The sequence below is a fragment of the Meles meles genome, chromosome 6, assembly GCF_922984935.1.
Source record: "Meles meles chromosome 6, mMelMel3.1 paternal haplotype, whole genome shotgun sequence".
Lineage (NCBI taxonomy): Eukaryota > Metazoa > Chordata > Mammalia > Carnivora > Mustelidae > Meles > Meles meles.
The window spans coordinates 18,912,885-19,057,063 of NC_060071.1; the positions used below are offsets into that span (position 1 = coordinate 18,912,885).

A 144,179-nucleotide genomic window follows, 5' to 3' on the forward strand; every position below is an offset into this window, starting at 1 on the left:
AACTTGCCCATTTGATGAACTTGACTATAGGCCTTTGGCCAGTAAATAAGCCAATTGCTCTTCTCCAAATCCATTTTTATAAAGGTGTATTATCTCCAGTTCAATCTTTGGACTATATCCCTAAATTCACATTGGGGAGGCCTTGGAAAGCCCAAGGCTGTTGTACAGATGGCCTGGAGCCCAGGGTAAATGAATGGTTGCCACACTACACTCTGTGTTTTATGAGATCTTGGAGCCAGACCCTCCCCCCATGCACAGCCTGCTGGTAGGGCCTTGGGGGCCTAAGAAAACTCCAGTGAACTGTGTGTGTGTGTGTGTGTGAAAGAACGCATAAAAACTTCTCTTTCCTATAACTGTGCAATGATTCGCACAACAAACGGACCCTTGCAAAAGAGGTATCTGTCGTCCTTGCCCTTTGCCTGATTTTACTATGCTCTGGGGGACTCCTAACAGGACGCACACTACGCTGCTTCAGGGGGTGTGTCAAAGCCAGATCGGCTCCGCCGCAGAGGACCTAAATAATCACAACCTGATTCCCAAAGGAAGTCAGTGACACTATGCGAGACTAAACCAGCCCCCGTGAGCCTCCGTAAGGGCAGAGTCTTGTCTCCCTTGACCACTGCTGTTACCCCCCGAGTCCAGAAGAGGATCTAGTTCACGGGAGGCATCAGCAAATAACTGGAGAAACGAACACTATATGTATCGAAAGCCTACCACTTGTCAATCATGCAAAAGTCTCTTTCTGTTGCTTCTAACAAATGGCCCTGTGGGATGGGTATTTGAGTAATTAGCTTATAAATAAGGAAACGGAGATTTGAAGAATTTCACTGACTCGTTGAGGTCACACAAGCAGTAAGCAGAAAGCAGGGATTCAAATTTAAATCAGTCTGCCTTTCTAGCCCACGTTCTGTCCACCACACCATGCCTTCACCCCAGGAGAAGCAAACTATAAACTGACCCTCAGTGTTTTGCTATAAGATACTGAGTTAGCGTATTTACATATTATGGGTTCAGGAACTCCTCCGCATGACAAGGACTCTGAAGGGCTGAGAGAACGGGATAGGAATAGGGAGGGCTCCAATCATGTATTTCTGTGTGTGAAAGGCCACAGAATTTGGGTTTCCTCACTTCCCTGCTCTGCCACTATACCTCTCACCAAACCCAAATGTCCTCATCCAAGAACTGCATAACATGAGTTCTCTCTCACTGAATTAACCGGGAAATGCGTTTACGCACAGCAAGGACTCCATAAATGGAGATTATTACTAACCCAGAATTATGTAGATTATTACCAACCCAGAATTATCTTCAAACTCATGCCAATTAATTTGATTGTTTTTAGAAACGGCAGAAATATTTTTAGAGGGATGACTATACAAGTGTTACCTATTTTCCCCTTAAAGAATTTACCCCTTTGTCCAGCAAATTCTACGGATGAAATTTGAAGGGGCAACCCCTTAAAAAAAAAAAAAAAAGGCTTGTGGGGCAAGAGATATGAAGGTGCAGTTTAAAGTCAGAACCCTCACTCGTGGTACAGAAGGCACTGGAATAGTACGGATTAAAGGATCAATGAATATGCATCCTCTGGTGAGTCCTCCAAGTTTCTTTCCCTCGCCCCATGTGTAAGGCTTTCCAGCAAATAAAGTTGCCTGAAAGAACATCCTGGCTAAACATGTACGCTGGTTAGAAAAAAAGAAAGACTATTATGTTTCTCTCCCTGAGGCCTCAGTTGTAGAACTAATCAGCTAATGTCTTCTGGACACAGCATGGAGACTGTCTCGCTCAAGATCGAGCCCGTTTAGGAGAGTCTGCCGCTGTGAGGTGAGCAAGTCCTGCCTTGTTCCCCATTTAAGACATTCTGACGTGGTCTGAAATGGCCTTGGCCATGCCACCCGGAGATCTGCGATCACTCTCTTCATTTCTCCTTCCTCATAAACCGGGCTGTGCCGACGGAGGGCTCAGCCTCCTGTGATTCCACAGGCTGAACAATCCTGCCTAGTCCTACATTGAAGCTATTTCAACTCGCCACAGAGCAAGTGCTACAGGTCAGAGGAGAAGTTTGGCCCCAGCATTTGCTCCACAACTGAACGTTTCTGAAGTATAACTCATCAGGCGATGGGCTTCAAATCTCTCTTTCGTGTATCTCTCCCTGAAGAGCAGACCAAAAATGAGCATTTTGAACCTCTCTCTTTCTCCCCCCCCCCCCACACACAGTCAAGGCCAGCATGGTCTAAGCATTCTCAAATGGTAACAACATCAGTGAAATGGTGCCTACCTTCCAGAAACTTCAGTCCACAAATGATGCCCCTTGCCTGTGAAGAGCAGTCAGAGCCAGATTTCCAGCGTTCCAGTCAGCCTCGTTCTCGTCAGAGAGCAACACACCTCATCTCTGCGTAAGCTCTGAAATTCTTTCAGAGAGACCCACCCTCTAAAGTTGCACGTCTAGATTTCTGACTGAGGGCGATGGGTGACGTGAGGCAAAGCTACTGGATGGCACCTTCTAGTTCTTCCTGACGGGATGTTGCTTCCTGTTTCACCACTTGGGAGAGGAGAAAACTGGAGTTCAGTCAGACGCGGGATTACAAATGCCTGAGTTGCCTCACCTTGTTGGTTCTGGTGCACGGCCATTAGCCAACTACCGAACAAGATGGTCTCTGCTCTTTGTCCTCCAAGGAAGGGGTTTAGGTGGCAAAGAGAAGCCTGAAACACTGTTGACAAGCCCACACTATCACCCGGGCGGGTCTGACAGCCATGGCACTCTCTAGAAGCCTGTGAGTACTGGCGGGGCTCTGTGCTAACGAAATCACCACCACAAGCACCACCAGCACGCCCTGAAAATGTATCGTCTGAGGAGCATCAGTCCCTGGAAAGGCGAACTCTCTGCCTGGCTCCTGGCAACTCAGGGAATAAATTCCCTTCTTTTGAACCACACCATGCCCCCAAACTGAAAGTCTGTGTCCCTTTTCCTTTCAGAACAGTCAGAGGTAATTCTCTTTGTTTTTGCTTCTGTCAGCCTCTGAGAACAGTCGTCACAGACAATGAAAGACAAACCTGTTAGTAGCAGGATACCAACAGTTGTCCGCCTCTCTGCCTCAAGCACTTCAGTTTCAAAGGCAAGGTTGCCTACAGTGTTTATTTGAGACGGGAGACCTTTGGGGGCCGTTTCCACTTTCTCTTGCTTGCAGATGAAACCACTCCGGGTGTGGATTATTTAAAGGTGCCTTGACGAGCAAGGAAGCTTCGGCAAGTTGGTTCTTGTACCCCTGGGAGCCAAAGCTCACCTCCCAGGTGGTTCCGCAGCACCGCCCACTCTGAAGGCCCTGATTCAAGGCCCTTCCCATCAGCTGACCTCAGCTGCTGAGAGACATCTCCCTTCTCCTGTCAGCTAATCGATGACAGCAAATTAAAAATTGACTAGAGGCAGAGAGGGGGAAAGGCCAGTGTCAGACTCCACAGGTTCTCAAGTTTCACTAAGTGAATTCAGTTCGAAGAAGGAGGATTGGTCAAGGCCCATTCGCTGGATGCTTGGGTACTTTCCTCCTGGCCTGTTTTTCTCTTCCCAGACTTTCTTTTCTCCGTGAAGGGGTTCTGAAATTTTAAAGCCCATCTGGCAGGAGGGCTGAACTCCCAGCAGAGTGGTCCCTAAGTGGGGCAGGCTGTGGTTCGGATTCTCTTGCCAGGCGACTATGTACAGTTTCCTGGTCTTCCTGACCCCACGCTGTGCCTCTCTTGGTCCATCCGCCCTCAGCTGCTGCCCGACTTACCTTCCTAATTAAAACTGTTTTTCTTTATCTTGTCTGTCTTCCCTGCTGATGAAGCTCTACCAGTCACCTTTTCCTTATAAGACTCCTTAGCGAGGGAGACTGGTTCCTGGTTACAATCTACCTACCTCAACACTTCCTCCATGATCAAAAGAATCCCATTATCATCGGCCGCACTGAGTCACTGTCAAGGTGTAGTCCCTTCTCCCATCAGGGACAGAGGCAAAGATCAACCTGTTACCCAATCTATGCAACTGAGTGCAGTAGCCGGAGAGACTGAAGTAAGGAATTCTGACACTTTGTGAGTTGTGACCTGGGGAAGCTGTCTTGCTTACACATCAGTCCAGGGTATCTGCCCGTGACCCTTTTATGGAGGACAAATAAATACAAGTATGGTTCTTTCAAAGACTCCTATGGTCATGCCTTTTCCCTTTTCTCTCTCTCACTTGTGCCTCATGATAAACTGATCAGGTCACTGCTAACAGAGGGGAGAGCACCCTGGGAAGCATGACAGAACAAGAGGCCTGTGTGGGCGTCACTTCTTCTAGGTAATACTTAACTGTCTCATTTTATGAGAAAGGTTTAGAAGCGAGTTAAGGTATTAAATCTGTTGTATGTTTTGGATCCTCATTAATAGAGGTTAAGTTGTTTATTAAATATTAATGGTTCAATGCGGCTTTAAAAGTGAACACCACACCTCTGACAATTGAAAGTAGGCAGTTAAGCCTGATATTAGGGGACAAGTTTTGTGGGGAGCAGAAGTGGCGGCATGACAAAACCCATGGGATTTTATACACAAGGGCAAGCTTGTTACTAAATGTTACTTAAGTGGGTAAGCTTGGGAAACACCTACTGAGTCTTTTTCCAAGAGTAAAACGGGAGACGGGGAGAAGAGCAGCGAGGACACTTGCAAACGCAGTCGAGATTCTGGAGGACCACTTAAGAACTTACAAGAGAAAAACAGGGTAAACAGGACACGGCGAAATGGCCCTGGGCCCGCAGCAGGAAGCTCAGAACTAGAAACTATGTCCAGAGCTCTGTTAGCCAGGAACAGAGGGTAGCCGGGGTGTAGACACAGAGGAAAGGGAAGTGGGACAATTTGTGATCTTCTAAATGGCATGTTATGTTGCAAACCTCAGGCTAATAGTCTAGAGAAGCAAATGTTAAGTTTGATGGAACTGAACTGCTTTTATCTCCAAGGAGAGAATCCCTTCCGAGAAACTTAGTGAATACACTTTGGGCCATATTGATCGTAACCTAATGAGTCCTATCTGGGAGGCGTTTATGAACAAAAGCTCTGTTTTCTGATAGTGCTTGATCTTATCATTTTCACAGACTTTTCCAATAGACAGAAATGTTAAGTCAAAATGCTACCAAACTGCGTATTCCTTAAACAGGTGTGTGGAGAAACTCCTATGGGATCTAACGAAACAAGCCAATGACTTCACACATGCCAGGAATCTGAAGACTACATCTTCTTGACATAAAAATCTCCCCTGATGATTTGCCTGAATGCCCACAATGGATGACATAGCTCAGAAATACTGCGGGCTTGGTTCCGGACTACTGCAATGAAATGAACATCTCAATCAAGCTAGGCAAGGAATCTTTTGGCTTCCCAGTGCATATACAAGTTATCTTTACACTATACTGCAGTACATTAAAGGCACAATTGTGCTATATCTAATAAAATGTGTACTTTAATTTAAAAATACCTTATTGCAAACAACAGGTTAACCATCATTGGAGCTTTCAGCGAGTCCTAATCCTTTTGCTGGTGGAGGGTCTTGCCTCCATGTTGATGGCTGCCCACTTAGGAGGGTGTTGATTTCCGAAAATAAGACAGCTGTGAAGTCTGCCGCATCGATTGCCTCTTCCTTACACAAACCATTTCTCTGTAGCATGTGATGCTGTTCGGTAGCGGTAGAACTTCTTTCGAAATTGGAGTCAATCCTTTCTCACCCTGCGGCTGCCTTATCAACGAAGTTTATGTCACATTCTAAATCCCTCGTTGTCATCTCAGCAATCTTCACACCCAGGAGTAGATCCCATCTCCAGAAACCACTTTCTTTGCTCTTCCTTAAAAAGCAACTCTTCATTCATGTTTGGTCAGGAGATGGCAGCCGCTCCGTCCCATCTCCAGGCTCCACTTCTAATTCTCGTTCTCTTGCTGTTTCCACATCTGTCGTTACTGACTCTGCTGAGGTCTCGAACTCCTGGCAGTCATCCATGAGGGTGGGAATCAACTTGTTCTAAACTCCTGTTCACGTTGATACTTGGACCTCTTCCTGTGAGTCACAGATGTTCTTCGTGCCCTGTAGAACCATGAATCCTTTCTGCAAGGTTTTCAGTTTACTTTGCCTAGATCCAGCAGAGGGATCCCTACCTGGGGCAGCGAGAGCCTTATGAAACATGTTTCTTTTTTTTTTTTTTTTAAGATTATTTATTTGACAGAGAGAGATCACAAATAGACAGAGAGGCAGGCAGAGAGAGAGAGAGGGAAGCAGGCTCACCGCTGAGCGGAGAGCCCGATGCGGGACTCGATCCCAGGACCTGGAGATCATGACCTGAGCCGAAGGCAGCGGCTTAATCCACTGAGCCACCCAGGCGCCCCCATGAAACATGTTTCTTAAGTAATAAGACTTGAAAGTTGAAATCACTCCTTGATCCAAGGACATTGTGACCACAGGCATGAAAACAGTGTTAACCTCACTGTCCACCTCCATCAGAGCTCTTGGGTGACCGGTTACATTGTCAACAAGCAGTAACATTTTGGAAGGAATCTCTCTTCCTGAGCAGTCAGTGTCAACAGCAGGCTTAAAATAGTCCGTAAACCCTGGGTAAACAGCTGTGCTGTCATCCGGGCTTTGTTGTTCTCTGTACTGAGCACAGGCAGACTGGATTTAGCATGATTCTTAAGGGCCCTAGGATTTTAGAAATAGTAAGTGCTCTCCCCCATTCGCCTCAAGTTAAAGTCACCAGCTGCATTAGCCCCTACCCAGAGTTGGCCTGTCTTTTTCAAGCTTTGAAGCCAGGCATTGAGTTCTCCTCTCTAGCTATGATAAGTCCTAGATGGCACCTTCTTTCAATAGAAGGCAGTTTTGTTTACGTTGACAATCAGTTGTTTAGTGTGTTCCCCTTCATGAATTCTCAGGGCTGGGTCTTCCGGATGACTGGCCACAGCTTCTCCATCAGCACCTGCTACTTGACCTTGTACTTGGATGTTAGGAGATGGCCTGTTTCCTTAAACCTCACGAACCCACCTCTGCTAGCTTCCGACTTTCCTTCTGCAGCTTCCCCACATCCCTCAGCCTTCACAGAGCTGAAGAGAGTAAGTTAGGGCGGCTCTGGACTGGGTGTTGGCTTAAGGGAATGCTGTGGCTTCTGTGGTCTTCTTTCCAGACCTCTGAAACGCTCTCCATATCCGCAGTAAGGCTGTTTTGCCTTCTTATCATTCGTGGGTTCACTGGAGTGGCACTTTACATTTCCTTCGAGAACTTTTCCTTTGCATTCACAGCTTGGCTAACTGTTTGGCATCAGAGGCCTAGTTTTTAGCCCATCTTGGCTTTTGACTCACCTTCCTCACTAAGCTTAATCATTTCTAGCTTTTGATTTAAAGTCAGAGACACATGACCCTTCCTTTAACTTGAACACTTAGGGGCCATTGTAAGTTATCGATTGGCCTAATTTCAATATAGTTGTGTCCCAGGGAACAGGAAGACCCAGGGAGAAGGAGAGAGATGGGGGAGGAGCCCGTGCAGGGAGCACTCAGAACACGCACATTTAGTGGTCAAGTTCACGGTCTTGCGATTACAATAGTAACATCAAAGATCAGGGATCACAGGTTACCATAACAGATATAATTAGAATGAAAAAGTCTGAGTGTGACATCTGGGTGGTTCAGTCAGTTAAGGATCTGCCTTCGATTCAGGTCATGAACCACGGGTCCTGGGATCCAGTCCCGCATGGTTCTCCCCGCTCAGTGGGGAGTCTGCTTCTCCCTCTGTCTGTTGCTTCCCTGCTTCTACTCTCTCTCTTTCTCTGTCTGACAAATAAGTAAAATCTTAAAAAAAAAAAAAAAGGTCAGAAATATTTTGAGAATTACTAAAATGTGACAGAGACACAAAGTGAGCAAATGCTGTTAGGAAAATGGCACCCATAGACTTGCTAGACGGCCCAACGCAAGGTTGCCACAAATTTTCAATTTGTAAAAAAAAAGGCATTGTCTGTGAAACACAGTAAAGTCAAGAGTAAAATACAGGTATGCCCACATGGGACCTGAATGGAGTCTCCCTTACCCCCACCCACCAGGTTCCACACTCTCCCTGGCCCCGTGTTACAATTTCCTGGCAGATAATTTGAAAGAAAGCAGGAAAAGGGAAGAGGTCATCAGAACGAATGGTTCTCGTACATTGGTACTTGAGATCCACTCACCACCGCCTGACACATGTGACCTCTTACTTATTGACTTGTTTATGACCTATCTCCCCAGGTAGAATGCTAGCACCATGAGGGCAGGGATTTTTGTCTGCCTTGTTCACTGCTGAATCCTCAGGCGTCAGCAGTTCTTGGCACAGAGTCCATGTTCAGGGCTGAGAGGGTTCATTTAGTTACTTTTTCAAAGGTAATTCGTTGGGCTTTCTCAAAACTTCCAAAGGGGGGCACCTGGGTGGCTCAGTGGGTTAAAGCCTCTGCCTTCAGCTCAGGTCATAATCCCGGGGTCCTGGGATGGAGCCCTGCATTGGGCTCTCTGCTTGGTGGGGAGCCTGCTTCCTCTTCTCTCTCTGCCTGCCTCTCTGCCTACTTGTGATCTCTCTCTGTCAAATAAGTAAATAAATAAATAATCTTTTAAAAAAATTAAAAAAAAACCCAAAACAAAATAAAACTTCTAAGTGGGTACTGGGTGTCATGAAGATGGCCGGTTCTACTCTGAGTTTGTTGGGAGAGGGGAACAATTTTCCCTCTAAGACTTGGGCCTTTCACATACCGAGTACTTGAAGCAAAGCATTTTTAGAATCCATTTGGCACATTCTCTGGGAAGGCCATGGAGCTGTATGCCATCCAGATCACACATTGTCCTGTGAGTTGACTCTCAACACCCTCTTGGTCCGCCCTCACAGAGGGAGGGCCAGAAGGTCTGTGAGCTGGCTTCTGGCCATGTGTGTGGCTGAGGGTGTGATGGGACAGGCCACATCTCAACTCACCCTTCTAGAAAGTTTTTGTTGCAAAAGCATGCTCCACACGCTCACTGGCTGTGTGACTCCAGGCAAGTCACCTAACCTCTCGGTCCTTCAGGCTTCTCACATGCAAAATGAGGAAAATAACAGCAGTAACTCAGGGTGGTAGAAATGTTAAATGAGTTAATATACATAAAAGCACTTAGGAGAGTACCTGGCATAGAGGAAGCCCTCTGTGAACACTAGCTATGATGATAATTACGATTACTATTACTAATTCACTCCATCTATGAGTTTTACTCCTGTGTTGCTTTGTAAAAGACCTTATTCAGTGCATATAGACTTAGTTTCTCCAATCAAATCTTGAGGAAAAGTCTCTAAGTAGCACCCATTACCACTCTCTGAACATATTATTCATTTATTCATCCATCAAGAATTTATGGGGTTCATGCTATGTATCTTTTCATGCTATGCATCATATCTTTCGAAGGAGTCAAGGATCTCCAGAGTAAAAATATAGCATGATTGCCCAAACCGATACAGACACACGCTCATTCACAACTACTGTACAGGGGACAGAGGGAAATCTACGTGTGTGTGTGGTGTGAGCATATTGATATGATCTGCATAGGTACAAACTGGGACCAAGAGGAGACGGACTCTCAGACATTTGCTATTTCACATCCTACACGCGTGCAAGCAATAGCCGTGGATTTTAAAAGAGGAGCTAAGCCTGCACAATATGGTACCAGGAAGGGGATAGAAGTGGACGGGTAAAGTTTTAATCCCCAGGACAACTCATCCTGTGAGTGTCCTCAGTCAGTCAGTGAAGGTAGAACATGGTAGCTTGGACATGTAGGCTCCCTTTATCTGGCATTGTGTTGGGCATCAGAATAAAATATCCCGTGTGCTTTGAAGAGACTTGAATGAGCTGCATCAGCACTTAACCAGGTAGGAAGCAGTGGGAGTTAAGAGGGAGATGAATGTCTCGGGAAATGCCCAAGCTGTCAGTCCCATGTTATGTGGATGAGATGATGGGAAACAAAATGCCCCGGACCCATCAGGCCATCATTCATTCAATACATGTACTATTCAAGATGCCTGACATACAAAGTTGGAGACAATGGGTTGACCTCAAGGAGATTGTCATTTATCTCTGCCCTCTTACTCTGTTCTCCCTCCTATCCCATACCCTACCTGCCACCTGCCAACAAGGAATCGGGAGAAGATCTGCTTGGCTAATCTGAGACACCCAAGATTGCACACCTCTCTTCAGCTTGTGAATTCTTGAGTATGATTTTTTTGAAAAACCAAACTAAGTTTCATGAAGTCGGCCAGCTAAGACTCCTTCCCAAGAACAAGGCACTTTCCCATCTGCCTTCTTCAGAAAAGACTGGTTATTACATGGGGCACTAGAAATACAGCCCAGGCTTGAGGGTAAGAGGGTCGAGTGCCTGCAGGATCATGCCTACTAGAGTGGCTCTGTCCCTCTCTGGTCACTTCCAGACTCCCTCTGATGGAGTTCGAAACCAAATACATTTCCCCTCATCAGTTGTTTTTGTGCCGCTGAAGCACGTACAGAGAACATCCCAGGATAACTAGGGATGGTATTGAGATCCCAATCCTGGGGGGCTGTTTCCCTCTGCCTTTCTGGTCCCTGAGGCAGATCTGTCCTGCATGTTGCTTCCAAGTAATCTTAAAACACAGCCTTTGTCAAATTACATCCTTGCTCCAGAATTTATGGCTTCTTTATGCTAACCTAACCTTCTAGGATGGCCTTTTTCCTAAACTCCCCTCCAAAATGTACTGTATTGGAGTACTCCTCACCATACTCCAATACAGTGAGCCCCTGGGCTGAGCCCCCCACTATGTTCACTCTGACCTTTGCTCATGCCTCACCCATGATCCCTCCTCACCCAAGACCCAACCGTTTCCTCTGGGAAATTGTGCCTCTCAAATCAATTTGAATTAACCTTTCTCTTCCTCAAGCCTTTACACTTATCCAAAACACACCATTAGCCCCAGTTTACAGGCAGCCCCAATCTTTACCCATAGAGCACAAAATACTTCCGTAAGACAACTCGATCAGTGTGTGTACGTGTTTACACAAGGCAGGTATGTGCCTTGTCTCCACCAGGCTGTAAACACCCTATGAGCCCAGAGAGGCCAGAAACACTACCAGGTTCCAAGGAGACCCTCAAGAAGTCTTAGTTAAGGCTCTGATAACACTCCTTCCCCCTGTGTTTTAAGCTATATGTACCTTCTGCTGCTGCTCTTCCTCCTTCCATGGTATTTTCATTCCTTCAACAATTACTTATTGAGCACCTCCTATGTGCCTGAAAATAGGGAAATCACAGTGAACAAGGCAGTGATGGTCCCTGCTTTCTAGCTACTTAGAGTCTCAAGCCTTGGCTAAGGCTGGAAAGGCAAGCGTCTTCCCTGAATGTCAACAGCCTCTTGTCCTCCCTCTGTGGGAGACTGTCCACAGGTCCCCTGGGCTACACAGCACTTCTGGGGTCTAACACTTCGGAAGACACCAGAGGGAGTATGAGCAAAGTACCATGCACCACGCTGATTATAAAGGGTCCTTCGTGCCTTCTCCTGAGACCTTGCATCAAGAAAAATCACCCCCCCCCCACCTTAACCTCTTTTACATTGGGCTGGTTTATGAATTCAAAACTCAGATGTCCCATAAGTTGTTTCACTATTGGGTGCTGTCTGAAAGGGTTCAATAAGATAGGATGATTTCCGTTCCTTTACACAACAGATGTCTCATAGTGAGCTACACCTGCCAAATGTTAGTTTTTCTTTAAAGAAGCCAGGTACGAAAGTCAAGTTTCACTAAAAATGAATGATACATGTCACTGAATGCTTACATGAATAATGGATAATTTTCCTTCATTCACACATTTATGGAGCTCCTATCATAGCGGTTTGACACCAGTAAGTATGGTTACAATAAAAATAGTTTGCTTGATCATATTAAACTGTCTGCAAGGCCCATTTGCAAAATAGAATACCAGCCATTTATAATTGAGTTTCTGGGCTAAACTTTAAAGGATATTATTGTATGCAGGGAAATTAGTCGCAACAACTCTGGTCCAAACTTTTTGTTATTTACACTCTTAAAAATCAAAACAACCAGCCACCCAGTCAACAAACAAATGTAAGTACAAAATATGAAAATAATTATTCTACTAAGCACTAAGGGCTTCAGGTATTAGCTAAATTAAAAAAATAATATTTTTTCAAAGCTGAAAAGAAGACTGTCTGATTATCAGTAATAATCAATACCACTTTGGCCTCAGATATGCTCTGTATCAAGGTCCTAAGTTTTCGGAGACAGTAACATAGCAACTAGAACCAAACAGAAAACTCTTGGGCAATGAAACTTCATTCTTGGGTTTCAGCAGGAACAACGTAAAGCAAAGATCCTCATATGTGTAACGGAAGTACATATAAATCATCATAATTTCATAGTAACAGTGATGGCTTGTGGCTCCCATAATTGGTGAGCCCCAGAGGGACTGATCCCATATATTGAAGCAATTCTGCCCTTCCATTCCTTACATATCCGCAATGATGTATACTGATGATCAAATACCCGGATACATGTCATGCTAATATCATGTAAATATAAAACACAGACCCCATTAGGACAGAAATACCATTTGACTCTTGTAGAGTTCCAACCACTGTTAATAAGATGGGTTTTTACTCTTGTAAGGGTATTTTCTGTATCCGTAACATATGTATCCTCATATAAACCAGTAGCTCAATTTTTAAAATGTAATCCACAATACATACTTTTTATAACATGACCTAATACAAATATACCTACAAATATATATGACTGAAACCGAAGTTTCACAAAACAATACTCATCCATATTACTTGTATACATACATACATACAAATGTATTCTATTGTCTACTCTGGTCTAATCTTGACTCTTTTAAAAATGCTGGTCTGGGGGCACCTGGGTGGCTCAGTGGGTTAAAGCCTCTGCCTTCAGCTCGTGTCAAGATCCCAAGGTCCTGGGATTGAGCCCCACATAAGGCTCTCTGATCAGCAGGGATCCTGCTTCCTCCTCTCTCTCTGCCTGCTGCTCTGCCTACTTGTGATCTCTCTCTGTCAAATAAATAAATAAAGTCTTAAAAATAAAAATAAAAAATGCCCATCTGGACCTACTAAATTGGCTTACTGTCCATTAAAGGATGTTGGAGCATAATTTATAGGGCTCAAAACTACCTCATTGGATTGCTTTACCCCTTCTATAATTCAACATACTACTTAGACTTTTTTTCTTTCTAATTCCAGTTAATTCAAAGACATTTTCTGATGAAATAAAAGAAAAATTGGGGAGAGCATCAAATTTCAGAGGGTGATTTCAGACTCCAAACTATGACTACGTAGATGGGGGTCCAACTAATTACTGAATCTAAGCATATGCTGGGGGCTTTGATAAATTTTCTTGAATTTTAGAGTAAGTAAAGGCATATTTTCAGTATTTTTTTTTTTTTGAAGTAGGGATAATAACTTTTACCTGACAAAAAGCCCATTCAAAAGTCATCCTGGCCAGAGGTACAAAGGCCATATCTGCTTGTGGGATCAAGTCTAGGCCCTCAAGTCCATTTCTGGTCAGTCTCTAGGGCTCCCTCCTGGGCGCCCTCCCCCAGAGGACAGCAGTAATCTGGGTTAGATCTCTGTTCATCTGGGTGGGATTGATATCCAGGTAAGATGAAGCTAACAGCAACTCACAAAACCCCACAAAGGCAGAGGCAAAGATGGGAAACAGCTTGGTACTCCACCCCTGGGATACGCCTGACTTGGCAAGGCCCAGTACCTGTGCGTTGCAGCAAAGGGGAGGCAGCCCAGCCCAGGACACGGCCTCGGCCTGCGTGGGGACAGGGACACAGCTTCAGTCTGGCTGGGGATATGGACCTGGGACAAGGCGTGGGGGGAGACAGGGACTGAGGAAACGGCCTCGGCTTTTGTGGGGACAGGGTCAGGGCCTCGGCCTACGCGGGGACAAGGACACGGAACACGACCTCGGCCTGCATGGGGACACGGCCTTGGCCTGTGCAGGGACAGGACACGGGCTCAGTCTGTGTAGGGACATGGACTTGGGACAAGGCCTAGGCGGAGCCAGGGAGCCAGGACCCGGCCTCCGCCTGAGTGGGGACAGGCGCCCGGCTCAGCCTGTGCAGCCCCGGATCGCGCACCCGCGAAGTCCGCCCGACCCGCATACACCCGGACCAGTAGGCCCTGGGAGCCTCATCCTTCCCCCGCACCTTTCTCCTCTGTTCAGAGGCCGAGACTCCCGGTGCGCCCAGCCTGGGCCAGGGGTCAGCACAGCGGTGCATCCTGGGAGGAGGACTCCTCCAGGCCTGGGGGCGCGGTGGGGTGGGGTGGGGGCAGGAGCGGGAGCGGGGGTGCGGGAGGGGAGCCCCAGCAGGCAACCAGAATACTGCCGGGGAATGACAGCAGCATCGGGTGTGGGTGCCCGTTCATGGCAGGGACTGTACCTGGGCTGCACTTCTCTTAATGGGCACCTGACCTTGTAACACCGACCTGTAACACGGGCAGGGTAACTTGCTGGAGCTGCCCAGCTAGTACATAGCGCTGCTCGGATTCCAACCTGGGTTTTTGGTTAATTCCAAATATGCTGCCCTTGTTACTGCCCTACACAACCTCTCCAGAGGGTAAATAACATTGTAACTGGTCTGTAGACTGTTCACAACTTCCGGGTGCTGGGAGAGGCAGCTGGAAGCAGTTCTAGAATAATTCCCTAAGCCCAGGTTGACAGTGATCTCCTGTTACAAGGTTGAATGAACAGCGGTAGATCAATAAATAGAATACAGGTAAAAAGGAGCCATGAAAAATCTCCAGGAAAAGAGGAAGAGCATTATTTCTTTGAATATTTGATTAAAATATAAATCTATGAAAGTCATTTATAGAGGAGATAGTGTAGTGTAAGGAAAACAGGCTTTGAACCCAGACAGCCCTAGGTTCAAATTCTAACTTTGGGATATGTGACCTTGGGCTTTATAATGTGATTTATAGCCTTTTAAAATGCTAATTTCCTCATGAGTAAAATGAGGATAATAATTCCTCCTTGCAGGGTGTCCTAAGGATTATATGATATAAAGTCTACAAAATGTTTGGTATAACATTTGGCAAAAATAGGTACTGAGAAAATGACAGTTATTCTTGCTACTTAAGTGCACAAATGTTTTAGATGATGTATTTTCTTAATAATGAGCAACTTTAATTATTTAGCTTTATCAAGTCTTAAGTCTCAGTACATTTTCCATGAAACAAACACAAAAAGGCATCAGGGGGAGCTCAGGATGAGATAAAATGGCAATTTGAGACACGGGCAGAGATGGATGAAAGAGTTCAAGGAAGTGGAAAAATTATCACAGATTTAATATATGATTTGGACGTGATGAGGAGCTGAACTGACACCGGAGAAAATCAGATCAGGTCTAAAGTAGCAAGGAGTTCAGACATTCTCCCAGAATACACAGAAGAACGAAGATCAAGCTGCTAAGAGAAGAAGATAAGCATGGGGATAAAAGCAGAAACTCCATCTACAAGTGATGAGTTAAAGAACATCTGGGATGGTATGTACGACGCGTGTTCTAGGTAAGAGTACTCAAAAGAGAACAAGATCTAGATAGACTCTCAGGACATATTTGCCTTTCAAGGACAAGAAATTATTTGGGATGCACCATTTGAAAAATCAGTTAACCTAAAAATAATCAATTGAGGAGGGTCTCACCTTTCTCCTCCAGAACAACCAAGAATAGAAAACAACGGATCACTAATTTCTACCCCAACACTAAGAATATAATAAATGTTAAGTAAATTGAATTGAAATAAAAAATTGAAAAAATAAATTCATTGAAACTAAAAAAATTTTTTAAAAATAAAAACAGCAACACAAAAAGAACAAAACAGCAACAGTTTAAGAAAAGTTGCAACACAAAAACTGTTCCCAGACAAGTTGTCATTTAGATCAACAAAAGGAATGGCAACCAAAAGATACATTCTGATATATAAGGTCTCAGAAGATACACATTTCTTCCTAGGAAGATTGCTGAGAGGTATACCCAAATCATTCTTCCTGGAAACTTTACTGGAGAGGAATCAAAATCAAGATTAGCTCATTGGACACACCGTGAATCAAGAGGAAAGAAGAGTTAAGACTAAGTGAGCAATATAATGATAGTGATGAATATAATAATGACAATAAAATGGAATGGTAAAAGCAAAGGTAAAATTCGGAGAAGATACATAATATTAATTTATTGGGAATAGCGATGTGGGTTATGGATTCAGATGACATTAGCAATGACCAGAGAGCCAGAGGGGGTGGGAAGATAAAAGTGAATGAAATGTTGCAAAGAATGGAGTCTATACTTATGGTCTTGGCTTTGATGAATAGAAAAAGGAATTTGCTAGAAAGATATGGAAAGAACAGGAATTATCTAGAAAGATAATGATTTGCATACTCTTAAAAGTAGGTGTGTTTTCCAAATAACTACAAGATGTAAATACAAATTACTAACAACCCATATGCAACACAAGAGAAAACAAAGGAAACGTCAAGAAAGCATAAACTAAAATGGCAAATATATAATTTATGACAAGAAAAATCATCGGAAAGGTTTAAGCTATGTGTGTTACACTTCCACAAAAGGGACTAATTTTGATTATTAAAAAGGAAAAACTTGTCAATTACATTTATATTATAAAATCTATTTATTTATTATCTGGTGCTTATATACTTGACTCTTGAAAAATGTGGGTGTTAGTGGCGCTGACGTCTGTGCCATAGGAAAATCCATGTATAACTTTTAGCTACCCCCAAAACTTAACTACTAGTAGCCTACTGTTGGCCAGAAGCCTTACTGATACAATAAACAGCCAACACATATTTTATATGTTCTATGTATTCTCTGTATTCTTATAATAAAGTAGGGTAGAGAAAGGAAAAGGTTATTAAGAAAATTGTACAGCTGAGAAAATACAGTCACAGTACTATATTGTATTTATAAAAAAAAAAATCCAAATATAAGTAGACTTGACCTGTGCAGTTGAAAATCTGTATTGTTCAAGGGTCAACTGTACATAATCAGACCAAAGAAATCATTCCAAAAGGTTTACTTTAGAAGTCACATAAGAGAGGTGGGAACCTCAGACCCTGGTCTTGAATGGTCCCAACGCACTTTTCTTTAGACACTACAGGAATTTTTCTCACTGGCTTGGTTCGCGGCTCAAGTAGCAGGATAGACTGCCCACGAGTTCGAGCATCATCTGTCCCACATACCACTATTCCATATGGCATGCCACTGTGTTTGTGAGTCTGGCCTCCCACAGTGGATTTGTCACCACTGACCTATAACAATTGCAATGACACGTCTTCCCTGGAGATGGGCCTTTGCCATCTCTCCCCCCCAGACTATTCAAGAACAAAATAAACAGTGCTATAACTTACTTTTTGCAAAGCTATTAAAAGAAATGCTGTTGATGGAATCACAACGGCTTCTTCTTTCTCCGTGGCAATCTAGGAAGCGCAGAGTACTGTTCAAGATCCATTTCCACATCTCCATCTGAAGGTGTGCTGACTTTCCTTTTTTGCCCGTACGGACCTTTGAGAGAGTTGGGCTATTCGTGATGACTCTCAAATCTGACTTTGATTCTGCTATTATTTGATAATAAAACTTGCGCATATGGTAGAAAAGCTGTTGCCAATTAATTTTATTTTTCAGTTACCACTTCCCTTCCCTTCCATGTAATCATCAGATCATTTCCTTATTCATATCAAAAGTGACACACAATTAAAAACGCAAATGCCATATTCAAGCAGAAGATTCCACATGACGTTAAAAATTATTTACTTGCCAACCATCTAGTGAGTAAGGGAAATATCTTTATTGTACAAAAAAAGAGCAAAATCAGAAGGAATTCTGGAAGACAATTTACAAGAAAACCAACAGTCAAAATTCCAATTCTATTTTACATGAGAAAGCTGTAATACTCTTTTGTTTCATGTGCAGAAAGAAGCAAACAAAAACACCCAGCAATTTAGCGATAGAAAATATAGTTTTCTCTTCGTCGCAAATAAAAATAGTTTAGCTTCCGGGAAACCTGCCATTCCTTATTACAACTTATTGAAGACCTGAAAAAAAAACAAAGGCATAGGCAATCTTAAATGTGCTGCCGGTGTGTTCATTTTGTGGGACTCAAGGGAGAAATGTGCCCGACAGAAGACCGGAAGCACTTAAAAAACCCAGTGTTGTCAGGATGCCACAGACAACCCCAAGCATCAATCCTAGAAGCTATCTTATTTGTAAACTTGTGTTTGAACCTCTGTGGCTTTCAGTGATTAGGTAGACTCTTGTCTTAAACCAGACTAAAAATACCTGAACCTTTCTCCCTGGGAAGGGAATCGTACCCTGCTCACATGCCACTTCTCAGCTCTTCTTAATAGCAAAGAAAACAAAGCACAAGTTCACAAAAGGAAATGTGCAAGCAATAACTGTCCATACACGAATATGTATTTTACTCAGTGCAAAATAACTGTGCTAGAGTTGGGTCTAATCACTTGGTATATAGCTCAAGGTCAACAGGAAATTTCGAAAGGGATCGCTGTTTTCCCCAGAGCTTAAAAAAATAACCTGGTGTTGTCATTAGGAACAGATCCATGTCTAAAGGCTTTGATTGGCATTTTTCAGCTCCATCATCCTTAGGATAATCAGACCGACTTAGAATTGGCTTGCTGGTCTGGGCTATGATAATAGAGTCAGGAAAGGCATTTTATCAACCACCGTTTTCAAACTGGCATTTTAATAGAGCAAGACAACTTTATACACTGTCCTAAATGATAAGACCAATTTAAGTTCAGTATTTAGGTCAAGTTTCTCAATATCTGGGCCGTCCAAGTCTGCCGAATACAGCCCGAGAAGAGGTAGTAGGAGTAGCAGCAGGTCAGACCGGAGGCTGAGGAGGTGCGTGGTGACTAGAAGAATAGTACCTTTGGGGATGGTGTTCACATTGTTGTTGACTTGGGATGGTGTGCTTTCCAGCCTTTCTAGACTTCAAAGATGCCACCCCAAAATCCCACTATTCGGATGGTATAGGGAACACAAAGGTGTTGACAACCACTGTCCTTGTGGTTTCCCCTCTCTCCTCTCCCGTGCGGAACTGGTCTCTCAGACTGCACCAGCAACTAGCTACCTAGTGGTCAGAGCACCCGGTGGCTTCTTCTCAGACCTACTCAATGCCATATGAATTTTCTTTCTCAAAGCCCTACCTAATCCCTCAGTCTCCTCAGAATATTTCTTGCTCTTCTGTCCTTGTCCTTTCACTTTCCTCCTTCTTCTATCAGGTCTTTTCTCCCTCCTCTGTCTAGTCTCAGGGTGATCATGCCTTGCCCGTAATTCTCTTCAGACCTCTCTGCAACTGCCTCCTGGGTTTGCTCGGGGACTGTCCTTCTTTCAACACAGGACTTCTGTCTGCTGGACATCAGCAATGTGCTGATGACGGAGCATGAAATGACTCAGGAGAAGGCTGAATTCATGTCCTTCCTCACAAGGTTCTCTACTTCCTTATTTCCGTGAACAGCAGCAGCTTCAGGCACGAGTGAAAAAATGGCGCCTATCTCATTAGGGTTGATCCTCTCTACCCTTTTGAAAATTTAGATTTTTTTTTCTTTTCAGTTATGCATGCATACCTTGTTTCAAGATGCAAAGTCTTTTAGTTCTGGGAAATTTTCTTGAATTTCTTTAGTACTGTTTCCTTTCCATGTCCTTTTTTTTTTTTTTTTTTTTTTTTTTTGCTCTTTCCGGAACTTCCATTGTTCAGTTACTGAAACTCGTGGACCGGTCCTCAAATTTTCTTATAATTTCACTCTCCTGTTTGCCAGTTTCTTTGTTGTGTTGTTGTACTTTCTAGATTTCCTCAACTTATATTACATTTCTGTTATTTTTCACTTCTGCTATATTATTTATTTATACAAGTTTATTTTTATTATATTGTCTTTTACAATCACGTATCTCTGAGGATATTTGTAGATTAACTTCCTCCCCACTTAATCTGTCTAGTTTGTTTTGGCTTTTCTTCCATGTTTAGAGACTTTCCCCAAATGCTTGATGATCCTTGGCTGTTCACTCATACTTTAAAGAGCTGGGTGTTTAAATGCCCATCAGAAGGTCTATGCACATAGGTGTGGTTTGTAACTGCGGGCTTCAGAGTAGGGTGACTTGGTGGAGAAATTTCTTTGAGGAACCCTCCAATGTATCTTTAGATTTTTTCTTTGGGTTTGTCAGATTCCTCCAAAAAGTGACATGTAGTCACTTGGGGAAGAAGGCTGGGAACACCAGTGTTTCTCAACATTATCTAAAAATTAATTCCATTTTCAGTGTGATAGGCCTGTCCTCAGATGTGCCTGGTGTTCCCCATTCCCGAGACCCTGTTTTACGTTCTTTGGGAAATAAGCATCTCATGTACCCGAGTCAGACAGTGCACAATGGTTTAACTACATGGAAATAAGGTAGGGGATCTGGAAGTAATTCTCAAACAGGCTTTCAATCCACCATTCCTTGGTTCACAGTGTAGTACTCGATACTCCTAAGTCTTCAGGGGGATTCACCTGGTAAGCAGGACGCCTCTCAGCTTTCTTCATTGCAGCTAATGATTTGATTTTCTTAGGTTTGCTGCATCACTCCTTGTGTCTCATCGATCCTGATTTTTTTCTCCTTTACTCTTGTCCTAGTGTGTCTCTGCAGGGAGAGAGGGGGATGCAGGTACTCAGCCAGGACTTGCTTCCCCTGTTCCATTTCCACTGCCCTTGACTCCAGTGGGGCTTCTGCAGGATTTTTTTTTTTTTTTCCAATCTTGCTACTTGTCCATCTAACCACTATATTGCTACCAGTCACTTTTTTCCAAACAGTAAACCCGTCATTTACTCAAAACCTCACTGGCTCTCCATTACCTAGAAAATAGTCCAAACTCCTTATCAAAGCCCCAAAGGTCCTGGATGAGCTGACTTCATTATCCCTTTCTGGCATGACTTACATGGAGAAGAGGATGAGAGGACGTTGGAACCAGACTGCCTGGATCCATTCTCTGGGCTCTGCCATTTTATCAGCTGGGTGATCTTGGCCTCATTACTTAATCTCTTCTGCAAAACAAGGATTATAATACCCTCCTTCCAACATTATGCTGAGGATTATTAGAGCATTAACCATAGCAGCTGGCACACAGGAAGTACCATGGGAGCCTTAAAGGTAAGCCTCTGCACACCTGTCTCCTCCAGGAGATTATCAAGTCCTCAGAGAGGGCTCTATCCCATTGAGTCAGTATCTGTGGGATGCTTATAATGGAACAGACATGATGCTATCCACTAGGGACTATGTAAAAAGAGCTTGGCCCAGGAAGACTGACTAATGATTAGAAGGTGACAAATGCTACAATACAGAACGAGCAACAGTCAAGAGAACAGAAAGCAGGTAAGATCCTGCTTTGGATTCAAAAGCAGTGGAGGAAGGCTTCACAGAGCCAACATTTAAGATGGTGCTTGAGGAACAAATCTGTAAGACAAAAGGTTGTGCTGCTAAGACAGTGGGTGGCAGGAGAATGACAGGCAAGACTGGAGAAGCAGGTTGGGGCCAGTTGCACAAGACCCTGCATAACCTGTTTGAGTCTGTATTTTGTTTCAACCCGTTTGTCAATTTCACCATCCTCACAGGCTGGGAGTCCCAAAGACAGTTTGGGGCTGGTACATGTATTTTGTCACTAACAATAGCTACAAAGCAGCTATCTAGCAATTATTTTAAAAAAATAAATTCAAACCCATTCCTCCAAAATGTTCAAGAAGTCAGATGTAAAAGAACACATACCCTATGATTCCATTTATATGAAGACAAAACTGGGCAAAATTAGTCTATCATTGTCCCAATTCGGGATAGTTGCTTTTCCAAGCAGATAGTGACCAGAAGTGGATCCAGGAAGGACCCAGGCAGGGGTGCCAGTATTTTCTTGGTGTACATGCTGGTTCCACGGGTATGTTGTTGATGAAAATCCTTCAAGTCGTATACTTACATGTATTCTTTGCTATATCGATTTTTAGTTAAAACGAAAAATTAGGGGGCACCTGGGTGGCTCAGTGGGTTAAGCCTCTGCCTTCAGCGCAGGTCATGATCTCAGGGTTCTGGGATCGAGCCCCACATCGGGCTCTCTGCTCGGCGGGGAGCCTGCTTCCTCCGCTCTCTCTGCCTGCCTCTCTGCTTACTCGTGATCTCTGTCAAATAAATAAATCTTTAAAAAAAAAAAAAGAAAAATTAGATTCATGATCCTTTGCGCTCACTTGGATACACAGGTGTGTTCACCCGAAGAAGAGGTGGAGCTACAGGCTGGGCAAGTATCATTGGTTTGGTGCTCTTTCACGGACTCAGAAGACCTCTTGGATATTCTGAACGGCCAAGGATAGCCAACGTCAGTCACCTTCACCACTCCTGGGGCTTCCTGAGTGTGTGGCAAATTGACTCATATGCGAGGGTCAGAGACTGAAATACCGGCCCTCAGCGTTGTAGAAGATGGCCCCTCCCCTCGTTTTAGGTACAACCAGAGGCTGATGGTTTCTTATTAACTTTCTAGAGAAACACAGCTCAAAACCACATCCATACAAGCATAACTTTTAAGGCAATCCCTTTTTTTAAGGTATATTATATTTTAAGGTGTATTCCCTTAGGAGCAAAAAGAATCATGTTTGTTTTTTGTTTTGTTTTTGTTTTGTTTTACATTTCTTAAAAGAACTTTTCACTTGAAAGAAAAATTTTTTTGAAAAAAAAAATCTATGTACCCAGTTAAAAACAAATAAATAAAAAAGTAAAAGAAGGTATGTAATGAAAATTCAAATCTTCTACTTCAGATCTGTTTCCCACGGTAAACACTGTTAGGACTCTCATATATTCTTACATAAATATTTAACAAATACAGGAAAGCATATATAAATGTATAAGTGTATTACACCTGCCCCTTCTTTTCTTAAACAAATGGGAGCCCCGTATATTCACTTTTGTTCATGACTCCAGATGTAAACATGGATACAGCGCATTCTTTCCACTAGTATATAGTATTCTATTAAATATATATATAGTATCTCATTTAACCAGGTATTTGTCTTTTGCTTTTACAGTGTACATCAAATACCCTTGAATGTATATACCCTCTTTAATGTGTTTCTTTTTTTTTTTTAAGATTTTATTTATTTGTCAGAGAAAGAGAGAGAGAGCACAGGCAGACAGAGTGGCAGAGGGAGAAGCAGGCTCCCTGCAGAGCAAGGAGCCCGATGTGGGACTCGATCTCAGGACGCTGGGATCATGACCTGAGCCGAAGGCAGCCACTTAACCAACTGAACCACCCAGGTGTCCCTAATGTGTTTCTTAAATTATGTAGAAACACCAGTGTATACCAACTCTTGTTACCAGACTTTTTGACCTCTGCATTTCTATTCAGTTAACGTTAGCATCTCATCGCTATCTTAATTAGGAATTCTCTATTTAGCTCCACTGATCTTTCCATTTCTACTTGAATGAGTACTGACCTGTTTTGATTACCACAGCCTTACTGCTTCCCCTCAAAAACACAGAATACAATTATCCGTATCAAAATGATTTATTTTCACTATTTTTTTTTAAGTAGGCTCCACTGTGGAGCCCAATGTGAGGCTTGAACTCATGACTCTGAGCTCAAGACCTGCACTGAGATCAGGAGTCGGACGCTTGACTGACTGAGGCACCCAGGTGCCCCCACAACAGTTTTAAGTAGAAAAACTATCTAGTGATTAAAAATTTGCTTTAAAGAATAGACTCATGTTCACAGAATGGATCATCCATCCACATAAACAGTGAGCTGATCTCTCTTAAAAACAACAACAACAACAACAACAACAACAAAACCTGCTAAGATTTTAGTTTTTTTAGCTATCGCATTAAAAGTAAACACCTCCGAGGGAAATAATAAGTATACTGGATTAAAGAGTATCCCTCCCAAAATTCACATCTACCCAAAATCCGTGAATGTGACTTTATTTGGAGGTAGGGTCTCTGCTGATGTAATCAAGTTAGGATAAGGTTACACTGGATGAGAGTGGCTGTTAATCTAATGACTGGTGTCTACAGGGGGAGATTGGACATATATAGGGAAACACACCTATATAGGGAAAACCTCACGTGCCAACAGAGGAAGAGGCTGGCCTAACACAGCTCCAACCTATAGAACACCAAAGATTGCCAGCAGTCGCCAGAAGATATGAAGAGGCGGAGAAGGATTCTTCTCTGGCACCTTGAGAGAGAGCGTGGCCTGGCTGACACCTTGATTACGGACTTCTAGTCTCCAGAACTATGAGAGAATAAATTTCTGTTGCTTTTAAGTTGCCGGGTTTGTGGCAAATTTGTTAACAGCAGCCCTAGCAAACTAATACAATATCCATCCCAAGTTTTGTGTTAAGTTTGAACCAGTGTAAATTTCAAGTGACATAAAACCGTAGCAGGTGACTTGTCATTTGAGGTATCTTTGTCAGTCATGAGGCTACTCTGAAAGGGCAAAAGGACAGACTTGATTTAGAAAATGCTTCTGAGGGTACTTATTTATTTATTTTTACGATGATATTACAGCACAATTTATAGCAGGGAAAAACAGTTCCTGGAAATAAAATGCTGCTGTTTCACAAAGTGTTCATGCTCTCGTTATATATTGCCTCAATATGTTTCAACAACTTCAAAAGTGGTATGGCATTATATGGGAAAAGATTTTTCTTTTGCAAACGGTAAATGGCACTTTGTAGCTCTTCAAAGCACTTCAGCGTCCTGTAGGATACTCCCAGTTCAGAGACATTCTTTGGGACATTATCACAATTGACAGAGAAGGGAATATTAGACTGTTTTGGAACCAGAGGCCTTGACTGATGCTCCAGGCTGAGCTGTTTTTCACCCGTACCTGTTCCCACTGTGTCCTCAGATTTCTTCATTGCTTCTTGGTGTAAAGATGTTTGTTTACTGTTTGCTGAGTGCTGGTCTGTGCCTTCTGCTTCAGAATCATCAGAGCTATCATAATCCACGAGACTGTGGGAGGCTCGTTGGGGAGACAGACTATTAGCCTGGAGTGTGGCGTGGGTCTCCTTGGACATCACAAGCTGGCTCAGAGATCCAGAAGAAAAATCAGAAGCCCAGGACACTGAAGCATGAACACTTCCGGGACGACCAAAAGCAGCCGAAGGGCTAAGTTCTATTTGGTTGCTGCTTCCGTCCTGAACAAGTGAGGAGCTACAACCGCAAATATTTATGCTATCTTTAGATGCCGTTAGGTCAAAATCCTTGCAAATTGTGAAAAAAACAGCCCAGTCTTTTTGCAGTAATTTTAAGTATCTAACAAAATATTCAAGGAAACAGGTTTCCGATGAAATCAAAAAGTCAAGAAGAACTGAAGAATCAAATCCTATATTTTTCAGTAAGAATAAGAAAATACAGTGTGGATTATAGCCATATTCATGTGTGTGATGATTCCACATTTCTTTTTCTTGGGTCGAGCTTTCAGTAGCTCTACGTTGTCTGAAAATCAAAGTAATGGAGACCCCAGATTAACGACTTTTTACAAAAACAACAGTTTTAACAGACATAATTCACATACCACAAATTCACCTATTAGATTACTTTTTAATCTATGCATTATTTTAAGAGAAAAAATTTCAAAACAATCTCTTCCTCTACAAACTCCATAAATAAAATTCATGGACTTTGGTAGTTCTAATTATTGTCTGTTGAACAGAAGTCCTCTGTTTTCCTGTCTCTTGATATCAGAGTTCCTCATTCCTACCGGTAACTAATTACAGAGGGTAAGATGTGGCTGGAGACTGAGCTCCTTCCTTTCCTTCCACCCTCTTCTCGATAGGGGTGGGCACGGGACCTAGACTGACCACTCAAAGCGCCTCATGCTCCTGGCTACAATGACTGCACCCAGCATGAATCTGTGACCCCGGAGGGCTAATCAGATCCCCACCCCTGGGACTCTTGCTGGAGCTATTCAAGATGGTAACCGAAAGGCTGCTGTTAGCCAGGCACTGCTGGTAGCCCGCCTGAGAATGAATTCAGGGTTGCGAGACACAGACAAAGAGCTATGACCCACGACATGATTGAATCCCTATTACATACAGTGCTATCTGCTGCCAAAATGCCCCTTGGAATGAATTTCTAAAAGTAAGTTAATAAATCCCTCCCCTCCTTTTTTTTTGCTTAGATTAGTTGAGCAAAAATCTCAACTAATAACCAAACGATCTTAACTAAAAAAATTACATTAAAAAAAAATACAACGGCATGAGCACATGCTTCTCTGGACATAGTGAGGTGAAGAAAGTTAGAGATTTAACACAGAGGCTTCCTCTTCCCTGAGCAGTAAGGAGTCAGCTGTGAATACAACTCAGATCTATTCTAAGGGGCTCATCGGCATGTGCATTTTCAGCACCGTTTGGGAGCCTAATTCAAATCACATGCCGGCATTTTGTGTTCTTGATTAGAACCTTTTGAAAATTGGCCCCGAATGCTCAGAGTCTGAAAGCAGTCACTGCCAGCACAGCCATAACGCAAGTACAAACTGGCAGGACAGCACTGCGCCGTCAGGCAGTAGTAAGAAAGCCCTTTCTCTGAAGCCAAGAAAGAAATGGAAATCAAGCAAATACTTTAGGGTTTTAATAAAGCCGAGCAGCAACAGTGTAGAAGGTCATCGGTTACGAGCTTCATAGCCAGTTGCAGATATCTGCCACAGGATGATAGGAGCCCACATACAGCCGCTTTAATAAAGCACGAACAGGCTCAGCACGCCGTGTCATCAGTAACAGCTTCACGACAACCTCGGGGACCCGCCTCAAGTTGCTACCAGCCCCCATTCAAGTGTATGATAAAATGAAAACTTTGAGCTGCTACTTCGGTTACTTCCAAGGCAAAGGTTACCTTTAAAAAGGCCAAAATCACCACACTGAGGCTCATGATGGAAAAGTTAGCGTTGGGGGCGAACAGCATTTTTAAACATCGATTAAATGAAAGTTCGGACAATGGTACGAGCTTACTCCTGACCGCACAGGTAAAACAGATGAAGCGAAACCAGAACCCGTGCTTTGTAGCCCCCCGGTCTAGTTCCACTCCCCCAGATCTGCCGACCCAGCCAAGTTTTCATAATGAGAACTCAGATGTAATCTCATTTTCATGTAGGGCAGGGTTAAAGCAAGGAATTGGAACTTACAAGGAAACCACAAGATTGTTAGGGATTTTTCTTTTCCCCTTAATGATGGAAACTAAATAGTATGTCCAGCACATTATTAAAAATGTTTTCTGCTTTTCTGGCACACAGTTAGTAAAATTACTTCAAAATATACTGGCCTGGTCAACTTTAGGTAGATGCCCAATGATGCCTTGGCAGCCTCCAACATGTCATCGTCCTGTTCTATGAAGACCCTGGAGATCCACTCACACGGATTGTGGGACTGAAGGGAGGGCTGAAGGTGAGGCTTTAAGAAGGTCAGTAACTCAGACATGAAACTCTGTAAATCAACTTCAACAGATGCACATTTCAAAGAGCAGCCGACTGCTTCTGGATGCATTAATATCCTACGATAATTTTATATATAGGCATCTCAAGCACTCCAACGTGGATTGTCGTGATTCACACTTTCAGAAAGCCTGCGAGTTAGGGATTATCTCCACTTTGCAAATTAGGAAACTGAATGTCAGAGGAAAAAAAGTGACTCACTCAACAGGCTACAACTAAAATGTACAACCAGATCATCCACTCACCGCAAGGACCAGATAACTAATTATTTCAGAGAAACTAGAGTTACATGAATTCTTGCTAAAAGCATATAAATAAATGAATAGTAGACAAAAGATATCACTTCACGGGATGCCGCAGCTGTCTGTTACTAGAGGCAACAGAGCAACCCAGCAAAAATCATTTTGCTTTAAAATAACAGGAAATTTTTTTTGTTTGTTTGAAGTATTAAAAGAAAGTACTAGTATTAAGCACAAAAACCAAAAAAGGTTTTGGGGAGTTTTAGCTGTAATTTAAAACTCTGAATCATAGAACATATGCCACCTAGTGTTGTAAATTATAACCACACAGAATGATACCTAGTATGCAGTACCTTGTAGTTAGGACATCCAAAGCAATTCAGGGAAGTCACTGCTTACAATTCAAACCTTTCACTAAAACTATATGCTGTTTGTTTAGAGACATCAACTATTCTTTTTTAGCAGATGAAATGGAAGACATGTCTTCCCCCCACACCTAAATTGAATACCCTACTTTAAACAGTTGTCTTTGGACTGAGTTAACATCCTGGACATTATGTGCAATGATTTCTTAATCAATGTAACTTCTCACATGTTAGTTTTAATTCACTTTCTAGTTATTGATAATCTACATTAGTAGTTACTCAATTTTATGAAGGAAAATAGGAATGAGATACTATAAATATCTGAACTGACTTCTATCATGTGCTTTGAGGTGATTCAATAGCATCTCTGTTTTTAAACTTAGATTATGCTGTACAGTGTAGCCCACAAAATGTTGACATGTTCTTAGTGTAATTCTGATTTTTTAAAGAAAATTTAATTATAATTATGATAACATGTACATTTAATCAGTGGAGTTACAGTCCTGAGATTTGAAAATTATGAATTACTTTGTATCAGTAAACAACTGCTCATTACTTTGCACACAAAAGGAGTTCAGAGAATTACCTTTCATTTCGTTTGCTGAAGTAAGACTTTGAAACTTGATTTCTAAGGATTTAATGATAAGCAGGCTTGCTGCTCTGAGAATAACATGATCTGGACCAGGGATAAGCTCACATGTAGGCTGAACTTCCACTCCACCAAAGCAGGGAGGCTTTCCATGGACAGACAACGTCCTCAATAAGCCCAAATCCATAGCTCGCAAGACAGCATCAGCTAAAGCCAACATGTCTACATCTAAATGCTGATCTGGCGGCATTAGGACAGGGCTAGCTCCCCGACAAAGGTCTTCACCAACTTTCCAGAGAAGGCACTTTTTGATGAAAATGATAAATTTCCTTTTGACAAAAGCCTGAACAGGCCAGGTAATAACGTCTAGCACACAAGAAGGTTTCAAAAATAAAATCCTCTGGCAAGTGAAATGTAGTTTCAGGTGGATTCTGGAAGCTATAAGAAGTTCAAGTAATTCCAGGGAACATATCAAGCTGTTTATTATTTTAGAGGTATCTTGGCAGCGTTCAAAATGATGAGAAAATAACGAACTGTAAAAAACTTCGAAAATAGTGTCAAAAGAAGTCAGGAACTGCTTTAAAATTTCTGCAATGAGAAAAACAGTAGTTATAAACAAGAGGAAAAGTGAAGGCTTCATAAAACAATTTACAATTCAATTTTTATAAATATCACTTTACAAGATGAAAAAATGGATTTGGATGGTTTAATGTGAACAAACGAAGGCACAGAATAACAGGTAATAAGATGTGGTATATATTCTACAATAGAGTATTACTCAGCCATGAAAAAGAATGAAATCTTGCCATTTGCAATGACGTGGATGGAGCTTGAGTATGCTATGCTAAGTGACATGAGTCAGTCAGAGAAAGACAAATGCCATATGATTTCACTCATATGTGGAATTTAAGACACAGAACAGATGAACATGGAGAAAGGCAGGCCCCTGCTGAGCAGAGAGCCAGATGTGTGGCCTGATCCCAGGATCCTGGGATCATGACCTGAGCCGAAGGCAGACACTAAACTGACTGAGCCACCCAGATGCCCCCAGAAAACAGACTTTTAACTACAGAGAACAAAGTGAGGTGTACTGGAGGGGAGGTGGTTGGGGGAGGATGGGTTAAATGGGTGATGGGGATTAAGGAGGACACTTGTCATGAGGACTGGGTGTTGTATGTAAGTGATGAATCACTAACTTCTACTCCTGAAATCACTATTACACTATATGTTACCTAGAATTTAAATAAAAACTTGAAACAAACAAAAGAACAAAGCTAATAACTACAGTTAATTATCCATTTTACAAATATCAAAAGGGACACATAATAATAGCATTAATTTTTTCCTTATAATGTTTCATTTTAAAAAGGTATCTTCAGTCAAAAAATTTGGAGTGAGATTCTTTAGTTTTTCATACTTCAGGACAGATCAATGCTATAAAGTAAGTTTTAATCTTCATTATAAAATATAATCGTCCTTGGGAGCAAAAGAATGACATTTATGGGGAACCGTAATTTGTACCTGTTTTCTGGGAACATGTATCTTTAAAGACTTCTTTTATTATAAAAGTCAGGGTCCAGAGGCAGTATACTGCCTTCTCATTTTCAGGGTATTCAGAAAGATTTTTTTGGCAAAAAGCAATCCAGGAATTGCTAAATGTTATCTATAAGAAAACAAAAATAGCAAGTTATATTAGAAAATTTTCTTTACAATTGCAAATTACCTATTATATACAACTCTGTAAAATACTGTTTACTCCCTTGCCCCCAACCCCCCCAAAAAGAGTCTAGTATTTGGTAAAACAAGAAAGACACAAATATCCTAATACTCTCTAAGTAAAAAAATTCACTGTGCTATAGAAATAAAGGCTCAGCATGAAACATGAAAATATTAGCAATGATTATTTCTAGGTGGTAGAATGATGTGTGATTTTTATTTTGTTCTTTATATTTCTCTCATTTCCCAAATTTTCTACTAGTAAAATGCCACCTTTTGTATATAGAAAAAAAATGTTACTTTGAAAAAGGAACAAGTACTTATAGCTTAAATAAATCGGGAGATGCTTACATTTATTAACTAATTTAGAGACAGAAAAATCTGATGTTCAATTTGTTTGTGTTTTTTTTTCATCATGCTGAGGGCCATTCTTAGCATTTCTTTATACTGAACCTGTAAAAACGGTTCCTAAATCTTTTTTTGGAGGAAAGGAAGCAGGCCTACTTGCTCCTTTGAGAAACTGAAGAACTTATAGACTGACTTGAAACCCACCCTTCAAGTGAAGAAACTGATTTATCATGACTTATGACATATTTAAGCCTCTAATCTTTGATACAAGTCACTATTATATTACTATATTCTTATACTTTTATGGATTTCTGTTATTGAAAGAGCAAACATTTTACTGATACAAACATCTGAAGGGTAAAATCGAATGTCAAAGAACAATTTTAAAGAAACCATGAAAGAAAAGAGCATAATTTGATTACTTATCTTACCTTTTCTCTCAACTGGAAATACAGAAGTAATGCAAGGCACTTTGCAGCCATGTGAGATAACAATTTATCTGAGTCTTGGAACATACAGGTCTACGGGAAAACAAATAAACTTACCCACTATTACTGAATGTTTTTAAAACTTCTGTTTTAAACATCTAGATCTAAAGAAAAACCCCCAAAACAAAACAAAACAAAAACCCACAGAAAAAAAATGGCTTACTAATTTAGAATCGATATCAGACGATTTCAAAAGAATTTTAATTATATCTCTGTATTTCTCCTTTGCACGGAAGTCAGTTTCAACAGACAATATTCTGGTTATCATCACTTTGATTACTGTTAACTGAAGGAGCGCTATTTCTCGGGCACTGCCTATCGGCGAGTGGTTCTTCAAACACACAGGCACAACAGAAATGGTAGCCAAATTGGCAGAGGATGGCTGATGCTTGTCCTGGACATCATGGGGGTTTGGGGATTCCGAAGAGGTGGTTGTGGAGCAGTCTTGATCCAAAGATGCTGGGTTGAGATAAAAGATGTAATCATGGTCCTCATTTTCAAGTGTGGCTCCCAGAAGGACCTTCTTGTATAATTGTTCTAAAACGTCAAGGAAAGCTTTCATTGGGACTGCCAAAATGCATCTCATGAGAAAGCTGACAATTCCAAACCGTAAATATTAGTCTCAGAAATGTGACAAATCTGTAAGATGTTTCTTCAGTAAAACCTAAAATAGGAAAAATAATTGTAAAATTATAAGCATCAGGGGCGCCTGGGTGGCTCAGTGGTTTAAGCTGCTGCCTTCAGCTCAGGTCATGATTTCAGGGTCCTGGGATCGAGTCCCACATCGGGGGCTCTGCTCAGCAGGGAGCCTGCTTCCCTCTCACTCTCTCTGCCTACTTGTGATCTCTCTCTGTCAAATAAATAAATAAAATCTTAAAAAAATATATATATATCATATTACAGGGGAAAGGCATCTGTCCCCACTTAATCATTTAGCCTCTCAAGGAAAAGGTAATACTGACTGCTTAATTTCTAAAATGGAAGACTGGTAATAAGAACATTATTTTAAGACTGTAAAAATGAAGTGTATGCTTTCCAGACAGATTTAAGACCATAAAATTATTTTTAATTTTATCAGAGTAGAAACTTCATTTCTCTAACAGTTTTCAATGGGCCATGAGGGCCTCTTAATCTTGGCACTACTGACATTAGGGGCTGGATAATTTTGTTGTGGGGGAGCTGGCCTGTGCATTGTAGGAAGTTTAGCAGCATTCCTGGCCTCTACCCACTGGATGCCAGTAGTACCTCCCTTGGGGGCTGGGGGCATAACCATGCAGGCTGACACCCCCGGGGCCACCTCCAATTAATTAACTTTCACCTTCAACTAACTGATGAAAAACCTAGTTAGATTGCTGTGTGGCCAAATGCGGTGTGGTCAAATGCGGTGACTGATGATTAATTCACAACTTAAAATTAAATAAGAGGAAGATCCTTGGCCAGCACTTTCAACCTTAAATAAAAAAATGAAAAACGCCATGCCAAGAAAAAGACAAGATGTTATGCAAAAGTAGTCCAAACGTGAGCACACTGTACTTGTAGCTGGATACAACTTGAGACCCTCCCGCTGTCCTGGACTCTGACATGATAGACACCAGCAAGAGTGAGGAGAAGGGAAAGGGCATTTAGGGTCAGGAATGGCTTATAAAGCAAGGATCATGGACGATCACTGATAGATGAGTATTAGAGGATATTTTACGGGTAATACGATTATTAATGTAGTTGCTACAGAGCAAGCATAGCTGGGAAAACTTAAGACTTTGGCAGAAGTTAGAAATCACAGAATATCCTTCCAATGGAAGGCTAAGCCTCTGGGAATACGATCCTTTGGGGCTTAGTCCTTTCATTGCCTTTGAGCTATTTCATACCTTTGTAAATTTGTTGATTGCTGATGGCAATGCAAATAATTCCTGCCTATAGACATGCACATAACTGTCCAGTGGAGGGGCAACCCTCCTCTCAGCAGGGGAAAGCCAGTTTTGCTTCTATTTGTAAACTCAGCTCTACATTCCTTTACTCCATATAAATTCATGGTTCTTTAATTTTTCCTTTAAAACGGTTGTGACATCTGCCTAGTTCTTTCATTAGCTAATGAGTTAAATAAAATCACTGATACAGTAAGTTCATTTTGTATGAGTCATGACTTTGTCCTCTTCCAATTTATCCTTTAATAAAGTCCAAGGATTGCCTCCATCTACTCCGGCCCACTTATAAATGCCCAGTCCATAGTCCATCTTTATCTTTGGTCCTCGCTGGAGGAGTCCTAGAAGGGCTGTCACTGACAGTGGGTCTCACTTCTCCAGTACGGCCACTGGCCTGCCCCTGGTCTTTACACCTCCCTCTCCACTGGTTTCTTCCCCCTTGCTTGGCTTCTAAGGAATTTCAATTCCAGATCACCCTGACAGGACAAAACTGCCTTGTTTTTGTCCTATAGTGTAAAAATGGGTATGAAGAGCCCTATAGATGGTAACTTAAAGTTATGAATGAAATTCTCCCTGGTAAAGTTTCTCTGAATCCTCTTTTGAAACTGTGGTGAACATCCCACACGATTTGGAAACATAACTAATAATCAGGAACCTTGTTCCATCTGATAGCGTTCAATGTTATCTGTTACCTGAACACGGTGCTCCTGGAAAGCAAGAATGATTAATGTTCCAGGAAAGGGCTCACCATATTCCCAGACTGACCTCACCTTTACGCTTTCACACTGACTGCCCTTGTTTCCTAAACCCCCACATTTCCTCCTTCTTCTTTGCGAGGTGTCCCATTAATGAACATTCTCCCTGTTGTAAAAGCCTGAATAAAATTATCTTCTTAATTGTCTGATGAGTTTTATCTGCGACAAACAGAAACTAGCTTTCACATTCTACTTCAGGGTCCATTTCCATTGTACTTATTTCACTTTATATTTTAGTTATGACAATAACATTTCTTCCCAACAAGACTACTGACATCTTTTATTGAAGTTGACATAAACTATTACATTTTTATATGTCAAATATTCTGTGACAATAGACTATTTTAGGTTGTAACTAATATCATATGTGTAAACCTATTGTAATTTTTTTTAAAGATTTTATTATTTGACAGAGATCACAAGTAGGCAGAGAGGTAGGCAAAGAGAGAGGAGGAAGCAGGCTCCCTGCTGAGCAGAGAGCCCCATGTGGGACTTGATCCCAGGACCCTGGGATCATGACCTGAGCTGAAGGCAGAGGCTTTAACCCACGGAGCTACCCAGGTGCCCCAAACCTATTGTAATTTTTAGCCACAAATGAAATTATTTTTATTTCAATGCTATAGAAGTAACAATACTTCCATTAAGAGGCACCTGGTTGGCTCAGACGGTTAGGCATTAGACTCTTGGTATTTGCTCAGGTCATGACCTCAAGGCTGTGGGATCGAGTCCCCACTGGGCTCCAAGCTTTACATGGAGTTTGCTTGGGATTCTCTCCTCTGTCCCTCCCCCTGTGCTCTCTTTGTCAAATAAATAAATAAATAAATAAATAAATAAATATTTTTAAAAAACCTTTCAATAGTACTTCTATAAATCTTTTTTTTTTTTTTTTAGAGATTTTTATTTATTTGACAGACAGAGATGACAAGCAGGCAGAGAGGCAGGCAGAGAGAGAGGGGGAAGCTCCCCGCCGAGCAGAGAGCCCGATGCGGGGCTCGATCCCAGGACCCTGGGACCACAACCCAAGCCGAAGGCAGAGGCTCTAACCCACTCAGCCACCCAGGTGCCCCGCTTCTATAAATCTTAAGTCCTTAAATTTTACAACTAATGTAAATAAAATTGTGGGTATTCAACCATTTTTGACCTAAAAAAGGGTCATTTCAAATGGTTCAAACATTTCAGCATGCAAAACTAAAGTGAATACCAGTAAATAAATAGATACATAGATAAGCAAGCAAGCAAGCATTTCAGGGGGGGAATGGGCCATTTTCTATCATCGTGGGATCTAGGTTCTTTGCTAAGAGTAGTTATGAGTAATCAGATTGAAAAGCATTAGCTGGGGCCCACAAATGCCAGGCAGGTGTAGGGGTGCTAAAGACAGGCTGCCCCAAAACGTGCCACTCTGGCACATTGATTATTTTAGGTAAAAGTTACTTCAGAGACAGCCTGTGCAGGAAGGACACTCAGACCCTCCCCTGCCCCCTGAAAACAGGAAATAAATCTTCCATGCTAGAGGGAACCTCCCAGAATCAGAAGGTAGAGACATCCTGATCTCCACTGATAAGAAATTGAGAGCCAGGAAGTCTGTATAAATAATCCTTTTACGAATTTACTAGCACAACCCAAATTCTCTTAAGAATTCCTTACTAATTAAAGTGTCCAAAGTTAGGTTTTCTGTCCCGTCAATTTGTCACAGATTATTGTCTCTCTGTCTAAAAATGTATAAAAACTGCCTGTCTTGATCATTTCTTTAGGTGTCAATGTCATTCCCGGGCCTCTGTGCACATGTAATAAAACTGTTTTTCTTTTTCCTGTTAACCTGTCTCATCTAAATTTGAGTCTTCATTCAGCTGGAAGACCGTGAAGGACAGAGAAAGAATTTTCCCTCCCTTCACAGGTACCAAATAAATGAAGAGGACAGATGCTAGGCTGGTTCAACTATGACTAAGCATCACTCTTTCCTCATTACAATGTCTTTGATGCTGGCCAAAGAAATCTGCACTGAAACAAATGTCTGTGGGTAGCCTATTGAGAATTATAGCCTTTTTTTTTTTTTAAAAGGATTTATGGTATTAAATGAAAAGACAAATCCTGAAAAAATGAACTAGGGTATTTGACCAACCACACCTTTTTCCTGAAGTGTCTGTTACAGGGGTAGTATATCTCAAGCTCCTTTCCATGCTGGTCTGGAGGAAGGTACACCTCTCAGACAAGTTTTTAAACCAGCTGTACTGGATATAGGAAAGGTCTAATTAAGACAAGAAATGGGTAGTGTTTTTAAAGAGGTCTGTTTTGTTGTTGTTGCTTGTTTTTTGGTTTTTTTTTTTTTTGGAAAATACCTCTTGGCAGAGAATGACTACCAGGTGGCCACAGGGGGTACCCAGTACAAGCATAAAATTTGCCTCAGGTCTCTCTTTTACTGCTTAAGTACTGTAAATGATTTGAATTGTGTATTCTATTCCTAACAGAAGCATACATGTCTTAATACAAAAGTACTGTATTCCCACTCATCTTCACACAAAATTGATGCTTCAGGAATAAGAATTGCTAAAGTTTAGGGGCACCTGGGTGGCTCAGTTGCATAAGTGTCTGCCTTCAGCTCAGGTCACAATTTTGGGGTCCTGGGATGAGCCCCTCATCAGGCTCCCTGCTCATCAAGGAGGCTGGTTCTCCCTCTGCCCCTCCCCCAACTTGTGTGTGCATGGCACACACACTCTCTCTCAAATACATAAAATCTTAAAAAAAAAGAAAAAGAAAACGAATTGCTAAAATTTATTGTATGCCTATTATGTTCCAAACATGGTTTTAAGTGAGTATTAAGTTCACAACAGCTTTATGAGGTGGATAATTATCATACCTATTTTACAAATAAGGTAATTAAGGCAAGGAGAGATTCAGTTATAGAGCTAGTTAAGTGGCAGAGCCAGGATTTGAACCTACACAGTCTAATATCAAAGCCTCTGGTCCTCCCCAAATTTGCTCTGATGCTCCAAGTCTCAAGAATATGGAGGAATAGAGGACTTCTAATAACCTTCCCAAGTGAAAACTGTAACTCACACAGTCTAATTTTTAACACTTTCTAGATTTTCTCCTACAGTACTGTAAATCAGAATACCTATCCTTAGAATTATTTTCATATGCTGCACAATATCTAAACTCAAGGTCAATTACTATACAACTTTCTAATGCAAACCAAGTTCAATTTTTTCAAAAGATACTCAGCAACCAAAGGTTAAAACATTAATCAGGCCATCCATTTGATTGAATTTTTATATTAAATTACTTTCAGAAGCTACATCAAACCCAGGATGAAAAGCCAAACTATCCACAGATTATACTTTGATTATCAGCCACCAATAGTTTAAAGGCAATTTAATATGAGTGACTAAGACCTTGACTTGACTTCACTTAAAATGATTTCAACTTTTTACAAAAATTAACTCAAAGTGCATCATGGGCTTAAAACTTAAGATTTTTAGGAAAAAAGAAAAAAGCAGGAGAAAAATCTTTAGGATTCAAGGCTAGGCAAAAAGTTCTTAAACTTGGCTGTCAAAGCAGTCTCTAAAGTAAAAACTAATAAACTAGATCTCAACAAGATTAAAAACTTTTGCTCTGCAAAGGACCCTTTCAAGAGTAGAAAAGATAAGTTATAGACTGAAAGAAGATATTCGCTACTCACATAATCAAAAGGCTAGTATCTACAATATATAAAGGATTCTCAAAACTCAGTATTTCAAAAGATAGTAATAATCAGAAAATGGGCAAGAGACATAAACAGACCCTCCTCTGAAGAGGATATACAAATGGCAAAAAAGTGCACAAAAAGATGTTCACCACATTAGCCACTGGTAAACATATAAAATCACAGGAAATACCACTTTCAGTACAGATGAAATAAAAATTTGTGATGCCAACTTCTGAAGAGGATATGGAGAACCAAACTAGTTTTACATTGCTGGTGAGATTATAAAATGGTACAGTGGGGCGCCTGGGTGGCTCAGTGGATTAAGCCGCTGCCTTTGGCTCGGGTCATGATCTCAGGGTCCTGGGATCGAGCCCCGCATCGGGCTCTCTGCTCCGCGGGGAGCCTGCTTCCTCCTCTCTCTCTGCCTGCCTCTCTGCCTACTTGTGATCTCTCTCTCTGTCAAATAAATAAATAAAATCTTTAAAAAAAAAAAAAAAAAAAATGGTACAGTCACTCTGGAAAACAGTCTGGTAGTTTCTTTAAAAAACTAAACATACTCTTAACCATATGTTCCAGCAATCGCACTCCTTGGTATTTACTTGAAGGAGCTGAAAACTTATTTCAACACAAAAACCTGAACACAGATACACAGAGCAACTTTATTCATAGTTTCCAAAATTCGGAAGCAGTGACGACGTCCTTACGTGGGTAATAAACTGTGGTATATTCAGACAATGGAATATTATTCAGTGCTAAAAAGGAAGAGCTATTGAGCCATGAAAAGACATGAACGAACCTTAAATGCATAGTACAAGTTAAAAAAAGCCCACCTGAAAAGGCTATATACTGTGTGATTCCACCTACATGGCATTCTGGAAAAGGTAAAACTACAGAGACAGTAAAAAGATCAGTGGCTGCCAGGGATTGGGGTGCAGGAAAGGAGTGAATAGGTGAAGCACAGATTTTTAGGGCAGTGAAAGGATTCTGTATGACCCTATAAAAGTGGATATGTGTCATTGTATGTTTGTCCAAATTCAGAGAATGTGTACAGCCAAGAGTGAACCCTAGCATGAACTATGGACTTTGGGTGATAATGATGTGTCAACTTAGGTTCTTCAATTGTAACAAATGTTAGCACTCAGGGGGGAGGGTGGGCGTGTTGATAACGCAGGGGAAGGGTATGCAAGGGGCAGGAGGAATATATACAGAAAGTTTCTGTATTTTCTGATCAATTTTGCGGTGACCTAAAACTGCTCTAAAAAAATAAAATCTTTAAAGCAAAATAAGAAACTAAATATGCAACTACTGTATGACCTAAATATTACAAACCTGGGCAGTTACTCCAGTAAAATGAAGACTTAGATTCACATAAAAAGCTGTACATTAGAGTTCAAAGCAGGTTCATTTATAATATCAAGAAACTGAAGATAATCCAGATGTCCTTCAGTGTATGAATGGTTATACTGTGGTACATTCACACCATACAGGAATACTACACAGCAATAAGAAAAGAACTATTGATACATGTAATGATTTGGATAGTTCTTAGGGAATTTTGCCAAGAGAAAAAAGCCAGTCTCAGAAGGTTGCATACTGAGTGGTTCCATCCTTGAAATGACAAAGTTAGAGAGATGGAGAAGAGATTCGTGGTTGCTAGAAGTTAGGGAGGTCTCCTCCCACTTGGTGGGTAGAGTTATAAAGGCCAACACAAGGGATCCTTGTGATCATGGAACTGGTGAAGGCAACACTAACCTACAGATGTGATAAAAATTTCACAGAATTAAATATACACACAGATAAACAGAGGTAAGACAGGAAATCTGAACAAGATCAGTGGATTATACTAATGCTAATATCCTGGTTGTGATAGTGTGTGACAGTTGTAAAAGACAGTACCATTGGAGGAAACTAGTCAAAGGGCGCACAAGATCTCTCTGTATTATTTCTTACAACTGCATGTGAATCTACAATTTCTCAAAATTAACAATTCAATTAAAAATATAATAGTTTCAGGGGTGCCTGAGTGGCTCAGTCAATTAAGCATCTGACTTTTGATTTCGGCTGAGGTCATGATCTCAGAGTTGTGGGACTGAGCCCAGCAGTGGGCTCCACGTTCAGCAGGGAGTCTTTTTGTCCCTCTCCCTCTGTTCCTCTCCCTGCCTGCACTCTATCTCTAAAATTAAAAAAAAAAATCTTTAAAAAAAAATCTTTTTAAAAATATACAATAATTGCAGCTATCGACATCAGTCTTCTGATCCCAAGCGTTAATATGCATAGGATTTCACGAATATCAACTAAATATATATGTAAATGTATCAGAACTTTGATTTTAAAAATTCATAGATAGAAAACTGAGCAGTATCATGTTTTAAAATGTTAAGCTATTTTCCTAAAAAATATTTCTAAGTAAAAACTAGGTGGAAATTTTAAGTGCATAGTCTACTCATTAGAAAACATTCTGTCATCATCGAATTTCAAAATTATTTAAAAACCAAGTTGCTAGTAATTTAATCCTTCTTTGTATACAGAAAACAACAACAATAAAAAAAATGCTACTATCTTCTTTAGGAGATTTTCTTTAAACAACCCATATAGTTAAATTCAGAAAAATAATTACTTTCATGGCCAATGTTACAATGAAAAAATGCTTCTTTTTATATGAAAAGTTACTACAGTTTACCAATCAACTGGGAAACTCAGAATTTGGGCTTTGGCTTAATGCAACAATAGGTTCAAATCTGATCACAGCCCAACTGGACACTTATTGTATATTGCCCTATTAATGAAAATGCTGTGATTGTAGAGGGAGAAACTGAGGCACTCTAAACAAAGGTTATCTTTTAGGATTCTGGTTCCTGTCCCAACTAAGACAGCAATCATTTTGTCCAAACAAATAAATGAGTGTTTAGAGTCTACAGAAAGTTCGAGAGTGGCGCCAAAGTTAGAGAGGCTAATGAGGGTGGCTAAGGCACTGAGAAGGTCTGGAAGACAAGAGGACAGAGGCTCCCATCATCTCTGTCTAGCACCAGAGTCATTAAAGCTGGTCCACTATGACTGCAAGCGGACCTCTCCCTCCTACAAAAGATGGAGGGGGAAAGGATATCTTCCAAGAGCATGTCACATGCTGGGCATTTTCCCTTTGACCTCCTAGTCCCACTCTATCTTTCTCCATGCCTCAGCATGCTCCAGTATTGGAAGTCCCAGGTACAGCAATCAGGCAAGAAAAAGAAATAAAGGGTATCAGAATCGGAAAGGAAGAAATAAAACTATCTCTGTTTGTGGATGATATGATTTTATATAAAGAAAATCCTAAAGACTCAACTAAAAAATGTTAGATCTAATCAATAAATTCAGTTGAAGTTTCAGGATACAAAATTAAATATGAAAATCAGTAGCATTTCTATAACTAACAACAAATTTTCTGAAAAAGAAATAAAGAAATTGATTCCATTTATAATAGCATCAAAAATAATAAAACACTTCGGAATAAGTGAAACTAAGGAAGTGAAAGATTTGTGAAAATCACAAAACACTGAGGAAAGAATTCTAAGACACAAATAAATGGAAGGTAACCTGTGTTCTTGGGCTGGAATAATTAATATTGTTAAAATGTCAATACTACCAAAAGCCATCTATTGATTCAATGTCATCCCTATTTACATTCCAATGATACTTTGACAGAAATAGAAAAAACACTCCAAATATTTATATGGAACACAAAAGACCCCAAATAACCACACAGACACACACACACAAAATTGTGAGAAAGAGCAAAGCAGAAGGCCTCCCAGTTCCTGATTTCACGCTATACTATAAAGCTAGTCACCAAAACAGTATGGTACTGGCATAAAAACAAACAGACCAATGGAAGAGAACTGAGAGCCCAGAAGTCAAGCCCCATATATATAGCCAACTAATATCTGACATGGGAGTCAGGAATATTCAATGGAGAAAGCCAGTCTTTTCAATAAATGGTGCTGAGATAATCTGATATTCACATGTATAAGAATGAAATTGAACCCATATCTTAGACTCACAAAAATTAACTCAAAATGGATCAAAGTCTTAGATGTAAGACCTAAAGCTCCAGGAAGAAAACAGGAATAAAGACCCTTGACATGGGTGTTGGTAATGGTTTTTTGATGACACCTAAAGCACAAGCAACAAAATAAATAAGCAAGTAGAACTATACCCAACTAAAAAGCTTCCGCATAGTTGAATAAGTCATCAACAAGATAAAGAAAACCTACAGAATAGAAAAAAAATGTTCGCAAACCACACATCTGATAAGGAATTAATTAATACCCAAAATATATAAAGAACTCATAAAACTCAGTAAAAAAAATCACAAATAATCCGATTTAAAAAAATGGGCAAAGGGGCTAAATAGACCTTTTTCCAAAGAAGATCTGTAAAAGGCCAACAAGGTACCTGAAAAGATGTTCAGCATCACCACTCACTAGGGAAATGTAAATTAAAACTACAATGAGATATCACCTCACATCTGTTAAGTTACCATCATCAAAAAGAGATAACAAATGCTAGTAAGATGTGGAGAAAAGGGAACCCTTGTGCACCGCTTCTGGCAATGTAAATTCGTGCAACCACTATGGAAGGCAGTATAGAGGACCCTTAAAAAATTAATAATAGAACTACCTTATGATATGACAATTCCACTTCTGAGGATATACCCCAAAGAATCAAAAACACTAACTTGAAAACACATCTGTACCCCTGTGTTCCTAACAGCATTATTTATGATGGAAGTGGAAGTGCCCTAGTGGATGAAAGGCTGTGGTATGTATCTACGATGGAATATTATTCAGCCATAAAAAAAAAAAAACGAGGAACTCATTCCATTTGTAACAACATGGATGGACCTTAAAGGCATTGTGCTAAGTTAAATTAGTCAGAAAAAGACAAATACTGTATGATCTCACTTATATGTGGAATGTAAACAAATAAAAAACAAAACCCAAACTCACAGCAAAAGAGATCAAACTTGTGGTTATCAAAGGCAGAGGGTGGGTGGAGGGGGAATTGGAGGAAGGTGGCCAAGAGGTACGAACTTCCAACTACAAGTTAGAGAAATACTAGGGATATAAGGTGACTATTGCTGACACAGCTGTAGAATACATGGGAAGGCTGCTAAGACAGTAAATCCTAAGAGTTTTCACCACAAGAAAAAAAAATCCCCTTTTTTCTTTCATTTCTTTTTATTGTATCTATAGGAGAAGACAGATATTAGCGGAACCTACTATGGCAATCATTTCGCAATATACGTAAATCAAACTACCGTGCTGTTTGCCTTAAACTGATATAGTAATGTATATCAATTATTTCACAATAAAATGGGGGGGGGAATGTTGGGATCTTTAAGTGTTCAGTCCTCCATGTCCTTTCCCTTCTTAAAGCAATTTCATGGACTCTCTCAATGTCTTCGATCACTACCTCCATGCTGACAACTTCAGAATCCAGTTAGGGTCTAGCTGTCTTCTGGGTTCTGCACTCAAGTAGCTAAATGCCATCAGAGAGTTCTACTTGGAGGGCCCGCAGGCACTTTCAGCACAAATTGAACTCAGCTTCTATGGTCCCTCAGACTTGTTTTCCTCAGCCTCTAAGTTTATGGTGACCATATCTCTTAGGTATACCAGCTAAAAATATGACATTTTTCTGAACCCTTCCTCAGCCCACTTCTCTCCACCCTCCCTGGCATTACTGTAGTACACCACTTCCACCCAGACAACGAACAGATTTCTTGCTAAATCGTTGTTTCTTAGCCTACCCTACACCCACTTTCTTCTGAAAAACTTCTCCATTCTCCTTAGGATAAAATCCAACCCTGGACATAGCTTAGCAAGTCCTTCAAGATCTGCCTTTTGGAGTCCTCTCACCAATCTGCCACACACACTAAGCCACAGGCTTTCTCTAAAGTTCTCGGAAACCGTGAACTTTAAGGGTTCCCAAGCTTTGCTTGGCACATTCTTTCTGACTAAGCCACATTCAACCTTCTCCCACCCGCTCTCAACCTTTAATTTGAAAATCTGCAGTCCCGGGGAAGCCTTTTACATATCCAACTCAGGATTAGGGGGCCCTGCCAAGAACTCCTTCAGCCTATACTGAAGTGTTTATATCACTGCATTGTCTATAATTATTTTCTGGTTTGGTTTCCCCACACTTTGACTATGAGCTTCCCTGGGCAAGACTGAGCTCCTTGCTTATATAGGCCAACAGGTAGCTCATGAGGAAAGCACCAAAACATGTATTCTTGAAGGAATGATAGTGTAAAAGAAGACAATCGAAAGGGTCTGCAGTGACCACTGTCTATCACACAACATCTTACTATATCTCATTCCATAAAAGCAACTGATACATTAAATTACTTCCTTTGTATAAATAAGGAGGCCATTCTGTCTGGACATTGGTGGTAGCCAAATGTCTGGTGTACTGGATGACTTAATTTAAAATAATATTAGCGCTTGTCTGGATTACTATAATAGTCTTCCGCATTTGCAGCAACCCTGCTCCCGCTAGTCTTTTCCACAGAGCAGCCAGCCAGCGATCTTTTCAAAACATAAATACGATATTGTAACTTCTCTACCATGGCTTACACGGTCCCGCAAAGGTTTGCCATCCGCCCACATCCCCCATCTTATTACCATTCTCCCTCTTACCCACTCTGCTTGACTACGCACGCGGGTCTTCTTTCTTGCCGTTTCTGTTAAACATCAAAGGTTATTCCAGGATCAGAGGCTTTGCACTGTTGATTCTACCTGCCTGCAAAATTCTTCCCTCCGCCCCGCTCCATACCCCCGATCTTGCCATGGTTGTTCCTCCCCATTCAGATCGCCGCTCAAATGTCACTTTTTCAGAGACCTTTCCTGATCACCTATCTAAAATAGTCGACATGTCCTAGGCAAACTCGATCCTCTTATTCTCCTTGACTTTATTTAACCTAACCCTATGTAATTATTTTGTTTATCTATCTCCCCTGTCAAAGCGTAAGTTCCACGAGGACCATTGATTGTATATACCTCGTTCACTGTCGTCTCCCTAACGGCTAGAAGAGTGCCCGGCCAATAAACACTTGCTAAATGAATACAGGCACTCAATAAACATGTCCATCTCGCGTATTTTCCATTCTCCTCTCCCCTTCATTGTCAGAAATCCGTGAGGGTCGCTGTCCCTGCAGAAAAGCTCTTGAAGCGTCACCGCCATTCCGAAAAAGAGTCCTCTTTTCCTCTCCAGGCGAGGCAAGTCCAGCCTGGTAGTAGCTAATGGGGCCTCAGGGACGGAAAAATGAGCCACGGACCCGGCACTCTCCTCTGAAGAGCACTGAGAGGGGGCTGCGGCACCAAGCGTCCCTCTCCTCGCTTCCTGGGGACTGCCGCCTCCCCAGCCTTAGCCCCCTGGACCAGCCTCTGAGTCAGCCGTACACACGCCTTCCCCTCCGCGGAGCTCCGCTGCCGCTCCCAGTTACCTGTCGGAGATCTGGGTTGGGAGACCCAGCCTTTACACCGCCATTCGAACGAACAGCACCACCCTCCAGGCCACCGTAATTCGGGGAACGCACAAGCCGATCTCTTCCTCCGCATGCGCAGAGATCCAGCTCGGCGTGCAGTGTCTCTTAGCAACCGCATGGAGTCCCTCCGCCAGGGGCGGAGCATCGGAAGCCACCGGGGGGAAGCCGAGGGGGAAGTGAGTGAAACCAATCGGAGACGAGTCCCAACCTCGAGCTGCACGCCTCCTCTAACTGTCGCGAATGCGCAGACGGCTTTACGGCAGGCAAGGGGTGGGGGCTGCCCGGGGTAAGGAGGAGAGAAGGAAGCAACCAACCAACCAAGTCGCCCCCACCCCCCCCACCCCCACCCACCCCGGACCTGGTTTACGGCTCCGGGCTCAGGCTCCGATGCGGCCGCTGATTGGCTGCTGAAGGCTTGGTCCCATCCCAGTGACCCCAAAGTGCTGGAGGGAGGGGGCGGGGGTGGCCCAGTGCAAAGTGCATCCCGAAAGCCCCCTGCCTGGAGCCCCCGCGGCTGGCACTTAGGACCCTGTATGACCCGGGACCTCGCTGCTCCGAGACCTCCTGTGTGCCTCCGTAGCTGGGAGCCTTCGGCCCCGAGCGCGGCAGCCCCTGCTCCGAGCTCTCAGACCCGGGCTGCCCCCCCACTCCAGCCGGGACTTCCTCCCTGCACCCCTGCCCCGAGGCTGCCTGGCGGTCAGGACCGTCGCCCCAGTTCTGCTCGACCGTCCGGATGCTCGCCGGGTTGGGGCCGTGAGGCACTGAGAAGGATCAGGATCACCCGTGTCCGGCCCTGCCTGGAGTGTTTGTTCAATGGAGAAGTTGGTGAGTGTGGAGAAGGCTGAAAGGAGGAAGAGAAGCGGCTGCTGAAGAGACAGGTAAAGTCAGTTACCTCCCCCGAGGGGAAGGGGGCTGGCTGAGAGTGAGAATCACTGCTTCTTCCTGTCTGCCCTTACCACTCTTCTCTGCTACCCCTTCTTCAGAAGCCCCCTCCTCCTCGCCCCTGGGTCACTGCACCACTCACTGGTTTTTGCTTTCTAGGTCTGAGCCGGCTAGAAGAGACGAGAGAGCTGGAAGGGGTCAAGCCACCCACCAGAGAAGCAGCAGAGAGCTTCTGACCAGCATCCTCTTTAAAGGTAATGAGCCAGACCTCCCCTCCCCCATTGTTTATTCCTGGCCCCTACCTCATTAAGCATTGCTTTATTTTCAGCGTAGTTACCTGGAAATGTAACTCTTTCCTGGCATCCAGTTTCCCAACAAAAACATAACACTGCCCGTGCCTGATCCTTAAGATTTTAATTAATAACTTCTTTATCTCAGAAATCTATTTTCCCCTTTCTCTCTGTACGTTGTGTTTCCGTTTTCTGCATTATCTTTTGGTGCACTATACCATTTACTCTGCTCTGAGACTTTGAGACCTTTTTGTAGCCCCTCCACATCTTACTCTCATAGGAATTCTCAGTTCCTTGTTAATTGCTTGTTAATTCTGAATGACTCTGCTTTTTAATTAAACCACAATTTTCCGTTTTCCCCTTATGTCTTCCTATCACCTTTCCTCTACCTCTGTCAAAAAATCATTTGAGTTAACTAACTGACAGGGGTTCGGTAGAAGAAGTACAGTAGTGGCTTGAAATTTATGAGTTTCGGAAAATGTGACTTTTCTAGTGAAAAGTGAATCTGTGTTCTTGGATAGTGTGGATAGTTTGAAAGCAGTATTTGCTTCTGAAGCATTTGAATGTAATTAACTCTTGTGGCTTTTCCTGTTTCTGTGTGACAGATATGGATGGATTTTGAAACTTTTAAATATAATATTTGTTACACCTTTGATTTTCTAGAACTTACAAAACTTTATACGCTATTAGGTTAATCATTTGGCACTCAAGAGTTTGCAAACAGGAATGTTTTGGTGTGTTTAGAATCTAGGGCTTTATTTTTGCACTCTTAATAGATAAGATTTTTCATTTCAAAAACCCTTACAGATAATTTGTTAGACTGAAACTTAATCATCTCATTCATGTGATCCCATTTCTGCCGCTGTATTTTGTTGCTGCCTCTGAAAATGTACTAAAGGTAAGTTTAGGACATTCATGTAATTCCTAAAGAGGGAATAAGGTCAGGGAAATTATCTAGGAGTTAATTCAGAAATTAGTGGAGTGAATGACTTCTCTGCCATCCAATAACAGGGGTATAAAGTGACTGGTTAATCTCAGAGTTACTTTAATATCTCAGATTGTTTAGGGAATTTCAGGTGCAAAGAAGTACTTAAAATAGTAGACGTTAGGAAATTTTTGATTTACTCTGTTCCACTGGACTTTCTGCCTTCTACAAGGATAAATTAATGCCTTTCCTGATTCTTTTACTTGCGAAGACATTGCTGAAGATACTTTTAAGTGCTTTGAGGGTTTGTGTTTTCTTGAGAGCTGGAACTGGACACCAAAGGGAGAGTGTTTGCTACTGAATGAGACTGAAAATCACTATCTGGCAGTGACTTCCATGGTGAACATTTAGGGCAGCCTGAAATAGGGTCCACTTCATTTCAGTAGAAACTAGCCAGGAGTCTATAAAGTTAAAGGCAATTTTCTTTATTTAAATATGCAAATCGCCAGAGAGATGCTTAATGATGACTAGGATTTTTTTTTTTTAATGTTAACAGATATGAAGTATGTTTTTAAGGGAAAAGTGAATTATGTATTTTCTATTCAGGCCTTCTCACTTAAACATTTTTTCTACTTTAGATATAACTCTAGTGTGTTTTCATTTGCAAGGGATGTTATCACCCGAGATGGTAAGAGAGCAGGTCTGTGGCAAGTCAAGCATGGAAGGTACAGAAAGGACACTGATTTCTCCTGGTTGCCAGCCAGATCATTCTCATTGCTTAAATAATATTTCATTGATCCTGCCTCAGCTTTTAACAGTTTTTCTAGGATTAGGGAATAAATAGATAGATAATAGATAAATTGTTGGCATTAGTTCCAGATACCAGCATGACTGAAAGTGTTTGGTCTAGGTTATGCTGAACATTTAAAATGTTTTATTTGGGTAATTATTTGCCAACATGGACAGTTAAGACAGTTTATATTTTTCAGCCCACTAGTTAACTTTCTGTTAATTCTCTTGCCAGGTACATGGGTATTTACAGGAAAAAAGAAAGGTGAAGATTCTGTTTTATTTGATAACCAAAATAGATTTATAGTCACATAGGGAGAATAACTGATTTTAACTAAAGATCTTCAGTGATGCCCTTTGAGGTTGCTATGGCGCCATAGTTTTGTCTTTATACCTGAAGTGATACCATTCAGTTGCTTAATGTTATGCTACATATATGGGGCTCCTGGGTGGCTCACTGGGTTAAGGCCTCTCTGCCTTTGGCTCAGGTCATGATCCCAGGGTCCTGGGATTGAGCCCCACATCGATCAGGCCCTCTGCTTGGTGGGGAGCCTGCTTCCCCCCAATCCCTCTCTGCCTGCCTCTCTGCTTACTTGTGATCTCTGTCCATCAAGTAAATAAAATCTTTAAAAACAAATTATGCTACATATAATATTTATTTTCTTCACATTTAGCTTGGATAACGTAGAAATTCATACCATTCCTAGAAAGTCTTCAGTCAGATAAAGTTTACACAAGCGTACCTTATATCTGACTTACAGCCTTTCATTTTATTAGCAACTGAAGACACTCCCTCAGTAGAGAATGATTGTCTCCTTTCTTACAAATTTCTTCAGTACTATGAGGCTGCTAAGATGATCGTGCCAGACCGCGAGTTACTAAGATGATATTGACAAGACCTCCTCTTTTACAGTACTTAAGTGATTTACGCTTTGAGTTGAGCCTGGATTAAGTGAGTTATACAGTTTCCTCTCTTGCCTCTTCCACATTCTGTGAAAATGGTTGGTTTCTCTTCTGGATCATAGGAGAATTGTATATGTGCTGCCAAAGCAGGCAAATCATGTGAGAATTGTAGATAAGTTATGCATTATAATACATCCTTGCTTTACCTGGAGGCCCAGCAACTTGGAGGAAATAGGAATGCCCTTACTTGTTCTAGAACATGAGCACCATGCTAACTATGCAGAGTGATACTAAAAAACACTTCTACTTTATTTTGGGGTCCAGGCTCTTGATCATACAAATAGTTCTGGTCAACATAGACCCCAGTGGTATGGCACACGTTGGGCCTTGTGTTCCTGCAGCCATCCAGGACCTGTGAGCCCATGGAGGTTTTTTCCCTCAGAGCCACTATCCTTGGAGTTGCTGATTTTATTTTCATACCAGCCTGTAGCTCTGTTTTCTCTACAAAGAAATGCTTATTTCCTTTTTTGAGTAGCAAGCTGTTATCTTGTTTCTAGTTGGTGTGAAATCTGAAAGCACAGTTCTAATTTGTATCACTTAATCCAAAAATGTGTGGACTTTTAGTGAAAATAATATGCAAAAAGCCATTAGTGACTAATCGTGTATGCCAAAGGAAACTGGAGACATGTGGCAGATCTAGTGAAGGTTGTCTACAATTTCAGACAGGTCTTAAATATATTTTGTTTTATGGTTATCTTATGCTTCGCTCTGTTCTATGAATATAAACTTCTTTTAATTATGTGCAGCAAGAAACTTGGTTTCAACTTAATGCAGTTCACTTGGCATCTTTATGGAATTTAGTGGTAACATTCTAATCCCGAAATTTATAGTTTCGAGTATGGTCAACAGTGTAAAAGCTCAGAGGCCTGGTTGATTTTCTTTTGACACCATGGAGAGTTGAAAAAGATGGATTTGTGAAATTTACAAACACTATTCAACACACTATCCTGCTATCAACACGCATTCCCCAAACAATCCCAACACACTTTCCCCAAAATGATACACGTTGGGGAGGTGGCTCATTTTGGGATGTAATTCTGAAGTCTTCCTTGCTTGTATGTTTATTTCTCTTTTTGGACTGAAACCTGAAATGGAATTCTAAGATTGCACCTTCCAAATTTTAGTCATTCTGAGTCTTTACTTTAAAACAACTCACATTCATGTATATTTCTTGAGAAAGTTGCCTCCATGGCCATATTCTTTTGCTTTATGGGTGACTTCCAGGAGTTCTCAGATTTTCAAACTTCCCCTGGAGGGGAAATGAACTTTTTCCATCTCCTCATCTCTGGACTTCCTCTGTGAATTTTAATAGACACCTTTAGCACTGGATTGTGTATTTCCTTTTTCAGTTCTATAGTCTTTAAAAAAAAATTATTCACATGTGGATAGCTAAATTCTGTTAAGTGCAAACTCGCAAAACACCATGATAAAATTTATTACTTGTCTGGTGCCTTGGACTGTTATAATGGATATCTTGGTAATAAGTCATTGCCCTTCATAACTTAAGGGATGAAGCTGTATGCATGGTACGTGTGCCTGTTTTTTTTCCAGGAAAGACTGATGCATGTAAAGTGTGCTTTTCCGGTTTAAACCTATGGTTATTATTTATAGCACTTAGAATTGTCAGAAAAGAGAAAAGTGATCTTAACATTTCTGGGTATATATGATTTAATTTGAGGATGCAGAATTTTTTTTTTTTTAAGATTTTATTTATTCGAGAGCAAGAGCTAAAGAGTGAGCACAAGCGGGAAGAGGGGCAGAGGGCGAGGGTGATGCAGACTCCCCACTGAGCGGGGAGCCTGTCGTGGGGCTCGATCCCAGGACCCCGGGATCATGACCTTAGTTGAAGGCAGACGCTTAACCAACTGAGCCACCCAGGTGCCCCGATAACTTTCTGTTAAAGTTCTACCAAGAGGTAACACCAGTGGCCAAGGCTCAACAGTGTGCCAAACTCAGGCACTCAGTGAACTTTCACCTGTCTGACTGAAGGAGCCCGTACAGCATTCTCACAAGTTACTGTGGTGTGTGCACCTTTCTTGTTGAGAGAAATAGTCACTTCATCTTCTAGCACTGCCTTTTCTTGATATTATTAATAAATTAATACCATTTCATATTCTCTCCACCCCTATCTTTAATACCAATTCATATTCTCTCCACCCCTATCTTTAATACCATTTCATATTCTCTCCACCCCTATCTTGCATCTCCTCCTCCACACATACTCCCCTGCCTTCATGGAAGTGGCCATAGGTAGATGGGAGCCCGTAAGAGCAAGGATTCTTAAAGGCTCGAAACCATGGAGGGCCATCTCCACTTCTTGGGTGTTCTTGGAAATAAGGCATCCAGTGGTGTTGATTTTTGAAATGCAAATATAGCTCATGTAGAAAATAATCACCTGTTCATTTGTGGAAAATGCTGGAGGTTCGTCCTTGGAGACCCTCAGTTTGCACTTCTTAAACAGATGTTTTATTTTAGCATAGTTTTGCACGTCTAGAAGAAGGTGCACAGATAACACAGAATTCCCATAAACTCCTCCACACCGTGTTTCCGCTAACATCTTTTTAATTTATTTTATTTTATTTATTTATTTGACAGAAAGAGACACAGTGAGAGAACACGAGCAGGGGAGGTGGGAGAGGGAGAAGCAGGCTTCCCGCCGAGCAGGGAGCCCGATGCAGGGCTCAATCCCCGGATTCTGGGATCACAACCTGAGCCGAAGGCAGATGCTTAACGACTGAGCCACCCAGGCGCCCTTTCCGCTAACATTTTATATTAATAGCTGCATTTGTCACAGTTAAGGAACCAATAGTGAACAGTATTATTAATTAAAATCCGTAGTATATTCACATTTCCTTAGCTTTTACCTAATACCTTTTTTCTGTTCCAGGATCTCATCTAGGACATCACATTACATTTAGGCATCTTGTCTTCTTAAGCTCTTCTGGCCATGATAAGTTTCTCAGACTTCCTTGTTTTTGATGGCCTTGACATTTTGAGGAGTACTGGTCAGGTATTTTGTAGAATGTCCCTCCATTGGAATTTGGTGTTTTTCTCACAATTAGTCTGAGATTATGGGCTTTGGAGAGAAAGACCACCAAGGTAAATTGCCATTCTCATCATATCATACCAGTAACATGACTTGGTACTGCTGCTGTAACCTCGATCACTGCGCTCAGGCAGTGTTTTTCAGGTTTCTCACCATCAGATTGCTCTTTGCCTCCCTTTCCGTGCTGTCCTCATTGGAAGTCGCTCTGCATGGCCCACGCTAAGGGGGAGGGGAGTTATGCACTACCTCCTTGAGTAGGGAGAATCTACACAGGTCTTTGGAATGATGCGCAGATTTTGTTTCTCCTCCCCTCCTTTATTTATTCAACCAGTGATAGCAATATGGGCATAACGATATTCTATACTTTGGGTTAGAATCCAGTAGTATTTGAATTATCGCATTCAAATTATTCATCTTGGCTATCGAGAGCTCTATTTGTTGGCTCCTGTGTTCCTGTGACACATCCCCATCACTGCCATTTTTCTTTGATCAATTTCTTTTTGGCACAGTGAGATGCTCCAGGCCCGTCTTGTATATTTCTTTTCTTGTGCCCCCCCCCCCCCCGGAATTGGGCATTTCTGCAAGGATAGTTCTGCATTTTTTGCAGCTTGCCTTGTAGGGGCTGTCCCGATCATGTCTCATTCGTTTTTTTATTTTTTATTTTTTTAGAAATGATAGGCAGTTTTAAGTCAAGTATTATTTCCAAGTGCATCTTGACCAACTCTTTGGCCTTCCTGGAAGAAGTTTGACAAGGGAAAAAAAGGGTGGGGAGAAAGGAAAGGGTCCAAGTGGACTATCCTGATTTGGATGGGTTGAAAATTCTGGTGAGCACCCGGCAGCACTGTGACTGCCAGTCTTCCCAAAAGCATGTCAAGTTGCCAGGTGGCCCAGCCTTTCCTGCTTAAGTGACACAGGGCTTAGCACACCCACCCGATGGGAAAGGGGTGGCCGTTTTCCCAGTAAGTAATTTCTAGAGTGATTCTAGTGTAGTGTGTGAAGTCACTTAGCATGTGCTCTTAACCTTAGTGGTATTTGCAGACCTAGGATTTAATTTACATGGAGAAGGAGCCTTTTTCTTACAGGTGAAGAGAGAATTTTCTCAAAATTCATGTGGGGAAGCTGGCAAGAAATGTTGTTGATCTTTTACCTGGTTTGATGTATGCATAAAGGAATAACAATTTCAAAATGGTTAGCATAATGCTTTTTGGGTGTATGAAGTACCAGCATTGAAAGACATAATCTCCTTTTAGTTGTCATAGATTCCATTTTAGACCTGGCCACCTACTGTATTGAATGAACACACGCTTTCATTTTTGTCCTGTTTAGAAAGAGCAAGCGCCTACAGTGTCCGTTAAAAAGTAATTGAGATGAAGCAAGTCTGAAAATATATTGTGAATAGAGCAAACAACAAAAAGAACCTGTGTTTGTATCTAAATTCCAAATGTGTGATTTTTTTTTTATTATCTTTATTCTTTTTCAAAAACTGTCCTTTTAGGGAAAAAAAATTCCTGAAAATAAACCATATTCTCCACCAATTTGGAGATTAACGTAGGTACCATGGTGATTTTTCTCTAAGAGCTGATCTGAGTTCTTTCTCTGCTCTGAAAGTTTGTCGTAAAGTGCTAAAATTCAAGCTCGTCCAAAGGTAGACTGTGCAGCAGCTCTGATTGTTATTATTTTTAGGAATCTTCCATAACTGGTATTTGTCTTTAGGTTAAGAAAGCTCATTCATGCCGCAAGCTGGACACACTCTGAGCCTACTCCTCACGATGCTGTATGTGCACAATGGTTATTAGGCAATCCACGTATCAGGAGAAGGGACATTCTTCCATAAGGTTAGTGACTGGGGGTCATCAGTCATTTGTGCAGTCCTTGCTTTTCCTTCAAATCAGCTAACGCATAAGCACAACACTTGCTGAAAGAAAACCCAGGTTTGCTTTGATACTGATTGGATCTTGCGTAATAGACCTCATTTAAGTGCCAAGATAATTGTCTCATTTAAAAAAAAAATAATCTGAAGCTGCTTGTTTTGAGCACATAGTAGTAGTAGTTTTTTTTTTAATTTTTTAAATAGATTTTTATTTATTTATTTATTTGACAGACAGAGATCACAAGTAGGCAGAGAAGCAGGCAGAGAGAAAGGAGGAAGCAGGCTCCCTGCTGAGCAGAGAGCCCGATGCAGGGCTTGATCCCAGGACCCTGGGATCATGACCTGAGCGAAAGGCAGAGACTTTAACCCACTGAGCCACCCAGGCGCCCCTAGGCATTATTTTCATTATTAAATATGCTGTTTCACTATTAGATGTGCTATCTGCAGTAAGTTTTTGATAACTACCAATTGTTAGTTTTAAGACTTTTTTTTCTATGTTTAGGTGTTGTTAAGTATCCCACTGAGCCACCCAGGCGCCCAAGTAGTAGTAGTTTTCATTAATTTTTTCCAATGGTCTTCAACATTTCTTATAATCCTAAAAATAAGCAAAAACCTATTCCAAAAGGATTCTCAGTTTTAAAATTTCTAAGAGACTTAATTTTATAGTGCTGATTGAAAAAGTAGTCAAGTAAAGAGATAAGGGGGAAATCATGTTTATTAAGAAAACAAATTATCAGGAAATTTCTCCCTTTATGTTACTTAATAGTAATATGTAAGAGTTTAAAATAACCATTTTCAATGAATAAAACAACATAGGATATTTGATTTAACTCTTAAGCTATGATGATTTGACCTAGGTCAGGCTTAAGTTTACCTTGGTACAAATCTATAACGAGGAATTTTACAAGATAAATTATTATTGGTAACAAGATTATCCCAAGATGTCTAACCTACATAGGAGACCAAAATGTCTTTAAAGGACTTTATCACATAACTCTTTATTTTTAGAAATGGAAGCCTACTAATTAGGAGATGAGTCTAATCTATTCCTTAAAATTAGCCCAGATGGAATGGCTTCTTAGAAGCGAGTTAGTTTAAGCTTCCATAAGCTTCTGTAAAGCTTAAAAATGCACTGCAAAAGTTTTTGCACACACATGTGTAAGAGACCACTTTTCACAGTTCAATTTGGACTTTCCTTCTTCACAGGAAGGAGATCTCATATTGAGTCTGAGTGCATACCTCTTTTGTGATCTTTTAGGGAGTGCAGAAATTCAGTACACTCCTTTTTCTTTAAAATGATTTTTTTTCACGTGGTGAATCAACAGCTTGTTTCAGTTCTTACACTGTTTACATATTTTGTGTAATCTTGGTACTCTGCACATTTACAGAGGCAAACTTCTGGAAACCTGAAATTAGAAAAGTGGAAAAGACACCTGGCAGAAAAAGAGGGATGGTTAATCGTGCATCAAATAACAGAGTAGGGAGGACAGAAAGAGAAAAAGAATTAAAAGGAAAAAATACATGTTGTCTGTGTATTTTACTTTAATTTACCCCACCCACTGCCTTTTTGCCTCCCTCCACAAACCTTTCACCTTTTGGGGCTAAAATAAAATATTGTTTAAATACTTTAGGGGACTCACCTAAAGTTTTTTACTTTTTTTTTTTTTTTTAACTGCTTCTCATAGTTAAAGGTCTGTAGTCATCATAGTCTATGAATTGTCCCCTTGATACCCCGTATTCTCTCACGGATCTGTGATAGAATCTTTGAGTGGTTTATAACTCTGTGCCTTAGGGAAATCAAACAAATCCCAATTCCTCTGCTGTCTCCCATTTTCTAGCTGACCAACATCATCTTCCATTCTACCTGAAATAATGCTGCTGCTGTGCTCATGGGATCTTTGCTTTGAGTTTTCAAAAGACTGCAGAAGACCTGTCCTGTTTCAGCAATCCAGGGCTTTATGCCTGGCTTTTTGTTTGAAATCTTTTATATTCCTAGGGAAATTTGGTCATAACAGGTGCATGTTAATTAGTTGTAGTAGGGTGGACTGTCATTACTAGGATTTACGTGATTTAACAATGGAAAAAATCCTGTGCTGTTTAACAGTCACAGCACGAGGAGCACGTATTCTAACTTTCATGAATTCTGCTTCCCCTCAAAGGCTGTTCCCTGTGACCTAATGAATCCTTTGTAAAAAACGGACTCAGCTAGGATGTTACACCACCACTGTCGAAGGAACCCTGAGCTCCAGGAAGAATTGCAGATTCAGGCTGCAGTGGCTGCTGGGGATGTTCACACAGTCCGGAAGATGCTAGAACAAGGCTATTCTCCCAATGGCAGGGATGCGAATGGCTGGACCCTGCTTCATTTCTCTGCAGCACGAGGGAAGGAAAGATGTGTTCGAGTCTTTCTAGAACATGGAGGTGAGTTTACCGGAGGCAAACCTTTTTTGCCAAGGAGAAACTTAAATTCTATTTAGTTTAAAATACATGTGTCCGTGTATATAACATTTAATGCTTCTCTTTGATTAGCACCCAACTTCTTATCCTTTTCTTCATGAAGGTTTGTTGCAATTATGCGGAGTTTTGTTCAAAATCAGATTGCTTGAGAGAGCAGCCTGGTGATTGTGCTTTTTCCCCCCATCCCTGTAGTTTAAATGCAATCAGGTTTTCCCAGCAACCCTTGGTTTTATCTGGTTACACTGTTTCAGAAGCAGAAGTGGCTGTGGGACCCACAATTGGAGAGTTACACAAGTTTCCCCTTTGGTAATTGCTTGCAGAGACCTACCACAGGTCCCTTTAAATTAAATATCATGACCTTAGTAGTATCCTGTCTTCTGAATTTACTTCCTTTAAAAAAACCTTTGGATGATTTCTTTTATTGCTGTTTTAGAACTCTTATCTTTTCCAGAATTGTACGTAGTTTCTAGGTTAGAAGACAGGTTAGTTGATGTCTCATTTTGTGTAAATACACAGAGTTGGAGACCACCTCTGGCATTTTATGCTTTTGCTTCAAAAAACTGTCCATTCCCATAGTTAACAATTTCCATAATTAATAGTAACCGTAATAACTGCCCTAAACTAGTTGACTTTTTTCCCAGTGGAATTTCTGCTTACTTTCTTTTCCAGAGATGGACTTCTATGTGTTTTATCATTTGTACCCATTTGATCTTTGTAATGACAGCATGAGCAGTGTTGTTGGGACTCACGTTCCACACGTGCCCTTCTGGGGCCTGAATTGCTCCTTGACACAATCAGTTAGTTTCATTCTTAAGGTGAACTGTGTTATAAGATTAAGCAAACTTGTAAACTCCTTGAAGTACAGAAGTCTCTAGAAGCCCCAGGGCTCTCTGGTGAGGGCCTTGTGAATCGTGCGAAGTTGGGAATATGAGGGCTGTGAGCGGGAGCCCTGGCAGGGTACTGCTAGGCCTGAGTCTGAGTCTTCACACATCCCAGGGGCCCCTGCTAGGAACTAGATCCCTAGAACAGTGGACTGTGGGCAGGGCCCAGCCATTCGCTGTCCCCCTCCTTTGTAGCTGCCCTCCAGCCCTCATTCTCCTCTTGCCCCTACCTCATTTCACCTTGAACCTTGGAAAGCTCACTTCCAAAGGGAAGGCAACAGGACAAAGTTTGGAAAAAAACCGAAAGGTAGGTGTAGGATCAGAACACTTAAAATTCTGGCAGTGCTTACCAAGATCAGAGTTCGTAGTCTTAATCCAACCTAGTCCTGTTACTTTCTGCTGCTACAAGCCTTGCTTTTAAAAAATTAACCAAAAAAAAAAAAAAAAAAAAATTACTCAGGTGATATTGTCTCCTTAAATAAAACAATTTTCAGATAAGTTACAAATAAAGCCAAAGACCCCTTTGCCCAACTCCCAATCCTTTCTGCCTGTCCCCTCTCAGAAGTAACCATAGGTATGAGTTGGGGATTGTTTCCTGCCACTATTATGTGTAGTCATTGAAAATATGTCATGTCGTGTTGTGTGTGATTTTAGAACGTAAAGGATATCATACTGACCCTATTTTCCTACAGTTGTTTTTCACTCAGCTATATAACTTGTGTTGTTTTGTTTTGTTTTGGTCTTTGTTTTTTAATATCAGGTGTTGGCGAACTTTTTCTGTAAAAGGCCAGATAGTAAATATTTTAGGCTTTGCAAACCCAGCTGTTTCTGTCATAATTACTCAACTCTGCCCTTATAACATGAAATCAGCCATAGACAATTTGGAAATGAAGGAGTGTAGCTGTGTCCCCATAAAACTTTATAAAACCCAATGGTGGGCCGAATTTGGCCTGGACCGCATTTCCTCACCCACCCTCCCCTTTGTGTGGCTGGGGGCAGGGTGTGCACACGTGTGTGTATGTAGATATTTTTTAGTAGCTTTTATTGAGGTAGAATTCCTGTGCCTTACAATTCACCCATTTAAAATGTGCGTACAGTTCAGTGGCTTTTAGTATATTTATAGAGTTGGCCATCCATCACCATAAGTTATGTTAGAACATTTTCATTACCCCCCAAAACCCGTGCCTGTTTCGTAATACATGTAGATTTACTCTGTGGATTTTTTTTTTTTAGCTGCTAAATATAATATTTTATTAGTATGGGCATATTATCATTTGCTTAAACCATTCTTTTTTTTTTTGAGAATGGCAGGAAATTTTATTTGTTGAGAATATAATATGTACATATATGTGGTTAAAAAACAAACAAAAGGTATTTTGGACTGTTCAGTGAGGGGAAAATGCCTTTAGTTCCCCTCCCTTAGTCTCCTTCCCAGAGGCGGTCCATCTTCCTGCTTTCTGTGGCGTCCCTGCAGAGATCATAGGTGTACATAATTGTCCATCCTCCACCTTCTAGCCTGTTCCTTTTTCGTTAATAGTCTGTTCTGCATCTTGATTTGTTTCACAGAGCAGTTCAGCTAAGTGATAACTCCTTGTCACTGTATTGACATGTTCAGATTCCGTTGCATGGATGTAATTTCTTTAAACTTAGCCTCCATTGTTGGACATTCTGATTTTTTATTTTTCTGCTACAAGAATCTATTACAGAGAATGTCTTTGACTCATTTTTTCTTTTTTAACATATGTGAAAGAGTTTATCTCTTGGATAATTCCTGAAGTGCAACGGCCAAATCAAAGGGATGTTAAATAAATAGATATAGATATATATATATATATTTTTTTTTTCATAGATTTTCGACAAATTGTTCTCCGAAGTAGGTTAGAATGGCTCTGTCCTTACTGACCAGGTGGGATAGTGCCTGTTCCCTGGCCTTTGTCAGGAATGTGTCACCAGATGGTTTGCCCTTTCTCTGTGTCATTTGCTGGCCTCTTGCTCTCTCTTTTTTCCCCCCAGGAATGATATTTGAGGAACAAAACATGGCAAGACTGGGCTCCTTTGCTGGTCCTTTTCCTATTGATTTGTAGGAATTGTTCACATACTCTTTGTTAGATCTACATTGCACCAGTTTTCTCTCAGTCTTTAGCTTTTTCACATTTCTGAGGTCGTGTTTATATGTTGTTGGGCAGAAGTCTGCATTTTAACATAGGTGAATTTTATTTTTCTTTCCCCTTATAGTTTGTGCTTTTTTTTTTTTTTTAAGAGTTTATTTAAAAGAGAGAGCATGAGAAGGGGGGAGGGTCAGAAGGAGAAGCAGACTCGCTGCCAAAGCAGCGAGCAGGGAACGCGATGTGGGACTCGATCCCTAGACTCCAGGATTGTGACCTGAGCAGAAGGCAGTTGCTGAACCAACTGAGCCACCCAGGTGCCCTGGTTTGTACTTTTTTGTATCTTGTCATACCCAGAGATCATCATTTGCCTGTGTTTTCTTCTAAAAAGTTTTTTGGCGTTTAGGTCCTTAATCTGTCCAGAATTAGGTAGACGTATTGGACAGATGAATTGGATGGATGTATAGAATTGGTTTTGGTGTATGGTATGAGATGGTCAGGTACAATTTCATATTTTTTCCCCATAAAGGTAGCCTGAATCATCCCTTCTGTCCCCATTGCTATGTCATTCCAGCTCAGATATAAAGTCTTCATGTGTGTGTGGTTCCACTGAGTCTAGTGTCTGTTGGTGGAACCCTGAGTCTCTATGGTAGCTGTTGTAATTAATATCGCTCCGTGATAAGATTTGATTTCCAGAGGATGGAGGTGGGGGCAGGGCGTCAGACCTCTCGTTCTTTAAGGATGTCTTGGCCAGTTTTAGCCCTTTACGTTTTCGCATAACATTTTAAAACAACAGAACTAAATATTTTGGAGAAGCTTCTCTTTAGTTCTTGAAGAGTACCATCACTCCTGTTACCGTGGCAGAATTAGGAGGTTTGGGGTATACTTTTTTCTTAGCACGTTATGTATCAGCTTGGAAACATTAACAGAAGAAGGAACTTCCTCCTCCCTTGTCCCCTTGGCCACGCGTCATGCTTCGGGGTGCTCTGTGTTTGGCCTAGGCATGCCTTCTGACCTTGCAACCCATGTGTCCACCTGCCAGGTAAGCCTCTTGTACGTTCATGGCTCACACCACAGCCTGTGAGGCCAGCAATTGAGAGAAATCACCCTTGACTTTCTTCCTCCTAAACAGTTGCCAGATCTTCCCCTCTCTTTCCATCGGAGGCGCTCCTCCACCTCGGGGGAAGGGAACGAGGCCCGCTATGCTCTTCTCCATCTCTGCTTCCAGTCTTGGTCCCCTCCCAGCCCGTCTCTGAACAGAGTGATCCGTGATAAAAAATGAAAATGCACATATTTCCTTCTTAAAATCTATCCCTGAAAGCTGTCCACTTCTCTTAGGGTACTAGTCAAAGCCCTTCCTGTGATCTGCATGGCCCGGCAAGGTCTCAGCTTCACCTCCGAGCCGCAGCCCCTCTGTGTTCGTTCACGTTCACTGAGCTCAGAGGCCTTTGCGCAGGACCTGCCGAGGCCCCCAGCTCACCCCGCTGCTGCCACACTCCCCTCGTTCACCCCCACTTCTCTGTCACACCCCTTCCTCAGGGGAATCTCTTGCCATCCAGACCTGTTATGGGATGTTATTCTCTACCTTTTTACTGCAGCTCGTATCACAAAGCCAGTAATTAATTCCTGCGGTATTCAGTGTACCTCCTGTTAGTCTGGAACTTCTGAGGGCAGAACCCATATCCGATTCGTCTCAGTGAGAGAGCGAGGAGACAAGTGTCAGCTATCTGAAAGGATTGCTCCCCAGCCTTACGGAGACCAGACTGATGCTTTCTTGAAAAATAGTGGTTGAACATGGGCCAGCCTTGTAGTGGGATCAGAAAAGCGCTTGACTTCACCACACCTGCTCTTTTCCTGAAACCACAGTTTCTTCAAGAGCTTGAACATCTCCAGTCAGATTAGCCCCCTTGTCCTAATAAGCTTCTTTCGTGATGGATAGCAAGGTGAAATGAAGTCAGATTCAAAAGGGTAAGTGAGCAGAATAACCCACAGGAAACAGAGGTTCACTTCCTCTCCCCTCCTTACTCCCCCCTTCCATGAGAGTGGAGAGAGGATTCATATAGACAGATGAGTTGGCCAGTTGGTGAACTCCGTAAATCACATGTTCATATATTGATTCAGCAAATATTTCTTGAGCACCTACCATATGCCAGGCTCCGGGCCAGGCACTGAGATACAGAGTGAGCAAACACTGTGCTAGCCGTCTGGCACTTCATAGACTGGTGGGTGTCTAGATTTAGAGCCAGCGTTTACTACTTTGCACTTAGCACTAGCCTAATTCTTCAAAGCCATTCTATAAGGATCAGGAGTAGCCTTTCCATTGAGAAAATTGAGCCAAAGGTTGGGAAGTAATTTGTGCCAGGCCATTCACCCCATAAGTACTGGAGCTAGGATTCAGACCCATGGGCTTAGCCATGATTGTGTATGGCCTATAAGGAGACAGTGCAGTTCCAACAGAGCCACCTGAGTGCCACGTATAAAAGGGGCCCCGCTGTTACAGGGGTGGACGTCGGGGCAGCCAGGAAGGAGGTTTCCTAGAGAAAGCATGATTGGACTTGAGGACTTGAGGGCTTGAAAGGCGAGGCAGGGACGGGGCACTGGAAGGACAGAGATGTGGGATTATTTGAAACCCACAGGACACTGACTGTGAAGGGCAGAAGGAGAAGGGGAGCACTTTGGTTTTAGGAACTGAGAAGAGTTCATTATGATGAAAACATATCCAGAACTGATTTCTAGGGACCATGGTGAGCCATTTGACAGGAGTGGTGGAGACAGATTTGTGTTTTAGCAAGCTTACTGGTGATGGTATGTGATCTTAGGTATGAGATCTGAGGCAAGAGCAGGTGGGTCCCTGCTGCCTGATAGGGACTATGGTCTCACTTGCCTACACCCGACCCTAAACACATATTTATTGAGCACCTGCTGTGTGTCAGACACCGTTCTGAGGGCTGGGGACATAGCAGTGCCTAAAGTCCCTGCTGCCACGGCACATTTCTAAGTGGAGGAAATTGACAGTGTCAGGTGGCAATGAGCACTGTGAAGAAAGATGAAGCAGAGAAGGGATAGAGAAGCACAGGAATTTTTTTTTTTTTAAGATTTTATTTATTTATTTGACAGACAGATCACAAGTAGGCAGAGAAGCAGGCAGAGAGAGAGGAGGAAGTAGGCTCTCCGCACAGCAGAGAGCCCAATGCGGGGCTCAATCCCAGGATGCTGGGATCATGACCCGAGCTGAAGGCAGAGGCTTTAACCCACTGAGCCACCCAGGCGCCCCAGGATTTTGTTTTAAATGAAGTATGTAGGGAAGGCTCCCAATGTGCCCTTGGAGTTGAGCCCTGCAGGAAAGGAAGACCCAACCATGAGAATATCTGGGAGAAAAATGTTAAAGGAAACAGGCAAGTGCCACACACACTCGGGGATGGGAACATACTTAGCACTTTGAAGAAAAAGCCAGGAGGATGACAGTGAGAGCAGAGCAATGGGAGAGAGGGCCGACTGGGTCAGAGAGACCGTCTGATCAGCTGACGTGGTCTGCAGGCCCTTGAAGGTTCAAAAGACTTTGGACCTGCAGAATGGAAAACCATCGCAGGCTTCTCAACTGAAGAATGAGGGGAACTTCCTGAAGGGCTCATCTGGCTTGAGAAAGCTGTCGTGTAGAGGAGCCAAGGATAAACGGGAAGATGGATCAGGAAGCTTTGGAATAATTCAGGCGAGAATTGCCAGTGGCTCAGTGTAGACAGTAGCAGTCCTGTGTTGAGAAGCAGTCCTGTGCTCAGATTCTGGGTAGGTTTTGAAAGGGGAGGCAACAGTTTTTGCGGATAGATCGATTGGACATGCAGTGGCAGGGAAAAGGAATCAAGATAACAGACTTTTGGGGCCTGAGGGAGAACAGGTTACTGTTGGTTGAAGGAGCAGGGGAAAGTTAACCAAATGCAATTAAAAAACCACCACCACCACCAACAACAACAAAGCAGGACATAGAGGTTTAGTAAGACCACTCACCACTGTTCAATCTGCACAGTAAAACCACCAATGAGTGATCACAGGGCGCTAACAACACTCAGAGATAACAGGCAGTGGGTGACCGAGCCGTGGCACCCGCCATGTGACCACCGGGGAAGCCTGGTCAGGGAGCGGCCATGTGAAGCCACACTGGTGGCCGCTGTGGGAGGAAGCCAGTTTCAGTGAGAAAAGGAGCGAGTTTGACGTGGTTAGCTGATACTGGCTATATTCCAGAGCGGATAAAAAATAAAATTGGGGAGGCTCTCTTTCTTGTTGAAACCTGGCCTGTTTACGTTTCCATGAAATTTAAAAATTCAGCGCTGCAGTCCGAATGGCCATGTTTCAAGGGCTCAGTAGCTACATGTTAACAGTAGCTACCAGGGTAGACCTCACAGAGGTGAGACATAAGTTTGTGCAGGTAAATTACATTTTGCGGCTTGGCCAGCATGCCCAGGAGGTGTAGCAGGCTCCGTTCCAGATGGTGGCAATGGCGTGAGTATCACAGCAAAGCAAGTCAGTGAAGTTTTGGTTTCCCAGTGCGTAGAAGAATTCTGTTTACGCTGTACTGGAGACTGTGAAGGGTGCAATAGCATTATGTTTAAAAAGTATATACAAACCTTTCTTTTATTTACTTATTTTAGAGAGCGAATGCATGCCGGCAGGGGAGGGGCAGAGGGAGAGAGAGAATCTCCAGCAGACTCCCTGCAGAGCACGAGCTCAGGACCCTGAGATCATGACCTGAGCCAAAATCAAGAGTCAGACACTTAACTCACTGAGCCACCCAGGTGCCCCTAAAATTATATGTATGTATATATAAAATGTGTGTGTAGGTGCGCGTGTACGTGCGCGCCTTAACTAGAAAAGACTTCATTGCTCAATGCTAGCTAACCATCACTGGAGCTTTCAGCCAGTCCTAGTCCTTTTGCCAGTGGAGGGTCTTGCCTGCATGTTGATGGCTGCCCACTTATGAGGGTGGTGGTCGTGAAGGCTGATGTGACTGGAGATTTCTGAAAATAAGACAGCTGTGAAGTTTGCCACATCGATTGCCTCTTCCTAACACAAACCATTTCTCTGTCTCTGATAGCATTTTACCCACAACTTCTTTTCGAAATTAGAGTCAATCCTCTCTCACTCTGCGGCTGCCTTATCAACGAAGTTTATGTCACATTCTAAGTCCTTGGTTGTCATATCGGCAGTCTTCACAGCATCTTCCCCAGGAGTAGATCCCATCTCCAGAAACCACTTTCTTTGCTCATCCCTAAGAAGCAACTCTTCATTCACTCATGCTTGGTCGTGAGATGGCAGCCGCTCCGTCCCATCTTCGGGTTCCACTTCTAATTCTCGTTCTCCTGCTGTTTCCACATCTGTCGTTACTGACTCTGCTGAGGTCTCGAACTCCTAGAAGTCATCCATGAGGGTAGGAATCAACTTGTTCCAAACTCCTGTTCATGTTGATACTTCGACCTTTTCCTGTGAATCATAATGCCAACTGGCAATTAGAAGGGTGAATTGTTTCTAGGTTTTTCAGTTTTCTTTGCTTAGGTCCATCAGAGGAATCACTGTGTATGGCAACTGTACTTTACAAAGATATTCTTAAATAATAAGACCTAAAAATCTTAATTACTTCTTGATCCATTGGCTGGAGGATGGATGTTGTGACCACAGGCATGAAAACAGTGTTAACCTCACTGTCCACCTCCATCAGAGCTCTTGGGTGACCGGTTACATTGTCAACAAGCAGTAACATTTTGGAAGGAATCTCTCTTCCTGAGCAGTCAGTGTCAACAGCAGGCTTAAAATAGTCCGTAAACCCTGGGTAAACAGCTGTGCTGTCATCTGGGCTTTGTTTTTCTCTTTATTGAGCACAGGCAGAGTGGATTTAGCATGATTCTTAAGGGCCCTAGGACTTTTGAAATGGTGAGTATTGGCTTCAGCTTAAAGTCACCAGCTGCACTAGCCCCTAACAAGAGTTGGCCTGTCTTTTTCAAGCTTTGAAGCCAGGTGTTGACTTCTCCTCTCTAGCTATGATAAGTCCTAGATGGCACCTTCTTTCAATAGAAGGCAGTTTTGTTTACGTTGACAATCAGTTGTTTAGTGTGTTCCCCTTCATGAATTCTCTGAGCTGGGTCTTCCGGATGACTGGCCACAGCTTCTCCATCAGCACTTGCTACTTGACCTTGTACTTGGATGTTAGGAGATGGCCTGTTTCCTTAAACCTCACGAACCCACCTCTGCTAGCTTCCGACTTTCCTTCTGCAGCTTCCCCACATCCCTCAGCCTTCACAGAGCTGAAGAGAGTGAGTTAGGGCGGCTCTGGACTGGGCGTTGGCTTAAGGGAATATTCTGGCTGCTGTGGTCTTCTTTCCAGACCTCTGAAACACTCTCCATATCCGCAGTAAGGCTGTTTTGCCTTCTTATCATTCATGGGTTCACTGGAGTGGCACTTTCCATTTCCTTCAAGAACTTTTCCTTTGCATTCACAGCTTGGCTAACTGTTTGGCACCAGAGGCCTACTTTTTAGCCCATCTTGGCTTTTGACTCACCTTTCTCACTAAGTTAATCATTTCTAGCTTTTGATTTAAAGTGAGAGGACACATGGCTCTTGCTTTCACTTAAAGACTTAGAGGCCATTTAGGGTTATTAATTTGCTTAATATCAATATTGTTATGTTTCAAGGAATCTGGAGGCTTGAGGAGATGGGGAGAGATGGGATAATGGCTGATCGTTATTGCTTAAGTTTCACTTCTCATGCGGTTACAGTGTATTGTGCTCCCAAACCATTACAATAGTCACATCAGACATCACTGGTAACAGATCAGCAGAACAAATAGAACAATAATGAAAAGGTTTGAAATACCGTGAGGGTTACTCACATATGGGACAGAGAGAGGCATGAAGTGAGCAAATACTGTTGGTGAAATGGTGCCCAAAGACTTGCTCAAGGATGCAGGTTTCCTTCCTTTTGTAAAAAGTGTGATAAAGCACAAAACAGTCAAACAAGGTGTACCTGCACTTTCAGATATCATGCTTCAAAAGAAATACTTAGGGGGGCGCCTGGGTGGCTCAGTGGGTTAAATCCTCTGCCTTCGGCTCAGGTCATGATCCCAGGGTCCTGGGATCGAGCCCCGCATCGGGCTCTCTGCTCAGCAGGGAGCCTGCTTCCTCCTCTCTCTCTGCCTGCTTCTCTGCCTAGTTGTGATTTCTCTCTGTCAAATAAATAAAATAAAAAAAAAAAAGAAAGAAATTGAGGAGAGCTTTAAAAAAAAAATGAATACTTAGGGTTTTATGATGCCCAGAAGTATTAGAGTTTCTGAACGCAAATTTTAGAGTTTCTGAACGCATATAATAATATATCAGTAGAAATCCCGATAATCTTTCTGACCAGGTTAGTATGCTGTTATGCAGAGGAGTCTGTATTGTAATAGTGGGAATTATAAGAAACCCATGATTATTATTATTTTCCTCTTCGCTTTCCCATTTGGAATCTTTCTAAAAATTCTAAGATCATGTTGGACATTTTAAGAAAATAACCTTAAGAAATAATCTTAAGATCCTTTTTACGCTGATCTTAGGTGTTTTCATGTATCTTCAGATTCAGTGTTTATGTCACTTACCTGAAGGACAGTCAGTTGAAGCTCTAGAAGTTAAATCTGTAGAGCAGATCCCCATAGAAACCTAAGGAAAGCATCTCAGGGCTCCTCTTGATATCGTAGGTAAAATCCTCATGGTGAAAACACATGAAAGTAAGTTGGGGAGATAAGGGATGAATCAAAGAAATCCGTAGCAGTGTGGTAAGAAATTATTTTTAGCCTTTCAAAAATGAAAGATTTTGCAAATGATATCCCAAGTGTGATAAAACAGAAAATGGTAGGAATTGATGAAAGTACTTGGAGAAAGCAGTTTAGGAGTATATATTAGATCCTTAGAATTGGGAGATCTTTTTGTCCAGTAAATTTTCTTCTAATTAATTTATTTCAAGAAATCCATCCTAAGTGAAGAGATTGTTTCTGTCTGAAAATTTCACCCTTCATTTCACAAAATTTTTAAAATTCTCATGCCCAAACAAATATTAAGTTATTAGACTATGACTGCACTTATATGTAATTTTTTAAAAGGTATAGAAGAAAAGCTGCAAGTCTAACATCAGTGTTGAGAGTAGCTATCATGGAATGCTGGGTTTTTTTCCTTTGTTTTGTTTTTTTTTGTTTTTCCCATTGCTGCTTTACTAAATTCACAATTTTTCATTAGTGAAAAAATCGTTTCTAGGTGAAATCCTGTTTGAAGACATTATACCATCTGACCTTCCAACTTTTTATTCTGTGGTGAATTATTAGCAAAGTTTTAGGTGATCATCTAGATTGCTTTCCTCCATCACTTTTGCCTCTCTTTCCTGTGTTAATACTTACAACACAATACATAACTATGTTTTAGACCTCCAAGCAATGTCTTTTCTTATGTAACTTTGCTAAATGCATTTGGTGCTTCCCAAAACTTTTTCAAGAGTAATCACAGGTATAGTAAACTAGGGTATAATGGTTATATGTGTATTTTCCTGATTTTAGGATTTTCCTTTTAAATGCAAATGGGATGCATATAATATAATTGTACATTGTATAAATCCTGGTTATGATTTTGATCAGGTTGGTATATATTCCAGTCCTTAGACCAACCAGTTAAAAAAAAAAAAAAAAAGTAAAGATGTATAGCCAAAATGTCAATAGAGACATTAAAATGAAATGTTAAAAAATGGTCTAATAGTACAAAAAGGCAGTAAAGGAAAGAAGGGGAACAATAGAGGAAACAAATGGAAAACAAATAATAAAATGGTAAGCCTAAACTATAGCAATAATTATATTAAACATTAATGGAAAAAACACTCCAGTTGAAAGCTAGAAATTGTCTAAAAGGAGTAGACAAGACTCACTTAAATGCTGCCTACAAGAGGTGCGCTTTCACTGTAGTGAGACAGATAGGTTGAAAGTAGATAAATGAGTAAAGATATACTGTGCAAATGGTAATTAAGTGAAGGCCAGAATGGCTATGTTAATAGCATATAAAACCTATTTTAAGACATAAACTATTACCAGAAATAAAGAAAGACAGTGACAGATGAGACAGATTCATCAGGAGGAATGTGGATCATAGATGTGTACATCATAAGAAAGTCCAGTTTGAGGCAAAAATTTGATAATTAAAGGAAAAAGTGGACTTTGACAGTCATAGTTGCAAATTATTATATCTCTCAGCAATTAATAGAATAACTAGATAAAGAAATCAATAACTAGAGAAAATCTGAAAAATATCAGGCTCATTGACTTAATTGGTATCTTTGAAAACTGCACCCAACACCTTCAGAATATACTTTTTTTTTCATGTGTGAATACTAGAATGATAGAACACCAGGATAAATGATATGCTTGCATTGAAGTCTCAGTAAATTTTATGAAACTGTAAGAATTCTGTAAGAATTATAAGAAATAGAAGAATTATAAGAATATGTTTTCTGACTATAGTGGAAGTTTATCAGAATATCCAGGACAGCCTCAGATGTTTGGCAATTAAAAACAGTGTTTTGAACTGCATGATAATGAGAATACAATATATCAAAGTTTATGGGATATATTAGAGTGGCGTTTAGAGAGATATTGATAACTTTAAATGCTTCTGGTAGAAAAGAAGAATGATCTTAAGTCAGTTATCTAAATTTCACCGTAAGAAACTTGAATAAGAAGAAATTGAACCCAAAGTGGGCTGCCCCCATCTGCCCTTCCTTTCCCCCTACAATCTCTGCGGCAGTTATCATGAGAGCCAGCAGTCTCCTTGCTGCCAGTGGGCTGACCTGCTTTCAGCACTCAGTGAAAGTGCCCTGTGCTTGGAGCATCGTTGAAAATAACAGTGGTGTCAGTTTAGGTGACAAACAATCTGGAAGGGCCAACAACACAGCTCCCTGAGGCTGCGGTACTGGTTGGGGCAAGCAACACAGGACCCTCATATTTAATAGGAGACCTGGAGAAGGAGACAGCCATTTAGGCTTCTTTCAACTTCTACGTACTGGGAATTTGGAAGGCTACATGCATGCTTTTTTTTTTTAAGGTTTTAATTTATTTGGCAGACAGGGATCACAAGTAGGCAGAGAGGCAAGCCGGTGGGCAGGAGGGGGGGCGGGGAGCAGGCTCCCTGCTGAGCAGAGAGCCCGATGTGGGGCTCAATCCCAGGACCCTGAGATCATGACCTGAGTCAAAGGCAGAGGCTTTAACCACTGAGTCACCCAGGTGCCCCCACATGCATGCGTAAGAAAGGCCAGAGAGGACCCCGGTTATCTGCTCCTCTCTCGCTGAACCTGAGACCAGGAAATGAGACCTGGGGCACACTCCTAAATTCCCTGATGACTGAATGTCCACCTCGGCCTGTCCACAAACCATGTTGCCCAAGTGCAGGGGCCTTGCTACTTCAAGATGTTTAAGCACAACCTCTGACCGGTCATTGGTCAGAAATAGTTATCTTAACCAAACATAAATTATTCTTAGGAGTGGCCCCTAGAAGCCAGAATTTAATAATATTAACAACTGAGCAGAGACATAAGTGGCTGGATACAGCTGAGAACACAGATTTTGTATAATTGGTCTGAGCATTTCATTAAAACGAACAGCAGCAGCATTCCACCCCATCCTCACTTTTAAGGTGTTCCTCATTAATCCAGGGTTGTTGCAATATCCCCTAAAACCTTCAGTTTGCAGAAAAATTGTGAGACATGCCTAAGAAACAGGATTGGATAGCTCAGACACAGGAAATAAGACCAGCTAATAGAAGGTGTCTGTGAAGGGGCCCAGGTGCTTTACTTAGTTAACAGAATTTCAAAGCAGCCATTTTGTGTTCAGAGAACTAAGGACAGTTACCATGCCCAGAGAATTAAAGAAAACACGATGACAGTGACTCATCATAGAAGCTAGCAATAAAGAGATAGAATCTATATATCTTTTTTTTTTTTTTTAATTTATTTGACAGAGAGAAATCACAACTAGGCAGAGAGGCAGGCAGAGAAAGAGGAGGAAGCAGGCTCCCTGCGGAGCAGAGAGCCCGATGTGGGGCTTGATCCCAGGACCCTGGGATCATGACCTGGGCCGAAGGCAGAGGCTTTAACCCACTGAGCCACCCAGGTGCCCCAGAATTTATATATCTTTGAATGTGTATGTCCCTGAGTTTAAATTCTCCAGTTGAAAGTACAATAGCCAAAATCAGGAATTCATTACAGCAATTCATAGCAGATTTGAACTGGCAGAAGAAATTGGTGACCTTGGAAATTGATCAAGAAACATTATTTGGTCTGAAGAACATATAGAAAAAAGAAGTTTAAAAAAAAAAAATGGAGCCCATAGACCTGTGGGATGTCATCAAGAATACTGACATATGCATGAAGCCTAATGCAAGAGCCAGAAAAGAGAGGAGAGAAAAAGGCAGAAAAAATATTTAAAGAAATCATGGCCAGAACTTTGATATTTAATGATAAATACTAAACTGTACATCTGAAAAGTTCAGTGAACTCTGAGACACAAAATAGTCTAACTATGGAAAGCCAAAAACAAAGAGAAAATATTGAAAGCACCCAGAGAAGTAACTCATGTATAAGAATTCCCTGATAAGATTAACAGCTAATTTCACATAAGAAACAGCAGTGGCCAGAAGGCAGCAGGATGACATAGTCTGATTGCCAAAAACAACCTGTCAATCCAGAAGTTTGTATCTAGCAAAACTGTCCATTGTGTTTCATACAAAAAAATAAAGATCACTGGTGAAAGTAATTACTTGGGTATATCTAAAAAACGATGTATTTGTTTCTGTTGCCGTGTAACAAATTACGCTGACGTATGGCTTAATACAACACACATTTATTACCCTGTATTTTTAAGGTGTTAGCCAGAATGTTCTCATCTTTAGGCTGGAGAAAAGTTTCCTTCCAAGCTTACTCAGGTTGTTACCAGGTTAGTTTCCTTGTGCTTGCAGGACTAAGGGCCACAACTTCGTGGACCTTTGGCTGGAGGTTCCTGTGGTTTCTAGAGATTACCTGCTGATTCTTGTCCCATGGGCTTTCCCGCTAGCAGTCCTCACCTTATCAAGTCAGCAATGAGAGTCACTGTAGCAAGTCTGCCAGCAAGATGGAACCTCATATAGCATAGCACAATCACAGTAGTGACAGTTCATTACCTTTGCCGAGTTCTGTTGGGTTAGAAGGAAGTCACAGGTCCTGCTTAAAGCTCAAGGGGAGAGGTACACAAAGGCATGGACCTGAAGAGGCAGGGATTTTCGGAGAGCCCCCTTAGAATCATGCTGGCATAGGCAGTATAAATGCGTTTTCTCCATTTTCATCTCTTTAAGACAACAGAATAAAACAAGCATAAGACTGCTTATGGGGGCACCTGGGTGCCTCAGTTAGTTAAGCACCTGCCTTCAGCTGAGGTGTGATCCTGGAGTCCTGGGATTGAGCCCATGTCGGGCTCCCTGCTCAGTGGGGAGTCTGCTTCTCCCGCTGTTCCTCACCTCACTTCTCTCGTGCTCTCCTTCTCTTTCTTTCTCTCTCAAAATAAATAAATAAATAAAATCTTAAAAAAAAAAAACCATCTATATAGATATGTAATATATACGACAGCAGTGGCACAAAGAAGGAGAGAGTAAAGAGGGCTGTATTGGAACAGCTTCTATGTTCCATTGGAATTAAACCCAAAATAAGAATAGGAGTGAATGATGAGAAATCAGTGGGATTAAAAATGGGCAAATGATGGAGAAAATTGGTGAAACAAAAAAAAGCAAAAATTGGCTCTTTGAAGAGATCAACAAAATTGCTAAATCTCCAGCCAGACTGATGAAGAATGCAAAAGAGAAAACACATAACCAGAACTAAGCATGGGAAAACTGTTTATAGATCCTGCAGACATTGAGAGGGTAATAGGAATATAACAAACACCTTTTTGCCATTTAGAAGAAATCGACCAATTCCAGGAAAGACATAAATTGCCAAAACTGATCCAAGGAGGAATGAAACAATTGAACAGTTCTATATCAAAGAAACTTAGTTCATAAATAAAACTTTTCACTAAGAAAACTTTAGACCCAGCTGCCTTTTCTGTTGCATTATTTTAAAATGTTGAAAGACTAAACAATAACATTGCTTCCCAGACTCTTTGAGGGAATACTTCCAAACTGTGTAAGGTTTGAGGTGCCCCGTTACAAGACCAAATAGACATTGAAAGAAATGAAAACTACATACCAGTATCCTTTGTGATGATAGATACAAAAATCCCTGACAAAATACCAGCAAATCTAAGCCGCCAGTGTATAAAAAAAGAATATTATATGGCCAACGACTGTTTACCCCAGGAATGCAGGGTTTAAGATTTGAAACTCAACATGGTAATTTACATTATTAATGGAATAAAAGTACAGATACCAAGTGATCATATTAATAGGTGCAGAAAAGACATATGACCTATAAGATACCTTTCATCATAAAGACTGAGCAAACCAGAAGCAGAAGATAACTCCAAAACCTAAGCAAAGGCACCTAGGAAAAACTACAATGTGCATCATAGTAAATGGTGAACTGCTGAATGCTTTCCCTCTGAGATCAGAAACAAGGCAAGAGTATGTGCTTTTACCATTTGTATTTAACACTTGTTTAAATAAGAATCCTATGGATTGGAAAGGGAGAAGTGACGCTGTCTTTGTTTGCAGAGAACGTAACTGGGTATGTAGACCAGCATAAGAAATCTACAAAAATGTGCTGGAACTAAAATGTGAATTTAGCTAGTGAATTTACACAGCTCAGTATGTAATCAAATTTCTCTGTATCAACAGTTAATAATTGGAAAATAAAATTTTAAAACAATTCATTATAACAACCAAATTTAAAAGTATTTAGTAACATAATGAAAGATGTGCAAGACCTGTACATTGAAAAGTACAAAACATTGCCAAGGGAAATTAAAGACCTAAATAAATAGATATTGTTTTTTCATGTTTGGAAAAATCAATATTACCTAGAGTATTTGGGGATGGTGTCCATTTTTTGAGTCAGTGGGGTTCCAGTCAAAATCCTACAGGCTTGTTTGAAGAAATTGACGAGTTGATTCTATAATTTATTGGCTAGGGGTGCCTGGGTGGCTCAGTGAGTTAAGCATCTGCCTTTGGCTCAGGTCATGATCCCAGGGTCCTGGGATTGAGCCCCATATCGGGCTCCCTGCTCAGAGGGAAGCCTACTACTCCCTCTCCCACTCTCCCTACTTGTGATCCCCATGTCTCGCTGTGTCTCTGTCAAATAAATAAAAATAAAATCTTAAAAAAATACATAAAAAATATTTATTGAGCAAAATAGTTTTTAAAAAGATTTGGGGATATGTACTACCTGCTACTATCACAACTTCCGTTAAAACTATTGTAATCAGGACACTTCAGTATGGGCGTATGAATATACTTTTCGGTCAATAGAACAGAACAGAGTTTGGAAAAAGACCCACGCTTTGTATAGTAAATTGGTTTTTGTCCATGGCACAAGGATAAATCACTGGGGAAAAGGTGGTCTTTATAACAGATTGCCCTGGGCAACTAGATATCTGTATGGAATAATAAACCTTGATCTGATCTCACTTTACACAGAAGTCAGCTATCAGTAAGTCATTATCCTAAATGTAAGAGTTAAAAATACAAAACTTAGAAGAAAACACAAATTCTAGGTGACACTGTGTTGGGCAAAGATTTTTTTTTTTTTTTTTGGTAATTTTATTTATTTTTTTTTTCAGTGTTCTAAGATCCGTTGTTTATGCATCACACCCGGTGCTCCATGCAGTACGTGCCCTCCTTAATACCCACCACCAGGTTCATCCAACCCCCAAACCCTCTCCCCTCTAAAACCCTCAGTTTGTTTCTCAGAGTCCACAGTCTCTCATGGTTTGTCTCCACCTCCAATTTCCCCCAGCTCCCTTCTCCTCTCCATCTCCCCATGTCCTCTGTGTTAATCCTTATGCTCCACAAATAAGTGAAACCGTATGATAATTGACTCTCTCTGCCTGACTTATTTCACTCAGCATAATCTCTTCCAGTCCCATCCATGTTGATACAAAAGTTGGGTATTCATCCTTTCTGATGGAGGCATAATATGCCATAGTGTATATGGATGACATCTTCCTTATCCATTTGTCCGCTGAAGGGCATCTTGGTTTTTTCCAGTTTGGCGACCGTGGCCATCGCTGCTGTAAACATTGGGGTACAGATGGCCCTTCTTTTCACTACATCTGTATCTTTGGGGTAAATATCCTGTAGTGCAATTGCAGGGTCATAGGGAAGCTCTATTTTTAATTTCTTAAGGAACCTCCACACTGTTCTCCAAAGTGGCTGCACTAACTTGCATTCCCACCAACAGTGTAAGAGGGTCCCCCTTTCTCTATATCCTCTCCAACACTTGCTTACTGTCTTGTTAATTTTGGCCATTCTAACTGATGCAAGGTGGTATCTCAATGTGGGTTTCTTAAACGGGATGCAAAAAGCACAAGCCGTAAAAGACAAATCAGTTGACTTCCTCAACACTGAAACATTTTGCTCTTCAAAAAAAGGAAAATGAAAAAGCAATCAGGATACTAGGAGACAACATCTGCAAAACATAGCTAACAAAGACTTGTATCAGAATATATATACAATGGAATTGTAAACTCAGTAATGAGAAAAACAATTTAGTAAAAATGAGTAATTTCAACAGACGCTGACAAAAGAAAATATCTGAATAAGCCCAGTGTCACTAGTCATCAGAGTCATATAAATTAAAACCTCAGCAATTTGCTATTTTATACTATCTGGAACAGTAAAATTAAGATCATTGATGATGCCAGTGTTGAAGATGTAGAACCGTAACTCTCTTACAGTGTTGCTGAGAGAATTGTGATATTGCACAGCCACTTAGAAAAACTGTGGCAATTTCGGAGTACACTTAGCATGTACACTTAAATGTACACTTAACAGGTGGCCCCACAGTTCTTTCCTATGTATTTACCCAAAGGAAATGAAAAATAACAGACTGGTATGTGAATGTTCACAGTAGCCTCAGTCATAACACCCTCAGACTGGAAATAACGCAGTTGTCCATCTGCTGGCAAATCCCTCAGTAAATGTATGTCCATATTACATTAATACTGATCAATAATACTATTTATTAATAATACTATTCAGCAATACAAAGGAATGAACTTTTGATACATATACACCAACAACATGGGTGCATTTCGGAAATGTCATGCTAAGTGAAGTCAGTCAAACACAAAAGTCTACATGCTATATGATTTCACTCATACACCATTCTAGAAGGGCAAACCTGTGGTGGTTGCCTGGGACCCACAGTCTGGGCAAGAAATTGACTGTAAAGAGGCAGGAAGGAACTTTCTGAGATGATGGGAATATTTTGATTGTGGTGATGGCTACATGGCTGTCTACAGTTCGACAGAGTTCATCAACCTCTACACTCGAAGTGGGTGAATTTTATTGTATCTCGGTAAAGTAGTTGGGGAAAAGATCATACTGGTGGGAGATATTTTTTATTCATATACACTTTAAAATTTTTCAGTAGACTTAAATGGATTTCTTGAAACTACTAAAACCTGTTTAAAGTAAACTTGTTTTTTTGATTTTATAAATTTTATTTTATCTCTGCACCTGTGATAAAATTTTATCTTATCTCTGCACCTGCAAGAAGGCAGAAGTGTGCTAAGGGGACAAAGTAATAAGGTGACTGTGGCTTGGGTTAGTGTTCAGAGAAAGCTTTTCTGATGAAGGGACAATTGAGCAGATTCAGTTCACTCAAGTGTCTTCACATGTGCCTTGCACATCTCTTACTCAATTTTTATCTAGGCGTTTGCAGTTCCTGTTATTAATTACAAATGAGATCTTTTCCTTATCTGTTGCATTAGCTGTAATAATCCTTAAATTAATCTCTGTTTGCATCTTCATTTGTCTTCTCTCTCCTATTTGTTAATGCCTTGACGACAGTAAGTATACAAATTTTATGCATTGTTAATTTATAGCTCTTCCTTCTCGGCTGTGTTTTCCGCGTGTGCTCTAATGCGTCTTCCTGGTTTTACTGAGACTAAGCAGATCCTTGTATCTGTTAATCTTTGTTTTTCCTAGCTCAGTGTAGCACCAAAATGCAAGTAACACCTAAAAAAGACCTAAAGTGGAAAACCAAAGATGCTGGTACAATTGCACATAACATAATTTCAGTCTTACTGTCTAATGGAGCGAGTATAGGATGCACGTAAGACTGCTGGCACCTTTAAAGACACCCCTGGTGGATTCAAAAGTGGGAGAAATGCAAGAAGGTATTTTTCAATCTGACAGATTAAGAAAGAAGCAGCTGATTGGTCAGGTATAGATTAAAAATGGAAGTCTTGGCAAGATTCATTGTTTCATTTGAATAGAAGGGGGTCTTTTAGATTTCATGCCTGTCTTAGTCTCCATATTTTAAGGGAGGTAGGTGTCCAAGACTTGAGGGCTCAGCATAAACTGTCAAAATGAAAATATTTGTTACTCAAGTTTGTGCCTTACCAGTAGATGGCAGCAAAATGCTTCGTTTAAACATGCTAGCTTGCTTGCTTGCTTGCTTGTTTTTTTTAAGAAAAGGCCGAGGCAGATAAAATACTCTTATTTTCTTTAAATGGTAACAACCACTGGGTAGGGTCAGTTTATACTAAATGATTTTAGAAATTCAACTGATACAGCCTCCCTAAAAACGTTAACTTTTTGCAGGTTTTGTTAGCAACTACTTCTTAATGGTATTTTTTATGCTCCTCAGTAGTATTAATATTGTATATGTAGTTTTCTGCCTCATAGATTTTTCTAAGGGACCCAGCTGTCATCATATAGTTGAGAACTAAATAACGTTTTAGTAAACAACACAGGAGTGTTTTAGTCCTATAACTATGGAGGCTTTTTGTGTGTTTGGAAAACACTCGTGAATTTCTCTTGAACAAACCAGAAATTAAGGGTGACTTTTATAAGAAGCGAGCATTTTAATCCTAGATGGTTAGATCTGACCAATTTATTTTCACCTAAGATTACAGGTCCCCAGGACGTGACCTACATAATAGGAGGGAGCCCTTCTTGCCCCCTTTTTCCCCACTGCCTGAGAAGGCCAGTGGAATGAGAGCTACACAGAACTGACCCTTGGCTTCAGGGAAGATCGGGGCAGGTGACAAAATTCTGTGACTCGAGTCACACAGCAGATTGTCAATTGTCGCTTTCTTTTCTTTCTTTCTCTCTCTCTCTTTCCAGAAATCAGCCTGTTTAGGAGAGCATTTTGGAACAGTTATATAGAAAAAATTTCTACAGGGCTGAGGTTTCTCCCAGTTTTTCACACAACGTGCTGCTTAATTCTTAGAAATTCCAAAATTCTTATAAAACTAAGAATCTACAGACTAGCCTTTAATCTTACAAAAAAATGATTTATCACGATCACGTAACATATATCTTACATGCTTTGGAATTTCTGCAGACCACAAAAGATTTTTTTTTTTTTTTTTTTACCTAATATACCCTAAAACAACACAGCCTGCCAGACCACAGTACATCCGTCCTTTAGAGCAGCAGATGTTGCTACACATGCTTCTCTTTAAGACCAAGAAGCACAAGAGAAAATAAAACAAAAAGTTCAAAACTGAAGAGAAACATGAAACAATACAGAAATGAGAGAGCCGAATAGCCGAAAGCAGTTGGTTAAATTAGGACAGAGAGGGGCTGTGGTAATCTGAACTCTCTCTTTTTGCCTATCTTTTAAATACTCTGTAGGTCATTTTCATTCTGTTAACCCAGGTTTGATGACTTTCTACCAAAATTTATTTTCTGTGAAAACTATGCTTCAATTAAACTGAGAAAGAAGTACTTAATGGTCATTATAACCTTCAATCATTTCACATTTTTTTTTCCTGGGAATGATCTTGAATGCTCTGTGCTATGGTGTAGAGTTTATTGTTTTGTCTTCGAGTCCACTAATGTTTTCATTTTGGTTTTCACCCTAGCCGATCCAACAGTTAAGGACTTGATTGGAGGTTTCACTGCTCTTCACTACGCAGCCATGCACGGCCGGGCCCGGATCGCACGCCTGATGTTAGAATCTGAATACAGGAGCGACATTATTAATGCCAAAAGCAATGATGGCTGGACTCCCCTCCATGTGGCTGCTCACTATGGTAGGGACTCATTTGTCCGACTCCTACTGGAGTTCAAGGCTGAGGTCGACCCGCTCAGCGATAAAGGCACCACCCCCCTTCAGCTCGCCATCATCCGAGAGAGATCAAGCTGCGTGAAGATCCTCCTGGACCACAATGCCAACATCGACATCCAGAACGGTTTCCTGTTGCGATACGCGGTGATCAAAAGCAATCACTCTTACTGCCGAATGTTCCTTCAGAGAGGAGCAGACACAAACTTGGGTCGCTTAGAAGATGGACAGACTCCTTTACATTTGTCTGCCCTTAGGGATGATGTACTCTGTGCACGGATGTTATATAACTATGGAGCGGACACAAACACAAGGAACTATGAAGGACAGACCCCACTGGCTGTTTCAATAAGTATTTCTGGAAGTAGTCGACCATGTTTGGATTTCTTACAAGAAGTCACAAGTATGTAATTTAATTATTACTCTTACTGCATTTTTAAGAAATTTTCATCTTCTTGGGGGGGTTTCAGATGGGTTTACGGCTTACTGAGCAGATGCTAATGATGCCTATCAGTCCTGCTTACTAGGAAGTTATTAATAATATGACTCATGCCTCATCCATTGGAAGTAAAAAGAAAGCTCTTTATCACAAGATTTCATACCCGTTCCTGAAAATAATAGGGGTAGATAGGCTGAGAGTGAAAATGTAGGAAGGGACAGAGAGAGGAGAAATTGGTAAATTCAAAGATCTCTGTTAGAACAAGCCAGTTCCTACTAGTCACTCACATAGTCATTTGGGCTTTCATGGACTTCTGATTGAAGAATTAGGACAGCATTGGCCTTTAGGTCGCATAGCTGTGGAAGTGTCCTAGAATTGGTATTTATCGCAAAGCTGTTGCTCCGTGTTTTAGTGTTGCTTTTCTGGCTTCCCGTGGTGTGACCCCACATGAGACGAACAGCAGTGTTACTGAACGAGGGATCCAAGTAATGCAGGGTTGAGGATGCCGGAAGTTGCTCTTAAGATTTGTCATCCATGGGAGATTTTGTGCCACTGTCCGGGCCCACATGGCTTCCACTCCTGACCAGTTTTGGTGTGGGCACTTCTTCGGAAAGCCTGGAAATATGTGACCCACCTTGCATGGTGGTGTACGTTTGCCTTGTTTTTCTGGCAGGGATATTGGTCTGTGTGTGGACATAGCCACCCTCTCTTGTCAGGCTTCCGCCACGGCTAGTCATGTATGTGTCTCAGAGCTCAACATCCAACCCGAGGCTCAAGTCGATCAACGAAATGTTTGATTTTGCCCTCTGCTGCACTTTCACAAACTCCCTTTTCCTCACCTGGTTTTTCCCTTTGAGTCGTTATCATGGAGGAACAGAGACACTGTGGGTACAGTTGTCCTGAGGTACAACTAAGGAGTTCACTTGACCTCGTAAAAAATCTACTCTCCTGCTTGGAACTGAACTTGGGAGTAGAAATCTTATGAACAGGTGAAGTGTCATTTGGATTTTGTGTGTTTATGAAAAGGAAAATATGACATTGTTACCACTTTGTGTTTGCAGACCAAAGCCCAAAAAGAATAACACTCAGGATCTAACTTATGCTGTCCAGTCGGCCTGCTTGTTGCAATGAAAATGGTCAGCTCTATCCAGTATGGTAGCTACGAGTTCTAGCCCGGTGTGGCTGCTTTAAACATGTTACGTGTTTAATGTCACTGAGGAACTGAATTCGTTTTGTTTTTAATTTATTTATTTATTTGAGAGAGAGAGAGTGAGAGAGAGCATGAGAGGGGAGAAGGTCAGAGGGAGAAACAGATTCCTCACGATCTGGGAGCCCGATTCGGGACTCGATCACGGGACTCCAGGATGTGACCTGAGCCGAAGGCAGTAGCTTAACCAACTAGTCACCCAGGCGCCCAAAGAACTGAATTCCTAATTTATCTGTATTGGAGTTTAGATGGTTGCAAGTGCCCGGTGGCCCCCATGTTCTACAGCATAGATCTATCTGTCTTGCGAGCAATGTTTGGGGCCAACTGGTAGGTGATCCCTTGAAAGTTTCTGAGGCACATGACAGACTGAGAGATGGGAGAAGTCATGTGTGGTGTTTCCTCTCCAGCTTACTCTGACTCTTCATATCCAGGCCGCGTCTAACAAAAAGTTTGCCATGACATTCCAAGTGCTGGTTCTCTCAGCAGATTTTCTAGCAGCCTTCATCCGTAGACTGGGAGGGGTGTTGGTGTTGTGAGAGAGACTATCACTCTTGAACTTGAGGTTAGGATTCTGTCGCGGAAAAAGCCTGTGAAGCGTCTCTTATTCTTTCTGCATTCTGAATATCTTTTTGTTGTTGCTATTGTCTTTGTTCCAACCTCTCACTCCTGGTTGAATCAGTGCGACTGCCCCTCTTGTTAAGTATTTTGCTCGGCAGTTAAGGACGTCGACTAGGGCCGGGCTGCCCAAGCTCAGGCCCCAGCTCCACCACCTGTCACCTGTGACCTTGGGCAGCTTACCCAGCTGCTCTGTGCCCCAGTGCCCTCATGGGAGCATTAGGGTAATGACAGCTATCCTATAGGCTTGTCGTGTAGATTCAATGAGTTCATGTTTATAATGTGCTTAAAACGGCACCTGGCACAGTTTAAGTGCTACATGTGTTTTTTAAAATAAAATAATTAAATGAGAGTGGATGAACAGCAGGGCCCGGCTTGCTACCAGTCGAGTGAACCCTGTAGGTTCTCAGTCTCCCCCAGCCTCCTATTTTCTAGCTGGTTGACTATTGTTCCCCTTATCCTCTCCCTGTGCCATAATGCAAACGCCCCTACTCACCGCACGGACGAGGGAGTTACTGAGAATGGAAAATCTTTAAAGAGAGAAATTCCACGAGAAAAACTGAACCTCGGGCATCGACGAACCAGAACTTTTAAACTTACTGGGGGTAGAAAAGGGATCGTAATGACCTGCATGCCTGGAATTTTGTCCAGAGACAAGGAGCGAAGAACTTCTGTTTAGGCGGGAAGCCCGCTTCTGAATTCTCAGGCACAAATCATGCCTGTGGCAGGGATGGACCTCCCCCACAGCCAGCCCCCTCTGCGGGAGAAGGCCGTGGGCCTGAGAAGCTTTGCTGATTGCACTTCTTGTGTCCAAGCGTCTGGAGATGAGAGGAGGTAGAAAACACAGTCCAGGCAGGCTGGAGAGGGCGCTGAACGAGATGGCTCCCTGCTGGAGAGTGCCACTGGGAAGGAGGCTGCTTTCATGTCGGATTGGCCGGCCTGTTTCCAGAACAGGTGCCCTGTTGTGCTGCCTGCCTCGGAACTCCTTCAGTTGTAAGGCTTATCACCCTTATTCTGCACAAGATGGAAACATTCAGAAGGCAAAGTGGGATCCAAGATTTGTGCAAGCAGCCGGGTCAAAAGCTGCTGGAGGGGTTGGCGTGTCACCGGCCCCTTCCTTTGCCAGGGCCCTGCACATCTGTACTCACTGGGAATCTACCTCTGACGGGCTGCTCTTTCATCAAGGCATTAGAGACGCAAGATTTTACTATTACCATCTACTGTCTTCGTCAGTTTTAACAGAGCAATCATCGGTTAAATTGCCTGTCTGATAATCCCAGCATCTGTGTCATGGCTGAGTCTGCTTCGATGCTTGCTTTGTCTCTTCCAGTGGGGTTTTTTTTTTTCTTGCCGTTTAGCATGTCTTATAATTTTTTATGGAAGCCAGACAGGATGGATCAGGTCATAGGAACGGAGGCAAATAGGCCTTTAAATGTCAGGCCCTGTGTGAACCTGGCCCGGAGCTGGGCCACGTGCCATGTCTGCTGGAGCTGTAGGAGCCAGGAGCTTCAGACCCTCCTGCGTCCTCGGTTTTGTCTCCGTCTCTTGACTCTGGGCTTCTCTCGGTACTCCTCCTCCGAAGTGTCTGCATCTCGCGGCTCTTTCAGCTCAAGACCACAGTTGTCCCACTGGAGCCCCGTTACTGTTACCTAAGGGGTTGGGGGAGGCCAGCAGTCTGGCGTCTTCAGATCAAGTCTGTCTTTCGGGGGACTATGTCCTTGGGCTGCGTCCTTCGGAAGTTTCACCGTTTGCCCGCTTCTCCACCCTCCCCATGTGTCCTCCGCGCTCACACAGCTCAGTGACCCAGGAAGACTCCGGCGTCCTGAGTCAGAGAACTGTTCTTTCTCCAGGGGACATAACTCTGATCAAGTCTTCACCCTTCAAGAACAGGCCTTTGTTACAGAGAAGGTTCTGGGTGTAGGTCACGTGGTTGTTCTCAACCCTCCTCCCTTGCCAGAACCAAGAACAGGGTTTTTATTAGCTATTCACCGTGGCAGCCTGGTGGGGTTCCTGAAAGTAAAACAGAATGTTGCGGGGGGGAGCAGGCGGGGCAGGGGGCTCCATGAGACGGTGACGCGCACTGTCAGGCCAGTCCACGCACAGCCTCAGGTTAACTCGTCACAATTACCGTGGAAGTGCTCCTACCAGTTTATGGCACCCGCAGCTTCTGGTGCAGGTACGCAGCTGTCCGCCAAGACTCCCTGGATCTTTCTCTCCCCTGATGTTGCGGTGGTTTGCCCTGTGACGTCTGTTCACTGGTGGGTGAGTCCAAGAGAGGTCATTGATTTTGTTTGTTCAACTTTTTGTTCTTACAAGGGCAGGAGTGATGACTTTCCAAGCTCCTTACATGTTCACGAGCTAAAACTGGAAGCCTGTTCATTAGTTTTATTGTTTTTACATGAAAAGTGAAACACAGCCTATCCATGGTCATTTGGGCTGAGTGGTGTTCTGCCCCCCACAGAATTCAGGGTCACATCTCTCCTGTATATGATCCTGAAGACCTCTCAGCTCTGCCTGTGTCGGGGGTGCTGTTGAACTCTGTCTAGTGGCGGAGAGAGCAGCTAGTGGGCTCTTGACCCCATGTCTGACTTGCCTAAAAACCTTGGGCAAGCTGGTTAGTCTCCCGGCTCCCCCTGCTGCTCAGTTCCCCCCTCTGAAACATGGGGGAATGAGACCACAGTCCCCAGCGGCTCCCCCCACTTTTTAAAATTCTTGCCAGTAACCACTTAAAAGGGATGATTTCCTGCAGCTTGTGATTTTATTTTACAATTTATGTAGAACAGTGATTTTCACAGTGCGGCCTCTTACAGGGTTTCAAGACCATCTGAGGGGCCCTTGAGGTCAGAACGGTCTTCGTAACAGCGCTGAGGTGTGACTTGCCTCTTTAACTGCACTGTCATTTGACTTATGGTGTAGGAGCAATGGTGGCTCAAACTTCTGGTTCCTCAGTGTTAATCGAGGCAGTGGCCCCAAAGGGTGCCCCTCGTCCTTGAGTCCTTCACCACCAGGCAGTCCCGCCAAAGAAGATTCCAGTTCCATTTAGAGAAGTCTTTGAGAGAGCAGCAAAAGTAATCCCATTAAATCTCATCCCTCTGAGTATGTGCTTTCTTAATATTCTGTGGATGGAAACTGAAAGTATTCTTACTGTGTACCAAAGTGCTGGGACTGAATTGACAAAAAGCACTTCTTTGATTTGTTTGAGTTGAGCCAGCAGGTTTTTTTGTGGAACACCCATTTTTACCTGGAAGATAGACAGACAAAGATAGCTGTTTAGTCTTGGATATCTGGCAGACTTTGTTGTCCCCTTAAGGAAAACAGTTGACAGTGTTTATGACGAGTCATAAGCCTTGAGCTTTCAAGTGAAAATTAGAATTTTGAAAAACTTGTATTTTTCAAATTCAAATTCAAATTCAAAATGTGACATTGATGGGTTCCCAATATGCAAAGTCTTTTGAGATGAGCTGCGATACTAACAAAAGTGATTTTTTGATACTATCATAATGAAATCGGTCAACATTTGGAAGATCTCTGTAACTTAAGGAGCCATTGTTTTCCAAAGGACTAATGCACAATTTGACAAAAACATGCATGGGCAAAAGATCCATTCAAAGGGCAAAGTAGACCAATGGATTTGCATGTGAAAGAGCACAAGAGGTTCATTGATTTGGTTTCAGATTTCATATTGCAACTAACCTTTAAAAAAATACCACTTGCTGAGTTTTGGTGAAGTATCAGAGAAGATGATAATCATCTAAAAAGGCTATGAAAATATTCCTTCCCTTTCCAACGATGTGAAGGAGGCTGGATTTTCTTGAAGTACTTTAATCACAGCATATTCAAACATAATGCAGGAGCAGATCTGTGAATCCAGCTGTCTTGTAGGAAGCCAGACCTTAAGAGATAATCTGCAAACATGTAGAACAGTGCTACTCTTCTTATGAAACCATTTTTGTTTTAGAAAGCAGCCTCTTTTTTTTTTTTAAAGATTTTATTTTTTTTAGTAGTCTCTACACCCAACATGGGGCTTGAACTCACAACCCCCAAGATTAAGAGTTGCATGCTCTACTAACTAAGCCAGCCAGACACCCCATATTACTATTATTTTCATTTAAAAATAACAATATGTTTTAAATTTCCCAACCTTAATCTCTAAGTATGGCAAATACAGATAGAGAAAACCCATATAAACAAAAATTCTTTGAGGTCCTCCAATTTTGAGAGTGCAAAGAGGTCATAAAACGAAAAAATGGAGACCCTAATGACCATACAACTTCTACATGCACATTTTTTTTAGGACATCTTGTTAACCTAGTGTTTTCAAATTTGGTGAATTTCTAGTATATTTCTGTTTGCAGTTGCTACAGTCTGGATACAATGAAATGCTTTATATTACTACTTCCCTATGGCAACATATTTACAACTTAGGATCTATAGAGATCAGTGATTCCTGAAGTGTGTCTATAAAATTTTGGTTCTGTGAGATGCTCTGAGGGTAAACATATTCATTATTCAGATTAATTTGGAAGACTGCTACCCTGGATTTTAGATCTCAGTTTCAGGGAGTAGTACATCCAAGGTGCCGAGAAGTCCTTGAGTAAGTTAACCATTAATTTTTGTTCACTAAACAGTTGACTTTCACAGGCATCTTTTATTCCTGTGGCAAGCTCTGGTCTAGATTACTCTTAAGGCAGAGAGTATGCAGTTTGGGTTTGTCTTTACTATCCATAAGGAGGCCAAGTTGCGATCTGTGTTTCTCATAGATGCTGCTTACAGACTTGAAGCAACCAGTTAGTTTGCATCAGGGGTATGTAAAAGGTCGGACTGGGTTGTATTTTGATTTGTATAGCCTAAGAAATTAAATGGCCCATATTTCTAAGAAAAAAACATTAGGTAGATGGGAATTGAATTGGGTAAACTGTTTGGGGGAGACGCTTTCTGGAACAGCATGGCAGGTGTTTAAAAATACTGTTTTATAAACACCGCAGTAACCTGAAACGTGTTTTTATTTAAAAATAGTCAAACACACTGTTTTGGCTTCAGGAGTTAAACTTCAAAAAAAAAATTTCAAACTCTAAAAAATAAGAATACGAGTCATGACTTTTTTTTTTTTTTTTTCAATTTTAAGAAGGTAAAATTTAGCCTGTGGCTTTCTCCATTAAATCTAGTACAATGTGAGCATATGAGCAGATGATTACATAAAACAACACCTCTACCACAGGTGCCCTTATTTCTGTATTTCTTTTTAAATTTTTTAAATTCTTTTTAAATTTTTGTTGTTGTTGTTGTTGTTTTTGGTAGAATTATATCAAAACAGTTTTACCAAGTGTAACTCTTTGGAGAAGTAATTTGTGTAACCCGTTTTACCTGTGGTGATTTTTGATTGATTTTTTTCCTAATAAATTAGGGATTTGCCAGACATCTGCATTATAGTCTTGTTAGGCCTTTGGGTCCCAATTACTAAAATCACTTTTGGAAATAAATAAATAGTACATAGTTCTAAGTCACATTAGACTACACTTTAAAGTCCTTTGATCTAGAAAGCATTGCCTTATTGTACTTTTTCATATTTATATTGCTTTCTGTTTTCAATATAGGCTTCTAGAGATTTGTTATTTGTTAGGAAGCAATATATGGTTTTGTTTAGTTTTAGTGCAAATGAAGGATATAGGTCAAAGCATTAGCCTGTGGAAACAAATGGAAGCAATGGACAGATGTCATCAAGGCTGATACTGTATATATTTGGATTCTAGTTAAGAGTTAAGGTATTTTACAATATGACGATTTTTCCTTTAAGGTGAGCTACACTATAAAGATTTGTTGAACACATTTCATCCTGAGTCTCTGTGAAGGAAGTTCAGGGCCAAGAGCAAAGGAATAAAATGTGTTTATGGTAGGATTTTTTAAATTGGGAAGCCGAAATGAAACAAAGAAGTATTGGGAGACCATTCTAGATACTGACCTACGATGGGGAGGTGACTGTAAGGAACAGTTTAGATTGTAGACAGCAAAGGAGGCTAAATCTTTCATTGCGTTTCTCTACATCTTCCCCTCTACTTCCAGTCTCTTTCCCCTCTTCCCCAAAGACGACCCAGAACATTGTTTTGCTTTCATTTTCTTTCCTCTGGCTCTACAAAAATGTTTTGCCTCTCTGTCTACCTTTACAAACATTTGACCCAAATAAATAGGTTTAGCCTATCATAAATGTGGTAATGGTGGTATCCAAAGGAGGTGGTTTAGGATATTTAATTTTCTAAATTATGCCACTGCCCTGGTTTTGTAATTTATCCTAGACCAGACCCTTCAAAAGCTGATTTCCTATTTTATACCAGCCCAATTATTACTAATGATGGGCTGCTTTACCAAATGGAGAGGCTAATAGCCCTTTGAACTGTTATGCAATCCCATTGTAGTTTGTTAGTGTGAACACCTTGTAGTGTTCCTGCATCCCCCAAAGTGTTTATGATTCCTGAAATTATACTCTTGTGTGAGATATCCCCCCCGGTCTCTCCTGTTACAATCCTTTGGACAAGGTGGTTGTTATTTAACAGGGTAGGAGTAATTTTCTGCGACACCTAGTAAACCTTGTGCACGTGTGTGTTGAGTGCTTTTGGTTTCATTCTCTTTATTCTCTTTCTCGGCCTTTTTTTCTTCTGCGACCCCTTCTCCCCTCACCCCTTCAGTCCACAGCATAGTTTATTTCGGGGGTGCCTAGGAGGCACACGGTAAACCTTTTTGAGTGCTGTGTTGACTAGAAAGTAAGTACTTCTTTTTCAGTCGTAATTTGCTGTTCCTAAAATGATATTCCTGAAAATAAAAATAACTCCTCAGTCAGTCTTAGAAATAGTGATGGCAATGAGTAGTCCTTATCACTCCTTCCTGTTGAAGCCTGCTGTCCGGCCCTCGTTCCTACATGGCAGGTAAGTCCACATCTCTGTCCATTGGCACTGTAGCCTAAAGACATCCCGCACTTCATCACCGCACAGGTTTTTGTAGAGTTAAGGTTCTTACATCTCTGCTTGCCCCAAATCATGCAGTGATTTCCACAGCGTCATTCCCATCGGTTTGCCCTGGACCATTGCCCCGTAAGGTTACCAGTGGCTCCTTTACTGTTAAGCTGCCACCTGGTTGTCCTCCTCTCTTAACACCAGGAAGATGGAGACCCCAACTTCCAAGACGCGCCCTCTACTTTTCTGGGAAGGAGAAGTAAATGTTATCCTTACAAGTATTGAAAAACCACTATTTTAACATTCATTTGCCAAATACTTATATATAGTCCTACGCGTCTGGGACAATACCATAAACCCTTGAGCAAAATTAACTTTTTTGATGCTTGTAAAGCCTGCGATGGAGGTGGTGTTGTCCTTGGTTCATACATGAGGAATCTGAGGCAGGAGGCCAAGGGGCTTGCCCAAGACCACACGGATTGTAAATGGTGGGGCCAGGAATCCAACCCGGGCTGTCTTGCTCCAGACTTGATGCTTCTAACCACTAAGATCCCATTAAAGGTCATTTTGCAGACCGGAATTATACATGGTCAAGAACTCTTTGAAAGCTCAGATTCTCCCCAGATAGTAAAAGATTGCCACAGCATACCGCTTGAGGAGAAAAATCAGTAGCAAATTCAGTAAAACTCTGATGTTTGGACATAGAAAATTCATCTCTCCCTGGGAAAGGCCCCTGTGGAAGTACCTTCTGAGGACAATAGGATTTCTGTAGCTACGTCCCTTGGATTCCAGCCGCTAGCTTGTCTTTGCCTTCTTGCATTTTATCACAGACAGTGAGGAGAGCCAGTGGTCCCTGTAACAGTCGGCCTACAGAATCTTCTTAACTAGACCATTAGGGTATTTTTACTACTTTTCTGTGTTACAGCAGGGGACGGTGTTGTCAAACTTTCTGCCACTAATAAAAGCCCCTCTCCCCACGCCTGCAGTTTCTAGTAACTTTTTTTCTCAGCTTCTAGTAACATTTTAGGACTTTCTTTTAAGCCCTGACTAAGAGACTCCTCAGACCCCTTCCCCACCAGCTGGTCCTAGTGATAAAGCCACATATATTGGATTTTTTTTTTTTCTTCTTTTTAATGGCAACACCCTACTTCGGAGTCACAGGATCTCAGTTATCTACTGCTGGAAATTTTAGTGGCTTAACACAGTAATACTGGATTATTTTGCTTCTCTGCTCCACATGGTGTCATCTGGAGTTTCTTGATTGGGGTCTCTTCATGTTCAAGATGGCGCACTCCGATGGCCGGCGGTGGGGTGCTGGCAGTTGGGAGGTCAGCCAGGACTGCTGGGCAGGGACCTCGCTTCCTTCTTCTAGATTGCTCAGACTTCTTCATGGCATGCTGGTGGCTGTGTTCACAGAGTTAATGTCCCAAGAGCCAGGGGAAAGCATGTCCCCCTCTATGACTTAGTTGTCACAGTCACATAGCATGAGGCATAGGTGACGTTGTGGGGGGTTTTTTTGGAGAGCACAGCCTGGCGCAAAATAGGATTATCAGAAGATCCCCCTTATGTAACCCTTTGCCTCAGTCCTTTTTTTTTCCCCTTAGCTAAGCAAATTCCAGTCATACAGGTTTTCTACTCTGTTGGATGATATGTTTCCATTTAAGTGTGCATATATTCTTCTACATGTCAACTTTATCCTCACCTGTTTGTAGCCTGAATACATTGTGCTTGTTCTTTTCATTAATATTACATTTGAAAAGAACCTGCCATCTATCGGGAAAATCAGATTCTTTCCTCCGGAAAAAAAAGAAGGTTTGTATCAAATTCATATTCTGGTTTGCATTTGCAGATCAAATACAGTAAGCACTTACCGAAAAATAACAATGATAATTTATTCCCTTCCTAATGGTAGCCCATGACGCATAGTGAAAAATAATTCAAAGCAGGTTAGAAAATGATTTGCTGTTGACATGGGCAGATTTTGCAATGAGTTGACTGGTTTGTCCCTTATGGACGAGCCTGTTAAGTATTCATTCATTCAACTAGTTTTTACCAGAGTGTGGTATCAGGCGTTGGGCTCCATTGGCAGCCAGAAGTGGTCTTGCTCTCACGAAACATGTCAGATGGTGAAGAAGGTGGGCATTAGTAGAGAATCACCAAATAAATGTAAAATCACAGCCTTGTTAAGAGCTGTAGCAGAAGGGAGCTCTGGAGTATCTGATGGGGAACCTGATTTGTCACCCCTAAAAGAGTGCTTTTGAGCAGAGATCTGGAAAATGGAGAAGACATAGCTTGGCCAGAGATGCGAGCCTCAGACCGACCCGCGTGCCGGTATCCGTAGGTACGCGTGCCCTAGGTTTACAGGCATTTCTAGGAAAGTAATAGCTTCCGCAGTTCTGTTCAGAGAAGACCGTGAGTTAAGTAACTCCTGGAAAGCACATGTTCACACAGGCCCTGACAGAGAGGTCTAAGGAGCCTTTTGTTAATTTGTGAAGAATTACTTAATTTTGAATAATGGCAGTCACTATAAACAAAGACAGCTCAAATAAGGGGTAAAGTATTAATTATAGCAGTAACTCTCCATCAATGACTTGGGGACTCCTGGAGCTCCACAAGACCCTTTCCCCTACCTGAGGTCAAAACGATTTTCGTAATACTGAGACATGATCTGCCCTTTCCACGTGCCTTCTTTCATGAGCGTAAGTGGACTTGTCTAGAGACGAGATGATTTTATCACAGCAGATTGAATGTAGAAGCATGTATGAGAACTCAGCTGTCCTCTCTTAAGCTAGCCCTTTAAGAACTTTAAAAAAATGTGAAAGAATGTCATTCTTCTTACTGTTTTTCAAAAGGTTGTTTTTGTACCAGTGTTGTCTATGGCCAAATGTAATGGGTTTATTATTCTTTTTTTTTTTAATTGAATATTTCTAAAATTTGCTTTAACTTCTAATATGGTCATTACTAATAGATATAAACCCACATAAATGGGAGTTCTTTCATGTCCTTGATATATTTAAAAAATGCAAAGAGGTTTTGAGACCAAAAAGTTTGAGATTCGCTGAGGTATGGCATTCTACTTGACTTTGAGCATGTTACTTAATCTCTCTGAGACACAAGGAGTCTGTAAGATGGGGATGATGATCCAAGTGCTTCCCTCATCAAAGGATGAAACGAGTTAGTGTATGTCGAGAGCTTATAAGGATACACGGCACAGACTAAGCCTCCAACATGTTAGCTTTTGCTGTTTTTTTACCATTTAACATGAAGGCAAAATTTATGCGAGCCCACATACAACTGAGGCACGGTTGCTTAGAATTCTTGCCTGGGTTTCTGGTCATCTAAATCCTTTTGGTAAAACACAATATTCAGAAGCGAACGGAATTGAATTTTGTAACCTTTGAGTTGAGCTATCGCTCAACTATAGCTATAGCTATAGTTTTTATTGGCACATGGTGAGGGTGTGAGGTTTGAAGACGCATGGATTCAGAATAGCTGGAGGTGTCTTTCCCACCTGGCTCCCTGCCCCCTCTGCCCTCGTGCCTGCAGCCAGGGGTCTGCTATGTCCCGAATCATGGTGAACAGGTGGGCGAATGTTGCTTGGGAAAGCTCCCTGGAGATCAGGCTCGTGTCTGGGCTCTAGTGCCCTTGATGGTGAGCTGAAAGGAGGGGCCACATTAGACAGCATCTCATTTGGTTTCCCCCCTTTTTAGATGGAGAAGCTTTGGCCCAGAGGGGATGATTTGGTCCCCCTGGGCTCACTGAGCATATTAGAGGCATTTCAGGATGAAAACTGGCATTCTGATTTGTAATGAAAAGAATAACAGCCTTAGACGCAGAAAAATTGGTTTTAGTCTCTGTCCAAAAAGCTCTAACTGGTCATCTGACATTGAGCAGTTGCTCAAATCCCTGATCCCTTGAGTCCTTAATTGTAACACAGAGGTGAAAATATCCATCCTCCCAGAGTTGTGAAAAGCATCAGATGAGACGTCACAGGAAGAGTAAGAACCCGTCTGGTCCTTTGCACTGGTCTGGGTGAAGTCTGTAGAGAGACATGTCCCTGTGAAACAAACAGTTCCTTTCAGAACTGAAAAAACCTTATATATTATACTGTATAGCTTTGTAACAGTTTCTTTTTTCTGTCTTTTTAGGACAGCCCAGAAACTTGCAGGACCTGTGCCGAATTAAAATTCGACAATGTATAGGCCTTCAAAACCTAAAGCTACTTGATGAACTACCAATTGCCAAGGTCATGAAAGACTACTTAAAACACAAATTTGATGATATCTGATGCACACACAACTGTGAGCAAGATTAGGAGTTATATTCCAGATACTTAAAAGGCTTTTTGCCTTGCACAAAGTATATCCTATGCAATTTCTGATTTGCTGTGAAGTCAGAAAGCAGGTATACACTTTTAGGTATTTCGTTTGTTCGTTTGTTTGGTTTTCATGGTCAGGGGAGGGATTTTTTTATATATATGAACACACACACACACACACACACACACACACAGCACACGCTTGAAGGTCTTAATTTGGTTTCTTGGTCCAAGTTTAAGAGGTCCAAGCTTTCTATACGATACTGCATTTATGAAAATCGTTTTTCTGGAACGACACACGTAGCATTGGAGTGGAGAATTTCCCCTTTTCAAACGTATGGTTTCATGGGCGTGCACGACGTTATCAACCAGCAGAGCGCTTGTTAACCGGTTGGAGGCATGGTTTCACCCAGGGGGGTCCTGGGTCCTACTGGAAAATGCCGCAAGAAATTTTTAAAGTAACTCCGTCACCTCATTCATTTTTAATGAGTACAAATTGGCCGTTTCAAACTGTTCCTTTTCCTAATCACCGTAGCTCTCAGATGACATCAGTCCAGTACCTCTGCTTTCCTGTTGGTGTGCTCTTGTTTCTAACTTATTTTTTTAACAACTGTAGTACACTACCTGCCCAGAGACACTGGATCTCAACTTCTGTCTCTTCAGCGAATCGTGCTTTTAAAACAATTAATGGGCACAAAAATAACTTTATAAAGCCAGTGTATTCTGTTTTTAAAACAGTGCCTCCCATGCAATACTCTTCCTGGTGTATTTTATCCATTATTTCACCCGCTGTTTCTCATTCCACAGCCGGCATTGACAGGCCCGTGAGAGCAGGAACCGCTCTCTTCCCTAAAAATAGCCCAAAATATTGTTTAAGCCATTAGGCTTTACCGGTTAAATAACTTAGGGGTGGTTTCATGGTGTTTTTTTTTTTCTTTCTTTTTTTTTATTCTTCCCAGTTTAAAAAAAAAAAAATTCTAAAGGGTACAGTTTCTATGGGTGCACATCTGTAAGTCTGGTTAATTCCTAATATGCTAATTCAACATTTCCTGTCTATTTTTTTAAGTTTATGCGCAGTGAAGCTCTTCGGGACAGTTATTTTCTTTTCTGGGTTGCTTGGGCATATGTTCGCAGTGTAAACACGGTTATGATAAAGTGTCAGTAACAGTGGGAAAGGTTCCAGAGACGTGAGGGATCTACGCTGATGCCCTGGGAAACGTGTCCTGTGCTTGATCTGTCATCATACTAGTTTCAGAAGAACCTTTCCAGATATCCCAGTATTGTTCTCCGTGCTTTGGGCGATTTCAAAATATTTACACACTAGTAATAAATTTGTTATCAGACGTTTACAAGATGAAGGGCTTCTCTTGTCTGAATTTCTAGTTTTGAGTCATAAAGTCCAAAACTACTTCACTGGGAAAAGGATCACTAAACAGAATGGAGCATCTGCCCAGGCTTTAACTTTCTTTAGGGCGCCTCTCTCAAGCACAGGGTCTGTTTGTTGGGATGCTGAGTGGCTTTGACATTGGTGTATGTGATTTGCTCGTGCCTCGGCAGAGAGCACGGGTTCCTAAAGAACGGGCAGCTTCGGACAAAGAAGGATTCGGGGGGATCGCTGATGGGGTACGTAGACTCTCTTGCAGGGAGCAAGTCAGAGTACAGCCAGTTTGGTAAACCATTCCAAAACTAATGGGAGCCTGACGGATAGAATTGGGTGGTCTCCCGTCTCCAGAATGTCCTCTTCTGAGAAAGAGTCCCTCCTGCAGCTGAGCTTATCCTTTCCACAGTGCCCAAGTCAGATCTGAGACATACTCGCAGTGTCAGAAACAGCATGGCCAGAAATGAATGGAGTGTTCCTCCCGACTCCGACCCCAGGCCCGGGGAGACAAGGAGCTGGGAGGGTGGGCACCCGGGACCCTGCACTCCCAGCAGTGATAGGAGCATTACCTTCGCACGGGGCTTGTTTCCTCAAACGTGTGTATTCCTTTATTCAGGTAGATGAAAATGGCCTTCTCTCCCCCAGCCATTCAGAGGTTTCCATACTAAGATAGCCACTGAGTTTGAGTCAGGGAATTCCAAGTAGAAAAGATCAGATAAAGGTAAATTCTTTGTTCTGCATTGCTGCTGCGACTTCAGGAAAAAAAAAATTATGAGAGCTCTTCCTTGGAATTGAAATTTCTATTTAATGAGAAAGTGTATAATTCCATTATTTATTGTTGGAGGTTTGATTTACCTGGAAACTTAAAAAGAATGTTTTATTTTTGTTAGTAAAATCCCAATCACATACCCCGTTTAACCATAACTAAAATTTTAGTCTCGAAGGTGGTGACTGGCAGAACGTAGGGATGAACGTGCAGGTCCACATTTGAATTTAATTGGCAGAGACGCATCGGGTGGTCACATAATGAGTAGGGAGAACAAGTTATTTTCAGAAAACCGACTGATTGGCTTTTCCAGAATCTTCACTGAAATGTTCCGAATATTATCAGATTTGTCGCTGACCCTTCCATGTTCCTTTTGAAATTTATTGTTTAAGCCTATTCCTAAACCTTTATAAAAATATATTTGGCAAGTACACCAAAGAAACCAACTCATAAAAGATTATGATCATTAATGAACTACAAACCTCATCTTTTGAAAACAAGATTTTTTTTTTCGTGTGTGTAAATATTTGTGTTTATAAATGTACAGCAGAGTTAAGAGTGTTTTTTAGATTATTTAATGCCCATATCTCTAAACTATTTACTACAGAATAATCCATGCTTGTTAGTTTGGAGGACTTGACTGTTTTGTTTTTTGAATTCATGATCCGTCATGCTTGGAACAGCATTTCCGCTAGAGAATTCCGTGTTCTGGCAGTAGCAAGAGTACACATCTGGAGCACGAGGGGTCTAGAGTGATTTGTCAGATGCGCACCCTCAGAGACAAGAACGTATAGTTTCCTTACCAGAGTGGACCAGCCGCAAATGGAGATTCTAACTTTTCCCGCAGAGTTGCTCATTAGCCCAGAATGTGATTGGGATGAGGCCCTTTGCCCACAAATTTAGCTTTCATGTAACTCCTAGTGTGTTATATCTTAATGTATTTTGTTCTTCCTTTGTAATGTAAGTTTTGCTTTGGGTCAATTTGAATTAAAAAAAAAAAACAACTTAAATCTGGTTTAAAAAACCGTATCGGAATCGTGTTTTATTTCTAGTCTGCCTTAGCTCTTTAATACTTCAGGCTGTTCGGTGAAAAGGAGCCAAGAGCTCTCTTTGCCTTCATCGGCGTTTTAGATCCTCGGGAATAGTGTTGAGAGCAGAAGAGAGAAAACAGCACCGTCGTAGATCAAAGAAGACAGTTCTTGCCCTCTCCCCGGATCGCAGTTTCCGCTGCGTTCCGCACGGACCCACAACAGGCCCGTGGCATCCTCCAGCGGGGCTGAGTGAGCCCTGAGCCTTTTGGGGCCGATGGCCACTCTGCCTCATGCCTGCCACACCTTGACTGAGCACAGTTAGGATCACAGCGTTCCTAAGCACAGCACAGGAGAACGATGAATCAGAGGTGGTTTATTAGCCTGCAGGAGATAGAAGCAAGACAACTCGGATTCCACGCTCCCTTTATGTAGTCTCAACACGCTTGGTTCAGGAGAGACTTCATGCGACCGTGAGTGACGGTATTCTAAGGAAAAGGGAGGCCAGACGCCGGAGGTGGAGCACCTCAGGCAGAAAAGTCAGTATTTTGCAGTTCAGCTTTGTTGCGAACTCGTCCAGGGTTTGGCACAATCGAAGGCCAGGAATGGGACATTTGAAACGATTCTTAACGATCAGCAGGGGAGTTCAGATGTGAAAAATAGCTGTGTTGCTTGGAAATCTTGAGGTCATTCCTTTTCCAATATGATGTAAGTAGCGTATTGTTTTTTCAGCTGACAGTTTACAAAAATGGCTTTCTAGCTATAGATAAAACAGATTATCTCCTTGATAAAAAAATTATATATACACACATATGTGTGTGTATATATGTACATATACATATATACATATATAATATATATAAAATACACATATATAATATATATATAATATATAAATATATTTCCATATCCTCTGGAGCTGGGTTTCAGGGAAGAAAAAAAGTGGATTTGTATCCTCTGCCTGGATTTATGTCGCATCATGTCACTGTGTTCTCTTAACGTCTTACAGATTCTGATGTTAGAATTTATATGAGCTTCAGTACCAGTAAAAAGTTTGAAATGTCCACTGCCAGATACTGGCCTGCAGGCCCGAGTTGCTGCAGACTCCTAAGCTAGAAAAGTCATTTTTGTCTTTATGCTGTCATGAATTGTCATTACCGGTGAGGTGTCCCGAGTCTTCGAGAACGCAAATGGAGCGTCAAGCTGGATCTCATGACTTTTCTTGTATGCTGCTGGTGAGCAGGAGTCAAACTTCTGTGCTCTATTTCTCGAAGATCACGATGCATTTTATAGTTCTCTCTTTATGTCCTGGAAGAATGCTGTGATGCCTGAGCAACAGTTAACGTTCTGAATCCCATTGAAAAAGACTGAGGTGATTTGCAGAAGGCCCCATAAGAGCTCATCGATGTGGGCCTGGAACCCTGAGTTAGTGCTTTTGGCTGCACTGCTGTCCTGTTCTCCTGAAGGAATACCACACTCAGTAGTGAGATGTGCCCTTTGCATTTCATTCATTCCTTGATCCCCATGGTGCCTTGTGCTGACTTACTGTTTTGTATCCGCAGGAAGTGGTTTAGCAATTCTGAAGACCCATTAGGGGCAAAGGATCGGATTCAAGGCGGTGATTCTCTTCAGTTGCAGATAGGACCTTAAGAAAAATTCATATCATGCTTGTGGTTATTATAAATACATTCTGAATCTTGGGTTGCTCCAGCATTTTACAAATCACACTTAGAACATTGTTTTATGTTTCCTTTTTTTTTAAATTTTTTAAAATTTATTTATTTTTTAATTTATTTACTTATTTGACAGACAGAAATCACAAGTAGGCAGAAGGGCAGGCAGAGAGAGAGGGGGAAGCAGGCTCCCTGCAGAGCAGAGAACCCGACGTGGGGCTTGATCCTGGGACCCTGGGATCATGACCTGAGCTGAAGGCAGAGGCTTAACCCACTGAGCCACCCAGGCGCCCTTTATGTTTCCTTTTAATGAGGAAATTACTTTTACTTTAGTTAAGTGGAACTTTTTTTACATTATACCAAGTAGTAATGAAGTGATTCACTTTTCTGTGAAATGGCATTTTATGAATCAGAAAAGAGCTGGCTTCGTTTGGACAATGGGACTTAGTTGAAGTGGAGAGACTCAGTCACGTGAGGAGCAGTCTGACCCTTTGTGACTGACACGGAGGTACTCCAGCTGCAGATAGTTCCTATTTTATCTGGCAAACGGAGTCACATTTTTCTTGCTGCTCAGGCTTGAGCTAATGTTGCTTTTCTTCCTGATAGTTTTGGGTCAGGTCACTGCTCAGTTTTCTTTTTCTTAACAAAAAGAAAAAGAAGAAGAACATTTGTAGGGCACGGGCTTACTGTACATGACCACTTTGGCCTTCCGGGTTTTCTCTCTTAGTTCTGGCCACTTAACCCTTTAGTGAAGCACGTACATGTGCATGGGGTATGGCCTTGGCCTCACTGAGTTGCTTTGGTGTGCTGATTTTTAGAGCTCCCAGAGCGCTGGTTTTTTCCTGCCTTACCTGGGCAGAATGATAGCTGAATATCATTTAGGAAGAATATTCTAGCAAACTAGTCGGAGCTACGTCCATCTACCATCTTGTAGCACCAGAAAGGAATAGGTTGCATTTCTTCCTGGTTTGTTACCGATGCTCTTAAGAAATCATTTGCTGTGGGATGCCTGGGTGGTTCAGTTGGTTAAGCATCTGCCTTCGGCTCAGGTCACCATCTGGGATCAAGACCCGAGTCAGGCTTCTTGCTCGGCGGGGAGCCAGCTTCTCCCTCTGCCTGCTGCTCTCCTGCTTGTTCTCTCTCTCTCTCTCTCTGACAAATAAAATCTTTTTAAAAAAATCATGTGCTGTAAGTCCACTGTACAGTGAACTCCTGGAGGACAAACCTTAGGTCTTAACGTGCCTGAATCTCAGAAGATAGTTCTGGAGGCCTCTAAGGAAACCAGGGTCAAGTGGGTGAGAGCATCAGCATTTCTCAGCACCAGATCTCAGGTAAGTGCAGTCCCGATTCCTGCCACCATTGCCCTTTGCTGTGCCTTCCTCTTAACCCTCTGTCCTCCTCCTCCCTCCGGCCCTCCGCTCCCCCCGAGCACCAGGCAGTGGACGCACACGATCCACCATCCGTGGCGCTCTGATGGCAAGCTTCCAAAGAGAGACCACCAGACTCTGCAGGGAATTCTGCCTACCAGGAGACTGCCTGCCTGTGATCTGGTACAGTGCGTGGAGCTGAAGGATCGCAGTTCCCGTTGGGGCAGCAGACCCTCCGTGCATGTCCAGTTCAGAGCGTGCCTGCGGACACGGAGCCCTGACTCCCTATGTGTCTCCGTGGGCTAGAGCTGTTCTTGGACAGAGCTCTCCTCCGTTCTCGGGGCAGCTAGATGGGGACCAAGGCAGAGCCCCTGGCCCATCACCCCCCCCCACACACACACGCATACACATGCTCTTCTCCACTTTGCCACGTACACACAAATCGAATCACTTTCTCTGGAGCGGGAAAGCACTGGCATAGTTGGCCCATCCCGTTCTTTAACCCCTTCTGAGCGCCTCCCTGGCGTAAGGCCTCACCTTGTCCTACACCACCAGTATTTTTCCAAGGACTTAATCTCGTCCAGACCCTTTTGCAGGTGGGAAAGCTGGGCAGTTGAGAATGGAAGCAATTCGGTGGCTGTGGCCCCGCATGGAGTGGCTGGTGGGCAGGACACAGAAGCCCCGGCTTCCCTATTCAGCCCCGACGTTCCCTGCCTCTCCCTGGCCCAGCCGGCCCTGCTCTCGCTGCCACCAGCTCTTTCCCACGAACAGAAACTGACCCAGAGCAGTAACGGGGTGAGATACATTTTGGCAGAAGTTGGCGGGGCTCAGGATCTTCTACAGCTAGTTCCTAGATAGAAAGCTGACACATGCCTACCCTGCCTGTAATTGCCTACAGAACGTTCTCTGAGAGCTCCGTCTTGGCCTCCACCACGACTTCGGGATGCTCTGAACCGAAGAGAAACAGCGAAGGTTCTGGGGACGCCCTGAGGAGGTGCATCGCCGGCCTTGTAGGGGTGGCAAATGGGAATTCTGGGCCCCCTGTTTGTTTAGCACTGCGGGTTGACAAGACGGGCTCCATAACTGGGTATGCGACCCTGCACGGAGATGCCCGTGGCCTTCACACTCCGGTCTTTCTCCCGCTTTGAGCTTTCATACAGGCAGTTCAGAGAACACTGTGCCACCATCCTTCCATCCCATTTTAAGATCCCTTACATTCATCCTCTACATTTCCACTGAGTTAAGGAGCCCTGCCGAGGAGCAGAGGGAGGAACGTGGATATTTTGTCTTAGAATCGAGGTTGAATTGAAATAAATGTCCTTGTATCAGATAGCAACTCATTGTGTACACTTTAAAATAAATGTGTCTTTAAAAATAATAAAAAATATAAATAAAATAAAAAATGTTTTTATGTAAGATGCTGATCAATTTTTTTCGAGCTCTGGGTCATCACCTCTAGCAATGAAGAAATAAAGCTTGCAGATTTCGATGGGGTGGGCCAGGCGTCGCTGCTGACATGGAAGGTGTCATGTTAGTTTACCCAGATTCATACCGTTGAGACTGATGCTTCGTTCCAGAAAGTACTGATGACTCTGATACTATCCATAGACCATCTGGAGGTCCCGCGGTTAAAACCACAGTGGACATGTCCATAAGGCTTTGTCTTACTGTCTTCCAGCTTCCTGTCAATCCCAGTTTAGGGTAGATTTGAAAGTCACGCCCACCACCTCCCCACCCCTGGTAGACGGTTCGAAGGCCTCAGGTGCTGGGCCATGAAGGCCTCCGCGCGCTGGGATAACACCGATGGTGGAGAGAGGAGCGCCCCTCCCCTTACGACTCTCCTCACGGGGAGAGCGGGCCCTGGGAGGGATGGGCCTGGCATACGGCCACGGTCTGATGACAAGCTTTGAGGTGCACCAGGAGCCCCGAACTGAGGCAGAGCCCGTAGCAGAAGCTCCCTTACCTTGGAGCCCCTTAAAGAATGAAGGACGGCCTCACGAGAGCCACAGAAGCCGTGGGCCAAGGGCTCTGCCTCTGGGAGGTGGCAGCTTTGCCGCACCTGCTCACACTTGACTTTACTCCTGATTCGTATTCGGTCTGCCCTCAGGTGTGTCTGTCCTGTGATGTGTAAGTGAGGCATGCGTGTGTGTGTGTATGTGTGTTAGTATTAAAACCTTAGATGAGCAGGGACGAGGTTTTGCTCTTAGGACTGGATTGGACAGGAAACGCTGTCCTCTCTTGGGCAGAAGGGTGGGCCGGTGTGGCCTCGGGGAGATCAGCTGTGATTGGGTGTCGTGAACAGGGCTTTTGTGTAAGGGGCCCGAGGACTTAGAGGAACAGGTTCCCCGGGTCTGAAAGGGGATGAGAAACTGAGGCAAGGAGGTGGTGGAGGGGCTGGTGCTCAGGCACGAGTGTAGCTGGGAGTTCGGCGCTGGAGGGCGCAGGGCACAGGTGACCTGCTGGGCACTAGGCCCGAACCCAGGGCAGTCGTTGGGTCCGCCTCCCTTCCCTCGGCTGTGTCCATGTCCTTTGGGAAGGCCTAATTGGAGGGATCGTCCTGTCGTCCCTCTTCCGGAGGGGGAAACTGGTCAGTAGCTTTGTCTCCACCGCCATGTTGGAAGCCACTGGAAGGCAGGGATCTGGCCTCAGGCTTTGTGGCCTGCCAGCTGCAACAGTGCCTGCCTGTAGTCACGGGCCTCGTAGATGTTTGGTGAGTGAGGGAATGGGCGTAAGAGCCCCTCAAAAGCTCTGGTACCAGGTAAGAATACCGGAAGGGAACCAACATTCCATTGGGTTGCATGCACTCCGTTCTAAGCTGCCACTGATGGTCATTCACTTCTCACCAGTGGCCTGCAAGGTAGTACTCTGATCATTTTCAGATGGCGAAGCTGAGGTTGGGTCTTTCCCCCGCCTTCCAGTTTGCCAGTCAGGCCCTGCCCGGCCCTGGCCCACCCGCCCACGCTTCCTTTCAGTGCCTCCTCACCAGGGATGCTTGCCAAGCCCCACACGAGCCTTCCCTACCCTTCACTGGGCTCCCGCAGTCATCTTCATGCCTCGGTATCACCCGTATCACCCGCTATCTTGTTCTTTGTGTGTTCTGAGGGTTCTTCACGCAGAACCTATGAAATCCCTCTAGGTGTGCAAAACATTGTATGGGTGCACATGTGACTTTGCCAGGGAAGAGGGTCTGGAGTGCTGTCACATCGTCCAAGGGCTCTGTCATCCCCTAGTGTCAAGAAGCAGCACATTGACAGAGTCCGTGGTCACTCCCAGTGTGTCCTGCTGCCAGCCCAGTACCAAGGGCAGCTCCCGGACGCCCTCTGGGGCCCTGTCTGCGTACAGGCCCCCTGAGTTCTGAGTGCCCCCACTGAGCCAGGTGAGCCCTCCTCCGGCGGCCTCCTGGGCCCAGAGGCCCCACCTGGCCCCTACCGGGCTGGGGTCTGAGCTGGCTGCCTTGATCCCCCTTCCTCTCCCACCTTTTTTCTCATTTCCTCACTTAACTATTCCCACAGAGGTCCTGAACCTCTGTCTTCAACGAGAAGGTCTTAGGGAACAGGTAGTTTTGGAGCGAGAAGGGACCTGGGGGATCCCCGCACTGCAATTTGGGGAGAGGAGAGGACGCCCCCACTAGTAGAGCTGGAGGGCTTGCCCATGGCCTCCCAGTCAGTGATGCTGCCAGCCAGGTGCCAGGCCCTTCACGCCGGCCGCCCACTGTGCTTCCCTCCTCCACCAGACATCTGCAGGCTCCTGTTACCCCGGAGAGAAACTCAGAGCTGGGAGGGAAACAATAGCACCGTTAACTGTCCTGAATGAGCCATGTGGCCATGGCCCTGAAGAGGGTCCCCTGCCCTGCGAGGCCCCCAGAAGGCCATGGGGCCAGAACGGGCCCTGCTGTGGCCTGTGGCGAGCAGGGCGGGCGTGCTGGTACCTCGGTTCACAGCCTTCGGTGGCTTGCCTCGCCCTTAAGCCAGGCTGGCTCCCCAAGGTGTGTAACCCCGAGTTGCATCCTCTCCTGGGCACCTTTGTGCCTTAAGATAAAAGGGCTAGTATATAGGCTCTGGTGTGGAACATCTAAACCCTATATTATACAAGGATCCTGGCAATCCCTTTGAGAATTCTGGAGAAGCACTTACTCACCAAGTCTGTAATTAAGTAACCGGCTAGCTTCATGGAAATGCTTGATGTTTAGGAACTTATTAGAGGGTTTAAAAAAAAAAAAAAAAGGGAAAGAAAGAAAGAAACTGACCTGAGATTAACTGATACTCTTATTTCCTTCCCGATTTAACAATTTTTAAAAATTAAAAGTGCTTTAATCACCTTGTGTTTTAGTGGATAATAATAAAATGTCTGCTTAGTAGAAGCTCATCTTCTCACAATACCTAAGTTGAGATAGTCCTGCCTGCAGCTGGACTGTAACCCTGGAAACCATACAAAAAAGCTCCTCCCTGAAAAGGAGGGAGCACTTCCTTGGTGTTCTAAGAGTGGAACCCAGTCGAGTTCTGCATGGGAGATCCCTTCTGTAGCATTCAGACTCCGCCCCCGTGGTCTTTACTGAGCCTGTTCACAAAGTCCTGGGAAAGTTTCGAAATGATCCAGCTGAGGATGGCTTGCTCATCCAGTACATAATTTTTGGAGGGCCTGGGCTATGGGGGACAGCATCATGCAAGCGTTCAGGACCCAGCCAGTGTCGGAGCCCAGGTGATGGATGAGAGATAACGGGGTGTGGGGATGCGGGGAGAAAGAAGCAGGGCTGGCGCAGGGAGGCCACACTGTGTGGAAATCAGGTAGGGCTCTGCCTGGCCAAACAGTTTCATATTTTAAATTCAAGCTTGGTACACCATTCCCAGAGTGTGGAATTATGGAACTCCACTGTATACCTTCGTCCAAGTGGGTCTTAGAGTTGAGTGAGACTCAGAATCCCTTGGAGGGCTCACGAAGAGACTGCTAAGCTCCAGTACCTGAGTTTCTGCCCCAAAATCTCTATTTCCAGCAAGAGCCCAGGAGATGCCGATGCTGCTGGTCGAGAGACCTCACGGAGATCCCCTGCAGATGGGTACTCAGGCTTTCTGTATGGCAAGAGAGAGAAGAGAGAAAACTCCAACAGTCGCCATGAGCTGCTGCAGAAACTACCTACCTACTCGTCCATGAGTTGTGAATAACGTACTTGTAGCGATTCTCAGAAACCACGTGTACACCAAGTCACCTTATTTTATGGGCCAGCCTGAATAGTTCTCTGTGTTGTGCTAACAAAGAATACAAATCCCACCTCGACCCCACCCCGCCCCACCCCCACGGCATTACAAGCTGACGCTGCGTCTGGGCCTTTATGTCTCCAAATGATCTTTTGCAACTACTTAATTTAAGTTGGGTGCAGACAAAATCAGTAGCTGGGAGTTCCTGGGGTCCTGCTTTTATTGTTCTTCAACTTAGTTCAGCAGCCCATGAATAATATGTCTGCCAAACATTGATAATGGCAGTCCTAGCCTGCTCTGGGGTGGGGGAGACAGGGACTCTCGCTGCTTCTGCCAGCATGAGCTTTGACACTACCCACCACGCACCTTGGTACTACCCACCATGTACCTTGACATTACCCACCATGCACTGTGGCACTACCCACCCCCATGGCACTACCCACCATGCTCCTTGGCATTACCCACCATGCACCTTGGCACTACCCACCATGAACCTTGGCATTACCCACCATGCACCGTGGCACTACCCACCCCCATGGCACTACCCACCATGCACCTTGGCATTACCCACCATGCACCTTGGCACTACCCACCATGAACCTTGGCATTACCCACCATGGACCTTGACATTACCCACCATGCACCATGGCACTACCCACCCCCATGGCACTACCCACCATGCCCTGTGGCATGTCTACCCACAAGGGGCCAGCCAGTGGCATGTCCTGAAGATAGAAGCATGGGCAGGGTGGCCCTAAGAGCTGATGGCAGATACCACATGAGGCTCTGTGTAGACTGCGCTCCCTGGGGTAGCCCAAGGAAACCACAGCCACAAATCCTTTCTTAGCCCTAGGAGGTAATGTGGGTTTCTTGGGGACTAAGATGGTGGTACCTGCTTTAAGACCAAAAAAAAAAAAAAAAAAAAAAAAAAAAATCTTCAGATGAGTGTAGGGCTGTGTGGGATGCTGCTGGTCCAGGAGCCATTCTGAGGGCCATGAAAATAGAGCCCTCTTTGTATGGCATCTACCCGCTAACGTGAAGAATCCGTGCTGTTCCTTACCCCTTCCCACTGTGTTTTTGGAACAGTTCAGTTGAATTTGTAATTGTTATACAAAAAGCTGCACATAAGTAATGTTTGATGATTCCCATTGGAAAGTGGAAAAACAGCTTGAAGGAAAAGCAGTGTCCAAAGTTGGTCCTCACTAGGCTGCTACCCACAACCCAGGACTTGGGACAAGTAATGAATATCTCTCTCAAGGGACCAGTCTCGAGGGGCAGATGTCCTTGGGGGTGGGGAATTAGGCTGAGACACAGGTGGCAAGGACAATACTGGTGTTCTGAGGGAGCTTCTTGAAGGAGCCTCAGCCCACCCCTTGCCCCAAAGCCTGGCCGCAGTGGGTCTTGGGTCAATGGCTACAGGTGACCTGACTCATCCATCAGCTACGTAGTCTCCTCCTGCCAGTGGTGCAACCCACGTAAATGTAAGATGGGGGGGGCTGGAAGTCCCCAGAGATACTTAATAAAACACTCAGGGTCTTCAAACCCTTGGAAGGATTACAGCAATCTATTCTCCAACCCCTGTATCTCCTGCTTGCCTAACTATTTTTCTAAAGGAACGTACAGCTGAATCCCTAGCCTACGTTCCAGGAACACAGACAATCCTGGCCTGCTGTTCTAGCAGTTTTATTTGTCTGGTTTGGGTGAAAAGACCAAGAGAATAAGACAAAATTTAGAAGCACAAAATTTAGAGTCGCAGGTGTATGCGTGTTTGTGCTATTTTTCTCTGAGCCTTCACGTTAATATTTCCCCCCAAAACAGAAAGAAAAATTGTCATCTTGCCAGCTTGGTCATAAGCTCTTTGTGGGCTGGCTCCGTTTTTTCCTCAGATCTTGAATTCCGACACAAGACCTTGACACATGGCAAACATCCACTCGTGATTTAGTGCATGGAGTTGAGGAGACACTCCTGTACTCTGTCCATTAGCGTGGTTAGAAACACTTCCCACAGTTCCATCCAGCACCTCCTAAACACGGTGCCCTGCAGTCAGCCCTCCAGTAAGTAAACCCAAGAGGAATGGGCTCAGGAGCCTGCCTTCCAAATGTTTAAGACCCTGGAGAGAAGACATGGTGCACGGAAATTACTAACACAATGGAAAATCGGAAGGACCCAGAAGAACAACGGATAAGCCGCTGCCGCAGAACATCCTTCACTTGATCTCTCCTGAGAGCCAGCTCCCCCTTCTTTCTGATTAGCTTCCTGAAGGCAGAAAGATCCATCCCTTGGGACTCACATGGCCTGGGTGGATCTGGCTTTGCTGGTAACAGGCAGTGTGACTCGGGGCAAGTCATTTGCCAAGGAAGAGAGGAGATGAGCTAAGGGCTCCCTGATCTGCCATTGTGTATGATTCTAAAGCAACAGAAAAGACAGGAGGGGAAGGAGTGGGCACCTAGGGCAGCAGACCAAGCTGTGAGCCCCAGCCGGGTTGTTTGCTTAATATTCTCCCCTCCCCACCCTCCCATCCTATTACCGCGGCTTATTAGAGGTGCTTTATAAAAAGACTGGAATCCATGCTCCAGGGTCTGTACCGCTCTGACCGAAGGGTTTAGCACCATAAAACTCACTTTGTGAAAGTGCAGCAGCTGTGATAAATAAGCTTAAGCCTCAGTAATCACTTTTTCACTTTTACCAATTATGCTAGGCTGCTTTGTGACAGAAGTTAATGCCAAGTAAGAATTTTAAAGAAGCCTCATTTTCCTTGTCTAATTAAATTAAGTACTTGAAAGGTGATTCACATGTTGATTCCCCCCCTCCCCCCATTAGTCAACTGAAAATTACAGGGTCTTTTAGGAGCCACGTGAATTGCCTGCTCAGCCTCTAGGGTCAGGGAGCCCTCACCCCTGGACGCTCTCCTGCTGGCATCCCGCCCCCCCACGTTTTGTGTGCAGCTGTCCGTGGTGGGGCTCTCTGGCGGGCGCTGCTCAGGAGAATTGAGGGAGGGCATGCTTGTTTGTCCTCTAATCCTTCCACAAAAATCTGTACGAGGTGCCTCTGTTTCTAAGGTTTTGATATCCCCAGCACGCAGCAGGTATCTCCAGGCTGAGCAGCAAGGACAGCCTCCACTTCGTTGTTTTTTTCATTGTAAACCAGCGACAGAATCCACCTGGAGTGAGAGCGCTCGTGGGGTCAGCATTGCTGAACTTCCTCCGAGGTGAAGGTCAGGATCACTTAAATGCTGGGAATCTCCTGACGTCCATTTCAGCAATGCCACCAGGATGCTGTCCTTTGAAACTTGCAAAACCTTTTCTTTTTTGTTTTCTCCTCTTACTCATTCTGCCTCTTGTTTCTGCGGTAGCACACAGGTGCGCTAGAAACTGTAACATAGTCTATGCCTGTATTTCCTTGGGCATAGTTTGGCCCTGGCGAGTACCAGGGAGCCTGGCTGATGGCACCAAGTGTGAGTGAACCTGCTTTGCCCACACATCAGAAGGATCGTCACCTGTAAAGGGGCTACGTCTGATGTAAGTTTCATTGTTGGATCAAGTATTCACCAGTATCCCAGCCTCATTCTAGGTTACGTCTCTGATACGCAAAATCATTGTGTGTATGCTTTGAAGAGACTTTGTTATTTCCAAATGAATACTCTTAAAATGCAAACAGTACACCAATATATTAAGTAAAAAGTGAAAGTCCCTTCTCTTACCCTCTCAATGTGGATCGTGTTGTGTGAATTCTTCCAAATCTTTCTGCATCTATGTGTGCATTTAGTTTTACAAAGTAACCTTTTGCAGCTTCCTCATCTCTACAATAGAGACCCTTTCATGTTACCATGTGTAGTTATGCCTAATTCTTGTTAATGGTTGAATAAATTCCACATTCATTTTTTTCTTCCAACCAATGTATATTAAACAACCTCTGTGTATGGAGTACTTACTTCCCTAGGAGTTGGGGAAATAGCAGGAACCAATTCTTTTACATTGTCTCTTTTTATTCACGTCTTTCTTGACTCTAAAATACCCCACCTGCTTCCCAACCTCTATATCATTAAGAGCTTTTATTTCTCATGCTGAAGTTTGCTTGACACGTATTTGTTTATTGTCTATCTACATTAGAATATAGACTTCATGAGATTGTGGGCATTGCCTGTCTTATTTGTTGATAGATTCCAGCATGAAAACAGTATCTGACATAAACCAGGACTTTAAAAACGACAGATTCTGTGCCTAGCTGGATGGACAGATAGATGGGCAGATGGATGGATGGATGGATGCACGGATGGATGGATGTATGGTTGGATGGATGCATAGATGGATGGATGCATGGATCCATGGATGGATGATTCTTATATTTACCTTAAGTCAAGGGAAATAGATCTATCTGTTCATTGATGACCTTGATTGGGTTTCCTTAAACTTCCAGCTTAATCCTAGCTATCCCTTGTACCTTTATAAAGTGTGTATTTACCCATTCTTCTGTTAAAATATTGACTACTTCCATACAGATGAACAGACAGGCACTCTCTTGGTCCTCCAATCCCCTCCTCCACAACCTCAGAGACCTCACCCAGATCCAGCAGCTCCAACACTGGCTCCCTGACCCACGGGGGCTCTCAGACAGTTGGCTTTTGTGCCAGGACCAGTGTCCATTCTGATTGGTCAGCACAGTTGCAAGTTGCTCAGTGTTTGAATATCACCCCTGATTTCATGGACATGATACTTTTTGGTTCACTTGTTCAAGGGAATCACTCAGCTTTTACCTTTAAAAACACATATCAGAGTTGGGACGCCTGGGTGGCTCAGTGGTTTAAGCCTCTGCCTTCGGCTCAGGTCATGATCTCAGGGTCCTGGGATCGAGCCCCGCATCTGGCTCTCTGCTCAGCAGGGAGCCTGTTTCTCTCTCTCTCTCAGCCTGCCTCTCTGCCTACTTGTGACCTCTCTCTGTGTCAAATAAATAAATCAAATACTTAAAAAAAACACACACACATATCAGAGAGATCACTTCCCTGCTCAAAACCCACTGATTTCTTCCACTGTATCACGGCTTCCAAACCTTCTCTGACCCATATCACTTCAGTGGAGCTGCTCTGACTTCTTGTGTTCCCTGACACACAGCATACTCCCACCCTAGAACCTTCCTTTGCACTTAACTGTTCCTCTGCCTGGATTAGTCCTCCTCTGAGAACACAGGGCAACTAGTTCAGTCATTCCAGTCCTGGCCAAAGGACCTTCTCAGAGAGCTCGCCCCCAGCCCTTTGGCCAAAAAAAGTCAGGCTTCTTGCTCCAAGTCCCTTTATATGTCTTGTGTTTTTCTCCATAGCATTTGACCTACATATATATGCCTTGAGCATAGTAGACCCGCAATAAGTATATATCATATGTTTGCACATATCATATCTGTACATACTATACTATATACCTAGAATATAGGAGACCCTCAATAAATTATATATAAATATATAATATGCAATACTATGTTTATATATATAAATTATATGTGACAAATATCTATACACATATATAAATAAATATATAGACATATATTTATAAATACATGAAATATATTTTTATATTGTAAATACACACACATACATGTGATTAGACATATATTTAGACATATATAGAAATATATTTATAAATACATGAAAATATTTTAATATATCATAAATACACACGCACATAGTATATACCCAGAATATAATAGATCCTCAATAAATTATATATAAACATATAATATGCAGCACTATACTTTTGTATATAAAATATAAATGATAAATATACATATACTTTTATATTTATAAATATATGAAATATATTTTTATATTTTATATATAATAAATGCACACATTTATGGAGTGAGAGCTCTCATGGGGTCAAAATACTATATTCCTGGAATCTAGCAATCCTCATTGTGTCTCATTGTGTGTGTATATACACACTGTGTGTGTGTATATATTATATATAGATATAATGCATATATTTACACACACATAGATATCTATATTTAGATATATATTTATGTATATATTTCTCTCTATGTATATATATTTATCCATATATCCATATATATATATACACACATATACATATACCATATACCTGGATATATCAGCCAGTGAATGGAAATATGACTTAATGAGAGTAATTATTTTGCGTCAGTGTTGGGAGGACCGGAGACTCAACCACGGGAACATTTTCTTACTGTTCCCATGCAATGGGCAGTATTTTGTTTCGTTTGAAGCCTGAGCTATCATCGTCAGTCTGTACAGGTTCTGCTCCCGATTCATTTATGAAGAGCATGTTACTCATCAAGCTTCCACACAACTCAGAACTGGAATAGTGACATGAACATTCACCGGCGTCTGAGCTCCCCCGTCCCTCGGAGCGGGTGCCACCGGCCTGCATGGAGATTTTATGACGCTCCCGTTTCCTTGCTTCGCTCGTGGGAGTTGTATTGTGCATCCGGACGTGCCGGCAATGGTCTCCCATTGTGCTCTTCGGAAGATGAAGGAGTGGGATACACGGCTTCTCAGGACAATGAATTTTTCCCCGACCTTAAAAAAATTTTTTTTCTAGTTTTTAAAACAGTTCTCTTTTCATTTATTTTTCTTTTCTCCATTTTCTCTTTATGTTTCTTTTGCTTACTTTGTTTCTTTCCCTGTCCATTAAATATAAAATTTTCAAACAAAAGAGTTGAGAAATGATATAATGAAAAGCCTCCATATAAGGGTAGAGTCATACATATAGAGTCATACATACAGAGTCAACACTTGTGGCGATTCGAACATCACTGCTTTGTCTCTCTGTGGACATACACACATGCATATCTTTTCACGCCGTTTAAGAATAAGTTGCCGACATCATGACATTTCACCCCTAAATACTTCACCCTGTATCCAAGATTACAGACATTCTTCCATACAAACATGCTGCCAGTATCATTCCCCAGAAACCGATGGTAATTCCATAATCTAATGTAATATCCAATCTGTATTCAAATTTTCCCAATCGCCATAAGAATGTTAGAACTCTTTCGGTATTATTTTTAATCAGCATCTAATCCAGGTTTACGTGTTGCCTTGGGTCATGTCCCTGTGTTCTCTTTGGGTCTAGAACCACGCTCCCTACCTTCTTATTGACTTATTTTTAATCTTGTGACATGAAAGAATCTAAAGGAGTTTTGGGGGAGAACATCTCATAATCTGGATTTGCGGGACTGTTTATTGCTGGCGTCATTTCTCTCGTTCATCTACTTTTGGAATTTCCTGTAAGCTGAAAGCCAGCCTGACGAGGCCGGACCCAGGGTAAACATTCTTGGGAAATGTGTTGCATCGACAATGCTGTGTACTAACATCCATTCAAAAAGTTTCGTCTGCGAAGGCAGTTGAAAGTAGACAGTTCCCAGGCCTTGCAGAAAGATTGCTAATCTACTTGAGCATTAAACAGGCAAGAATCCTTTCTGCCCTAGGAAAGCCTTAATGAGGAAAACATCTGGCCACTCGGCAGAGGCTGGGAAACGCTGGCGTCCCTTCCAGGAACTAGCCCATGCTTGGTGAGGCAGGGCATTCTAACCAACTTGACCTTTCTTTGCCTGTCTGTTTACATCAGTCGAAGTGAAGCGAGGCCACCTGCCTGCCCGAAGGATGGCAAGGCCTGGCCAGCCCTGTTTGTTGGCTTTTGCATGGAGGATTTTGTTCTTTTATGTCATGACAACATGATGGTTCGTTCTTTCTTCCTTTCTTTTTTTTTTCCTCTCTGCCTCTAGTCCCATATTTCATCTCTCAGGCCAAAAGCTGAATAACAAAGTAAATAGATGGCCCAAGTTGGCTGGTCCCACAGAGTTGGAGCTAAGGAGGCTTTCCTGAAAATTCCCCCTTCCTTAGGTTTTAAATCTGTGATTCAGGCTTTTTTTTGTGTTTACACACATGCGCGCACCCCCCCCCCCACACACACACACTCTCTCTCTCTCAGAAATGTGGCTGGGAAAGTGGAAGATGGAGGACCGTTAGTGCCTCTGCTCCCACCTAACCCAAGTGGCCATTTCTAGATGCTATTTTTAAATCGTTTCCTTCCTGTAAAATAAGAAGCTTGTGTATTAAAGAAAACCATCTTTCCTCACACTGGGAATGATTGGGGTCTACTAATGAGAAAGCATGAAGGTGTGTACTGTCCCTGGCTCCTTCTGAGGGCACAGAGCTTCCTGGGTAGCGGGTAGGCCCTAGTGCTGGCAATTGCTTCGCCCTGAGCTCTCGAAGTACGGCCTTCCCCTCGGACTATCATCTCCTCCCCAGCACTAGATGACCCAATGGCACTAGATGCCAATGGCCCGGAAGCTGTGGTTCTCAAAAGCTGTTTGCCGTGCGCGTGCCTAAGTGCAGGCATGTGTGTCTCTGTATACTTTTTATTTCATTTAACCCTTCATCATGACTCTACTGGATGGGTACTCTAATACCACGGGGTAAGGATGAAGAAACTGAGGCACGGAGGGGCTAAGTGACTTACCCGAAGTCACACAGTGAGAAAGTGGAGACGGTAGGATCATTGCCCATGTCTGTCTTTCTTAGACACTCTCAGAGTCTCCTCTCTGGGCCAAATAGAACTGCGTTTGGTTTAAGGGAGCCCTTGGCTGGCGTTTCTGTGGTGTTTCGAAACGGTTCACCCAGAGCGCAGGTGATGCGCCTCAGAGGACAGGCCGCTGTGGGTTTGGTTTTGATGGACGCCATCTTGGCACATTTCACTGTGAGTCATTCTCTCCCCTCAGACCAGAGCCGCAAAAGCTTCCGGTGGCCTCTTTGGCATTGTTGACGTCATGGGGATATTGGATTTCTCATCAGCCTGTTCAGCGAAGGGCAGGCACAGGCGGGAGATCCCTGTTTCCACACCTCAACCAAACAGCACCACCGAACCAAAAACCCATGGCCTTCTGGCTTGAGAAACTTCATGGTGCCTCAAAGCAGCATTTCAGTTTTCTGGACATGTCCCCCGACCCAAAGGAAACTAGTTGTTGGTTTTCTTAGAACCTTCCTAGTGATGCCACTGTGGTGGGTCGAATTGCAACTGGTAAGGCTGAGACGTGTTCACGCACAGACAGGCGGTGACATTCAATAAGGAGGAACCAGTCCAGAGGTCTGAAGGCCTGTGTGTGTGCTTCCCACAGGGCTGACCTCCTGTGGGCACTTAGGCGCTGGTGGGCACGACAAGGTTTGAGAGTGTGAATTGACCCCCCCAAGCCAGGAGGATCACATGGGCATGTTGGCTCACTCCAGCAGGGCCTTAAGCCTTCTGTCCCAGAAGAGATTGCCGAATCTTGGGGTGCCACGGGGATTTGCTTGGCCTTCCCACAGGGTGCACCCAGGCCCAATACAATCACATGTGTTTGGAAAGCAAGGGAAAATATGGTGGCTTCCCTGCTGGGGTAAAAGTAAGTCCTGATGAGGCAGGCTTCGGGGGGATGGAACTACACATGTGGTGAAATATTTTCTGAACCTTAAATCAAGACTTATGGTCCCTTAATGGGTATTTATGCTGTGTGGGAGTCTGGGAAGCAGCTTGGGAAAGAATATTTTCTAACTGAAATTTGGATTTCTGGCACATTTTGACAACTTTTGAGCCCTGAGGTTTAGAATGTTTGGAATTGTAACTTTTCTGGAGAATCCGAGCTGTTGGTCACTGTATTAGTTTGCTAGAGCTGTCGTAACGAAGTACCACAAACCAGCTGGCGTATTGTCTCACTGCTCTGGAGGCTGGACGTCTGGGATTGAAGGGTCAGCAGGGTTGGTTCCTCCTGGGACCCGTGAGGGAGAGATCTTTTCCAGGCCTTTCTCCCAGCTCCTCGTGGTATGCTGGCAATCTTGGGCATTCCTTATCTTGGTGAAGCATCACCCTGGTCTCTGCCTTCATCTTCCATGCTGTTCTCCCTGTGTGTGTGTGTGTGTGTGTGTGTGCGTGTGTGTGTGTGTGTGTCTTAGTGCATCCAAATTTCCCTGTCCTATAAGGACTCCAGTCATAGTGGAAGAGGGCTCACTCAAATGACCTCATCTTGACTTGGTTAAACCTGCAAAGGACTTATTTCCAAATAAGATCACATTCTGGGGACCTGGGGGTTAGCCCTTCAACATAGGAATCGGGGGCCACAGTTCAGCCCACTGTAGTGGCCCTATTAACCTCACCTGTCTGTGACCTCCCTGGTATGGTCCAGTTCCACAATGTCTCTGGACACTGGATTTAGGTGGAAAAGTGAGGGCTCACCTTCCAAAATTTGCTCATCAAAGAAGGAGGCTGTGAGAAAGTACTGGCAGTGGGCCTTAGCTATGGCTTGGAGTTCGGACGAGTAAACCTTTGCACGACAAGAGTGAGCTCTGCTCCCTAGCAACCAAGTCCCCTCCTTTTTTTTTTTTTTTTAAGATTTTTTTTAATGTATCTGAGATAGAGAGAGAGCACAAGTGGGGAGAAGGACCAGAGGCAGAGGGAGAAAGAGACTCCCCACTGAGCAAGGAGCCCAATGTGCGACTCGATCCCAGGACCCTGGCATCATGACTTGAGCTGAAGGCAGATGCTTAACCTACTGAGCCACCCAGGGGCCCCAAATCCCCTCCTTTCTGGCAGCATGTCAGAAGGCTTTCCCCATAGGCTCTGTCTGGGCTCTGGCTCAATGCCACACCCACAAATGGAAGATACCAGAAAGGGAGGCCCCTGAGTGCTTCCTAAAATCTTCCTAAAAACAGAACCACAGGGAGCCATAAGCTCCTTGGAACTACGACCATCTTCTCCCCCACCATCTACAAGAAGAGTGGACTGGAGGGTAGGAGGGAAAGGTCAAGGTTGTATTGGCAGCTTTGGGGAGGGGTAGCATTTGTGCTTTCTCCCACCCTAGCCAAGTAAGGGAGATGGCTACTGGGTATTCCTCCTGGAGCGCAGGGTGCTCAAGAGAGGGGGCCTGCACCTGTCTGATCACCTGGCTGCTTGCTGCACTATAGGACCGCCAGCCCGCACAGCACGGTAAGCAGCTGGGGGAACACCTGACCCAGATATGGGAACCTGTACCTGCCTGAGATTTGTATGGGGACTTGCAGGATTGTGGACCCCACCCCTGCCCCATTCCAGGTCCTTGAATGGGACAAAAGCAGAGAAAATCAGAGTGTGGTCCTGACACGTCCCCGATCATCGCCCCGGTCCCAGCCTCCAGGGCTGGAGATGGGGGACAGATGGCAGAGTGAAGGAAAGAAGGCTCCTGCTCTCTCCACCCCCAAGGGAAGGAGCGTGAGTAGGGCTGGACTGAGGCGAGCCAGGCAGGAGGCTGATGTTTCAGCCTGGCCCTCAACCCTTTTAGTATCCAGAAGGCACCAGAAAGTGGGATGAGCACGGCCAAGGGGCCATTCCCAGCACACGGCTGGGGGCAGAGATGGAAAGAAAGAAAAGTCTCATGATGTGACCCCCACCCACCCAGGGAACACTCTTAACACAGAAGTGCTGTGCAGCCGGGAAGTGAATCATGCGTGGGGACCCAGAGCTGACTGCCCCCAACTGTGCCACAATGGTGTATTGATTCTTTTGAATCGAAGCTACTTGGAAAACAGCCGGCCAGAGGACACTCAGACCCTCCTCTGTCCCGCTGAAAGCAGGCAAGAAATCCCCATACAAAAAGTACCCTTCTTGTACTAAGAAGTAAAAAGACATCCTTACAACCAGACACAAGGACTTCAAAACCAAGAAAGCTGGAGGAAAAAAAACCCAAAACCTTGTTTTTTGTTGTTGTTGGTTTTTTTGTTTTTTTTTTTAATGTTTTTGTTTTTTTTTTGTTTTGTTTTACTAATTAAAGCTCCCAACATCAGTTTTCTTTATCCTATCAATTCCTCACAAACATATTGTCTTTGTCTAAAATGTATAAACCTACCTGCACTCGTTCTCTTTTTTGGGTCTCAATTTTATTATTGAACCTCCATGTGCCCATAATAAGAGTTTGGGTTTTTTTCTCCTGTTAATCTGTCTCATGTCAATTTAAGTCCCAAACCAGCTGGAAGGATCCTGTAGGGAAGACGGAAGTCTCTTTATGCCCTATATTTGCATGCCAGTGTCTCCTGGGATGGGGCTGAGGAAAGCTGATTTGCATCATGGGTTAAAGCCCCCAGAGCTGTGCCCCCTTTGCGGGAGAGGGGGGTGGTCTCTGTGGCTCCACTCGGAGTTAGAGGCAACTATGTTCCAGTTCCAACCGCACACCTCCGTGCTGTGTGGCCTCAGGTAGCCCTCTCCAACCCCAAGACTCAGTTTCCACATCTGGACAGCGGTCACAGGGCTACCACGAAGACGATGAAGACGTTGTGTGTCAAAGGCACTGGCCGGCGAGCAAACCTCAACCAGCCAGATGACCGACTTTGCTTTGCGTGGGTCAGTTCTCGCATGGCAAAAACGGTACCATGCAGTGTGGGTGCAAAGGCTCCCCTGAAAATATCTGTGTCTCTAATTCCCGTAACCATCCAGATAACTCCCCAATTTTGTTTTTCTTCTTAAGAGGAATTACCCAATAGAGGTTGGAGCTTGTTTATTAGCGGTTCATCGTGCACGGCAGCAAAAAGGGGAGACAGTTGAAGACCGCAGTATTTAAAAACAAAAAGCACAAGTGGTCTATTTTTTTTTTTTCAATAAACCACACAGTTGCTACGGCACGATCTGCCAGGCCCGTGGATCATTAGACAGTCTAGAGTCCAAGGCTCTAGATCGTAAAGGATTATGAGATGCACCCATCAGTTTAATGACTTTTCTGGGGGGGGGGAATACCATCACCTGCAATGTACATACACATCCATTGTGAGAGGCATTGTGGTTTCAGAAGATATTAACATTTGGGTAAAATGCCAGCAGGGAAATAGGGTATGTAAATGCACAGTGTCCCAGGGGATCTCAGGACAGCTGCTGTCTCCTGTGGGGGCAAGGGTGGGGGGGGGCAGGGCAGGGGTGGTTCGGGGGTGCTATTGAGTTGCGGGTTAGAAAGATTCCTCTATGGTGGGAGTCCGGGAAGCCTCATAGGCACCTCGCTCAGAGAAACTTCTCTGGATTTTTCTCTTTTCTTTTCTTTTTTTCCACTGTAAGTCTGCTCTTGAGGTTTACTTTGATCTGGTTTGGCCTCAACAAAAGGTTGAGGAAAGGGAATGAAGGGGCCAAGGTCGCCTCCCCCAAGTGTTGCTACATGTGCCCTTCTCTCCCCAGCCCCCGCCCCGGGCTCCCTTCCCGGGGCTGTCCACACCCCAGGTACTTGTGTTGCTTTGAGTTGACATTACTCCTGCTTCATGCAATGGACCGGACTTCCTTTTCTTATATTTCTAATATGTACATTTCTTCATAATTTAACATTTTTAAAAGATTTTTATTTATTTGACAGAGAGAGTGAGAAAGCACACGCAAGCAAAGGGAGTGAGCAGAGGGAGCACACACAAGCAAGAGGCAGAGGGAGAAGCAGGCTGCCCACTGAGCAAGGAGCCTGATGAGGGGCTCGATCCCAAAACCCCGGGATCATGACCTGAGCTGAAGGCAGATGTTGAACTGACTGAGCCACCCAGGTGCCCCATATTGTAACTTTTCTGAAATGGCTTATTGTTTAAAATTGATAGCATCTGAGAGTCAATGATGCCCAGTGCTGACACACTGCATCTGGCATTCCCACGCCAGCTTTGTGTCTTGATGTTGCTCCCAGGGTCAAGTTCAAACTCTGTGTTGGCTTGTGGCCGCACCCCCCCCCCCAACCATGTGGCCACAGCACAGGGTGGCCTGGGTGCCCACCCCACTTCACACTCTCCACCCCCATCCAATGCTGGACATTCTTCAGGCCCGCCTGAAGCCTCCTCTGACCCACAGATGTGGTGGGAGCTTTTTGTCCCCTGCTCACGGGACTACAACCTGCAGACTGTGTACTTCATGGTCACGAGCCTTGTGTGTCCTGTTCATCTAGCACCTGGTGCTCATCACCAAGTTCTGTAAAAGAAAATGAAATTCAACCAAGTAAATCAGAAGATCTAATTGGCTTTATTAAGGAATTCGTGAATCCAGCCGCAACCCATCTAGCAACCAGGGAGATGCTCCCACGAGTCATGCAAAATGGGAGGCAAGGAGTTATTAGCAACAGATAAGAAAGGATTGTTCCAAGCCAGATCATCTTCTTCTGGGGGAGAAGGCAACAGCAGGAATTTTTTTTTTTTTTTTAAATCATGCATTTGACCCATTAGTGCTGATCAGGAAACTTAACAGATTGACTATTAAAAGGTGGCATTCCTCGGATCAGTCGAAATTGTAATTAAGTCTCCTTTGCTGTTGTAGAGAGGCAAATGACTCCATTTGGGGCTTGTTGGTTTCTTTTTTTAGCAGTCCTTAAGAGAATGGATGAATAATGACCATAGTGTTGCAACACTTGTTGAGTATGTGATGATTAAAATGTTGCAAAGGCAGCTGGCCGCAAGGCGATCAATTCTCTTTAAGCCCTCGCACACCATCATCAGATTACGGGGGTGAGGGGGACAGAGATGCTGTGCAGGGAGTGTGGGTGAGGATCCTGTCACGGGAGCAAACGACCGTGCCCACTTCCCTTCCCACTGCTGAGCTTCATACAGCGTGGATGCCCATGGGATCCTTCCCCTGCCTTTCCCACACCGTGTGCCAGCCATTCCTCTCCTAATGTCAGCTCTCTATCAGTTGCAAACTGAGGAAGTTGAGGAACGAGGCCAGACATTGCACACAGGGACACTGAGAGCTGTCTGGGGTGTAAATTCCTACCCAGAACTGGAGGCATTTTCCAGTCAAAGGTCTTGCCTTCAAGGGTAGACATGTACATCCTGGGGAAAGGAGGAGCCAGGAGGCTTGGGGAATCCCCAGCAAAGAATCCTCTCGCTCAAGTTCAGCCCTTTCTCTTTCACTGCTGTTTGATAATGAAGCCATTGATGTCCTTGAATTAGCTAGGGACCACCTGAGGATTTTTGTCAAAAAACTCTGAAGTCTGATGGCTTTTGCAGCATGGGAAAATCAAGAGTGCTTTCCATTTGCATTTTATTGTCAGGCGGGGTAGGATATTGGATTGAAGGATTGGGTCTAGAAGCAATTGACATTTTCAGACTAGGAATGGCACTAGCTTCAAACCCCCAATCTTGTTTCTTTGGGGAATCTTTTATTGTGGATACAATTAGAGTCTTCCGTAAATGTGTAATTCACTTGGGGGGCCAGCTAGGTCAGATTCCAGTGGACCTTGCTATCGTTGATGTTTTACTAAGGGGTCCCAGGGGAGCAGGTCTCCTGCTTCCATTCCTGGGGGCCCCTTTTGTCCCCACCCTTATCCTGCAGAATTCCCCTGCTTAAAATACAACCTACCCCTTTAACGGGGGGGTGGGGGGTGCTGACTAGGGTGTGGGCCAGTTCGGAGGTATTAGGGCTCAAGTGACAGTGCCTACCTCTGCAGAGAAGCAGCAGGAAGGGTTTCCTCTAGCCATATATAACAGATGCTCGTGACTTTGCTAAGAGGATCTGAAAGAGAATCTGGGCTCATCGTTCCAAAAAGGAGGCCATCAGAAGTTAGCTTCTCCCTATTTCTTCTAGAAGCTGGCCTCAGGGATTTCTCAGGGCCTGGCCCCAGAGGGGGTCCCAGCCAGTCTTTTGGGGAAGATGAAGCATCCTCATAGAGCAAGAATGGAGGTCCTTACATCTCCCCTCACTCCTCGACCCCTGTCCCCCTGCCAGGAAGGGGGGGGGTGATCGCCATCCTGAGCTCCCCAAGTGACCCTGTATATAAAGAAATGGTGACTCTACTTGTGAGCTCCAGGGTTTTGAAACATTAATCAGCTTTTCCCCGAACGCAGCTTCCCTTGGCTGACATTCCAAGGCTGTCGGGGTCTGGTGGAGTGTGGAGGTCCCACGTAATCACATAATATCTATCTGATTCCGTTTTCAATGAGAGATCCTGAATCACTCTTCAAGGTCACTAGGAACCTCCGGTGGATTTTGGTTCCTTGACTGTGTCTCACGGATGGCTGACCCTTCTGGAGGAGTGGGCAGACTTTTAGAAAGCAGCATGCGGGGTGGAAGGATTTCCGCAAAGGCCACAGGCTTGAAACAATGATGACAGATGACAAGCAGGCTTGGGTGCCTGGGCTCCGGTGGACACTCTTACCCAGCGAAAGGCATGAGGTGTCCTTCCTTGGGCACCCCAGCTGGGCTGGCCAGGTGCTCCAAGAGATATGGGAGGCAAGGCAGGGCAAGGGGAAGGCTGAGCCTGGGGGCCGGAGAGAGCTGGAACTCCTCCTGGAAAAGAGCCAGTGTGTTCCTTCCTCGTCATACAGTTGGTGGGAATATAGCTGTGCCGTTTCCAGGGCAAGGGCATGGACGGCACCTACATCAGCAGAAGATCAGGACTGATTCAGCATCCGGGGTAAGAGGTAGCTTTTTTTTTTATTATTAAGTTTTTTTTATTATTAAGTTTTTTAAAAAAATTTTTATTCTAGAATACTCTACATACAGTGTTATATTAGTTTTAGGTGTACCATGTAGTGATTCAACACTCAGTGCTCATCACAAGTGCCCTCCTTCATCCCCATCCCCCATTTTACCCATCCCCCACTCCCCTCCCCGCTGGTAACCACCAGTGTGTTCATAGTTAAGGGTCTGTTTCTTGCTTTGTCGCTCTCTCTCTTTTTCTCTTTGCTCGTTTTTTTGTTTGTTTCTTAAATTCCATATATGAGTGAAATCATGTGGTATTTGTCTTTTTCTGATTGACTTACCTCACTTAGCATGATACCCTCTAGCCGCATCCATGTTGTTGCAAATGTCAAGATCTCATTCTTTTTTATGGGTGAGTAATATTCCATTACACACCCCTTCTTCTTCATCCATTCATCTGCTGTTGGACACTTGGGCTGCTTTCATAATTTGGCTATAGTAGATAATACTGCTAGAAACATCGAGGTGCAGATACCCCTCTGAATGGTATCTTTGTATTTTGGGGATGATTACGCAGTAGTCCTGAAATTGCTAGAGAAATGTAAAGTGGAAGGAAATTAAGATGGACACACGGATCCTTCAGCAAGTCTTGACTTCAGACGGAATACATTTCCTCCTCATTCCTGAAGCCTCCCCCTTCCCTTCCCACTTGTTTGTCTGTACAATCCTTTGTTCCAGGAACTGGGTGTCACCGTTGATACTTAGTGACGAGACTGAGATCCCCAGCCAGCTCTCGTCATAAGACCACCTTGAAGACCTAACAGAGGCACATAGCCATGTTTCCTGTGGACACCGCCCAGATCCTGTGTTTTCCTCTAACCCCCCTTTGCCTTTTATCCTGGGCGGGCTTGCCGTCTGGGGGGCAGGAACCTGCTGTAGCCTCCTTTGTCTGGCAAAGTAATAAACTATCTTTCCTCTTTATCCCCAAACTCTGTTTCGACTTTCACATTTCGGCTCCGGAGCGCGGAGGTGGGTTTCTAACAGCAGCGCCAGCGACTCCATTGCTGGATGGATCCTAAGGCGGTTCTATTTTTAACCCTTTGCGAAATCTCCCTGCTGTTTTCCGCAGGGGCCGCACCAGTCTTCGTTCCCCCCAACAGCACGCGAGGACTCCTTCTTCGTGGTGGGGCTGTTTTAAAGAGCCCTCTGAATAGCTTCCTTCTTGGCAGGAGGCTGGCCTGGGTGGAAGGGAAGGGGTCCCGTGGGCTCTCGCGCCGCACCTGCAGCCTCCCTCCCCCCTGCCCCCAGGCTCCTGGTGTGGTGCAGGGTTGGAGAGGGTGTTCGATGAACAGTTGCTATGGGCCCGGGATGGCCTTCCTGACAAGTCACAGGCCTTTGGGACCCCTGGCCCTGACAGCTCACTTCCCTGGAATGCTACAAGGCGTGCTGAGCTCACTCTCCAGTGGGAAGGGTGCAGCCCAAAGTGACCTGCCCTATCTGGCTTGGCCATCTTGGGTTCTTAGGGGGTTTTCCCTTCTCTGGGTGGTTTTCAGCCACACAAAGTTTCGTGTCTGAATCTCCTCTGTGGAGAATGCGGGGGTGGAGGGTGGAAGGTTGACACCGCAGGGTGCTGGTCTCTCAGCTATGGTGGGGAAAGTGGGAGAGGAGAAGGGACCGAAGACAGCCATGGGAGAAGAGAGGTTTACACCAATAGCTGTAACAAATGTCCCCCATTTCTCAGTGGTTCAGCATAAGGGACCTTCATGTTGTTTGGATCATGTAATGGTCCAAGGCAGTCGTTCTTGGTCAATGGGTGGGACCCTTCCACCTTGTCTCCAGTCCCCTGACTTGCTGTTTCTGTAGTCAGCAAATGGAGAGAAGAGAATGGGTTTCTTAGGATCCCAACCCAGAAGTGACTCTTTGCATGGCTGGTTCCATTCTGTTGGCAAGACCTGGACATGTGGCCTCGCCTGGATGCCAGGGACGTAGGGCCTGTAGTCCCGGTGGGCCAGTCTCCTAGTGAGCATCCCATACTTGGGCAGGGGGCATCCGGGTCTAGTGTGTGTGTAGTCACATCTGCCACAGCAGGGACAAGGCCCAGGAGGACGTGGGTAATGGTGGGAAAAGGCAGCTCTCTGATGACCACTTACTGGAGGAGAAAGAGAAGGAAGAGATTCTCAGGGTCCCAGTCCTGGGGAGACGTGTCAATGGCTATAGGCCCAGGCCTAGGGAGAGCTTGCCACCCCCCCCCCCCAAGAAATGTGGACTATCTCTGACTCCAGCCTTCCAGGCTGGGGTTTACAGCCTAGGAAGCAGGCTTAGAGCAGGGAACCTTGGTGGGGAATGGCAGTGAGCAAAAGAGAGAGTTCGTTCTTAGGGAATGAGAGTTAGAGCAGAGCCAAATGTGGGGTCCTTTCAGGCCAGGGCACCCCAAGGGGGTCAGAGTGCTTGCAATCACAGCACAGATCCTACCCTGGAAACAGGTGGGTTCATGGGCGAGGGAGCCCTGAATCCGGGTGGGAAAGCAGGCAGGCCTGGGGCTCCCACAAGGGAATCATCCGCAGCTCCTTCTGTCTGCTAGTGACTTGGAAATGGTTGCCCACAAAGACACCAAAAACAAAGGGAGGCATACGTAACAGGTGAAGTTTGAATTATGGTAATTACCGGGACAAGGAACACTTTGGAAATCTAAATGAATGATTCGGATGTCAATCCTTTGTGGTGTCTCATGAGTGAGTAAAGCAGATGACTAAAATTTTATCTCCCAGAGCCCAGAATCAATCGTTCCGCTGTCTGTCTGGCTGCTGGAATATTCAAAAGACATCATCTTAGACCAGCAGTGAAACAAAAACTATCTCTAACCCAAGTAGGAAGTGATTGAGGCATGAGTAAGTCTCGATGAGGGCAGAAACAATAGAAGGGAAACAGGAACGAAAAGAAAAATTAGTGTAAAGAAAGGAATATTTGCTTAGTGGCATGGATAACTCTTAATTATTTATCCTTGGGATAAAATGAAGGTTTGAGTACACAGTGTGATAGTCGGTAGAAGTAATTGTATCTTTTTACCCTTCCATAGACCCCCTCCCCCGAGTCTCAGACACTCAGCCAAAAATGATATAATATGTAAAGCCAAAAATTTGCGTGGGAGAGAAACTTAATAATGATAATTAAATGGATAAACATATGTTCTGCCAAAAGTTCAGCAATGTTGTAATCAACTGAGTAAGAGTCTTCTCAGCACCAAGTTTCTCAGTTTGTAAGGAAACACAGTGAGCTTTCAACTGGAGAAAAGTGTGAGCCAAAACCAAGAATTTGCTGCTCTGGCTTTATTCAGAAAACCTCCGGATGGATTGTAAGGGTGATCTAAAGGGAGAAAGGAAAGGAACCGAGTGGAAACTTCTGGTGGGCCTCCAGCTTCAACGTGGCCTGTAAAAGAAATCATTCCAGGAACTGGTGGACAGAGAGGCACCCGTTACATCACTCAGCCCAGGATTACAAGAGCAGAAGAGCAAATTACAGGAAAAGTGGCTTGTGCAGCCTCTTAATGCTGTTGTAAGGGAAGAAGGTAGCCTATTACCGACAGAAGCTTCCAGCTCCTCCCCCAGGCCAGCCGGGTTGGCGGGAATGATGGATACTGCCAGCCAGGGTCCCAGGGGCCCGTGTCAGGCGACAGCGAGGGAGGGAGCCCAGAAGAGAGACAAGAGTCCCTAGTTGGGTGAGGATTGGGGCCCCCAAAGAACGAATCAAGCGATGCCCTGAGCCAGGTGGAAGGGAGAGCCAGCCAGCCCCGTGCCTGGGCAGAGGTGCAGCCCCGAACCCCGCTCAGTGGGGCTCCCACTCAGGGCCCTAGCTCCATCATTGCCACAGGCCTCCAATGCTGCCGTGTTACGTGTCCCTACAGGGACTCTGTACTAGGAATAGTCTCTGCTCTATTCTTTGGTCCAGAGTATGAAGACAGAGGACAGGACTCACTGCACACCCCCCACCCCACCGCCCCCAGCCATATCAAAGAGTTGGGTTGGATGCTCAAGGTCTATGTCAAAAACACCAATTCTCAAAACCAAGTCTAGCCTCCCTTCACCAACCCCCTCACGGCCTCCCAACACTTCTGACTCCTCTCAGGAAACCATAGGAAATGGGGTTACACATGGCTTGCTTCCCTGGCTCTTGCCCAAGGAATGATCCTGTGGCCAGAGCGGATTTGGGACAGCAGAAAGACATGTCATAGAACTTAGATGTTTGCCATGGTCTGAACACTTGTGACCCCACCCCCAAATTCAGACGTTGAAGCCCTAACCCCCGGTTGTGAGGGCATTAGGAGGCAGGGCTTCGGGAGGCCTTCGGGAGGTAATTAGGTTTAGATGAGGTCTTCCCGGTGAGGACCTCAAGATGGTATTACAGTCCCTATAATAAGAGGAAGAGAGCCCAGAGACATGCTCTTTCTCTACCATGTGATTTCTCTTTCTGGTACAGGAAAATCTTACAAAAATTATCTGATGAATTCTGTGCTGATGATGCCCTCGTTCCTAAAGGTTTTTGTCCTCTAGAAAAATCTCTGAGTTAAAGAGCATGAAGCATGAAGGCTGGCAGGAGATCCCTGACACGGGCTTGCTGGAGGTGGGTTTGAAGCTGAAGCTTCTCCAGCTCCCAAAGAGGGAGGCTGCACTTGCCGTTGGCCAGGGAAGACTCCTCAGCCTTGCCCTTTTGGAAGACTTCCCCAGGAATGCAAATGATCGTGGTCCTCCATTCATAACTTCTGCTGGGACCCTATTTTGAAAAGGATGTCTGGGGGCACCTGGGTGGCTCAGTGGGTTAAAGCCTCTGCCTTCGGCTCAGGTCATGATCCCAGGGTCCTGGCATCGGATCCCGCATCGGTCTCTCTGCTCCTCTCTCTTCCTCCTCTTCCTCCTCTCTCTCTCTTTCTCTCTCTCTCTGCCTGCCTCTCTGCCTACTTGTGATCTCTGTCTGTCAAATAAATAAATAAAATATTAAAAAAAAGTGGTGTTGTGGACCTTTCATAGAGATGCATGGGCCCCTATTTCTACTGTTTGGTCTCCTTTGGGCTGTGCACATACCTCAGGCAGTCAGCTTCTTGTGCTTTGGCTGTGTATTCAGCATTGGTGAAAAGTCAGAATTTAGGGGGTGCTGCCTCCTCGGGGTCCCTCTTCCTTTGTCACTTCTCAGTGGCTCATGTTCTAAGTCACTTTATGTAGCTGATGACAAATGAGTCTCTGCCTAGAGAATCCCTGTCTAGAATGATGGGACCTAGTGCTTTAACTCCCCAGACAGTCCTAGAGGTAAATGTCAACTTCACATATGTTTATCAAATTCATAGACTGTGTTGGAAAACAAATTAAAAATTGTGTAGCATCAATGGATTTACTACTGCATCCCAGGTGGCACTGGGCAACTTACCCTATCATGTAGAATCTCATCCCCATAAAACCTTCTAAGGTAGATGCTGTTATCACCTCTACTACTTTGGACATGAGGAAACTAGACTTGGCGAGGGCTGGTGACCCTCCCCAGGACACATGGGTGGAGTGGAAGAATGAAACCAAACTCAGGTCTGTGTGACTCCAGAGTTTACATCCCTCACGTGACCCTGTCAGCCTCTGAGTGGTAGATGGTGGTCACTTTGAGGGTTCAGAAGGTGCGATGGCTTCAGGAGGGTATCCAAGCAAGACAGTCCTTACAAACAGAACTCAGATAAGCCAAGAGGAAAGGAGGGAAATTCCAGGTGGGATGAAACAACAGGGACAGACACACATAACTGGTTTGATGGATGAAGAATGAACAAGTTTGGCCAGAATCAAGCAGCATTTCTCAACAGGGGCACCACTGACATAAGGTTGGGGTAATTGTTTGCTGTGTGGGACTTGCTGGAGTCCCATTAGAGGGCAATTTGCATGCATGGACCCTGCCTACTAAATGCTAGTCACCACCCCTATCCTTGTGGCAACCTTGATATTTCTCCATGCATTTCCAAACACCCTCCAGGGCACCCCTTGTTGAGAATCACTAAAGCAAACAAGAGTTGGCGATCAGGGTGGGACTTGGGGTCAGACTGAGGAAGGCCTTGAAAAGCAAAGGAACAAATTTGGTCTTTATCCTTAGGACGGTGGGAAATCACTGAAGGTTTACGAGCAAAGAGTATGTGGGGAAGTAAAGTGAGCTGGAGAGGAGTAGCTGGGGAAGGGGAGATCCCAGACTCAAAGGAGAGAAGACTATCAAGGTAGCTAAGAATACCTGTGAGTCACCCTCTGTGGTCAGTCTAGTGTGCCCATGGGAGAGGGTCCAGCATCACAACAGGGAGAGGTGATAACAAGACAGAAGTGAAGGGTGCTCTTTTATCCAGCTCCAGAAGAACCAGGGAGCTCTATGTTCAGGGAATGTAGGGATCAAAATTACATAATAAAGAGATACACTACCCTGATATTAACAGTGAATGAAACTAGAAAAAAGATGACTAGGAGGCTTGCTAAAGATGATTTCTTTTCTTTTTGGCCTGATTTATTTCAACCCTTTCTGAGCCTACATCCCTTTATCCAAGAAGTCATCAAACTCTATCCCAGAATTAATTTACAAACAAAGGACATGCCATACCAATCATGAGTACTTGATCCAGAGAACTTAAAGAATTCATGTCCACATGAATAGGTCCTTGGAAAACCTAACCTTTATCTCCAGGCAGAGAAAAGCATGGGCTCTGTTCAGTAAAGGAGGAAGAACCTCTGAGGTCCATGTGTGAGATGCCTGGGGCCAGATTGAAGATATCTGGGGGGTGCCTCTCTCCACATGTGTCCCAAATGGGAGCAGCTCTGCTGGGGAACGAAGAATGAGACATAAACTCCTGGTTTATGGGAGCCACTGGGTATCGTTCTTTGGCCTGAAAAAGATGCTGCAATTGCTTGCATTCCAGTTATCAGACAGTTTCAAGAGTGATATGTAGTTTTGTTTATAAGGAAAAACGCCAAGCCCTGAGAAAATTCCCAGAACAATGATTGTAATTCATGACAAGACGGCCTGTGAATTTTTTCTGGCGCCTTAGCGTAGGTTGTTGATGCAGAACCTTGTGGGATTTTCTTTTTCATTCCTCTGAGGAAGTTATGCTTTTTCACCAATAATACTGATTTTTAAAAATGAAATGTCATGACTCTTTGGAGGGATTTCAAAGGGATCCTAACCTGAGATCAGTGTTATGAAGAGCTTCCTCTGTTCCATTTTAAGGGGGCTGGTAATCATTCTTATTCAGAGTGAAGGTTGATTTTGCAGTACGTTGTCCCACTGAAACTGGATTTTAGCTCAGGAGGTGGGGTGATGTGATCCTGGTTTAATAAAATTTAAAAATTTTCCAAGTCCTTCAAACACCCACAATAATAGGACAGCAGAGCAAATTTTGTTATGTATTTATCAAGGAACACCACCCAGAAATGCATTCCAAACTTTCATCAGTTCTGAAAGTGTTTGGCCATTATCTCTACAAATGTTGACTCTGCCTCATTCTTCCTGTGTTTTCCTCTGATTGATTAAATGCATGTTTATCTTCTAACACCGTGTTTCATGTCTCTTAGCCTTTCTTTCATATTTCCTGTTTTTTTATGTATCTCAGTGCTTCATTCTAAATGATTTTTACTAATTTAACTTCCAGTTCCTGTATTCTCTCTTTAGCTTTTTTCTAACTGTGTATTGAAAGGTCTGAGTTTAGAGGAGGATCCTGGAAGATGGCAGAGTAGGAAGCACCAAAAATCTGTCTCCCTACCTAGACAAGCATTGTACTGGCTGTGTTTGATGTAGCTATTTTGGAACTTTGGAGTCTATTGAAGGCTTATAACTTCTAGGGGGAAGACTTGGATGGTAAAATGTTGTTAATTTTGGTCAATTTCAGCTCTTATCACAGTAGCAACTACCCATCTCCCATCCCTCGCCATGTGACAGGCAGCTGTACATACGTTCCTAGAGCAGCTTGCACACAGCTTATAGGAGCCAGGTGGGGCAAAAAAGACTCTGTCCTCCTGTCCTCCGAATACCAGGAATCTGCTCTCCATATGTGATCTATTGCTTCTGATCACAGATATGTAGTCAAAGAGGAAAGGAGCCATTGTTGTTATACCTTTCCCCATTATTAGAACCTCCTCCCCATTTGGCTAAAGTGACAACCAGGGACTTAAAGAGCTACTGTTCTATTCCCCCCTGATCATTTTTTTTTGCTTTTTCCCCTTTTGGAAGCCAGACATTAGAGACTAGCACACTCAAAAACAACTGCATATATGAAGAAAATTAGAAAATGAACACACATGCCCAGGGAGAGACTCAGAAAAGATTGGAGAAGATCTTAAGTTTATAACTCAGTCTGATCCTCTACACGGAGATAGCTGACAGCAATAAAACAAAAATACAAAACAATAAACAAAAACAGTAATACAAAAAAAAAAAACAAAAACAAACAAAAAAAAACACCAATAACCCAGCAAATCCTGTGGAAGGAGGAGAATCTGCTTTCCAAAGTTACTATATTATTAGATTCAAATGTCTAGTGCTCAACAAAAAATTACAAGACATACAAAGAAATAAGAAAGTATGGCCCATTCAAAGGAAAAATGTAATTCAACAGACTCTGTCCCTGAAGAAAGGCTTAAAGGCAGATATATTAGACAAAGACTTTATTTTTTTAAGATTTTTTATCTTAAAAAAATTATTTTACTTTTAAGTAATTCCTACATCCATCATGGGGCTTGATTGTACAACCCTGAGATGTAGCGTCACATGCTCTACTGATTGAGCCAGCCAGGTGCTTCTAGACAAAGGCTTTAGAATAAATATGTCTTAATGATTCTGAGAGAGCTAAAGAAATGTAGGGGGAAAATCAAGGAAATGAATGTGTGAACAAAACGGAAATATCAATAAAAAGATACAAATGCTCAAGAAATAGAAAACCAAAATAAAACAAAAACAAAAAGAAATTCTGGAGCTGAAAAGTACAGTAACTGAAATGAAAGATTCACTAGAGATATTCACAGGAAAATTTAAGTAGGTAGAAGAAAGAATCTGCAAACTTGACCACAGAATAATGGAAATTATTGAATTTGAAGAATAGGAAGAAAAAAGATTGAAGAAAAGTGAACAGGGTGCTTGGATTCTTCAGTTAGTTAAGCATCTGCCTTCAGTTCTGGTCATGATCCCAGGGCCTGGGATTGAGCCTCATGCAGGGACCCTGCTTCTCCCTGTCTTTCCCACTTGTGTGCTCTCCCTCACTCTCTCTCTCTGTCACAAATAAATAAAGAAAGTCTTAAAAAACAAAAGGTTAACAGAGCTTAAGGGACCTGTGGAACACTATAAGATGGACTAACATACATTATAGGAGTCCCAAAGGAGAAGAGAGAGACTATTTTTAAAACCAATGACTGAAAACTTCCCAAATTTGATCAAGTCATGAATATAAACATCTAAGAAGCTTAATAAACTCTAAATAAGATGAAGGCTGAGAGAAACACACTGAGACACATTATAATCAGTATTTCAAAAGTCAAAGACAAACAGAAAATCTTAAAAGTGAAGTATCAAGAGAAAGTGAATTGTCATACATGAGGGATTCTCAATAAGACTGTCAGCAAGGGGCGCCTGGGTGGCTCAGTGGATTAAGCCGCTGCCTTCGGCTCAGGTCATGATCTCAGGGTCCTGGGATCTAGCCCCGCATCGGGCTCTCTGCTCCGCAGGGAGCCTGCTTCCTCCTCTCTCTCTGCCTGCCTCTCTGCCTACTTGTGATCTCTCTCTCTGTCAAATTAATAAAAAAAATCTTTAAAAAAAATTAAAAAAAAAAGACTGTCAGCAATTCCTCATCAGAACCATTCTCTTACACTGTACACAAAGATAAACTCGAAATGGATAAAAGACTTCAACGTGAGACAGGAATCCATCAGAATCCTAGAGGAGAACATAGGCAGTAACCTCTTCGATATCAGCCACAGCAACTTCTTTCAAGATATGTCTCCAAAGGCAAAGGAAACAAAAGCGAAAATGAACTTTTGGGACTTCATCAAGATCAAAAGCTATGCACAGCAAAGGAAACAGTCAACAAAACAAAGAGGCAACCCACGGAATGGGAGAAGATATTTGCAAATTACAGTACAGACAAAAGGTTGATATCCAGGATCTATAAAGAACTTCTCAAACTCAACACACACAAAACAGATAATCACATCAAAAAATGGACAGAAGTCATGAACAGACACTTCTCCAATGAAGACATACAAATGGCTATCAGACACATGAAAAAATGTTCATCATCACTAGCCATCAGGGAGATTCAAATTAAAACCACATTGAGATACCACCTGACACCAGTTGGAATGGCCAAAATTAGCAAGACAGGAAACAACCTGTGTTGGAGAGGATGTGGAGAAAGGGGAACCCTCTTACACTATTGGTGGTAATGCAAGTTAGTGCAGCCACTTTGGAGAACAGTGTGGAGATTCCTTAAGAAATTAAAAATAGAGCTTCCCTATGACCCTGCAATTGCACTACTGAGTATTTACCCCAAAGATACAGATGTAGTGAAAAGAAGGGCCATCTGTACCCCAATGTTTATAGCAGCAATGGCCATGGTCACCAAACTGTGGAAAGAACTAAGATGCCCTTCAATGGATGAATGGATAAGGAAGATGTGGTCCATATACACGATGGAGTATTATGCCTCCATCAGAAAGGATGAATACCCAACTTTTGTAGCAACATGGACGGGACTGGAAGAGATTATGCTGAGTGAAATAAGTCAAGCAGAGAGTCAATTATCATATGGTTTCACTTATTTGTGGAGCATAACAAATAACATGGAGGACATAGGGAGATGGAGAGGAGAAGGGAGTTGAGGGAAATTGGAAGGGGAGATGAACCATGAGGGACTATGGACTCTGAAAAACAATCTGAGGGTTTTGAAGGGGCGGGGGGGGGGGGTGTGGGAAGTTGGGGGAGTATTATGGAGGTGGTGGGTATTATGGAGGGCACGTATTGCATGGAGCACTGGGTGTGGTGCATAAACAATGAATTCTGTTACGCTGAAAAGAAAAAAAAAAGAAATGCTGAAGGACAGAACATAGCATGCTAATACATTCAAAGTGCTAAAAGAAAAAAGAAGTCAACCAAGAATATTATATCCAGCAAAACTGTCTTTCAAAAGTGAGGGAGAAATTAAGACATTCCTGGATACACAAAAGCCAAGTACATTTGTGACCACTAGAGCTGAGCTGTGAGAAATGCTCAAGGAATTCCTGCAAGGCAAAATGGAAGGGCACTAGATAGTAACTTAAGCAGTGTGGAGAAATAAAGATCTCAATAAAAGAAAATGTGTTGGAAATTATAAAAGCAAATATTATTATAACATTGGTTTGTAACTGTACTTATTGTTTTCTACAGGATTGAAGAGTCTAATGTATTTAAAGAAAAAATTATTAGTGTAAAAGTGAGTAACCTCTGTAACCTATTGTAACCTTTGTTTGTAATTTCAAACCTTACTTTCTACATAATTTAAAAGACTAATGCATTTAAAATTATTAGTTTATGTTTTAGGACACACATGTATAAAGATGTGGTTTTGTGACATCAACAACCAAAAGAAGTGTGGATAGAGCTGTAAAGGAACAGAAAAGGTTTTTTTTAAATGTTATTGAAGCTGATATAAATTCTAAGCTGGTATAAATTCTGACTGGAGTGTAATGGGGCACCTGGGTGCCTCATTGGGTTAAGCCCCGCCTTTGGCTCAGGTCATGGTCTCAGGGTCCTGGGATCGAGCTCTGCATCAGGCTCTCTGCTCGGTGAGGTATCTGTTTCCCCCTCTCTCTCTGCCTGCCTCTCTGCCCGCTTGAGATCTCTCTCTCTGTCAAATAAATAAATAAATAAAATCTTAAAAAAAACTGGAATGCTATAACTTTAGAATGTTAAATGCAATCTCCTTGGTAACCACAAAAAAAAAATAGCTATAGAATATACACAAAAGGAAATGAGAAAAGAATTTATACATTTCACTATTAAAAACAAACAAACAAAAAACCCCAAACAAAACAAAAAAACTAAACACACACAAAAAAAGATAGTAATGCAGAAAATGAGAAACAAAAAAATCTACAATACATACAGGAAACAAATAACACAATGATGGAAGTAAGTTCCTCCTTATCTGAAATTACTTTAAATGTGGATGGATTAAATTCTCCAATTAAAAGAAATTGCAAAATGGATAAAAACACACGATCCAAGTATATTCTATTTATAAGAGACTCATTTGAGATCCAAAGATACAAGCAGGTTGAAAGTAAAAGATAGAAAAAGATATTCCATACAAATAGTAAACAAAAAAGAGCAGGGGTCACTACGTTAAGAGGAAAAGTAGAGTTTAAATAAAAAAAGTTAATAAGATGTAAAGGAGGACACTAAATGTTAGTAAAAACTCAATACAGAAGTAGATATAACAACTATAAACTTCAATGCACCTAATGACAGATCATCAAAATAGGTAAAACGAAAACTGTCAGAATAAAAGAGAGAAATAGATAGTTCTACCATAGTAGTTGTAGACCTCACTACTGTATTCACAATAATGGCTAGAATACCTGGGCGAAGATAAGTAAAGAAATAGAGAACTTAAACAACACAGTAACCCAACTATGTCTGATATATGTATCTCCATATATATAGAGAGATATAGAGAGAACACTCTACCCAATAACTGCAGTATAGATCTTTTTCTCAAGTGTACAGGGGACATTTTCCAGGATACAGCATATGTTAGGTCACAAATTAAGTCCCAATAACACTTTAAAAAGATTAATTTTAACTATACAATGTATCTTCTTTGATCAGGATGAGATGAAACTGCTATCTTAAAGATGTTCTTAAAGAATGTGAAATTAATAACAAAATGACAACTGGAAAACTCACAAAGTTTTAGAAATTTAACAGAACACTATTAAGCAACTACTGGATTGAAGATAAATTAAAAGGAAAATCCAACACATCAAAACTGATGGGATGATGTAAAAGTGGTGCTAAGAGGTAAGTTTATAGCTATAAACACATTAAACACAAGAATGATCTCAAATCAGCAACTTCACTTTACAATTTAAGGAGCTAGAAAAAGAACATACTAAAAATAAAGCTAGTGGAAGGAAGGAAATAATAAAAATTAGAGAAGAAATAAATGAAACAGAGAATAGAACAATAGAGAAAAATCAATGAAACCAAAAGTTGGTTCTTAAAAAGAGATCAACAAAATCAACTGACAAAGCTTTAGCTAGATGGACTAATTAAAAAAAGAGATAAGGGGCACCTGGGTGGCTCAGTGGGTTGGGGCCTCTGCTTTCGGCTCAGGTCGTGGTCCCAGGGTCCTGGGATCGAGCCCCGCATCAGGCTCTCTGCTCAGCAGAGAGCCTGCTTTCCCCCCTTTCTCTCTGCCTGTCTCTCTGCCTACATGTGATCTCTGTCTGTCAAATAAATAAATAAATAAAATATATAAAAAAAAAGAAAGGAGATAAGACTTGAATTCCTAAGATCAGAAATGAACGGGGATATTACTAGTGATTTCATAGAAATAAAAAGGATTGCAAGAAAGTACTATGAATAACTGTATGGCAACAAATTGGATGACCTAAATTCAATGGGCACATTCCAAGAAACAAAAAACATTCCAAGACTAAATCAGGAAGAACTAGAAAATCTGAACAGATTTATAACTATTAAGGATGTTGAATCAGTGACCAAAAGTCTCCCAACAAAGAAAAGCCATGGACCTGGTGACCTCACTGCTGAATTCCAGCAAACATTCAAAGAAAATCAATACCAAACATTCCCAAACCTTTCTAAAAAAATTGAAAAGAAAGGAATACTTCCAAAATAGTTCTATGAGGCCAGCATTACCTATACCAAAGACAGACAAAGATATTGCAAGAAAACTACAGACCAACATCCCTTATGAACAATGATTCAAAAATCCACAACAAAAATACTAGTAAACAAAGGGGCCCCTGGGAGGCTCAGTTGTTAAGCATCTGCCTTTGGTTCAGGGCATGATCTAAGGGTCCTGGGATCGAGCCCCGCATTAGGCTCCTTGCTCAACAGGAAGCCTTCTTCTCCCTCTCCCACTCACTCTGCTTGTGTTCCCTCTCTCACTGTCAAAAATAAATAAAACCTTAAAAAAATACTAGTAAACAGAATTCAGCAGTATATTAAAAGACATATACACCATGGCCAAGTGAGATATATTCCTAGAATATAAGAATGTTTAGGCATACAAAAATTGATCAATGTAATGTGTTACATCAACAAAATGAAGGAGAAAGCCCACATAATTATATCAATTGATATAGAGGAAGCATTTGATAGAATTCACCATGCTTTCATTATAAGACCACTCAGCAAAACTAGGAATAGAAGGAAACTACCTCCACATTATAAAAGCCGTTCATGAAAAATCCACAGCAAACATCATACTCAATGGTGAAAGACTGAAAACTTTCTTTCCAAGATCAGAAACAAAGCAAGGATGCCTGCTGTCACTATTTCAGTTCAGCATTGTACTGGAAGTTTTAGCTGGAACAATTTAGCAAGAAAAAAGAAAAAAAAAGTCATCCAAATTGGAAAAGTAAAAGTAAAATTATTTCTTTTGCATGTGATATGATCTTATATGTAGAAAACACTAAAGATGCCACCCACACAAAAACTGTTAGAAATAATAAATGAATTCAACAAAGTAGCAGGATACAAAATAATACACAAAAATTAGTTGCATTTCCACACATGAACAGTGAAAAATCTGAAAGGGAAATTATAAAAACAATTCCATTTACAATTGTACAAAGAGAACAAAATACTCATTAACTTACCAGGAGTTGAAAAACATGCACGATAAAAACTACAAAACATTGCTGAAAGAAATAAAAACTACATGAGTAAATGGTAACGCATCATGGATGGGAAGAAATAGTATTGTTAAAATGTCAATACTGCAGTCTACAGATTCACTGTTATCCTTATCCAAATCCCAATGATTTTTTTTATAAAAACAGAACCCCTCATCCTAAAATTCATGTAGATTCTCAAGGGACCCTGAATAGCCAAAACAACTTTTGAAAAGAAGAACAAAACCAAAGGATTCACATTTTCTATTTTAAAAAATTACTATAAATCTTTAGTAATCAAAGCAGTGTGGTGTTGACATAAAGACAAACATAGACCGATAGAATGAAATAGATAACCCAGAAATAAACCCTTGCACATATGGTCAAATGATTTTATTTTATTTTACTTTTTTCAGTGTCCCAAGATTCGTTGGTTATGCATCACACCCAGTGCTCCATGCAATATGTGCCCTCCTTAATACCCACCACCAGTCTCGCCTAACCCTCCATCTCCCTCCTCTCCAAAACCCTCAGTTAGTCTCTCAGAGTCCACAGTCTCTCATGCTTCACCTCCTCCTCCAATTTCCCCCAATTCACTTATCCTTTCCTTCTCCTAATGTCCTCCATGTCATTCCTTATGCTCTGCAAGTAAGTAAAGCCATATGATAATTGACTCTCGCTGCTTGACTTATTTCACTCGGCATAATCTCCTCCAGTCCTGTCCATGTTGATACAAAAGTTGGGTATTCATCCTTTCTGATAGAGGCATAATATGATTTTTGACAAGATTGTCAAGATTATTCAATGCTAAAATGGTAGTCTTTTTAACAAATGGTGGTGGGAAAACTGGATATCCACATGTAAAATAATGAAGTTAGACCCTTACCTAACACCATATACAAATATTAACTCAAAATAAACGAAGGACCTAACCATAAGGTCTAAAGCAACAAAACTCTTAGAAAAAAATATAGGACAAAAGGTTCATGGCATTGAATTTGTCAATGATTTCTTGGATATGACAATAAAGTTATAGTTAACCCAAAATGGGATAAATGGGACTTAGAGAAAATTTTAAAATTTTGTCCATCTAAAGACCCTATCAACAGCAGAAAGGCAACCTACCAACTGGGAGAAAATGATACAACTGGGAGAAATGATACAAACTGTGTATCTAGTGATTAATACCCATACATAGAACTCTAAAAACTCAGAGAACAACCTGATTCAAAAATGGGTAGAAGAGTTAAATAGACAAGTCATCCAGGATACACTGATACCAAAGACACTGATATATACAATATAGTGATTCAACATTTCCAGACAACACCCTGTGATCATCACAACAAAGGCCTCCTTAATCCCGTCACCTATTTAACCCATTTCCTCCCCACCTCCCCTCTGGTAACTATGAGGATGTTCTCTGTAAAGAGTCTGTTCCTTGGTTTGCCCCCCCCCTCTTTTTCCCTCTTTGCTCATTTTTTGTTTCTTAAATTCCACATATGAATGAAATCATATGATATTTGTCTTTCTCTGACTGACTCATTTCACTTAGCATAATACCCTCTAGCTCCAACCACGTCTTTGCAAATGGCAAGATTTCATTCTTTTTTATGGTCTGGTAATATTCCATTGTGTGTGTGTGTATGTGTGTGTATGTGTATTTATTACTTCCTCTTTAGCCATTTATGACTAATATTATACTTTATATTAACTAACTGGAATTTAAATGAAAACATATAAATAATTAAAAAATGGGGATAGGAATTAAAGAGTGTAGTTGTGATGAGCAACAGGTGTTGTATGGAAGTGCTGGAATTATACTATTTGTACATCTGACATTAATATTACACTGTATGATAACTAACTGGAATTTAAATAAAAACTTAAATACACAACTGGCCAATAAGCATATGAAAAGATGTGCAATACCACCAATCATTAGGGACATTGAAATCGAAACTATTATGAGATATCCCCCATTAGGATGGCTACTAGTAAAAAAACAGAAATCAACACGTGTTGGTGAAGGGATGAAGTTGGAACCCCTTGTGCACTCTTAGTAGGACCATAAAATGGTACAGTTCCTGTGGCAAAGAGTATAGCAGTTCCTTAAAAAATAAAAACGGCACTACCATATGATGCAGCAATTCCATGACTGGGTACATACCTGTAAGAGTTGAAAGCAGGTCTCAAAGAGCTATTTGTACATTGTTCACAATAGCCAAAATGTTGAAGCAATCCAGGTGTCTGTAAACAGATGAGTAAGCAAAATGTGGTGTATACATACAACAGCATGCCATCCAGCCTTAGAAAAGGAGGACATTTTGCAATATGTCAAAACATGGATGAATCTTGAGGATAGTATTATATGTGAAATAAGCCAGTCACAACAAAACAAATGCCTTATGATTCCACTTGTATGATGTACTTAGTTAAATTGATAGAGACAGAGGCAGGACGGAGGTTACTAAGGGACGGGGATACAGGAAAATTGGGAGTTGTTTCATAGCTACAGAGCTTTAGTTCTGCAATAGAGAAAGAGATATTGGGATAGATAGGGGTCATGGTTCCACAAGAACATGAATCTATCTAATACCTCTAAACTGAACACTTAAAAAACTGTTAAGATGGTAAATTTTATGCTATGTGTAGCTACCAAAGTAATTTTTTAAAAAAGAAAAGAAATGCTGATACCCGCCATAACATGGATGAAACTTGAAAGCATTATGCTAAGTGAAATAAGCCATACACGAAACAAAAAATGCTGTATGATTTCCTCCATATGAGGTGGGTAGAGTTGCCAAGTTCACAGAGACCAAGAATAGAATGATAACTGCCAGGGCTGGGGGAGGAGGGAAGGGGGAGTTAATGTTTAAAGTGTACAGAATTTTACTTTGGGAAGATGAAAAAGTTCTGGAGATGGATGACAGCTACACATTAATATGAATGTATAGTAACACCATTGAATTATATAGTTAAAATGTGTTAAAATTCTAAATACTATGTTATGTATGTTTAACCACCAAAAAAATAGAAGTAAAAAAAAAAATTCTGGGGCGCCTGGGTGGCTCAGTTGGTTAAGCCACTGCCTTCGGCTCAGGTCATGATCCCAGGGTCCTGGGATCGAGTCCCGCATCCAGCTCTCTGCTCAGCAGGGACCCTGCTTCTCCCCCTCCCCTCTCTGCCTGCCTCTCTGCCTACTTCTGATCTGTCAAATAAATAAATAAAATCTTAAAAAAAAAAGATAGACATGTCTTTGAAAAAAAAATTCTGTGTTTTGAATGTTGATTATTTCTTTTAAATTATTCCTAGAGGTTCTCTTTGGTTCTATTTCAAATATTCAAAGTCACTTTTTATAGTTTCCTATTCTCTGCAGATGTTTTTTAAGCTTTAAATACATTTTACTATCCTAGGTGTCATTATTTTGTAACCTGTGTCTTGTAAATTAATATCTGCCTTTTTTTCCCCTGGTCTGCTTCTGCTACCCATTGTTTCTACTGGATCTCACTTGTGGTGCCTTTTTCCTTATGTACTTGCTTTTTTTTTTTTTTAATTGTATCCTGCTCACTATTCTTGAAAAAGTATTTGTGGGATAAAGTACTTTTCTTTAGGATTTGCATTTGTTTTTGCAAGTTGCCTGAGGTCATTATCAGCCAAAACCACTTTATTTACTTTTTAAATTTTTTAGCCTTTTAAAAAATTATTATGTTCAATTAGCTGACATATAATACATCATTAGTTTTTGATGTAGTGTTCAATGATTCATTATTTGCATATAACACCCAGGGTTCATCACAACATGTGCCCTCTTTAAACCTCATCGCCCAGTTACCCCATCCCCTCACCCCCCTCCCTTCTGTAAACTTCAGTGTGTTTCCCAGTGTCCAGAGTCTCTCAGGGTTTGTCTCCCTCTCTGGAAGAAATCAGAGAAGGAGAGAAAGGCCACTTCAAATTAAACTCACAATTGAGATTACTTCGAGACTGCCCTAGAAATGTGAACCTGGGATGCAAATCTCCACAATGGCCCACCTAAGATTACAACTTCTTGGAGAAGTCCCTCCACACTCTGCTCAGTGTTTCAGCAACTCTCATTTAGTTCCTGGTTTCATCTTTATTGTGAAAGTTTAGCTTTTCAGGTTCAAAGCTTAATGTGAGGAGATTCTCCTATTATACTGCTCACTTTTGATGTTTGCCCCCTTAGTGCCAAGAGAATAATCAGAGTTCAAGTTTGCCTGGATCAACAAATGCCCTCAAAGCGAAAGCAACTTGAGGATTGCTCTTACCTCTCTGGGATTTCCTCTTTCCCTTAGATTTTTGTCCAGTTAATTCTTTACTATTAGGTTTGAAACATATGAGATTATTACTAGCTGACCTCTTTTGACTATCAAAAAACAAATATAATAAATCTAATATTTAGCCAGGCTTTGGATGCTTAAAAAATGCTTCTTTTATTTTATCCAGCATTTTAAATTTTTCTCAGCAGGAGAGTTGGCCCAAATAATGTAGTCTGCCAAATTCCCAGAAATGGAGTCCATCTTTTGATTCTTCCTGCTGATGGTTGTGTGAAGACTTCCCTCTCTAAACTCAGCTCACCCACATATACTCTCTGGGAACTTCCTCTTACATATTATGTCCTCTCAGGTGACACAATTTTTCTCTTTTTCAGGTTACTCCTTCTCTTTTTCCCTTTTTTGGTTAATGGGTCATGTTTCTCTCTTCACTGGAATACTTCTCCATCATGTGGGAATGACCTCTTTATCAAAATCTATCTTCTATCTGGAGTACTGTAGGGAGTACAGCAGGAAAGAGAAAGACAATGAAAAACCTTAAATAAATGAAGCACAGGAAATGCAGTGGAGAGGCAAAGGGCTGTTGCGAAAGGCTAATGTGAACGGAAGTCCAGAATTACAGCTGTGTTGCTGGCTAGCAGAGCAGCTGGTCTCATTCAAAGCAGGAAGGCAGAAGGCTACAGAAAAAAGATCTCTTAAAAAGAAAAAAATCAATAGATCATTGGATGTGTTCAAATGTATTGACAGAATGTATCCAGAGCAATGCTGGTGAATAACTAAGCAAAACAATTTAATAACAGCACACATTTATACACTTGCCAAACAAAGAAACAAATAAAAAACAAAAGCCATCAATAACTTCAGGGAAAAGAAAAGCCTTACAGTATAGGAAGGATGGTCACAGCCACTATGTGTGTAGCTCAGCTCTAATATTTACTATTAGATAGGGATATTATAGATAATATTTACTACAGATAATATAGCTATATGAGCATGAAAAAATAGTTTATTGTGATAAAACTGTTTTAGGAGAATGTGAGTGAGAGGTCATATAAGACAGCTAAATTCTTATTTTCCTTTAGGGGAAGTCAATAGACAGTATCTAAACCAAAATATAAAAATAAAAGATACTAATATAAGCATGGAATTTAGAAGTATAAATATTATGAAAATGTTAGAAGAAATAACCAAAAGAAATAAAATCAATTGCATCTGAGAATTCAGAATCAAAAGTGAGTGTGGCAAGGAAATGCTGTTTTTAATTATAAGTCTTCTAGTGTATTATTTGACTTTTTAAATCATGTGCTTTTATCCCTATGATAAAAAATAAAAATTTATTTTAAAACATAAACATCAGAAATAAAGATAAAATTATCTTTATATGCAGTTGTAATGGATTGGCTATTTTGAAAACCCAAGAGACTAATTAAAAATTAGTATTGATAAGAATATCAAATGAGCTTCCTGGGTACAAAGTAAATCTATAAAAAGCCATAGCCTTTCTATGTAATAAACTTTGAAATTAAAATGGAAAAATCCTATTCATGTTAGTAACAAAAATTCAACAGTTCATAGGAAGAAATCTAGCAAAAATGATATAATGCCTATCGAAGAAAATTTTATAATTTTGTTAAAAGAGTTAAAAAATATTACAACATTGGAGAGACACACCATGTTTCTAGATATAAACAAAAAAAATGTATAGGAACAAAACTAAAATGCAGTTCTAAATGGAATTTCAATGATATATCTTGGAATAGAACAATACATTCTACAAGTAATATGACAGAATAAAGTGTAAGAATACTTCAGGACATTTTATTTAAAGAAAAAACGGTGTGAGGCAAGTGTTTTGCTTCACCAGATTATTACAATCTACTTTAAAACTGCTTTAAGAGTTGGCATAAAAATGACATAAATCAGAAACAAATGAAAGAAAATAAAATCCAGAAATATTAACATTTCCCTTATTGTCTTTGGCTTGCTTCACTTATTAAAGACATGTATTACTTCATAATTTAAAAAAATCTAATAAAGGCAATTTAAAAACAATCTAATGAAATCTTTCTATTTATATGCACTTTCTATATCTTTTTAGAAAAACAATGGTATTTTTGTCAGATGACTTTTTATTTTTCTGCATGTGTTTTTCTTCTTTTTAAAATTCCAAGAATCATTTTCAAGTATTCAATAACCCAGAAGTATATTGAGAAAAACGTGTAAGTCCTTCCTCAAGACCCAGTCGTAGTCCCCAGAGAAAGTTTGGAGTGTGTCTTCTCCATCGAATCTTAAGATTCCTTTGCCTGATTTCAGATCACACATTTTTACGGTCCCACACTATCATGCAAAATGAGGGATCCTGTATATGTGTTTAGGTATTATTTGCCTTTTAACAGCTAAAATTGAATAAACCTGGAGTTACTGTTATTCAGTTTTTCAAATATAATCTTTTAAAAAGTTAAATCCAACAGAACCATAGATTGTTTAAAGTTTTTCATTGCAGAGCCAATCTCCCCATCTCACCCCCAATTTCATTTCTCTTTTCAGAGGAATAGAATGGTGAGGATGATTCTAGTTCTTTGTTTTATATATATATATACATATATATGTTTTGAACTTGCACAGAGGGGTCATAATAATGTTTTGAGGCTATATTGTTTGCATTTAAGAATAGATCTTTGGTCCCTTACTCCTTCTGCACATAGAGAACCACATCATTCTTGTAAAGGACTGCATGACCATTCACAGTAGAAATACACTCTTGTTTATTTTTACAGTCTTATCCCAACAGACATTTAAATTTCTCCAATTTTAGCTATTGCCAGCAATGCTGCAGGAAATGGTCCTGAGCATGTGGCCTCATGCATGGTGCAAGGATTTGGGTCAGTTACATTTTTAACTGTGAGATTGTTGAGTCAGAGTGTGATCAATTGATGGGCACCACTCAATGCCCTGCCCAATGTGGTCCCCATGCCACACTTCTACCAACAGTGTGTGATGAGTTCCTTTTTCCCACACTCTAACCAACCTGGGATATGATCAATCTTTTTAAATTTCTGCCAATCGGGTAGATTCTGAAATGTCATCTCATTGTTTGAATTTGCATTTTCATCGCTTCTCGGCCTTTTGGCTAAAATCAAGTGAATTTGCATTTTCATGATGAATTTGCACAGAACATGATGGTTTACCAACCATTTATCTTTCTTTTATGAATTGTTTTAAAATACCATTTGCCCATTTATTCTATTAAGCCCTTCTTTTTTCTTTAGTCAATTTTTAAAAATTTGTTACAATCTGTAACTTGATCATAGTCTCGTATGCATACTACAAATAGTTTCTAAGTCTCCCTAGTCGTTAAACCTTGCAAATGATGTATGAATATATAGAAGCTTTAAAAATTAGAGATAGTTAAATCTGTTAAGTGTTTTTGTTATAGCCATTTGATTTGGTATTCTGCTTAGAAAGACTTTCCACATATCAAATATGAAGATACGTTCCCATATATTTTTTCTAATGCTATTAAAATTTTATTTTTCTGAATTTGATTCTATAATGTAGTTGGATTTTATTTTTGTATAAGGTGGTGTTTTAGGAAACTAAGTATATTATTTTTTAATTGTAGTTAGTCATCCTACCTTCATTTGTTGAACATTCTAGTTTCTGTTGGTGATGGTCTATCATTACTAATTTTCCTGAAAAATCATGAGTCTGTTCCAAGACTTGTCCTTTTCCATCCACCTATTTGTCTATTCTGGTGTGCCAATGCTAAAATGTTTTAATTACTCTATAGAATATTTTGATATCTAATACATCAAAAACCTGTCATTTTTCTTATTTTTCAAACACTTCTGGCTATTCTATATTTTAAATAAAATCCATTTTGTGCCTTCCATAGGAACCCTTTAGGATTTTGCTGGGATTTTATTCAATTTGTGCATTATTTGGGGGCAGACTCTACCCATTTATAAAATTGACTATTTCCAGCGAGGGTCATGGAGTTACTCAGGCTTTTTAAAAATGTTGTTCACTAAAATGGTGTATATTTTTTCATCTAGAATTTGTACTCTTTTTTCCATGGGAGTTTTAAAATATTTCACTTGTTGTTTTGAATGGCATACTTCCCCCATTACAATTATAAATAGTGATTGCGGATATATGGGAAGTCTAAGTCTTTGTGTGTGGCAGGGTAGGGAGGGTGAGGTGCTAGCGAAAGAAGGGAATGGTTAAACATTATTTCCTCATTTGCCTTTATGAAAGCATTTCGACATCATCTTCATTACTTTTTTTTTTTGGCAAACTGGTGCATCATGGGTACTACTGATAATTTCTTTAAGTTCTTTTATTGTTTTATCATCATTTATTAATTCCTTTGAATTTTATCTTGTATTAATGAAGCACTTGGTTTTCTTGGTAGTTTTTTTTTAAAATCCCATTTCATAGGTATGTTAATTTCTCCACCAATACTGCACTTTCTTGATGATGCTTGCTTTAAGAGAGACTTTGTTTTAATATCTGGCAATGCATTAACATTTTTTTTAGTTTCAAAATTTTCTCCATTATTATTAGCTTCACCTTCTTCAGGAATTTTATATTAATGCTGTTAATCATTCAGAAAATCTTCTTGAGGTTTGATTGAAAATACATTACACTTGTAAATTAACTTGGAAAGAGATATCCTCTTTACAATGTTGAATCCTTCCGGTCAAGAACTCAGCATCTTTCTCCGTTTGTTGAAATTTTATTTTATTTCTCTTATTATATATATTATATATATACAATGAACTATTACTCAGCCATAAAAAGGAATGAAATCTTATCATTTACAGTAATGTGGATGGAGCTAGAGAGTATAATGTTGAGTGAAATAAGTCAGTCAGAGAAAGACAAATATCATATGATCTCACTCATATGTGGAATTTAAGAAACAAACAAAATGAGCAAAGGACAAAAAAAACCCCAAAAAAACAGAGAGAGAGAGAGACCAACCAAGAAACAGGCTCTTAACTATAGAGAACCCATTGATGGTTACCAGAAGG

The 144,179-nt window shown here is 42.3% G+C and overlaps 2 protein-coding genes across 3 annotated transcripts; one reads left to right on the forward strand and one right to left on the reverse strand.

The window, feature by feature from the left end:
* Positions 1-24,564: 24,564 nt before the first annotated feature.
* LINS1 (lines homolog 1) lies at positions 24,565-45,224 on the reverse strand. Of its 2 annotated transcripts, none has more exons than XM_046010136.1 (8): positions 45,132-45,224; positions 44,330-44,369; positions 31,459-31,959; positions 31,239-31,328; positions 30,265-30,406; positions 28,741-29,331; positions 27,382-27,553; positions 24,565-25,560 (listed from the first exon to the last, which is right to left on the reverse strand). In XM_046010136.1, exons 3-8 carry the CDS (start codon positions 31,879-31,881, stop codon positions 24,678-24,680), a joined length of 2,301 nt encoding a protein of 766 aa, XP_045866092.1. In that variant the 5' UTR covers positions 31,882-31,959; positions 44,330-44,369; positions 45,132-45,224; the 3' UTR covers positions 24,565-24,677. The 2 variants fall into 2 exon arrangements, with proteins under 2 accessions (XP_045866092.1, XP_045866091.1); XM_046010135.1 differs by having other exon boundaries at positions 44,326-44,369.
* A 273-nt stretch (positions 45,225-45,497) lies between these two features.
* ASB7 (ankyrin repeat and SOCS box containing 7) lies at positions 45,498-96,131 on the forward strand. The gene is made up of 6 exons (XM_046009647.1): positions 45,498-46,051; positions 46,215-46,309; positions 53,782-53,903; positions 56,098-56,359; positions 78,431-79,036; positions 91,987-96,131. Exons 4-6 carry the CDS (start codon positions 56,149-56,151, stop codon positions 92,124-92,126), a joined length of 957 nt encoding a protein of 318 aa, XP_045865603.1. The 5' UTR covers positions 45,498-46,051; positions 46,215-46,309; positions 53,782-53,903; positions 56,098-56,148; the 3' UTR covers positions 92,127-96,131.
* Positions 96,132-144,179: the final 48,048 nt, after the last annotated feature.

Excerpts from the sequence above, each read along its gene's own strand:
- ASB7 (XM_046009647.1), top strand. The coding sequence starts at position 56,149 with ATGTTACACCACCACTGTCGAAGGAACCCTGAGCTCCAGGAAGAATTG. Across the intron at positions 56,360-78,430 it reads AGTCTTTCTAGAACATGGAG|CCGATCCAACAGTTAAGGAC; the intron begins GTGAGTTTACCG and ends TTTTCACCCTAG. Across the intron at positions 79,037-91,986 it reads TTTCTTACAAGAAGTCACAA|GACAGCCCAGAAACTTGCAG; the intron begins GTATGTAATTTA and ends CTGTCTTTTTAG.
- LINS1 (XM_046010136.1), bottom strand. The coding sequence starts at position 31,881 with ATGAGATGCATTTTGGCAGTCCCAATGAAAGCTTTCCTTGACGTTTTA. Across the intron at positions 31,329-31,458 it reads CTGATATCGATTCTAAATTA|ACCTGTATGTTCCAAGACTC; the intron begins GTAAGCCATTTT and ends GTTTTCCCGTAG. Across the intron at positions 25,561-27,381 it reads ATCTACCTAAAGTTGACCAG|ACAACGTAGAGCTACTGAAA; the intron begins GCCAGTATATTT and ends TTTGATTTTCAG.